We start from the raw sequence: 144,179 nt of genomic DNA, 5'->3' as shown, positions 1-144,179 counted from the left end.
TACACAACAATGGTCAGTCCCATCCTGAAGGGGACAAGGCTGGCCGCCATTGAGCTTGGCATTGAGAGGGCACGGTGAGTAGCGGCCAGGAGAGATGAAAATGGAGAAGCAGCCAATGAACGGGAAGTTTACATTTCCCAAATGCCCCAGTGGCGCCACTGATAACAGTGGGGTGCTTCTTTTGAAGGCGTTTGCTTCCACTGAAGCAGCTCAAGTTCAGCCTCCCACGTCAATGCATAGCGGCAAACTAACACCCTGCATATGTGCAAGTCTGCCAAATATGATGAAATATAACAACAATATGGGCTGATTTGAATAAAGAGGACAGACACATCACCTTGTACGTATCGACTGTGTAGCTTAGTTGCCACCCCAAAGATGAAGCAGCAAAGATGTCTATGTAGCACACATCAACACAGCGCCACTCCATGTTGCAGGGCACGCCTCCGTGCTCATTTGCTCCCTCATCCCGCCTCAGTTTACGTCAAATCCACGTACACGAGAAGCCCAATGCGGCCCGATATAAAAGTTATGAGAAAATTGCAAGTAGGAGGGAGTTGCATTGCTCAAGGGTGATCACAGGGGATGAGGTGAAAGCGGCAGAAAAGGACGGGGAAGCATGAAGACGGGAGAGCGAGGACTGATTGACAATTTGCATCCTCTTCACAAGGTATCACGGGACATGATTGAATCCAGTCGGGCTGAACCCATTAGGGGGGCGCTGCTGTCGGAGGCCAAGCAAAGAGCCAATGAAAGGTAGCCAGTCTGCGCTCTTGACTACTCTCCATTTATATTCATGCCGTGGAAAAGGAGCCAGTGAAACGGTTCACATTCCACCAGCCATTTGCTATTTGGGAGCTGTGTAGTTCTTGCCGAGATCGCTCACTTAACCCGGGCTCGACCGAGTCCATTTGCATGTGATTTTCATGGGTCAATATGTTGGCTAAATTGGATTTAAATTGTAGACATTTAACATCTGAAAGCACTTAGAAACACAAGGGAGACCCATTTAAAAGCTCTTTAGGACATTTGCATGTTAAGCTCGCCTTCCTTGACAGCACTGCTGGAAGTTGAAGCTCCTGGGTGCTGTTTGTCCCCCCCCCCCCCACCCAAACAGCTGATCCAAGCAGCCTTCCTGTGTGACTTGGTGACAAAGTAGGTGGACTACAATGGAGTCTTCCGTGACTTGCTGGTTATCTCACAAACGCAGCACGTAGCTCGAAGCTAAATTGGTGCAGCAGCTACTGCCGCTGTGGCTAAATGTTGGCAAACTTTCTTCCTTCTTCATAGAAAGATATTCTGTATCGGGCGCATGTACTGATGTTCAAAAGTAACGTTTGCTTTCACCACTTCTCAGTTGTTCTTTCAACGTCGTCTTCCCTGTGTTTGAATTTAAGGTCAAGGTTCAAGGTCAAGGTCTCAACAGAAGGACCAATTGCAGTTTACAGAGAAACCTTGCGTTGCGTCATGACCCCTACCAGGAGGTCGGACAGAAGACCAAACGCTCTGATCAACACCAACCTATAAGAAACATCCCCTATGAGAGATGATGCTCATCCACTTAACCAATGAACGGATTTTAACACATTTGATGAAGAATTAGAGTTTCACTTGCAGATGATGAAGGAATCAATGAATGCACATGGACATCATTTTTAGCTTCTAAAGAAGCCTTTTAACATTGAAAGAGCCCTGGACATGTTAAATAACACCCCTATAGTCACCTTTACTTCCAATATTCTAGACATAAGACTAGCATAGACTCCTACGTTAGCATTGGGATAGGTTCATGTTGTGACAGCATACTTCCTGCGGCGAATATTCTCTCTTGAATGTAACATTACTGACACCTAGTGGCCAGTGTGGAATACTGCATGTTGGGTCTTTGACGGTCTTCTGCTAATTCAGGCCAAGAGTACGTAACCTTTGCTTAGATGTGCTTTTGAGTAGCAAAACAGCGATCATTTTTTGAAGTGTTTTCAAAAACCGTGACAAAGTGAAGCCACGGAATTCAAGCTGTGGAGTGGCGATGGATGACGGTACAACTGTTTCAGGGCGTTCAGACAATGTTGTTATTATTACAAGAATCTGATCCTAAAAGTTAGCATGGACACATGGATATTGTGGAGCTGACGGAGGGGGGATTCAAACATTCAAACATTCTATCAATCTGTACTCAGCCATTCTGTTTACCGGATGATCAAATTCGATCCCTGGAGTTTGCGCGTGTCTGCTGGTCTGCCTGCGTCGTTTGGGTCCCTGAGGTTCAGGAGTCACAGAGAGATCATGTTCAAGTTATGAATGTGCCAATTAGCTGGGGGTGGACGAGGAGGACTCCAAAGTGGTACTCAAGTGACTTGAGCAAAAACAGCTCTAGGCCATAGATTTTATTTAGGCCGGCTTAATGCAGGCTATTGACTTCTCAATGAGGACCAGGATTAGGTCAAATATACTTCACTCACTAATGCACACCTAATGGTTCTGCTATAGATTTGCCATAAAAGTAGATGACAATACATATTGCTGGATTTTAAAACATTGATGAGTCCGACGCCCTGCTTTAAAAGTTATCGGTGACGGTGCAATGTTGAAAGTGGGAAACCTTTGAGCTCAGCAGAAGCGTCGTGCAGTTTTGCTGCAGTGTTTTTCCATGCGGTTGGCATCTTGCATGGCAGCATGATGATGGACTCTGTGACTTCCTCCTGTAACCTGCCCTGTTCAGCAGCGTGGGCGTGTTGCCCGAGTGACCCGTGGGATTGTTTTGCCAAAACAGCTTTCAGTCTGGAACAATCCTCCTGTTCCAATTCCCCAGCAGGTTTTCCTTTCAACCACCAGACAGAACACAGTTAGAGGGATGACAGACCCGCGAAACCCTGCCCCCTGGCAGCTGCCCACCCACCGTGGAGGGTGAAAATGCCTTGCCACAAGGCGGGGGCAGAGAGCCCGGAAACCAAGCACCCCCAGCGTCCGAGGCCAAGAAACGCCATGCCCAGGAAATAGTGCTATATAAGAACACATAAAGACAAATGACTCTTTTGCTTCTTGGCCGTTTCTCTCCAGGGACAGTTCTTACCGTTAGGGTTTGGTTAGGGTTAGGGTTAGGGTTAGGGTTAGGGTTAGGGTTATGGTTATGGTTATGGTTATGGTTATGGTTAGGGTTAGGGTTAGGGTTAGGTTAGGTTAGGTTAGGTTAGGTTAGGTTAGGTTAGGTTAGGTTAGGTTAGGTTAGGTTAGGTTAGGTTAGGTTAGGTTAGGTTAGGTTAGGTTAGGTTAGGGTTAGGGTTAGGGTTAGGGTTAGGGTTAGGGTTAGGGTTAGGGTTAGAGTTAGGTTAGGGTTAGGGTTAGGGTTAGGGTTAGGGTTAGGGTTAGGGTTAGGGTTAGGTTAGGGTTAGCATCATAGATGTACGTAGAAAGTGTTCACACGCTTCATCCACATCCTTTGCACTGTTGCGGTTCGGCATGTTGGCGTTGCGCTGCGAGGTTGTCCATGAAGGTGCCACAGTGGTCTGTTGTTCTACTTGGTCTGGTCATTTGGGGAAACAAAGTCAAGCTATGCATTGTGTCTATAAAGTCACCAATTGTGTGGATTCAGAAGATCAATATGGAAGTCTCCACTTGTGTCTAAAAAGGTTGTTTTGATCCAATCCTCAAACATTCTATCCTTGAATTTAGAGTTGTGTTTTTCTTTACAGATCTCAATGGTAATACATTTTAAAATATTGTCAATAGCAGTTGACATGTTCTTTACCACTTTGTAATGTAGTTGTTTGTCCACATACATGCAAATATTCCTTTTATGCTATCGTCATTTCTTTTTTTTTTACCCGTTCTGCTCTCCCCGCCTCCCTTGACAGCACGTCATTCACTTGAAGGCATATGATGCTGTTCTTGTTCTCCTTCCTCCCTCGTACTATTCCCTTCCCTGTAGTACACACTGAAAGCAGCACCTGGGTACACGTCAGTGATAAAAACAAACAGTTGTTTAAACCGGCGCTGCTCTTTTGTTGGCTGTGAACGGGGTCAGGAGGAGGTTGGCGGCAGATAATGCGTGTCCAATGGATCGCTGGTCTGGAGTCAATTAACTGCGCTCTGTGCAAATGAACAGAACACGGTCGTAATCAGCTCCAATCTCCTGCTAAATCCTGCATCCTGACTCATCTATTAACGCATGCAAGATAAATTGACTGCACCAGATTGAAATGGATGGAAGTCTATGAGGGGCCAGCTTTTAGACAATTAGACACAAATGTAGTCCTTTGACTTACTTCTCTGAAACAGCATCATCGGGAAGCCGTGCTGCAAGGTCCATTACAGGCTATTATAAAAATAGCGAGCAGGAAGTCCATGTTGACTACTCGCAAGGATCAAGGTCTCTTTGTCCCTATGTGTCTGAGTTCATGTGATTTTTTTATTCATTTCTGGAAATAAGAGAAGAAAGTGTCAAAAGATACATAATCATTCAAATATTCTCCATTCCTATTGTTTTCTAAATGACGTTTACCACGGACATTTCTGGCCAATTTGTACGAAACGCAATATTTTCACATAGTTGACATTTTACCATTCATTTGGCTGGGATAGGCTCCAGCATTGCCCCAGAGCCGAGTGAGGACCAGCAGCATAGAAAATGAATGAATGAATGTTTACATTCCATAGAAGTGATCCAAAAATCAAGTGACTGTCATCCAACCTTTTCATGACTGCTACGTTTGTTTAGCTAAGTCCATTTAGCTGATGAACCCCATCAATAGAAGTTCTTAAGTGTGTTGGTGGAAGCGGAGGTCAGAAGCAGTAGAAGTTAACAGAGTAACAATGTGCAACATCAGAAGTGAGTCAAGTCCTTAATGAAAAATGCTTTCTCCTCGTGCCGCCCTCATTTCATTTTGGTGCTGCTCTGTTCAGCGAGCAGGATAATCAAAGTTTGAAAGCCTGAAAAATCGGTCCGTACGGTGAAAGGGGAAAGAAAGTCATCAGCGGCAGGTTGAAGCAGATCACAGGTTGCTTTTGTTGGAAGGTTTAGAGCGTCGGCTCCTCTCAGCTGGCACAATGGGGCCGGATCTGGGCTGTAGAACACACACCTACTTCAGGAGGTTACCGCCTTAGTGTGGTGACATCAGAGAGTCATCTGGATGGAAAGTACATGGATGTACACCAAAAAACATTTGGCATATTACACATGTTCTCAGGAGGGCTCCGTGTTCATAACAATGTTGAATGCAATGTATGATGTGCAAAGGCTCAACATATACACGACCCCCGGCTTGTTTGCCAAAAATATGTAGTACAGTACAGTACAGTACAGTACAGTACAGTACAGTACAGTACAGTACAGTACAGTACAGTACAGTAGAGTACAGTACAGTACAGTACAGTACAGTAGAGTACATGAGCGCCGAGCAGCACGTATCTTTTACTGAGCCAATAAAATAACTCCAGACAAGCGCTGACAGCTCCGTGCCGCCATTTGAACAGCCACATCCTACTGCATTATATTTCACACGGTAACCGTGGCGTGAATCCGTCCAGGTCCTGCAAAATGTAGGAAACATTTCCATGGAAAACCAGGACAAAGAGACGGCTTCATGCCAACTTTGGACTGGATGGGGGTGAGACCATCCTTGCCAACATCCGGTTCCACTTCGAGGCTTTTTCAAGCGTTATGCTTGACATAACAATCATTTATTCAGTCACCGCACGGTGGAAAAGTGGTTAGTGTGAATGTATTTTCTGTATGATACCATTCATTCATTCATTTGTTTATTCATTCATTCATTTGTTTGTTCATTCATTCATTCGTTCATTCGTTCATTCGTTCATTCGTTCATTCGTTCATTCATTCGTTCATTCATTCGTTCATTCATTCGTTCATTCATTTGTTCATTCGTTCGTTCATTCGTTCATTCATTTGTTCATTCATTTGTTCATTCATTCGTTCGTTCGTTCATTCATTCATTCATTCATTCATTCATTCATTCATTCGTTCATTCATTCATTCATTCATTCATTCATTCATTCATTTGTTCATTCGTTCATTCGTTCATTCATTCATTCATTCATTCGTTCATTCATTCATTTGTTCATTTGTTCATTTGTTCATTTGTTCATTTTCTACCACTTATCCTCATTCGTCCACAGGTATGCTGGAGCCTATCCCAGCTGTCCTGGGGGCCAATGAAGCTAGCATATTTTTGGAATGGGGGAGGAAACGGGAATACCCGGAGAAAAGGCACGCATGCACGGGGAGAACATGCAAACTCCACACCAAGACGGATGAGCGGGGAATGGAACCCGCACCTCCTAGCCGTGTGGCCTGCACGCTAACCACTGGGCTCTTAATAAGCAGCTGGCGTTAATATATGAAGGTACCTGACCAGCCATTAACCTCACCGCATGTTGCTGTTCATGAAAACATCATTTAGGGTTTGATTATTTCAGCTTGAAGGGTTCACTCGACTCGGCAGCCAAAGTTCAATTCCCACTGGTGTGAATGCAATACCTGCCCGTAAAGAGACGTGCTAACCGCACACGCCGCCATGTTTCCCTCATATTAGAGCACATTATATTGTGCAAATTACACGCTATCGAGCCAGCAGTGAAGGCGGCGAAACGGATTTGATTTCTCAGTGAGGCCAAAGAAAGACTACTTCAGAACTCCCTGGGGTGCCCCATATTGTTTTCCGTTCACCCTGCACTCTGCACACTTAATGGATTTTAATGGAATTTGTGCACTTTGTGTTTCCGCTATCATTGGAGCCAAAATGTCAGAGGACTAACACCGACGCTCCCCTCCTGACACAAGACTTAATTAAAGATCCACAATCCCTCTGTAAAGAGCACACACAGACAACAGCGTGATGAAAATGTGCAGCTTCTATGGTGATGGCGTGCGCCCACGTCACATGGCAGTCGTGCTCGCCACAAATAATAAGCCACTTTTGTGTTCCATCTGCCATTAATGATGTCTGCGAGCCACACAGGTCACAATTTGTTTTGCTCTTCTTGTCTACAAGCGCTGGAATGTGATGCAGAACACATTCAGCCCAACTGGGATAATAATGCCACACGCTAGCATGTTATCCATGCTAGCGCAACATTGGCTGCTTAAGAAATATGCATCACATTTCTTCATCACCTTATCAACATAAATGATCAATAGCGCACTAATGATTATTTGCTGATCTATGACTTTTCCCCTCAGGTAAACACTTAGCAAGTAGGTTGTTGTAAACTGGTAGACCTCAGAAAACCTTGAAAGTCCAGATGAGCAACATCACCATCTTAGCTGCAATGTGAACGTTTGGTTGTCTGACTTCTCTGTTGGCTGAACCGCTCCTCCAGCCCGACTGCCGGGCAACCAGCAGCAGAAACGTCCCCGGGGTGGAATCAACCAGCTGAGGAACTCGTGGCTGCGTTGACAACCTTCCACCCTTCCACCCTTCCACCCTTCCACCCTTCCATCCTTCCGCCCTTCCGCCCTTCCATCCTTCCGCCCTTCCACCCTTCCATCCTTCCGCCCTTCCACCCTTCCATCCTTCCGCCCTTCCACCCTTCTTCTAGCATGTTGTAGCAGAGCAGAATACTTCCAACCTACTTGAAACTTCCCACGTCTCCCCCCAGACCGGCGTTCTCTGTTTTCAGAGTTTTGGCTGAAGTTAGAAGCGTTGGTTCAAGCAAATCCTGCGTCTATGAGAAGTACAGAAGTATACTATGTACTATTGAAGTACATATAGTTGTGATCTCTGATGAATGTATGACTATACCGTGCTCCCTCGCTTTTCTCGCTTAATTGGTTCCAGACCCGGAATGCAGTCATTTATGCTGGCCACATTTAACGTTTCCATCTCAGCTGGGAAGTCGGTCAATCAGCAGTTTGGTTTTTAAAAAATAATAAATACAAATATAATAAAAAACAAGCTGTTGCTTTGTCCCATTAATCCGACCAATGTATTGATTGTCCCCCGTTGGGAAATTTTCAGTCGAATTTCAAATCTCAAACTCACCCGAACTTCAGTTCAAAGACCTTATGTTCACAATTCAGCACCATGGACAGCGCCATCCGGTCCTTGAGTCGGTCCAGCAGTTCAGCAAGGAAACCCGATACATTCGACAGGTGGGCCATACGTTGGATGTTTATTATTTTTATGTTTCATATCAGATCCCCAGACCCCCCCCCAGTGTTTAGTATGTTTGTGGGCACAACTGGTCTATGCAAAGACACGTAGGTGTTTTCACAATAATGCTGATCACATGGAGCGCATTATATCGAGGAAAAGATGAATGATTATTTTTTCTATGTACGCAAAGCGCTGGCCCACCTTGTAGCGTGTAGCCACTTGTCTTGTACGACTGCTAGACCACCTCAAGGACTTTCACAGTATGACAAGCAGCCAAGCTGGAGCGCTTTAGCTTTACAGTATAATTATTCTTTAATTACCTTGTTTACTGTTGAATTGCTCCTCGCCTCGGGGAGCGTCTGGAAGCATTAGAAGACAAAGCCTGGTTGTGATGGGCCTATCCTTCCACACGTTGTTAGTTCGACTTCCCTGCACAATACCACCCCCGTCTTATTGGGAATCATCGCCTTCATTAATACGGTGCGCCATGCAAGTTTTCACCCTGCCGGCTTGTCTGGTCTTTCAATGATCCCATGGTCATCCATTGTATGCCGGTGCTGCTATTCCAATGCTTTCCAAATATTTCCTCAACTAACTGGTTAGGCCTGAAAAACATATTCCGTGCTCGCAGATGAATTCAAGATTGTAAAATTGCCAGAAGGTGTGAGTGTTAAAGGTTGTCTGTCTCCATTTGTCAGCGCCGTAAATAACGGGTTACCGGTCCAGAGCGCATTCCTCCTCCAACGGAAGTCAGCTGGGATGGGCTCCAGTCTGGTGGGCAGAAGAGCTATGATTAGCTTTTTTATGTCCCAAGTGCAGGCAACCTTGGTAATGCTCACTTTATTACGGACAAGAAATATGATCTCTGAATGATGTGCATATAAAAACGGGTGTCTAAATTAGCTAAAGTATTGGTCTTTCAGTTATGCAGCTTCAAAAGTAAATTAGGAGTTTGGTACTTTGATGACATTATGGAAAAAGTCGTTTCATGGTTGAATATGGCCTATTTTGTCAAAGAATACATTTTGTTTGGCAAAGTTAAGCATTTCCAAGCATAAAAATGGCTAAATTGACTAAAATACAAACATAAGGAAGTCAGAAGATGCATTCAAAGACGCTGTGAATGACATGTAATACTCCACACCGGCCACGAGGTGTCAGTCATGTAACTATAATGTTCAGTGAGACACACAAACACCAAACAGCAGGCTTTTATTGCAAATTTGAAGCATCACACAACAGGAGCAGCAGCCCAAGTCGCTAATCAAACACGGGCTACTCATATCCAAAAATCCAAAAATGTTCTTAATAGCTTTAAAATATATAGTTCTACATGCAGAAAGTCATTAAAATGCCAAGAAATGCACATAAAAGAATTCCAAATATTCAACTAACGTGTGCATTGCATGTTACGTCATTTCCAGCAAGACATTTTCCAAAAACAACAAGGGTGTGGATTGCGGCTTTTGACTTGACACTTGACTTGGATTAAAGACTTGAGACGCACTTGAGAAAAAGCAAAGGCTGACTTTCGACCAAGCATGGTTTCATTTTCCACAGCAAACAAAAATGAATCAGCATTTCTTATTTTTGTACACACACACACACACACACACACACACACACACACACAACAAGGTCATCAGTCATCCGTGGGAAATCTTGCGGTGTGGTCGTTCCAAAGCATCGGAAGGCTGGTGTTGGCGTGTGGATGCGTCATGCAAATGAGCCGATGGTTGGAAAGGTCCCGGACGATGAAACCCCAAGTGTGGCGCTTGCTGGACTGATAAGACTGTTTGTTTGCCCCTCCACGTGCTAAGCTAAAATTGAGTGGCGCTATCTAAAGCTTCTGGAGATGAGCTGACGTGCCGGAGAGTTCACGCTGTAAAGACTAATTAGGTTCATTAACCTGCACATTTCCTTTCATGTAATTGAAATGCTGATTGGGCCCATCCTTCGGCTCACCCCTACAGCCGTCTGTTGTCATTCTTCTCCGGATTTGATATCGTTAGCCTTTCCCTGGCCCCCCACCTTTCTAAGCCGCCCCACATAAATCACTCTCTCTCTCCATTTTCATCATTGATTTTTTTGTTCTTGATGTTGGAAATGTGCGGAACAGCAAAGTGGCACACAAGAGTTTCTTGGCTTCCTCGGACAGCATCCTATGGAGAAGGCCAGGTTTTATCTGACTTTGCTCCCAACCATATTTCAATATAGCTGGACTACGTTGGACCCGTCCACATCTCTAAGGATGTTCTCACACCAGGCCGGACTTGAGTCCACCTTCCCCCTGGCCTGATCTCACATGAACATTCCCGCTTTGACCCGTTAGCTGGTGGCGACACTTGCACACCACTGGAGTACCACAGGGCTCCTGATTAGTGCATCGTCTCAAGTGGATTCTATTGTGCAAACTCCTGCTTAGAAATTGCGGTTAAATGAGAATTTTTTAAGACGCGAGTTTCTGTTATGAAATGTGGAGATTGTCTTTTACAACTGGTGAGGATGGTGAGGATGTCGTTCAATGACACATTTTTACCATGTGGTGAAATGTTTCATTTTTAAGTTTCAGGAAAAAAGCAGTTCCTGACTAGAAAAGGGAGAAGAACTAAAAATATTTGAAAAATATTGAAATATTTTCAAAAATTCATATTTTTAAGTGAAAATGAATAAATGCATTGCATAAACAGATGTGATTTTGATGTAAAACAACGCCATTAAACATCTAGAAAACGTTAGCTAACCGGCACGGTTAGCACTCGATCGTCTCCACTTTTATCTGGAGTCCAAAAATGTAATCAGCCAAGTGTTTTTTTTGGTCCCCCGCTACTTACCTAAGATGGAGCGAATGCAAGTTCCCGTGAGAAACAAGCATGGTCTTCTCTGCTGGCTTTGCATCTGATGTTCTGATGTTCTTGCGTGCTCACGGCCTTCTTGTCTTTGATAGGAGAATAAACGAGGGCGAAGTGATTGGCTTTGTTTGGTGTTGTTAGGAAATGACAAACTCTGAGGTTTGACAGAAAGGCACCGCAGGAATGCTTGGGGCCTGCTTGCCCCGTGAAGCGATATCGGCGTTCCCACCAGAGGGGTCCACGCCCGTCATTAATGACCTTTTCAAGCACAGAGGGTGAATACATTGCAGCAAGCTCTTTGTTCTCTCAAGTGTTAGGACTGCATAAATCAAAGCTTTAAAGATTTGGATATATGCCCTTTAGCACAATAAAAATGCCCTATTGAATGGGGGGGGGGCGGGCGGGGGGCATGAAAATGAATATTAGATCAACCTGCACTATACAGGAACTCCATCAAAAATCTGTTGCTCAACAATTCTAATCCAAATCCTCACTTAGCGTGACCTCCTAGTATGAAGCATGGTGAGCATCGTGCTGTGGAGTCAAACCTTCCTTTTGTTGCCCGTCTGGCGGGAACTGGGCACAAAGACGTGGAGCGGACTGTGAACTGTGGCATGGCGACTGCAAACGATGAAACCTAATAGTGAAGTGGCAGTGGGCAAGGCCGAATGGGAAGCACACATGAAACGCTTTGGGCACGCTATAAACCTTGCAAAGCGTCGCTCACTCCTTCTTTCTTCAACAGCTGAGGAGCAGGGTTCATGGTTGTACATCATGGTCAAACATCATGCATCAACGTTACGTAACATTTGTCTGATCGTGGTCATGTGACAGCAGATAGGAGAGTTGAGTTTGCTGATGTTGTTTTAGCTCAGTCGCAGCTGACAACAGCTTGGTTTGTTTCTGCAATGGAGAGATTGTTTATTGATTGTCGTCCACGAGCTTTATCCTCAATGATGGCCGCCACCGTCCAATGTTGAGAGTAGACGAGCCACACATGGTGTTTGATTCCGCTCCGACTACCTGGAGTTGTCACAGCAAAAGTTGTACTTTTTATGCGACTGCTTTTGTCACCACAAAACCGCATTGTAGCGCAACGCTGTTGTACCCCAAAGACCGCCATCGTTCCTGATTGTAGGGACAATGGCCGCCCTAGAATAGACTGTGATCGATTTTTGGGCTTTAATGAAACTGTAATTATGCATCATCCAAAAGTTTGTTCTGACCGGACCAGGTTGGAATTCTATCACGGAATCACTTTGACGACGATAAAAAGTGCTTCTTTTGAGTGAAGTGGGAAAGTTGGGGAAAATAGTCAAATTTAGGAGATGGATGTGCCGACAGAGACCGTGTCCTACGAAGGATTAGGGTTGCTCGTGAGCGGTAAGTAATCATTGCCTGGTGCCCAGACCAACTCAGGGCCCAGGCTAAGTCTGGACCATCACATTGGGAATTTTCATTTCAATCAGCTGGATCCTCCTGGAAGGCGCCAGGATACCCGGTAGGAGGAGCCAAGCAGCCAAGTTGGGAACAACCCGACGTCGGCTTGTACTGCTGCTTTCCCAGACAGCCACAGCCGCCTACATTAAGTGGAACACAAGTGGACCCCACGAGCGACACTCGCTGGGAGTCTGTGCCTTGCTGGCTGGAACTCAGTCTCGGGTCATTTAGGTCGGTCATTACAAATGAGATTCCCTGCCCTTGGAAGTGGACATCCCACTTGGGGTGCACTCTTGCCTTCCACTCTAATGCGTGGAACAAGAGGCTGCAGGCCTCCGACCGTTATGTCCACCTTCATGCATGCCATGTGTGGTGTATGTCTGCCTTCATGCATGCCATGCGTGTGTGGTGTATGTCTGCCTTCATGCATGCCATGGTTTGGCGTGTCCGGGTCGTGTCGAGGATTCCAAGCAGCACTTTTTGTCCACAAGTGGGACGCACTGATGCTCGCCGACATGAATGGTCCTGCATATTTGGTAACACATTGCCTGGCAACATGGCGATGGTATTTGTTTCTCTCCTTGCTGGTTGTTTATAAAATACAGTAGCAGCTCCAATAGTTGATGTTTTTGTGTAAGCTAATGGTAGGTATCCACATATTACTTCCTGCTCACGGCGTCTTAGACTCGTGTGTTGAGGGCTGCCTTCATTCTGTGGTTGAGGGCATACGATGCTGTAACCGTTGCTCATAATAACATCACACGGTTGCTGCAGACGACATCCGCTCCTGCATGCCAACCATGTTCCCTTTCCAGCACTTCCACATGCTTTATTACACGGAGAGCTGCTGAGGAGGTTTGCCATGGACTGCATTTCCTCTCATATTTAAGAAACCACTGGGACTTGACTGTCCTGGTGAAGCAGCCCTTCGGGGTCATGAAGGGATGGCCGTGATTAGCATGAATTAGCATGAGCACACCTTCATACCGGGGCTGGCCCCGTGACTTCCTATCAGGTACAACGTGACCTGCCTTGAGCTTAAAGTGGTGGGGCGGGGGTCTTTTTGGCCACACCTCGTGACCGCAACAATTGATTGAGTGATGCTGGTCGGCACACAATTGTAATGATATGGAATGCTCCTGCCTGTATGTGTCTGTAAGTAATGTGTAACCGTAATTATGTCATTCTTTAGTAATCAGCAGTAGAACCCAAAAGGGAACTTTCATCAGTTGTCAAAAAAAGGCTCTTTGTGAGAAACATACATTTTGACACAAAAAGACACAAATGTTGCCAAATGTATTTTGCCAAAATGCCAAAACGCAACATAAACAACACGGTGCATTCAAACTTCTCTTCATCTGCCAAAGCTCCTATGCGCCACACGGCGAGATGTCTTTTCACTTCCTGGTTGCTGGGGAACTTCCTGGCGATGGGAGACGGGAAAGAAGCGTGCTGAGCACTCATAAACTCCCTTCTGCCAACTTGTGGCCTTTTTGGGCTTAAAACCGCACCAAACTTGATCTCTTCCACTGTGCAGTTGCATCATCACCCCTTTGTGCCTCTGGTGCAAAAACTATGGGAAAGATGTATAAATACGCCTTTAACATGTTTTTGTTAGTGGATGAGTTGATTCTGAATATGAATTAGTTCCTAAATATTGTTGGGGGGGGGGGGGGGGGGCATGACACTCCTAAAGCCTCATTCCTAAATCGTGGATGCATTTCTTGACTCATGCTACTCATACTTGAGATACTTCATAGTATTTGGAGGACACGGGAAGCTGTGGCATTTCAACAGAGCTCAATTGTTGATAAGGAGCCCAAAGTCGATGACATAATAGCAGTCAGTCCCATGGCGGTCACCTGGATGCCGACCATCGCGGTCACCTGGATGCCGACCATGGCGGTCACCTGGATGCCGACCATCGCGGTCACCTGGATGCCGACCATGGCGGTCACCTGGATACTGACCATCGCGGTCACCTGGATGCTGACCATGGCGGTCACCTGGATGCCGACCATCGCGGTCACCTGGATGCCGACCATCGCGGTCACCTGGATGCCGACCATCGCGGTCACCTGGATGCCGACCGTGATGCTAACATGCTGCCAAATGCAGCAGGATCAATCAATTGATTCCCGATGCCGATTCCTTTTATTGGAACTACTTTATTCTACGTGTCCTTTCATTTTGGCATCGCTACGTGAAAGCTTTCAAACAGAGGGAGGGGTTCCTGTTTGGTGGCAGTTATGTAAGCGTGCACGTTAGCTGATCTGAACCCAGATCAGTGTCTGTAAACAAGACGCCTTCCTATACACACGGCTGCGCTGAGAAAAATAATTAGGCATGAGTAACAGCTTCTCTTTTTCTCTCCCGTGTCTTACCTGCCTCCACGCCGTCAATAGTGTTTGGAGAATGGAAGCGGCGTTTAGGTGAAATACAATAAAGGCATTTGGACCCTCAAGCCCACTAGCTCGGGATCGATGGCCGCCAGGCATGTTTTCCTGTAACTAACATCCGTGAATGCAATTACAAGATGGATCTGTTGTTAGTTACCGACATTGTTTTTCCCTAATGATTCCAAACAAGCCATGCGTGAAAAGAACATCAGACCTTATTTGCCCTCGGGGTGACGACTACAGATTAAGGATATCTGCTAAATGTCAAAGATGATTTTTGCTTTTTTACTTTGACATTTTACTGCTTCATTGGTTGTTGAACACACCGTGCTCAGCGCAGACTTAGAAAGCTATTTCCTGTATTTTCACCGAAGTAGGTTCCATTAAAAATGTATTTAATACCTTTTTATTCTACTACTGTATATAGCAAGCTAGCAAGATAGCAAGCTAGCAAGCTAACCACTCTCCAGTTTACTTATTCTAAAGTTTTGTTTGTTTTTTGTGCTGCTTATCCTCACTCGGCGGGTAAGCTGGAGCCTATCCCAGCTGTCTTTGGATGAGAGGCGGGGTCCACCCTGGACTGGTGGCCAGCCAATCACAGGGCACATATAGACAAACAACCATTCACACTCACATTCATACCTATGGCCAATTTGGAGTGGCCAATCAACGGACGCATGCACGGGAAGAACATGCAAGAATCGAACCCAGGTATTCCCAATCTCCTGACTGTGAGGCCTACATGCTAACCAGTCAAGCTGTTGACTTAAGTGAAACTGAAGTGAAAGTGAAACTTAAACTTAAGTGTAGGAGTAGAGAAGAGGGCGGCCATGAAGCCTGACCACTTCCACACAAAATGAGAGGAGAACCTTTCTTCATTGGCTGGCATGTCGGCTCAGGTCTGATGGCTCGGTAGCCAGTCTCCATGCAGTAAGAAATATGTAAACTTAATGTCATGTGACCAGAATCCTACATGTGACATATAACATTTAATGATATAAAATGTCATATTTTTTTGGAAAAGCATGCTATAGCGAGGGAGCGATATTCCAAAGGCGATGTAGCGAGGGACCGCTGTCATCTAATTTCAAATCAATAAATTAGATAAATAAATAATAATAATAAATTAGGTTGATTGAAAGGATGCCTTCATATGGACTTTAGGATTGTCACTTAGGACTTTCCATAGAAGTTTAGACTTTTACCAACGGCATCGTGAACACGTACGTTGGGGGCTTAGGGTTTGGGTTAGAATTAGGGTTTGGGTTTGGGTTTGGGTTAGGGTTAGGGTTAGGGTTAGGGTTAGGGTTAGGGTTTGGGTTTGGGTTTGGGTTTGGGTTTGGGTTTGGGTTAGGGTTAGGGTTAGGGTTAGGGTTAGGGTTAGGGTTAGGGTTAGGGTTAGGGTTAGGGTTAGGGTTTGGGTTTGGGTTTGGGTTTGGGTTTGGGTTTGGGTTTGGGTTTGGGTTTGGGTTTGGGTTTGGGTTTGGGTTAGGGTTAGGGTTAGGGTTAGGGTTAGGGTTAGGGTTAGGGTTTGGGTTTGGGTTTGGGTTTGGGTTTGGGTTTGGGTTTGGGTTAGGGTTAGGGTTAGGGTTAGGGTTAGGGTTTGGGTTTGGGTTTGGGTTTGGGTTTGGGTTAGGGTTAGGGTTAGGGTTAGGGTTAGGGTTTGGGTTAACTTTGTGGCAATAGAAATCAAATCCCTTTTGGACGTGCTTCCTGTTTCAGTCAGGAGTTTCACAGCACGCCTTTGGCTTCGGCTTGTCACATTTCGCTATTTGGTCTTTAGTCAATCCTTTCTTATGCACGCCTTGATAAGGAAGTACACAGGCAGGGGGGGCCGGGGGGCACAGCAAGTCAGCCTTTGTTTAAAAGGTTACACATGTGCACTCATGCTGACAAAAACCTAAAAGTGGCTGAAAGACACGCTGATCACTTATTTACCTGCTTGAGGGGGGGAAGGTGTTTTTTATTCATATTCCCTTCAGCGCAGCAACAATCATTCTACGCATCAATATGACATGACATTTCAACATTGTGGGGGTTTTTCGGAGCGGAACGTTTGAATTGATGTGTTGTGATGAGCCATGCGGAGGAAGAATTAAGATCTGGAAGATATTTCATTGAAGGAAAAGTGACGCAATACTTCGCTCACATGCATATGGCTTTGCATAAAAAGACACCGGCATGCCAAATGTTTACTTTATGACAAATATGTATATTTGCTCACTTCATTTGTGGTATGCGGAAGTAAGTATTCACTGAGTTGTTTGCCCGTCTCCGTTTGTGATGAAACATAAGCTTATTAAATATGCATGGTCTGCATTGCTGCCTTGCTTTGTGAAATGGTGGCACTCTCGCTGCCATCTGATGGAATAATAAAGATGTTATTAACATGACTCATGTCACCCTTAAGGGACTTTGCATGCATACACGCTGATGGGAATGTTCAGGACCTGGAAAGTCTGCTCCTGCTAAAAGTATACGCACACTGACGTCAAGCAGCGTGATGCCACGTGGAATATGTCATGAACTTCACGAGGGCGGTAAAACACTTTGTCTTATGCTCCAAATTTCCCCACTGAGGGACGAATAAAACATATCTTAATCTTAAGGCATATCTTAAAGTGGATTTCAGAAAGCTTCCGTACTTTTGGGCTTCATCAATAATCTTGCAAAGCTGACGTCAGGGCTGAATGTGACGGACTCTGACGGGGTCCTGGCCAACGTCTTCCGGGCACTCATCACCAAATGGCCCTCCAGCTTGGCGACCCTCTCTGCACCCACCCACGGTGTCCACTGCTCATGAACGCACCAGACAAGCTCCTTGCAATGTTTGGACTGCCCCCCCCAAGTCCAGCATCCTGAGGTTGTACACGACGCCAGAAGAGGGAGGTGGAGGACTCGTGAGCATCACAGCCGCTATCCTGGAGGACACAACGGACCTCCAAAAATACGCCAAGAAGTTGGCTTTCAGGGACGACTTGCCAGAAGCCCGGTGAAGAGGAGGAGCCAGATGAGCTGTCACGGAATGATCAGCCCCTGCACGGATGCACCACTGACTAATTTAAGAGGTGTGGGAGGTTGGAAAAAGATGAATGGCGGCCAAGGTCTACCACATCCTGCAGGACCTCAGATGCAGACTGTCCAAGGACGCCCCAGAGACCGTGCGGTACATCACAGCATGCACCTCCATAAACGGGTAGCGGGCATAACGTACCAGAACATCTGAACATCTGAACCGAATAGGAGCTCCAGAGGCAAGATGGCCGACACTAGCGAACGTTGGTGAAAACAACGTCCAACATCCAATCAATGGCTGATTTTGTAAATGTGGAAGGCTTTGGCTGGTACTACCCCCCCCCATCGCCAAACAGTGTGTCACAAATTGATCCCAGGTCAGAGGAAATCAAATGTAGAAGACGAAATGAAACATTGAGCGGCGGGGGGGGGGGGGGGGGGGGGGGCTGGCCATCGCTGTTCCATCCATAATGCATCAGCCACCATCAAGGACCAGAACCCTAACAGCGACCACAGCAACCACGGCGACCACGGCGACCACGGCGACCACGGTGACCACGGCGACCACGGCGACCACGGCGACCACGGCGACCACGGCGACCACGGCGATCACGGCGACCACAGCGACCACGGCGACCATGGTGACCACGGCGACCACGGCGACCACGGCGATCACGGCGACCACGGCGATCACGGCGACCACAGCGACGACCATTCCAGTTGGCCAAAGCAAGAATGTATTTTTTGGAGGATATCTTGTAGAAATGTGATGAGTCATTCAATATTCCTTGTTTGGCTTCTGTATATTCATGTTAATCATACGAGATGTTTCGATGCCTTGCCGATCTTCCATGCTGCTGCTCTCATTGCTTTTGTGGAAATGGCTTTTTCACTTTCATTTCTTCATGCGTCCACAACGCCTTAGTCATTTTATTGTCAAAAACATCTCCAATGTTGCCTCCAGAATACAAAGCATCTTCTTTTGTGGAAAGAATTCCAACACCCAAATCGGAGGCACCGGGAAGAGAACTTCCATTGTTTGCTCAAATGGCCCCAATGGGAGGTTGGCTGAAGGAGATGGAAGCAGACGGCCACATGACTGAGTGGGCAGGCTAGCAAAGCGCAGGCACAATGCACACGGGTTCACGGGTGCAGCAGGCTGATGGCAGGAGGTGCGTGAGTGGGCGATGAGACGCATGTGGGATTGGGGGGGGGGGGGGGGCAAGAGATCAACATTAGTCACAGACAAAACAAGACACAGGTAGCTCATCACGTACATAAGCAGCAGGTTGTGGAGATGAGTGGGTGAAGAGCTGAGGTGCTGGTGTGATGATGTCATGGAGGGGCAGCGTCCACATTGACACGGATCAAAAACAATCATAAGGAAGATATGACGTCCTTTGGTATGAAATATGGCAACTATAAAAACATACACAATCTCTCTTTGTTGCTCTCTGGTTCTACCATATCTAACTTATTATGGACTATTATTATGGACTTAATATGGACTAATAACTCGAAAAGCTTTGTGTTCTGGCTAAATGTACGGCAAAAAAGTTCAGTCGGGATGATCCATAATGCCGCCTACAGAGAACATACTAACTCCTTATTTCTAAATCACTAATATGTCAACTTGCTGATATAGTTCATCTTCAAACAGCTCAAATAATGCATAAGGCTAAAAATAAGCAATGAGCTAAAAATGTCACCCAATACTTCTCTACAAGAGAGGAGAAATATGATCTCAGGGAAGAAGTACATTTGAAACACTTCTATGCTAGGACTACGTTATGCTAGCCATAGCATTTCAGTATGTGGAATCAAACTATGGGATGGATTGAGTAAGGAAATCAAACAATGCACAACGATGAGCCAATTCAAGAAACAATACAAGCAATATTTATTAGATTTGAAATAGAAACGTTGGGCCTAACCCAGCTGACACTGGACCAAAGGCCCGCTACACCCTGGACTGGTTGGCCGTCACAGAGATATATAGATGTATAGATCGTATATATAGATATGTAGATGTATATATAGATACATAGATGTATATATAGATATGTAGATGTATATATACGTAGATACATAGGTGTATATATAGATATGTAGATGTATATATACGTAGATACGTAGATGTATATATAGATATGTAGATGTATATATAGATACATAGATGCATATATAGATATGTAGATGATATATAGATATATAGATGATATGAAATATTTAGATATATAGATGATATATAGATACGTAGATGTATATATAGATATGTAGATGTATATATAGATATGTAGATGATATATAGATACGTAGATGTATATATAGATATGTAGATGTATATATAGATATGTAGATGATATATAGATATGTAGATGTATATATAGATATGTAGATGATATATGGATATATAGATGATATATAGATATATAGATGATATGAAATATTTAGATATATAGATGATATATAGATGATATATAGATGATATGAAATATTTAGATATATAGATGATATATAGATGACATATAGCTATATAGATGATATATAGATATATAGAGGTAGTATATGACAGACAACTTGGTCTGGCGTCACTCCGTGGGTATCAACCCCACGGTGTCTGTGTGACCCACTAAGCTATGAGGGAGGCGCCATAAAGGTTTACGGCGCTATTTTAAAGATCCGTCATCTCGCCATTTGACAGGAAGTAAAATAAGATGTACAGCTTATGTATAAACGTAGATTTTAAACGTGTAGATGAGTTATTTGTGTTTTTGTGTTTGTGACAGTAAATCATCGGCCCTTTGAGGGCCGGCCCGGTTCCGTCCATCGGCCCCCCGATGAAGAGGCGGCGTACTCCAAAGTACACACCAGGAAGTAGCGGCGTGTCTGCCGATGCTCTCATGAATTAAAGGCACGTGGTCCATGAAGCGGCGCATGGAAGGCAATAAAACACGTTTATGGTCCTCCGATGCCCACATTCTTTTTATCCACTTTTCATCTCCGTGACAAAATGCCCACTTCCTGCTACCATCGTAATTCTCAGCCCGCGGACAGCATCGGCATTACGACTGGGAAGAGGCTGAGGTGAGAGGAAATAAGAGGTAACAACTGGGCTACTTAAAGTCCTCATGGCGGTCATAGATTATGGACCTTCCTTTGCTCTTCCTGGCAGGCGGACAGCGAGCATCGCCTGCATGCTGATTAGCTGAGGTGGGATGAGGGAGCAAAGACGGCAGACCGGGATCGTGTGGCCCGAGAACGGCCGTGAAAAGCAGCTGGTCCCACGCCGCCTTTGCAGACCAGACGCCTCTCACTCGCCCGCTCGATAGATGGCGACAGGGAGGACCCGGGTGAGGCCACCAATGGGACGCAGCCGAGGCTTTGCGTCCATCAGCTTATTGTGTATTTCCTCACAGCGCCGGACTTTACATGGACAAGGAAGATGGACGCCAAGCCCAGAATAGAGCGGTGGCCGCGACCCCCCAGGAATGGAAGTGAGTGGGAAGAACGCGTCTATCGTGTGTCTGCCTCTTTCGGGGCTTGTCCATCAACGCTGTGTCACTGTTGAAGAACTCCGATTGTGCTACTTGTGGACTTCAAGAAGGTGTCAAGAAGGCCTCCTATGAGAAGCTATGAGACGTAATAGACTGCCTCTGAAGGGCATAATAATATCATCATAATAATATCATATTCATATATATGACCATGTCATGCAGACACACGCTGGCTGGTGGGGATTGCTCCCAGACCAAAAGAAGAACTTAGCTTGAAGTGCTTGCGTCATACTGAGAAGCTGTTGTCATCACATGGACTGATACCAAGTGATAGCAAGTGATAGCAAGTGATACCAAGTGATAGCAAGTGATACCACTGTTTGGTTATTAGTGGGTTCCACAGGGCCAAATTAGGAATGTCATCAATGAAACAAAAAACTTTCATTTTCAGCAATTCCACTTTTCCAATGCATACGAGTGGCAAATGAGTTAGCTTCCAAGTAACTTCTTTCTCCCATCTCGGCTAAGTATTCCGACCTTAAACGTTCCGTACTAACTTCCTACCAACTAAATATTGGACCATGACCGAGACATCGCACACCAACCCAGGCTAAATTCATGTCAACATATTTGCCGAAACTGAACCATACCAGGCCCCACGGTGCGTGAGTGGTTAGCATGCAGGCCACACAGCTAGGAGACCTGGGTTCAATTCCGTTTCTGTGAAAACATCTGATTTTGACCAAAATTGATCAAATGAGAAGCAAATTCAAGCAGAATGGTGACTCGTGGTTTTTGTTTTAGTGACACCTCCAACATCTGAACGGTCGTTGACTTAAGATAAGATAAGATAAGATAAGATAAGATAAGTTGTACTACTATGAATCAAAAGGAACAATACAGGAAAAAAAGATTTGGATGACAAAATAACTTTGCAGATTTAGAACCAAACACAAATGAATCCTCCCTTTCCAGATGCCCGCACGTGCTTAGCTATTTATAGCTGCTACGTGTCTGCTGAGTATTTATAGACCAACAACAACGACGACCATCACAGCCAGATGAACTCTATGCTAGTGAAGCTGCCTTTGCTTTTGTCTCTGCTGAAGAAGAAGCATTGGACGCCATTTCCCTCTGCCGGGGCGCAATTCAACGTCTGTCTTCGTCGTATCCAAGCTATTGCTGGATATTAATATATTCATTATATTGCTGCTATTAAGTCTGAAATTACAGGCATTGATCCCTTTGGGATTCCTTCAGGGGAAACTGACATCTCCATTGTTCACGTGTAGCATTGTTACACGTGTGTGGAATTAACACACGTGATGCCTGATGGAAGGACAGTCATTCTTTGGCTCAGCTATGGAATCACTAGCCACTAGCCACTAGCCACTAGCCAATAGCCACTAGCCACTAGCCACTAGCCACTAGCCACTAGCCACTAGCCACTAGCCACTAGCCACTAGCCACTAGCCACTAGCCACTAGCCACTAGCCACTAGCCAATAGCCACTAGCCACTAGCCCGGGGGTCAGCAACCCACGGCTCCAGAGCCGCATGTGGCTCTTCAGCCTCTTTGTTGTGGCTCCCTTTGCATTCATTCATTCATTTTCTACCGCTTTTCCTCACAAGGGTCGCGGGGGTGCTGGAGCCTATCCCAGCTGTCTTCGGGCGAGAGGCGGGGTCCACCCTGGACTGGTGGCCATGCAGCCAATCACAGGGCACATATAGACAAACAACCATTCACACTCACATTCATACCTATGGACAATTTGGAGTCGCTAATTAACCTAGCATGTTTTTGGAATGTGGGAGGAAACCGGAGTACCCGGAGAAAACCCACGCATGCGCAGGGAGAACATGCAAACTCCACACAGAGATGGCCGAGGGTGGGATTGAACTCGGGTCTCCTCGCTGTGAGGTCTGCGCACTAAACACTCGCCCGCCGTGCAGCCGCTTTGCAATGCTTGAAGATTTTTAAACACCCGAGTGGGGAAAATGCATGTCTTTGTAATCCAACTTTGTGTGAGACCATGAATGCATCCTGGCCGAGTTCTGACTGGTGATTGGATGAACAGACAGGATGCTATTCAGTTCTCTCTCACACAGGTAAACATGAAGGAAAATAAGTAATACTTTCCCAGAGCTATTTGACAATTCTAAAAAATAAATTTGAGATAATTTAAAAAAACTGCTGCATGGGAACCTGTTTGCGGCAGAGTAAACAAATCAAGTAAGTTCACACGTACATTTATGTAAGTTTATCTCCAATACTAGCAAGAGTACTACAACTCGTCTTTTCTTATCTGAACTACTTTGATTCCCCCAAATTCCCTCCAATGTTGTTTTAAACATACTATGTTTTGCGGCTCCAGGCTATTTTTCTTTAGTGGGCAAGGGGGTAAAATGGCTCTTTTCATAGTAAAGGTTGCCGACCCCTGCACTAGCCAATAGCCACTAGCCACTAGCCACTAGCCAATAGCCACTAACCAATAGCCACTAGCCACTAGCCAATAGCCACTAGCCAATAGCCAATAGCCACTCGCCACTCGCCACTATTCACTAGCCACTAGCCACTAGCCACTAGTCACTAGCCACTAGCCACTAGTCACTAGCCACTAGCCAATAGCCAATAGCCAATAGCTGATAGCCACTAGCTACATTTTCCTGAATAAAGGACTCCGCTGATGTGTTTGACGCTAACACATACAGTTAGCCCCATTATCTGCAGATTAACAGCTGCCTTTGGCTACATTACATAGCATATCCCAGATGAACAATCCCAGCCATCTGCTCGCTACGCCACGCTACGCCACGCTACGCCACGCCACGCCACGCTACTCCACGCTACGCCACGCCACGCCACGCCACGCTACGCCACGCTACGCCACGCTACGCCAATGTGACTTTGTTGTAATCAACATTGGTTCATTGGTCTAATGCTCGTCGCTCTGTAATTTGAGATTTACAGTACTGTTATCACAACATTGCTAATTTGCTGGTACTGCGTGTAACATGAAGTAGAAAGATTGTAAGATTGTACTTCCTACTCACGGTTGCTTCACGGTGACAAATCCAGAAGGTCTTCAGCGGGATGGGCCCTTGTCCTTCCATCACACGTCCGTCACCTTTCCGTCTCTCTCCCAACGTGTCTTTCTCCTTTGCCTGCTCTCCTCTCTCCAGGCAGAACCAATTTGGTCCCCCCAACACTATTGTTGGGCTCCTCGGGAACCCGGCTCTCCTCAGCCACTTCCAGAAGGATTAGCATTTGCTACACATTCTTAGTGAGGCCGTCATAAAAGGCTGTATTCACCAGGTTCCCCGTGAGCGCTGAGCAGCATGCACATCTCCCCAAGGTCACGACAGCGCTGAATAGTCCACCTTCATTCATTTTGGGGGGATGCCAGTACTTTGGCATGCCTCCATTTGCATGGCCTGGCGGCCCAGGTGTTGTTGCCGATTACACCGAGCACTCACACGGGCAAAGAGATGGTCTGTAATCAGGTTGGTTGAATAAAGAGACACATCTCCTCACCCTCTTCATGAAATCACAATGGCTGTCACCCTCAGGGGCAGATTTCCCCAGGCAGTCTGCCAGGCAGCATGGAAGCATGGAAGCATGGAAGCATGTGTGACTGGAAGTGGCTGGGAGAAACAGGAAACGAGGCTGAAGTGGAAATGGTGAGGTGAATCACAATGCGACGCAGCAGCCATCCGTCAAAATGGCCCACAACGCCTCCGTTCTCCAGGATTCGTCTCTCCGGAGACTTTTGGCAGACAGCTAAGCATCCACGATCGTTTTCAAATGTTGTTACAATTCCCCAGCCGCCTTATCAGCGAGCCGTCATGTGTTATGCAATGGCCACGCCGCCGCTCAGAAATATATTGCCATTCACATTGCAGCCATCCATCTGGAAAATGACCCGGTAGGCCATCCCGCCATGACCTACCACCCTCGGTCGGAAAACAAGGCATGCCCTCGAAGCACGGGCTTAATGTTAACATGCTAACAATGACTGAAAGAAACATTGCGTCTTGGAAAAATAATGAGCTCATACTTGCTCTTTAAAAACATATTGGTGTGGATTTATAAAGTGTCAGTTGGAGTTCCAAAAAGCAAACAACAAAACAAACACAAAACAAAGACACACAAAGGTGGAGGGATGGTTGTAATTTATTGCAAATGTGATCCTTTCATCTGGGTATACTGTCAATCAGGTTTTATCACCCAATCTCACTGAAATTGTTGTGCTGGCTGCTGGCTCCCCACTGGAGTCACGTGGAGCTCATATTGTACAGCCCCCCCCCCCCCCCCCCCCCCCTTTAGCCAGGAAAAATGGCAGCCTTGCACCTACCATATTTGTTTCTATTCTGCCTCTCGTGTACTTACTGTACATACGTACTGTACGTACAGAGGGTACCAAGTGTATTCATACAGTCTAATATGCACACACCTATAGTGGTGATGAAGTACAAAAATAAAGTACAGTATAGGCGGCAGTGCATTATACACAGGAGTGCGTACTAACCAAATGCATGTTTAAAGGCAGGTTTCTATTCTGGGCACAGGCCCACAAAGTAGACCTGGGGGGCCTGTTAGAGTTTGGTCAGGGATCCGGGCAGAACTCTCCAGAGTTGGTGGACCACGTAGAGCCTTAAAGCCCATCACAGCAGAATTTACAGTGAATGACTGAAGGGAGCACGGTGGGAACACGGTTGGCGTCTTCGTGATGCGGTACAGTAGGCGGAGCATCGCTACCCTGATGCGAGTCAACCCGAGGCAGGAGGCAAGAAAGATGAGTAATGCGACACCACCTCGTTTCCACAATGATTGACAGCACGATTGGCAGGATTCCCCCGCTCACCTGTCGGTCCTTGGTGGTGTACAGGTACAGCTGCTGCCGGAAGGTGTGGCTTTGATTCCAGCGTACCTACATACCTCACATCTGCCTCACATTGAGGAGGTCCAGGTTCAAATGTTCTCCCTGGTGATGAATGAAATTGACCAGATTGACTCTCATCAGGGGGGCAAAGCAGGGCTTCAGTCAAAGTAGAATGGGGAACAAACATTTGAGTAGGAAAATGAACAAGGTGATTCAATTACCTGGAAAAAGAATTATAAAAAGGTGCTTCTCTGAAATTCCGAGCTCAAAATTCCGAGAAAAAGGGATGATGGCAAAAACCTAATGAGAGCTAAAATGTCCAAATCCCATTCTTTGAGGATGCCACCACCCTGTATCGTTCATTCAGGCCTTTATTTGCATTTTACTTTCCCATATGGACAATTCCTGTTCTACCAAAAAGTCCCAGGTTGTGTGAGGCGGTCATGACTCAGCAGAGGACTGCAACATCTGCAACATCTGCAACATTAAGCCTCATTAAACCTTACAGTGCAGATGCCCCTGGAGCTATTACCATTTTCCATCACATGAGCAAAACTCAGGTCGTTTTTTTTAAAGCTTTGTGAATAAAGTAACTGTTTCAATAAAACAGAATCAATTATGTACTGCACATACAAGAGGTCACAAAAGGCCCCACAACAACATCCAGGAACTGCAGGCCTCACTTGCCTTAGTTAAGGTCAGTGTTCCACCGCAGAACAAAAGGAACATCAAGGCTTTGCCAGAAATCCTCTTGATGAGACCCAAGACCAAGGCATGTGGTGGTGGTAGTGTGATGGCCTGGGGTTGGTTTGCTTTTTCAGAGCCTGAAGACTTGTTCTCATAAACACCAAAAAGGTAAAGCCCGATTCTTTTACCCACTCAATGACTTGCCCTGGTAGCTAATACATTTAGGGAGGAGTCATTCCGTTGATCATTCAATCCGTTTATTAACTACAACTCATGACTTTTCCGAAGTGATTTGACTGGTGAAACATTGCAGTTCGAGACGCCAAAAAAAAGCGCAAGTGTGAAAGCGCGAAAGCGAGAAAGCAGGTTGTGAGTCACAGATTATTTTTGTGGCGGATGCTTTCTCTTCCCAAGCATGGATTACCTTTCCTGTAACATTTACGGTACCTTCAACTTCTCATGACAAGAAATACAAGCGCTTGGAATCTTCGGGCTGTTGAAGCTGGCTTGTCCAAACACGGACGACCCGTCTGTGTTGATGACTTGTAATTGCTATCATTTCAACCTGATATAATATCATTCATCCTTCCCGGCGGGAAGTCTTTGTCGCTGTCTGCACCAGAGCCGCCCCGTGCCGACTGCCAGACGCTCACCAGACGTCATCCTGGTGCGGACACACATCCCCCCGACTATTTTAGTCTCAAGCACGGGCACCCGGCCGCTGCCTGCTGAGGGCAACTTAATGCCTGTCGGCTTGAGTAAAGGTCGGCCAGGAGTCTCTGCCGCCTCGGTGGATAGTCTCCTTCTGTCTGTCTGTGTGGGAAGGGTATCGGGCTCTTCTCTGCCTCCAGCCGGAATGAGTGTCCATCCCCAGAGAGGAGCTGTCATGGCCAGGAGGAAGACTCTTCCTCCGACCGCTGATCAGTGGCTTACTAACACAGGACCGGGAGGCGTGTGAGGGACGGATTTGGAGCAGCAAAGAACGACGCCATTTATTTCTACACATTTGGAGAGGTTTTTATCAAATCATGGTGCAGGTGGACGGCACTCCATTGGGACGCTCACCGCTTTGGATGTGTCTGTGTTTACTTCTCCCAACTTCCTGTTTGTATTATTCCTCTCTTAATATTCCTTGTTGCAAAAAAGCACTGGGAATTTTTTGTCTGCAGCATTTTCAGTTTGAGAATTTCTGAGGATTTCAACTAATAAATGGTTCCATTTCTCCTTGACTTACCCCGGACCATCCCTTCCAAGGGCGGCCTGGCCCAGGTGGGCGGCAGCAAGGCTGACAAAGGCGCAGATGGAAAAACAAACACCTATCCCAGATACGATGCTCCAGATTCCCACCAGATGACCAACTTCAAGTACTCGGTTGCTTTAAAAGCACACCATGAAATGAGCTCTCTTTCCAACTGTTCCTCGCTTTCCTGAAAGCTGATGGATTCTTTGACGTGATGGCATTGGAACTCTTTCCCTTCAAGCTCCCAGAATTTTGGGATAAATTAGACAGCAACTCCAAGCAAATGATGCATTTCTTTATGACCACATGGGCTAACACTGCTAACGGTGACAAGTCATCATCACATGTCATGTACGAAGGCGTGGCCATTTTGATCCTAAAATGGTGTGGAAGTAAATAAAAAGCTGGACGACTTCAATGGGCCGCTTTACTGGACACTCAACGCTCACTCGTTCTATGAAGTACTTGAACCTGTTTTACAATCCAGCTTTCTTAATGTATCTCATCTTATATATTATGTATTAGCATCAATCATTGTTATTAATAATTCATTGTACATAAATGCCAGATTACACATTGTAGCGTTATGACGATGGACACCTACTGTACTTCTACAGCACTTTGCTACGTTAATGCTAATTGATAAATCATTGGAACTGCAGCATTGGAATTGGCGTTACATAGATCCACAATCCCGGGAGTGAACAGTTTGTCTGAGATGGAATCAGCAGAGAAACGAGGTGAGCGGAGCACACAAACGCAGCATAACATCCAGATGATAGAACTGGGGGCCTAATCATAACAATGCTAAGGGGGAGTGAAAAGCAGGAGCTGAGGTGGAACGGCGTGTCTGATGAGATTATTGGAGCGCACCTCGGCATCCATCTTGCCTTGGTCATGGGCCAAATAGAAATTGCGTGCTCAGCTCAGAAAAATCTCTCAATGGTGACAAATCAAAGTATTTTTCCACAAAGGGACCATTGATTTCAATCCGAGATTTCGTTCAATACACTTGGAGAAAAGAAAAAAAGCACAAATTGGAGCCTTTACATTTTTGTCAGTGCTCCAGCCAAGAAATCAAACAAGCCCGGATTTTTCATGTAAAACCGTTTTCACAACAGAAGTCGCTGGCTTATGAACCATGACATCGTGGGTATCAGCAACGTCTCAACGTTGCACCTCAGAGGCCGCCTGTGTGGCTCTATGAAATGTACACGCCACGCCCGGTGGGGGGGGGGGGGCGGTATGCAGGAGGTCGATCTGGCTCCGCTTGGAGTTTTTGTCACGGAACTCCAAGAATCACCACGGAGTTACCATCCAATGAGCTGCCAGCTGATGGACGATACCTACCTGTAGTGTGTAGATTAGATTAGATTACATTAGATTAGATTACATTAGATTACATTAGATTACATTACATTAGATATACCTTTATTCGTCCCTCAGTGGGGAAACTACATGAAGGCCTTTGAGGTGCTCAGTTAGCACTTTTCCCTCTGCACCCAGTTCCCTGATCAATAGGCACCACTTTTGACTCCACTATTGTATTTTTAAAGTGGGCCTGCATTAAACATGCGATACAGTGAAACCTTGGTTAGTGTACGTGACGGTTCATGTCAAAATGTATGCAAAAACGTTTGCCTCGGTTTGTGTACAGACATGAACGGTAGATGTTAATTTCCACAAAGTAGGCTTGCGTGTACATAGTGGAATATTTTCATAGCTATAGCATACCAAAACTGTTGATGACCTTGGAAATACAATTTTTGACATTATTCCATCCCTCCAGACATGAAATAACAATACCCGCAACGGTAGTTCATGTTTTTTTATTGGGGATTATTGTGCCTGAAACCTACAATAAAAGCCTGTTGTTCTGGTGATCAAGTCTCATGCACCGAATAGTACCATAAAGAGGGCCTAATATGCTATTTTTTGTCCCTTTGTATTGAGTTGTGGACTTCTATAGAGCAGCTACACACAATAACGTGCACAGAAAGCTTTCTAGATATTAGAATCTGCACCTAATCAGCTGTATTCTTTGGATTTCATGCAGTTTGTTCTGCCAGTTGCGAACCCAACCTTAAAACGTTGGCTTTTAACATCCAACCATATGTGTTAGATCCTGAACCTGATCCAGAAGTGGACAGTGGCCAGTCTCAAGTTTCTCAGGAGAAGAGGTTACTTCAAAACGTCTCTCAATGCTAAGTAGCTTTAGCATTTTAGCATTGGTAACGGTAATGTTTTTTGCAGGACTACCAGTGTGTAGAGCCACTGACTGTGGCGGGAAATGGCTATTAGCAACCCCCCCCCCCCCCTGCTGTAATGCTACACAGACTAGCGCTTTAGCTCCATGACTTCCACTAAGTAAAGACACTTAGGACCCTGATCAACTCTTACTTACTGCTCGGGACCATAAGACCATCAGATAGCGCTCGCCCATGAGGTCAAGTGTTGGGCGGCCATTGAGAATCTGTGCATCTCCTGAAGTGCTCGTGAACATGACTATAAAAAACATTCCTTTATGCTTCAGGTAGTCTCCAATGCTTTTATGAACAAGACACACTAATAAATCTCAGCCTGACACCATATTGTCGGAATGTGAACTGCTTTTGTCTCCATGCCCTCGCCTTCCAACAAGAGAGCACCCTTGTTCATAACGTTCTCATCAATGTCTGTTGGTTCTCTCAGAGCAAGACCATATTTCACTTTTCTATTGAAAAGTCTGCACATTTGAGTTCATAATCACTCTCCCATTACACCGGGGGCCCATTCCTCTCTTGCGTCCCTGATTTATGTTTCAGTAATCTCTGTTCCTGCACTTGCATTGAGTGGGAATGTACTGTTGCTAGTGGCGGACCTGGAGTATCTGAAAGCATTATAAAGCACTACGGGAGTCTTGGCCTTTGATAGATTGTACGCAAGCAGCGCTGCTGTGAGTATACGTCCACTACTAATACATTGGCTGCCCTGGGGGCTGCCCTGGGGGCGCCCCTGGGGGCCAGCGTCAGGCTAGCATTAGGGCACACTCTTATTTATCTAAGCCCATCTTACTGTCAGTACAATATTACACTGCAGACAGTGTGATGCTTCCATTGTTCATTCTTACACATGGATACGACTTGGGGACTACAGACTTGCGTGGTAGACGTCCCAAACGGTGACCCGTCTCTTTTAGGGACGTATTTTGTCATGCAGTATCTACACGCCAGTGTGATGAGTTCTTTTGCATGAATTAAATGTCATACGTTAAGCTGTATATTGAGTTTTTGTTCATATAGAAGGCTGACCCATGATTCCGTCCATTTTGGTTGTCAGTGGGAAGTGCAAGCAGTGGCAGTTGCTGTCGTTATTTCTGTATAACGTGTAAATACGTGACTCAAATACACTCCTGGTCAACATTTGAAGACCAGTTGAAAAAATGCTGGAATTTACATTTTGCACTGAGGTTGTAGGTCGAGCTTCAGGTTAAGAAAAGACATGGAAGTGAAAGACGATTCTTTGGAGGAAGCATTGGAAGCAAACCACTGCTGCTGACATGTGACTGACATGTGGAGTTCATCAGCTGATGAAAATGGAAGACGGCAGCCTTTCAAAGCCAAAAATGTGGCAAAAATGGCAAAAATATGGATTCAGCTCCTCATTGCTGAGGTTTATTGCTATTTTAGGGGCGTTCGGGGTGGGGGGGGGGGGTTTCTTCACGTGTTCATCAACTTTCCATCAGTTGATGAACAGCCCAGTTCCTAAATAGTTGAGTGCAATAAATTGCTCACCTATGAAGCTCTACCTCCTTAAGCTCCAACAGTGCCAAATGTAGTCTTGCATGTTTTCAACTGATCTTCATCTTTTGGCGAGGAGCGTACGTATCTCTCCTGAAGTGATGTCTGATCCACTGTGGGAGCATAGGTCAGACATTTGACACTACAAATGAGAAAGAAGCGAAAACACAGGCGGTCGGGGCGCACATTCAAAGAAGAGGCAAGAGAAACGAAGCGCGTGAGAGACAGGAACAGCCTTAGCATGCCCAAGCAGCCAAGTCCTTTGTTCTCATGCCATGCGACGCAAGAAGCCACTTCAATGTCGGCGGCTGTTTCAAGTGAGTGAGGGGAGAGCGAGGCGAGAAGACGAAGAAAGTGATCCTAAACCATTTGAGATTCCGGAAGTGGCTCAGACCTCCCTGTCACTCGCCCATCCTTCCCAGGAAATACAAAGAGCATTATGCATGAAGCCCAGAAGGTGTCTGAGCACGTGCCATGCTGTCGTCTGGCTCCCAAAAAGTCACTCTGACATCAGTTGGCTGGGAATTCACAACGCTAACATAAAGCCTGATCAATAAGGGGTCAAGCATGGTTAATACTTCCAACCGCTGAGGTGGGAGTAACCACCCTCTGGCTTTCAGGCCTGACATGTTTCCCCCTTGTAGGCTAGGCAACTGGCTACGTATACACACATATATACATATATACATATATACATATATACATATATACATATATGTATAATGGCTCTCACTGTGGTTTGCTGGAGTCCCAAAGCTTTAGAAATTGCTTTATAACCTTTTCCAGCCTGATTGATCAATTCAAGGATTGTTTTTCTTCCTTAATGATAAAACTGTTGACTTGTGTTGTCGTTGACTAATATTCACATTCGTTGGCTCATGTGGAACACGTCAAAGTGTGACATGTGACATGTGACCTCACATGGAACTCCTGAACTGAACGTCCCTCTTTGTGGTCTTTGCCGCGGTCTGCAACCAGGCGATTATGTCTGCTGGAGGTGGAGGTTGACTACAGCACGCCACAGAGGGAGATATTGAAGTGCATCGTGTCCTTTACTGCAAAATCTGTCGTGGCTTTTTCAGATTTCTGTGGATTTTCTCCTGGGTAGAAGTTCAAAGCATCCATCTACGTTCAGTGAAGGGAAGGAAGGGAGGAATGTGTCCACCATACAAATAATGGAAGTCATGTGGAGGTATCTTGCAGATATGGTAAAACACTGGAGGGAGGAGGCCGTTTGCATGCGGCGGCACGCTAATGTGACGAGGAGAGGAGCCCTCATTCCTCTTTTCATACTTTTCATTTTCTTTTGGCATTTCAAGAATGTATCAATGAAATCCCGTTCAATGATAACCTTTTTTGTTTTCATGTATTGTCTGTATTTTATAGTCCGCTTGGCCGCCATAACGATGCCACACTTCCACCAAGACGTGACACTGGCTGTGGGAAGCCATGGCGGCCATGGAGCCAACTCAGCGCCATGGACCCAGCCCACGAAGCCCAGAGGAAACCCTCTAGGTTCCTACCCTGTATTTGATCAGGAAAGGTGCTAATTCAGCCATTTGTACTTAAGAAAATGATGAAAACAATTGGAATCCATTGGAAAATACATTTATACTACATTGCAATATTATGATCCTACATTCATCTTCCAACACACCCGAACGCATCGTCAGTGATGTTTCCTGGGGCCATCGGGTGTTTCAGGTGTCCCTGTGGGGGGCCTGGCCAGATCCAGACCCTTCCGGAGTCCTCCTCTGCTGCCTGGGTGATGTTTCTGATGGCTTTGGTCTTGGCTGCTCCTGTGATTCCCAGTGAAATCCTTTTCCCACAAATCCTGTGCCCCCCACCTCCAGGGGCGGATGGTCATGCCTGGTCCTCTTTTTGGCTTTCTCATAAGCGGCACTGTTGGCTTCATAAGGACAGTGTGAAAGTCAAGTCAGCAAATGACCACTTGGACTTTTCCATGGTGTTGAAGCTGCTTTATTACAGCCTTTGTCAGCCATGAACTTAACACAATAAGAGCCCCTCTTATTCAACACTTATTTGCTAAAACACTTATTAAACGTTCCAGGGGTTAAACGTTCCAGGGGTTAAACGTTCCAGGGGTTAAACGTTCCAGGGGTTAAACGTTCCAGGGGTTAAACGTTCCAGGGGTTAAACGTTCCAGGGGTTAAACGTTCCAGGGGTTAAACGTTCCAGGGGTTAAACGTTCCAGGGGTTAAACGTTCCAGGGGTTAAACGTTCCAGGGGTTGAACGTTCCAGGGGTTGAACGTTCCAGGGGTTGAACGTTCCAGGGGTTAAACGTTCCAGGGGTTAAAGGTTCCAGGGGTTAAAGGTTCCAGGGGTTAAAGGTTCCAGGGGTTAAACGTTCCAGGGGTTAAACGTTCCAGGGGTTAAACGTTCCAGGGGTTAAACGTTCCAGGGGTTAAACGTTCCAGGGGTTAAACGTTCCAGGGGTTAAACGTTCCAGGGGTTAAACGTTCCAGGGGTTAAACGTTCCAGGGGTTAAACGTTCCAGGGGTTGAACGTTCCAGGGGTTAAACGTTCCAGGGGTTGAACGTTCCAGGGGTTGAACGTTCCAGGGGTTGAACGTTCCAGGGGTTGAACGTTCCAGGGGTTAAACGTTCCAGGGGTTAAAGGTTCCAGGGGTTAAAGGTTCCAGGGGTTAAAGGTTCCAGGGGTTAAAGGTTCCAGGGGTTAAACGTTCCAGGGGTTAAACGTTCCAGGGGTTAAACGTTCCAGGGGTTAAACGTTCCAGGGGTTAAACGTTCCAGGGGTTAAACGTTGCAGGGGTTAAACGTTCCAGGGGTTAAACGTTCCAGGGGTTAAACGTTCCAGGGGTTAAACGTTCCAGGGATTAAACATTCCAGGGGTTAAACGTTCCAGGGGTTAAACGTTCCAGGGGTTAAACGTCCCAGCCAACAAATATTGGTTTGACGTCAAAAAGCCACTTGAAGGTTGGATGTGTTAATCCTCCCACTGATGGCGAGGCAAAGGCCTCCTTATTATTCCTGCCTGGGCCTCCCTTTTTGGGGGGGGGGGGGGGGGGGGGGGGGGAGTGTCTCTACAAGGTTAATTAGTCGACGGTCCCCTGAGGTTCCCCCTACAATGTGGGATGCGTTTGGGATAGCGGAGGTGCTTCTCCACAAACAAGGTTAATGGAGCCTCAGCCAAACGCCCCCCCACCCCCACCCCCCCATTTGCGTCCATCCACATGTGTACAGGAAGTGTGCCTTTCTATTCATCAGCTGATGAGCTGGAGGGCCTTGCTACCGTGGCAACTTGAACTGTTTGTATTGGTATGGTGATTTTATTTACAATCAAAACGACACTACGGCTAACAGCCAAATGCTATTTTCAGCCGAAAGCCCAGGGCTCAATCATCATTTGTCAGTGTGCAGAAAAAAACATCTTCTGCTATGAGAGCGCGTATGATTTGACCTAAAATATCGCTGATGAAAAAAGCAACATCCATCATCATCCATTAGTCCTCTAGCAGTTGTTTGTTTTGATGAGAGTTGCCAAGTCCTGCCAAGCTAATGTTGGAGGCCTTCATGTATTTGTCATCGTTTCTTGGGAGAAGCACAAATATGCGCACACACATTTGGACTCCGTACCTTCAACTGACTAAAGCGCACCATCTAGCATGCACACAGTTAGCCCAAAAGTCCATGACTGAGCAGGCTGCACTTCTACTTCCTCCTCTTGGCGCCCCTGTGACCTCCGTCAGGAACAAGATGATTTATCACCCCAATATCCCCTTCAGCACCATCTTGATTGCTTTGATGCCTCTATTGACATTTCCTACCAGCTCACCTGCATGCATTTTTCATGCTTGGCCCGGTATGGTGAGCATAGATCATAAAAAACGATGGAGCTCCTGCTTCCACGCAGTACATTTGGAAGCGTCTTACATACAAGGGCTTGCGTGGCTTCAGGCATTTGCTCATGGTAAGTGGGCGAAATGACCAATCATACAAGGAGTGTTGGTGTTTCTTCCAAAAGAAAAACGCTTCACAAGCGTGTGAAAGAACATTTTGTAGCTGAAAGCACAAGAGCAAAAACATCAATTTACCTTCAGTGGACACCCGTGGCGACCAACCGCAGGAGCGAACCCGCCATGCCTAACAACCTGCGTGTGGCGCTTCTGATTCCAAAGCTTTCTCTTTGGAACCAGCCTCTTCTTGCGCCTCAGAAACCGTGTCTTCGGCTGGCATCCGCTCGCCGTTGATCCAAACCAGCAGCAACTCTCAACACCTTGGATTGTTGGTGACCTCTGTTGTTCCCACGTTACTCCTTTGGCAACATGAGCTCACTAGATTACGCTGTTAGTCTTCAGGGGGATGCTTATTGTTGAAGAGGGCTTCTCGGGCATCCTGGCGAGACTGGCAACACAGATGCCATCTTCCAGATTTCAGATAACCTCTTTCTTGAATTCAATCGCGGTCTCCACCCGCTTTGGAACGTTGCTGTCACTTGCAACCTTCATTGGACTCGTAGAAGCAAACTGAGTTTGTCTGGGCAGGAGTCATCAACGCCGAAGGTCCATTGTTTGGCCTTTGGATTGCGTACGTGCCTGGTAGGCTGTCCTAGTCAAGTGTGAACTAAGTGTCGCAAGATTCCGTCTTGGGGCATGTTTCAAGATGGGGGGGGGGGGGGTCAATAAACCAAGCATGCCATTATTAAAAAGCTGTAGTCACGACCAATAGCACAAAGTCATTAATAACGAGAAGACTGCGAGTGAGCAGTCAAAGCTAGCTACCGCTAGTCGGACAAAAAGAACTGTGTAGAAAGCACATGAAATATCTGGAACATTTTTCTTAGTGGTGCCCTGTGATTGGCTGGCGACCAGTCCAGGGTGTACCCCGCCTCTCGCCCGAAGACAGCTGGGATAGGCTCCAGCACCCCCGCGACCCTCGTGAGGAAAAAGCGGTAGAAAATGAATGAATGAATGAATTTTTCTTAGTGGTCATTTGAGATGTTGAGGAACGACAGGCTCGTTCACAACTGAATGACTGATGAGTGACTGCTTGTTTCCCGCAATGCCAACTTGTGAACCGGCTTGACGGAGGAAAGGTTGGCTGTGTGACTCCAAAGACAACTCGTTCTACCATTTGAGTACCCGGATACCTTATGTCGGAGAGTGCAAGTTCTTGTGGTTTGCGATGCTGACGTATACGTAGAGCGATACTGGCTCTGCTGACTTTATTGAACATGGAAATGTTCATTGTGTCATCGTCTGTAAAAGCCTTCAGGGCATTGAATGGAAGGATGAAAGTTAGGACTGGATCATACATATTCATAGCAGTGACATTGGGAACCAAAATGATGACTAAATATGTCTGCCATCTGTCATACGGAGAGATGTGCTGAATACGGAATGACAGTGACCGTCCCGTGCACTGCCCAGCTCCTTCACGTTCTCTACTCATCCTATCTTTGCTGTGCAAGAGGTGTTTTTCTTGCATATTTCAGTTTCCTATCAAGGAGCTTGTGCCAAATGTCTTTGTGACTCAGCTGCAAGAATCCTTCCCTGTAGACTCAGCAGTTAAGTGTGTTAATTCCCGCTCACTATTCTCATTTTTGGGTGGTCAGAGCCACCTGAATCTGGCCGTGAACACACAACCTAAGGATGAAACTGCAAGACTTCCATCCTTGATGTTGGACATTGGGATTCAATGTGTCATGAACATATGCTGTAGTAAAGTCAAAGCCAATGAAATGCCACTTTGGTCTCGTCTGTCTGCAAACTCAGAGATGAAATGCGAGTGAAGTACCTGCTGAAAGTACATTCAGACATATTGCCGTATTATTGCAGTCCAACACCCAATTTTGCATTGCATAACAAACGAGTCCTTTTGCCCTGCACTGCATCATCCTGCAGAACTGACCACCCAAAGCATCCTATGGCCGGGGGCGACTCGTTGTTCTTGCGCTTTTACCTCCGCCAAGCACGTACGCAGCATGGTTAGGATTTTGCCAGTTTGCCCGTTTTGTTTGTTTGTGATCAAAATAACTCCAACAGTTCTGAACGGATTTGAATGACATTTTCAGACATTGTCAGAAACAAGATACGGAAGAACTGGTTACATTTTGTGGGGGATCCGGATCACCGGCTGGATCCAGGAATTTGTTGAAAAGATTATTTAACATTGTAAGGTAGGACATTTTTGTGCATACGACGCCACAAAATATAGCAGTCGGGGGGAAAAATACAGGATACTTCTCCAACAGGTTCTCCAAAAGAGCAAAGACTCATCCCAAAATGCAGGATTATTATTTTGGTATGAATCCCAATATGGGAACGTTGGCGCTTGGCGGAGGTCCGCGCTCTCCGAGTGCTTTTCTAGTTTCAGTGCAACTGTTAAATAACACACCACGGGGCCAAAGGAAGTTACGAGTGTGTGAATTCAATAACGGAGGTGTGCAGACAGCACATGCTGCATTCCAGCATCCCGCCTTCGGATATGTCCAGCGGCCCAAGCCTTGGTAAGTTCAACCAGTCCTGCCATGAACTGACTGGGGCGAGACAACCACATTTAGGAAGTGACCTGGAATATGGTACGGCTTTCTTTCGTTCTTGATATTTCTTTCTGCTAATACAGATCTCACACATTTCATCTTTGAAAGCAGGTTTAAGCAACGCAAGGCTTCTTGGGATTGTGGTTAGCAGTCAGTCCACAGGCAGACAGGAGTTGAAAGAAAGACACGATGAATATACGAGAGGCGTTCCAATTCAAAGAGCCGCGGAAGGAAAGAACACTTGATGCAGGTGAGACGAGGGACAGAGATTGACAGTGTGGTGCACACTCGGGGCGGGGTGGCTCATCTTGGCAGCTCCTTGCTGTGAGCCGTGTCTGTTGTTTTGCGAGCACCCCTGCTGCACTTTAAGTGTGATTGAGGGCTTGTTTCCGACTGCAGAGCCTGTGGGGAGCCGCCGTGCTCCCTCGCTGGCATAATGACTTCGTGCTGAGTGTAAACTGATGATGGATTGTTGGGGGAAACCACAAATTAGTCTCTCTGCCTCCACATTCCTTGTTTTTCTCAGTGGAAAGGAGGCGAGGGAAACTTCATTAAACCTTTTGGAGCACCTAAAATAGAAGTCAAGTAGGAAATTGTCATTTTGATTGGATAAAGAAGTAGCGACATTTGTTTGGGGTTTTTGACTTGACTGTATAGCAACAAACATGAGCATGACTCTTGTGTCTTCAGTGGCGTGTAAGGGTGACTATAGGGATGTTATTTCATGTCTAAAGGTCTCTAAAATGTGAAGGTTGTAAACATGTTTCTTTATGCCACTTTAACGAGGCACTACTGCATTCCTTTTTTTCTCTTAGTTTGACTGTAAAAGGTGTTGGGGACCTTGCTGCTCTTCATCTCCTCCATGTCCGATCTTCACTGGTATGCTGACACCGCTTGGTTGGTTTCTCTCATCCTTCCTACTTTGCCCTTTGCCAAAATCACTGCTCTTCATGATGGCGTTGCCCTCTTTGCCCTTTCAAGATGTGCCACATAATGAGAGCTGTGGAGGACTGTCTGAGTGGGCTACTCGGCTAAAGATCATCTTGTCGTTTTTAACAGGACATTGTGCTACTACCTCCAAGATGGATGGCTAACAAGGTCACACAATAGATGAAGAAAAGATTGCCGTGCTCGGCATTTTACATTTGCATTGGATTCACACCACTTTTAATATGGCTTGCTTTCACTTAGGAGTCCTCATACACTAAATGGATGCTCAACACATTTGCAGTTCAAGTCCATGCGTGACTTCAGGCGAGAGGCGGGGTCCAATCCCAGGGCACATATAGACAAACAACCATTCACACTCACATTCACACCTATGGACAATTTGGAGTGGCCAATCAAGCTAGCTCAGATCAGGGGACGTCATCTGTTGTTGCCTGCGTGTAAAAACCCTTTGAGGCTCTTTTGTGATTGAGGTCTGTATGTGGGCAGAAATACATACATAAGTGGCAAAGGTGATAGATATAAAAAATAAAAAAACTGAAGCGCCAAAGAACTGGAGTCTGAGGCGGAGTGTCGAATTTAGGAGAAAACTTTATTCTCTTCACAAACTTTAACTTGCACTATTTGGTACGTGAGGCCTGAACGCCGTCCCGCCACCACCACAGAAAGAAAAGAGAAAAAAAAACCCTGTCCCTCGCGCCCACCCCTCCGGGTGGCAACCACTCCCCTATCGATCGTTCCGGGGTGAATTATGTACCGATAACCAAGCACTACAAAACTAAAATACTCTTCATTGTGGTTTACATTTTGAAAATATGTATTACAATTCTGGAAAATAGTTTCTTCCATTTCGAAAAAGATGCATTTCTGTACCATTATTACCATCCGAAGAGGTCTGATAGTTTCCAATGTAGTGCATTGCAATTAAGTACAAATGAGGAAGTTTGGCTTTCACTTGATTAAAGACAGGAACTCAAAATAGCTAATGTCTCACCGTCTTACTTTTTAAACGTTTTTATGTCAGGACTTCCGATGTTGATGCAACAGTCGTGCCGACTTTGCCCCTTCCCAAGGTAAGCACCGCCCCTTTGTCGGCGGAAACCTGCGCGTCGTGGTGACGTCACCTCCACTCAGACTTCCGTGTCAACATGGCGGCATCCATGGCATCGCAGGCTGCAGCTGGAGGGTTGAGGGCAGCCACCGCAAAGCACCTTCTTGTTGACAAACTGAAGGTACCCTTGTTACCTCTCCTTTCATTATGCATGCCTGCTCTCTGGTGTCGGAAGCCGGACACGTCCGCGCCTCCGTTCGGTCTGTAATCACCCTTTTGGGTACTTTTAGTACGTTAGCATGTCCGGGAAAGGAGAGGGATGTCTGAGTAAAGTTGTGAGTGTGGCATCAGTTGTTGATGGAACAATTGTCTGCTGGAAAAAACACTCCTACGTGTTTGTTGCATAGGTCAGCTTTCCTGAAGAAAAACTGTGAAACGGGTAATGTCTAATTAAACAGATTACCCGAACGCATCTTAGATGGACCCTTCAACTCGATTGACCTTTTCACATGTGACTTATGAAGCTACCTTAGCGGGTCCCCAAGCCTTCAATAGGGAATCGCTTCAAGCCGTGGAAGCACCACAGTTTGCCACCAGATAGGACTGCAGTGTAAAGGTTAACCTTTGTACCTTGAACACCACGTTTGTTCTGATTAAACTCAGCCTTTGTCCACAATGCAAATGGATCCCGTGTTAGACTACTGCCACCGTGGGCTACCGTGGGTTACTGTGGGTTACCGTGGGTTTGCTCTACTCCTCCCTGCTAGAGATGTCTTCATTTGTCACAAGGAAATTACTCACGGCCGAGTGGTTCGCTTGCAGGCCATGCAGCGAGGAAACACGAGTTGGATTCCACACTCGGCCATCTCTGTGTGGAGTTTGCATGTTCTCCCCGTGCATGCGTGGGAAGACTCCGGCTTCCTCCCCCATTCCAAAAACACGAATGCTAGGTTATTTGGCCACACCAAATTGGAGTTGAAATCCATAGGTATGAATGTGGGTGGGAATGGTTGTGTGCCCTGGGATTGGCTGGGATGGGCTCCAGCAAATGAATTAAATTACTCACGCAATATCACCTCCAACACAAATATCATTTCATAGATAACATGAATAAATTGCAAAGTCAACAAGATATTCAGTTCAGTCCGTGTTTACAGAGTGTCATTAAACACACCACACTGCTATTGCGTCCAGTCAGACCAGTGTTAGCTACGGCACTTCCCGGCTGTTGTTCAGCTTCCTTGATGGCAGAGATGGGATTTGCTGGCGCTCCTGGTGTTCCTACAAGTGCATGTTCTCGTTGCGGCTCCAGGGAATCCACAGCGCTGAGTCCGCCACACTGAATATGCCGTGTTGGGATTGCCTGGATGATTGGTTGCAGCTGGTGCTTCCTGCTGATGGGAAGTGAGGAGGGTGGCTTACCAGGCACTTTGCCAGCCAGGTATAACGATGGCTTGCCGAGCCTGCAGAGCGGGGTTAAAAACAGATCAATATGAAGATATTGGGAATCAATATTATATTGGAAAGAAAAGTGTCATTGAATTACCAAGTTGGTATTGTAACCCAGCCCTCGCTCTAATGTTTTAAAAAAATGTAATACATTTTTCAACATTCCCATGGTTTTCCCCACAGTGGCTTGTGACTTAGACTTGTATCTCATTTGTCTTTTCTTGCTGCAATTGACAGTACAGCATCCTAATTAACACTTGATCAACAGATATTTGAAGATCTTGAATCGTGACCTTTAAATGTGCACCATTGTGTGCAGTGTGCAGTGCACCTAGCGTGGTGGGGGTCGGTGGTATTGGCGAAGCGCGGGTGTGCAGCACCTGCTTGTCACCGCCGTTTGTAGAGCATTGCTGTTTACCAGTGTGGGTGTATGCATGGTTAAGGTATTGGCCTCTGTTATTCTATTATATACTAGTATATTTTATAATGGCACCATAGCTTGTGATCATTGCAATCCTATCAAATAGTCAAATATTGATGATGATTGGCTCCTGACATGAGCTGCATAGCCCTCGTGCTTCATGCCTGTCCTGGCTGGGAAAGTGGCATATGGCAGCCAAGCAGCCAGCTGGCTTACCGTCTCCTGAGACGCGCTCTCCACAGAAATGATCATCAACGGCACTCTGTGGACAATCCTACCCACTCGTCATACCTAACTGCTGTGCTTAATGCCAATAATGCATGCACGCGTACACGTGGAAAGATACACAAAGAATGTACTCTGGCATCGCATCCAAATGGGACCTACAATAAACCTGCAATAAGTGTGCCGTAATCCTCGTCACATGAAACCAAAATACTCCAAATAAGTCGCACATTGTGGTTTTGCTGGCTGTTACTTTTGGGATGGCTGCAGGCGATAGGTGTTGATATCCGAAGTGGCAAACTGCTGAGCTTAATGAATCCTGACTTGGTCTTGGATTGCTGCAGATCGGGCAGGTCGTCAGCTAGCCAAAGTACACAAAGTGATGACGTAGCTGCACGTCCGTCCTATCGCTATCATTTCCAGAATTCAGTCATTGTGTTTTTTGCTAAAACCTTTCTCACAGAATTCCAATTAGGCAGAGGAAAAAGGAACACACATTCTCTGGAAAGGAAATTTGCTTTTAGGGGGCTTGAAGCAAGAGTCTTGACATTCAGAGAGTGATCTTAAAATGTCACGGTGATACGCTGTAGCGGGGATGGACACTTTGGTCTAGCTTGTTAGTGCTTTCATTTAAATTACGTGAACCACAGGCCTTAGGCATCGGCCTTTAACTCATCCAGCTATCCATTCAGCAGGTCATTTGTTTTCTGGACTGCTTGTTCTGTTCAGGGTCCTTGGCCGACTGAAAGGTGGACCAAAATATTTCATGCTGCAAATGTTGGTGAAGGCAATATAGTATATAAATATAAAGGCAAATATCTCTCATGTTGCAACCTTCTCCCATGTTGCATCATCGCCAGACCACTATACTGTGGTGGTGGGCTTTTTTAAATGACATATTTTTTTACTGATACATGTAACTTTTCAACAACTAGCAGAACATGCAGAGAATATTGCATAACCGTTAACCAGCAAAGTTGCTGATCGCACTGCCAACATTTCAATTGCACTTTATTAACAAAGCGCATCTCCACGCTGGCTGCTCCTTTGTCGTCCAATGCAGGTGTCATGTTTGAGCATAACGCTAAGAGGTGAACTAGCCAGCCCCGTGCTGGCGTCACCGTCTAATGCTGCACACGATACGACGGCCACATGCGCACGTGCCAGCAAGACAGGGGCATGCTTATCAAAATAAAGCACAGTGAAACATCTTTTGGATATTTTGAATAGTTTTCAACCTAAATGTGGTCAATATGTTGTAAATGATGAGCTATGTACGAGGTGTGTCTGAAAAGTACAGGGATGGGTGACACAAACAAAGTCCAAACAACGGTTTACTTGGTTTCACCTTCAAAGTAATCCCCCTCAAGTCTAATGCACTTGTCCATCCTTCTCTGCCACGCTTGTACGCTTCGTTACAGCGCTCCGGATGGCCTCCACGTCTTCAAAACGGGTCCCCTTGATGACCCCCTTAAGCCTGGGGAAAAGAAAAAAGTCCAACAGACTAAAGTCAGGTGAATAGGGAGGTTGGTCCAGCACGGTGATGTACTTCTCGGCCAAGAACTGCCGGACGCTCGGGGCGCTGTGAGCAGCAGCATTGCCGTGAAAAAGATGACTTGTTAATAAAAGCGTGTAAGAAAACGGAAAGGTTGCAGAAAGATTAGTTCCGCACTCCCAAGATATCCTGTTAGATGATAACACAATCTGCCCATAGCTCTTGACGGCAACCGAGTCCTGTGGCAAATTTCTCAACTTCAAGTTGAAAATCTGAAGACAAGTCACAAAGAAATTTGAAAAACATGCTGAACAAACACAAATGTCTTTTTCACAGAGCACTCGGGAGTGATCTCACACAAAGTCAGAGAGGAGACGGTGCGTCTTGGCAGTATCGATATCAGACTGTCAAGTCCTTGTCACAGCCGCACTGATCCACGAGAGCCGTTGAAGAACAGCAAAGCTCCCGAAACAGCAGTTTACAAGGTCCATGTGGTATTCAGCACAGCATCTGGGCCAGATGGGGTCAGAATGGTGGAGTGTCAAGTTTCAGTAAGAGAAGGGCCAACATTGTCAAACCTCGTTTATGGGAAGTCTCATCACTATAGCACATAGGATTTCCGGGTGTAAAGTCATGTCATTCAATGCATGCGAAAGCTTTGACATTTGACCCTCTGATGTACAGTAGTTGCGCAATACCCTAAAACTGCGGCGCACTGGGGGAAGGCCGCTCTTGCAAACTGAAGCGCTCAGAAGCCGGTAGCCAAATCCTCTTGATTAGCATATTTCTCTTTCTGTTCCAGCCGCTTTTTCTCCTCCCCTCTTTGGTCTGATGTTTTTGTCGGCTTCCTCAGATGACGTTAGCAACACCTGCTGTCGCTCACAAGACTGGAGACATGTCCTCCAAGCGGACAATGTGTGGGAATCGTCAGGATAAGGAGTCTGAGTGGCCGTCATGCGTGTGGATGTGCTCGGTATAATAAACAACAGAATGTGCTATCCAAGTCATATATGATGTCTTTCTTCCCAAGGAGAATGGCGCACATCTGTACAGATGTAATCACTCTACCCTACTCGTTTGGGAAAGTATTTCCTCTAACAGATGGAACCTGTAAAGTAGCTCATTCAGTCAAGACTTTAGGGACAAACAGGATTCAAATAGCTGTCATGCACGTGTCACGGGAGGCGTTGGAGTTACCTCACTTCAAGCGGTCGCTTGATGACTTGACCATTGAGAGTTCTGATTGCGGTGGAAATTGGTAGTTTTGATTGGAGTGCAGTACTTGCTGTATTCACAGCCAAGTGTGAAGTAGCGAGGATCAGCACACGCTACAGCCAATCCATGGTTCTGGGTTGGGCGATGAGGATGGGGTCCTGCCCCAATTGGAATCCTGCCTGAGGGAAGGATGGATTGCAAGGCCCAAAGGCGTCTACAGTGATGCGGACTCGGCATCCGTCCGTCATGTTGAAGGAGCTGAGCCCAAAGGCAAAGCTGTCAGTGTAGTGGTTGCTCTGTGGCCATAAGCCTGTAGTGGTGAGCAAAAGGACAAGATGGTGGGTGTAGGCGGTCGAAGTGAGCGTCCTACATGGACTGTCTGGGCTCTCCCGTTAGAAATAGGTTGCTGGATTTCCCAGGAGGAGCTGGACAAGCAGCAGCCGGGCAGAGGCAAGTCTGGGCTTCTTTGCTGAGGCTGCTGCACCCGTGGTCCAACTCTGGATAAAAATGGGGGAGGGAGGACTTGCTGCAATGCCGCTGTTGAGTCCTAACTCATTTTTGCCTGAACAACAGCATGATGTGGCGAGCACGACTCCACCAGGCAGCAATATTCCGCTTAAAGGGGAACGGCACTTCTTTGGTATTCTCTGATACGTCCCCTTCCGAGGCGCATAGATACACATGCTTATGCTAGTTCCGTCAACAACAGCAGAATAGATGCAGCGACAACACTTCCGATGTCCGCTCTCCTCGGGGCGGCTGTGTCTTCCAGCACAAGACGTGTGCTCCAGTCCTCTGGTAAACAATGCTGGCGGCAAACCAGCATCTTGTTGAGTCTTTGTAGCGAACATGAGAGCTACAGAAGGTATCTGCTCTTCCATCTGTGGATGATGCTGAGACCCGCGCTTAGCGAGGTGTCGTGTTTTTTTCACGTTCGCGGCTACAATAATATCACTGTAGCTTGGTTGATTGACAAGTCAGCTATGTAAACAGAACAGTTGATGTCAGCAGGGGATAGGTTGACTCAGCCCCCCTGGTTTCAGGACATGAGGCTCTGCCCCATATGAGTTGTCACTAGGCGGGCTTGGATGCGCTCTTCAGCTTCCTAAACCTTTGTTTTTGTTTCCCTGACGTCAGCTTCCGCGTGCTCTGTACATGCCATGTTCTCTCTTCCTTCAGCCTCTCCATTAGCCGCTTCAATTTCCAAGCCAGTTTTGCAGTCTTCGCTTGTTCTTTCACTTTCCACTAGCGTCTGGAGAGTGTGAGAGTTCCCCTTGAAGCTCTTCTTTCTCAGTCGTCTTATCTGCTGCCTTGTGAATGAAGTTAACTTTCTTTGTGAAGGAACCTTGAGCAGCAGCATTGTTTTCTTCGACGTGTCATGAGTTCTGTTGCTTGACCTTCCGTTTCAATAGACCTCAGCTTGCTCAGCAATTTGGCTTGGAACCTTAAAGGAACCTTAAAGGACTGTCTTTCCTGTCCATCAACTGCACCGTGGTTATCGACTGTTAAGTTGTGTTGGACGAATGCCAGCCTGAACTTGCAAAGGCTGACAAGATCATGGAGGACGCTCTATCAACTCAACTCCAGTAGATTTTCCCGAGTTTTATTTCACTCTTCAACAACTTACTCACAGGTTGGGTGGATAACTTTTGAATCAAAGAAAGAGTCTGTAACTTAGGATACATACTGGTTGCTACATACCAGGGGTCTCTCTGGTCTTCCCAATCATTTGAATAGCTGCGACTATGCTATTTGATTAGTCTTCTTTGTCTATTAGATTTTAGCAATGACCTTGTACAACCGCCGAGTATCAATATAATGCGTGTCAGCCTTATGTCAGACGGCTATGAAAGAAGTCCCAATTGCCATCGTAATTTGTATCATTGATATATATTGATATATCATTATCTTCATGATGGGCGTAAGAATCGACATACTCTTTGACGAATACACGTGCAGTCATCTGATGCTTATTTTTAACAACATATTCGCAAATACGTCAAGTTGAACAGAGCAATGGACTGTGGGAAACAAAGGTTTCGGTGCGTCTCCGTCTAATTGAATTAATAACCGCCCGGTGAGGACGATGATGGTGTGGAGGAAGACATCGCAAATAGTGAAGTTTATCATAAAAGATGATCAAAGTTTATGAGAGACGCCGCAGACGATGGCAGAAGGACGCTGCAGATCTTTCGCCACCATGACGCTGGTAAGGTGAAGCCTTGCCTAATAGCGTTATACACGGAATGGACATCCTTTCAGAAAGGTGTGAATGAGAGCGTCACGGATTACATTATCCGTGCAGAGACCGCCGTCATATCACTGCGGAATGTTTTAAAGAGACTTTGAGTGACAGCTCAATGATATAAAAAGGCCTCCTGATGTTTTTCAAGCGTTCTCTGTTCATGTTACGGACAGATGAAAAGTTGACATTTGCACAGTTGAAGACGAAGCTGAGGACGTTGGGTGCTGTTGGCTCAGCAGAGGACAGCCTGATGAAACTAAAAGGAAGAGACAATTGTAATGTCAAACTATTACCAACTATTACGGCTGCGGCCAGAAAGCTGCTGGTGAGCGCCGAGAGCAGAGACAGTGGTGTCATTTTTGTAAAAGTGCAGCAGTCGCCATACATGGTTTTCTCAGGACATCACCTCAGCCAAAGCTGCAACATTCATCGTTAGCAGCTCACAAACACTGTAAGGCCTTTGTCGTTGATGTGCAGGACGGACCGTTTTATTTAAGTACTGTCAATAAAGTAGACTTGTGAATAAAGTATAGAAGGGTTTAGATTAAAAAAAAAAGTCACTTTATGGTTTGAAACAGTCAGGATGAAACTGAAACAAAATGCTACAAAATGTCTTGATTGGAAATCAGTTGGTTCACTGTTGTGTTTTTCCATTGAGCAAAACAGAAAGGAGAAGACTATAATGACCATATGTGCTACTTAAAACGACCCGGACCGTGACCGTAAAGCCGAGTTACTTATTGAACCTTGATGATGGTGTACCATTACACCCCCAGTACTCACCATCTCCTGAGTTTTTGTTACTTGTTCCATCACTTTGTCTCTTGTGTGAATGAGCAAACCAAAGTACTGGTTGACCACGTCAGTGTAGGGAAATGAATGTGGGGCGGAGTCAGCCAGCACTTCATGGCGTCACTGGGCTTGCTGGGCTTTTTGACCAACACTGTTTTGCCATGGATAGCTTTGAAATATTTATTGTAGACCCCCAGTCTGTGGAGGTTAACATCATCATTACGTGTCATGGGCAGGCCGAACCCCCTTGAAATGACACTGTCTAATTAGTGATGACAAATGGCTAGCGAGTTAATTAACCAGAATGCTCCTACAGGGGCATTTTCATATGCTCAAGAAATGAAGCGATTGCCAGCTCACTAATTCCAAGTAATTGATTTGGTCTCTTTCAGGTTATGAACTCTATCCATTTAGCAAACCACGCCGACATTAAAGCCAACTTAATGCCGTCCACTTCGATGAGCACAGACATCAGAAAGTGCGAGACCCAGAAAAATGAAGATTATTGCCAGCTTTGCTGCAGTGGAATGTTTTTCTGCTAATGAGGTGGCAGTTTGGTTCCTCTTAATGACTCATGAATCCAGGTTTCCTCATAGGCAGCCGTGGGAGAGGTGACGTGGAAAATAAAATGAGCGCAAGTCGCAAGTTGATGCAGCTCTTCTGCATGAACAGTTAAAGTGAATAATGAGCACGTGTCGTCTTAAAGCCGGTCATGTAGCACTTGTATGCCTTATGAGGCATTCATGTGTTCAGCAGAAAGCCATCGGGCTCGGCCTCATCTAATTCATCAACTAAATGAGTAGTACACATTGGAACCATGCTGGTCATACCAAAGATGATACAATAGTGAAACCTGAAATGAAAGTCATTCCTAAAGTCAACAAAGCATCGTAGTGCTGCCACAGTCTTGGTCGGCATGACGGACAACCTTTCCTCATCATTCCTCTGGTCCCCAGTCAACCTCAAAGGCCGGGGCGAGTTGGCTCTGCTGCCCTGGTTCTCCCAGGCCGCGACGTGCTGGCTGGCTGTCATTCATGCTTCATGTATGAATGACAAAACATTTCTGTGCCCCCGTGGGGGCATGACCACTGTCATAGGTGAGGATAGGAAAGTAGATAAGTTGAGCGCTTTGCCTTTCGGGTTGATATATATTCCAGGGGGGGGGGTCTAGCCCTAGTTCATTGTATTGAAGTATGGTACGTCGTACTGCTGTATTGGCTGTGTTGGCCTTTTGGCCATTTGTATGTATTTGTATGTATTTGCATGCGTCTGTATCCCTCGCCTGCCTACAAGCCAGTACGGTGTCGAGACAAAAGGCGTCCGTCAGTCAAAGACCAAGAACAGGACAGATGAGCTGAGGCAGGAGCAGTAGAGCGTGGCCTCCCGGATTTAGATCACAAAGATTTGCATCCTTGGGGGGGGTGGCTCTAATCTCCTGTAGACAGGCTTAAGAAAGGAAAACCTGATTGTTGTGTCTCTACAGGTATTTTAGTAATTAGCATAGCTAATAAGCTTGGATCTGGCTAGTCTTATTCCAAGGTGTCAGGCTTAGGAAAAGATAAAGTAGAAAGGCAAAGGTACAGCAAAGTTTAGTGCGCTGTGTTTGACCTTTAGAGACCTGCATGCACACATCATGAAATGGTTATTAGCTACGTTTGCTTCCTTGACACGTCTTATGATCTTCTTATATTTAAGTCAATCAGTACGTCTATGGACAAAATGGGGATGATTCTCTCTTCCATCTCTTGGATGGGAGGATTTCTTCATGCACGCACACCCCCACACACATGCACATACCCCATGTTTAGTCTCGTGTGCTCAGGTTTGACCTCATTATTAGACCCCCTAGTGTCTTCTTCTCTAAAGGATCTTCCTATTGCCTTTGTGCCCTTCTTCATGGGACGTCCCAGAACAGGACGGGATGCGTACCTACTGGACAGTACATTCATGCATGTACAGTACGAAGACAAGTCAATGAATTCATGCAATCACTCCTCCCGTGAGCTGATGAATGATAGCCAGCACGCCTGGCTGGCCAGGGCAGCGGCGCCAATTAAGGAGGAAGTGTTGGCCGTCATTTACAAATGAGATTGCATGTTGGTGTCAATCAAGATGAGTTTTTTGCACAGCCCTGATGTTTGGTCTCCTGAATCCGTAATCCTTACTGCAGTTTACGTAATTCAATATTGAGCAACACTCCCATCTGCCTGTCCTGGACGTGAAGCTGTTAGCATTGTTAGCACACATTGCATTCCCACTTTTAGAATGTGCCAACATTGAATAATGCCCATGTAAATGATTGAAAAGCCCTAAGCACCTCACTAGTTCCAGAAATGCCTATTAACCTTAGTCAAGCAGTATTCAAATCTAGTTAGTGCAAAGTTTGTCCCTCGCGGGAAGGAAATGTAAATGTGTTCTGGCTGAGACAGAGGGGGAAGCTGCCCGTTGTTTGAAGTTGCAAGCGGAGGGCTCTCCACCCCTCGGTGTAAAATATTCAGGACGGAGTCTCACTGAGGCATCTTTCTTCCCAGTTTGGCTGGGCAGCTGAAACTGTGCCGTTCATTAAGAGCGAAAACAGCTTGGCTAACAGTCATTGTGCTTTGCATAGGTCGGACAGGCCGTGAAAGAAGAAAATGGCAGCCACCATGAAGGATATATTCAGGTTGCGACTGTTGTGATTTGCTTCCTTCGGAGATTGGAGATAGTTTGCCAGTTTGGGCTTTGGACGTTTCTGCCATGGCTTCGTCCAACAAAGGATGAGACAGAGGATGCAGGCGTGTCCTCGGAAAAGAAATCCCTGTTCCGTGCCAAGCGGGCCCTGATGCAAACGCCCATATTTGAAAACGTCACTTTGGCGGGCAATGGCATATGAGGAAGCAGAAGCCATTTGGAGATCGGACATCCAAAAGGCGAAGGGGTCCAAACATGATCATTTCAAACACTTGATGAAGTCGTCGTGGTCTGAAGGCTTGTTAATGGCTGAAACGATGTTCTTTTGGTCTAATTATTGGCCACTCTGATCTGATTATGAGGCAGCTGTCCTCAGCCTAACGCTAAGGAAATAAGGTGCTTTAAGGTGCTGCCACACCTTGCTAACACGGCAGCATCGTTTGAGGTACGTCTGTGGATACATGCACATCCATCCATCGTATGGTTATGGTTGAAGACGGTCTCAGCCAGCAAGCGTCACATGTTTTGTGTTTTGGAGGTCAGCCTGGTTCTGCAAAGCAGATGGCTCAACTTCATGGATCTTTTCAAAATCTGAGATTTGGAGCACGAGTGGTGAAATAAAGACTGAAGGGGGGTGATTAATAGGGGAGCCCATGTATGGCTTTCAACATCTCAATGTCTACCAACGTGTGTGTGCCTCATTAGCCGGGTCGGCACACCCCAAGGCCCAGGAGAAAACACCAGTCCGCTAGCAAGACTCGTTCATCCATGGCCATATTCTCCAATGTGCCAGTCACACATTGTGCTTGTGGAACACATTTGTGCAAGTGGATGAGAAATGCTCCGTCCTGGATGATTCCCCCCCTCGCCCCCCCCATGCTGTTTTCTACCTTTTTACACCTGCACCTTGCAGGCGACAGTTTACATGAGCGAGCTCCAATTCTATTGTTGGCAGAACTGTGTGACTAGACGTGCGATTTCGCTTTTCACCTGGTCTAGCTGTGGGGGCGGATGCTGCCCCAGGCTGGTGGCTGGTGGCTGACTGTAATTGGTAGAAGCCAGCTGCTTAAATAAGGATTATTTAACCTTTCATTCATCTCATTCATTTCACGAGTGTCTCATCACATCCCTGATTACTGCAGTTGGCTTAAAGTCTCAGTCTCATCCTGACATCCGGCTTCTCTTCCTCAGCTTCGGTGCACCTGGCTGAGTCCTAAAAGATGGCTGAATCTCCAAGAGTACCAGAGCAAAAAGCTGATGCAAGACTGTGGTGTGGCTGTCCAAAGGTTCTACGTAGCTGACACGGCCTCTGAGGCCTTGGAGGCCGCAAGGAGACTCGGTGAGTAGTAGAAAGACACATGTAACAAATCAGTGGAAAGTGAAACCAAAACACTGACTGGACTTGTTACCTAAAACTATTGAGTGTACCTGCCACATATGAGCCACATCTGCTCAATTTTCATTTTTTTAAATAAATATATATATATATATATATACAGTAAAGTCTCGTTATATCGATATCGGTTATAACGAATTACTGCTTATTACGATACTATTTTCATTTCCCGGCAAATTTCTAGTCTTTTATGATATAATTAGTTCCGTTAGTATGATACCCAGTTATTATGATAATCCGGTTACTACGATGCCCTTTTCATCTCCCGCCAGCCAATTTGGTCTGCTTATATCGATACAAAAGCAGCTTAAATCAATCTTTGCTTAAGGATTTCAATACCAAAAAAGAACACGGCGAACGGCTGCTTCCAGTCAACTTTATTTTTCACACTTCCACCACCAGAGCGCAGCACACACACCGATTCCCGCACTTCCTGGTTCACGGGTCATGCTCAACCCGCCCCACATAGCTGGCCAAACACATGCCTGCAACAGAAGAACCAACTGACATAGCATACACACCTATTCCAACGAAGACACAAGCGTACAAATACATGTATTTAATTGTGTTGTATTCAGATATCTTTTTATTCTATACACACGAGAGAAACCACGAACGCAGTTGGTTCTTCTGTTGCAGGCATGTGTTTGGCCAGCTATGTGGGGCGGGTTGAGCATGACCTGTGAACCAGGAAGTGCGGGAATCGGTGTGTGTGCTGCGCTCTGGTGGTGGAAGTGTGAAAAATAAAGTTGACCGGAAGCAGCCGTTCGCCGTGTTCTTTTTTGGTATTGAAATCCTTAAGCAAAGATTGATTTAAGCTGCACGACATTGTTCTATACTATAGAACAATGGCGAGTGCATTATTGCCCACTTTTAATGCAGTTCGGCGCAGGATCGGATATATCGACAGTCTGGTTATATCGATATTTTTTCCGACTCCCGACAATATCGATATAACGAGACTTTACTGTATATATATATATATATGTATATATATATATGAAGTCTACGCATCATGGGGACTGTAGTTCTTATATACGTGTGTCTTTGCATCACCACACACATTCATACGTAAGTATAGGCCTACATAAACGATGAGTACGGCAGCTCGTTAGCCACATCATTTAGCCCCATCACTGTTTTAGCAAAGTAAAGAATATGTCCTCATCTGCCCCCAAATCTCTTTTGGCAAGTATAAATACATGTTTTTCTTAATCCTGCATAAGAACAGGAAGCCAGTAATATTTTCGCCAGTGGTAAACAGAAGCTACAGCTACTGCATTTTCTTACTTTTCCCCCCAAAACGAAGAAACCGTAATGTGGCTGAAAATGCTCTAATGGTATTTACGGAACAGCGTGAAATCCGAGCAGTCCTGTTAGTGTTGCATGACTCTTTGGCCCTGCTACAGGACATGCAAACTCTTGTGATTAATCAAAGATGAAGTTTTATCAACATTAATCACGTCTTACAATTTTTTGCTAATGCACCGAAGCCCTTTTTTCCTTTTTAGCTTGATGATTGTGCCATCTCAGTTCTTCATCACGGCACTCAACCGCATAAATTTCTTCCACAAGCTCTCATGTTGAGTTTTTCACACATCGCATGGCTGTTGTTTGGATTTTCTTCTTCATAATTTGTTTATTTTAACCCTTGGTTGCAATTTGGATCGTTGCCTTGACACTTTAGCACCGCGCGAAGAAGCGTAGCGTGTCCTCGTGAACTTGGATTTTTTTGTTTCACAAAAGTTTCACATATCATTTTGACCAGAATGAGCAACAGATACATTTGTATGCACAACACAAAAGCTTCATTTGGATCCCACCGTATCCCACCGTATCCCACCGTATCCCACCGTATCCCACCGTATCCCACCGTATCCCACCGTATCCCACCATATCCCTGTTCCTCTCACCGCCCACTCAGCAAATGACCCAACACGTATGGCACCGGCTTGGTAGCAGGTGATGTGCAACTCTTTCCGCTGCTTGTCCTCAGGAACTCCAATACTGCTTGTCCATGCCCTCATTAAAGATGGAATTTGAATTGCTGCCTGAGGATAAACAGTAGATTTAGTTTCGACACGCTCGAGTGCAGGACAAAGTACATTTCTTTCAATCTTTTCCACTGGCCTATACATGTACTTAGGACTGCCAGTCTCTACATCCGGGTCGGAGTCAGGGTCCACCACATATGGTTGTATGTTAGAAGCCCACATTGTTAAAAGGCAAATGAGCGTTTATTATCAACTCCTATACCGTCGGCAGCTAGCAGAACGAACCGGAACTCCTTTTCAGTACCACCCACAGCGGAGGGGGCCCTAATCATTGCAACAATATTTAGAAGGTTGCTAACATGTTTTATATACAATAGACTAAGGTCTGCATCTCCAAAGGGGGTGGGTAGATTCACCACGAGCCAAACCCACGGTAACGTACAAGTGCACTTTGCTATATGAGCCTCATTAAATGCAGGCTCATGCATTCCCCTTATTTGGTGATAAATAATAACAATAATAATAATGATAATAATAGGATTACAGTCACATATACTGTATCCAGCTGTCCATGAATCCAAGATACTTTTGTGGTGCTGATACAGTGAAGAAAATAAGTATTTGAACACCCTGCTATTTTGCTATTTCTCCCACTTAGAAATCATGGAGGGGTCTGAAATTTTCATCGTAGGTGCATGTCCACTGTGAGAGAGATAAACTAAAAAGAAAAATCCAGAAATCACAATGCATGATTTTTTAACAATTTATTTGTGTGATACAGCTGCAAATAAGTATTTGAACACCTGAGAAAATGAATGTTAATATTTGGTACAGTAGCCTTTGTTTGCTATTACAGAGGTCAAACGTTTCCTGTAGTTTTTCACCAGGTTTGCACACACTGCAGGAGGGATCTTGGCCCACTCCTCCACACAGATCTTCTCTAGATCAGTCAGGTTTCTGGGCTGTCGCTGAGAAACACGGAGTTTGAGCTCCCTCCAAAGATTTTCGATTGGGTTCAGGTCTGGAGACTGGCTGGGCCATGCTAGAACCTTGATATGCTTCTTACGGAGCCACTCCTTGGTTTTCCTGGCTGTGTGCTTCGGGTCGTTGTCGTGTTGGAAGACCCAGCCACGACCCATCTTCAATGCTCTGACAGAGGGAAGGAGGTTGTTCCCCAAAATCTCACAATACACGGCCCCAGTCATCCTCTCTTTAATGCAGTGCACTCGTCCTGTCCCATGTGCAGAAAAACACCCCCAAAGCATGATGCTACCACCCCCATGCTTCACAGTAGGGATGGTGTTCTTCGGATTGTACTCTTCATTCTTCTTCCTCCAAACACGCTTATTGGAATTATGACCAAAAAGTTCTATTTTGGTCTCATCTGACCATAAAACTTTCTCCCATGACTCCTCTGTATCATCCAAATGGTCATATGCAAACTTAAGACGGGCCTTGACATGTGCTGGTTTAAGCAGGGGAACCTTTCGTGCCATGCATGATTTCACATCATGACGTCTTAGTGTATTACCTACAGTAACCTTGGAAACGGTGGTCCCAGCTCTTTTCAGGTCATTGACCAAGTCCTGTCGTGTAGTTCTGGGCTGATTCCTCACCTTTCTTAGAATCATTGAGACCCCACGAGGTGATATCTTGCATGGGGCTCCACTCCGATTGAGATTGACCGTCATGTTTAGCTTCTTCCATTTTCTAATGATAGCTCCAACAGTGGACCTTTTTTCACCAAGCTGCTTGGTAATTGCTCCGTAGCCCTTTCCAGCCTTGTGGAGGTGTACAATTTTGTCTCTGGTGTCTTTGGACAGCTCTTTGGTCTTCGCCATGTTACAAGTTAAAGTCTTACTGATTGTATGGGGTGGACAGGTGTCTTTATGCAGCTAACGACCTCAAACAGGTGCATCTGATTCAGGATGATACATGGAGTGCAGGTGGACTTCTAATGGGCAGACTAACAGGTCTTTCAGGGTCAGAATTCTAGATGATACACAGGTGTTCAAATACTTATTTGCAGCTGTATCACACAAATAAATTGTTAAAAAATCATGCATTGTGATTTCTGGATTTTTCTTTTTAGTTTATCTCTCTCACAGTGGACATGCACCTACGATGAAAATTTCAGACCCCTCCATGATTTCTAAGTGGGAGAAATAGCAAAATAGCAGGGTGTTCAAATACTTATTTTCTTCACTGTATGTATATGTGGTATGTTTATTAGCCCTGGGTTTACTACATACACACTTTAGTGAAATACTCCGACAACACAACAACAATGCCTCAGAGCGATGCAAGTCTGTCCATACGAGGACGCACACAGGCCCTGGCACAAGTGCAACTTTGGAAAAGTCTGCCGATAGATTTTAGTGTGGGCTGACTTGAAGTACTTCTTTTAGAGCTGGCTTCCAAATGCGCAAACCTTGTAATGTGACGCTTTGGCTTGGTTGAACACGACAGTGCAACATTGTGACAACACTTGTAGGTCAGACGAGCGGAAAGCATGTGATGTCCCCTTGAAAGTCAAATCCTTCATGATTCATTGACTCCCATTAACTTGAGTGGCAACTCATAGGGCTAATAGGGGAGAATTAACATTGTTGCCAGATGGGTGATTCAGAGCGGCAGCGGCTCATGGGAAGTATTGTTTTGATTTCTGTGGACTCTCACTGGGAGATGCATTCAAGGAGCGGTCATAAGGTCAACGTGTTTCTAGTGTAGACTCCACTGGACGCCCGCACACACACAGAAACCAGTAGCACAGGAGTAGTCCTCCTGTCTGCTAAATGCTAATGGCGCAGAGCCCATGAAGTGTAAACAGTTTAAATCTCTGTTAGCGTGTGTTTCCATTCATCTAATAAAATTACGCCACATTTTTGTGTACGTTCTCGGATTCGTGTACAGCATGGTGCACGTCTTGCCGTGTTGTTAGTACACTGCGTCACAAAACATCCTTCCTTGCTAGCATCCTGTCAGCCCGCTAACAAAATGGCAGTCTCGACCGGAAGTCAGTTATGTTACGTCGCCCGTCTATGATGTCATCAGTGGTTGACTCCCAAAAATCTTAACACAAAACACATTTTTATAGCCTTCCAATTTATAGTTGTATATGCTAAAACAATTCTAAATGTATATAGATGACGTATGAAAGGATTAAATGAACATTTATGGTTACTTTTACCTTCATTAAAGACGTGACTGATCCAGAAGAGACCATGTGGCAGCGAGATCAACAACCAGCACCCTCCTGTCTTCCCATCAATTCAATAGTATTTCTATACTATACTCAATAGTATTTCTATACTATACTCAATAGTATTTCTATACTATACTCAATAGTATTTCTATTTCTAACTTTCTTTGGCTCCATTATCGTTTTTAATGTGAGAAACACTATTGAATTAAAAAGCAACCCAAAATGCAAAGACGGTGTCCGTGTTGATCTCACTGCCACATTGTGTCTTTGGAAACACTCATGTTTGCCTGTCTTGGTTAGCATGCATTCCAGTTCGAGTCGGACCTTCTGGAACAAACGAATGGCGTTAACAAGGTTACAGTCCAGCACAGTTCATGGAACCTTGGTTAGCATCATTAGAACATCCGACTGCTAACAGAAACGTCTGTATGGCAGCCATGAGACCTTCGAATCTCATGTACTGTACATTAGTCTTTACAAAAGTACACATGTGGGCCACATTCCATTTAGATATGGTGTTACTTGGATATCTGGGCTTTTGCTTTTCTGCTGGCAAGAAATTCTTTTTACTCTCCGCGGCGTTTGCAGCCCTGACATGACCTCAGCATGGCGGTCCGATCCATACGCTTCCCGGCAACGTGGCACACTGCCTGCCTGACCACGCTCTGCTATGCTAGCAGGGCCGTCAACAAGTGTCACAATACACTTACCACGAGCCTGGCTGGGCGTCTGTGGTCACCATAGATGGTCACCGTAGATGGTCACCGTAGATGGTCACCGTAGATCAGAGGTGGGCAAACTACGGCCCGGGGGCCACATGCGGCCCACCAAGCGTTTGAATCCGGCCCGCCAGTTGCTTTCTAAGTAACTTCAACTTTTAACATACAAACTGGCAACATGACTTGCAAGTCGGATGTCTGATTTAGTAAAAAATAAACAACAAAACTGTAAAATTAAATGACATAGTTTGATGTGGTGTGATGTTTAAAGTGCTCCTAAAAAAGGGACATGAGAACATACAACTGATATAGGATAACACTTTTACAGATAAAATTAGACAAATAATTCAAGGAAAATGATAAGCATAAAATAGTGTGTGTGTGTTAAATACGTATATGTTCTGGCCCCCCAGACAATTTTGTTAACTCAATGCGGCCCTCGAGTCCAAATATTTGCCCACCCCTGCCGTAGATGGTCACCGTAGATGGTCACCGTAGATGGTCACCGTAGATGGTCACCGTAGATGGTCACCGTAGATGGTCACCGTAGATGGTCACCGTAGATAGTCACCGTAGATGGTCACCGTAGATAGTCACCGTAGATGGTCACCGTAGACCCGTGCTCATAAAGTTGGCTTTGATTTCACCTTTTCTTCCTGTTCAATTCTACACCAATTATTCCTTTTTCAATCAATTTCCTCATTTTCTTGCGTGGAATGTTGTCGTTGTACAATACCACTTTTTGACTTCACAAAGAGCCGAATCGTACGTGTAGACATGGCAGTTATTCTGGTTGCGTCGTGGCTGAGTGGACCAACCCTCAGTGCTCATCCTCTGCTTTTGTGTTCCAACGGTGAAGCCGCCCGTGCCCCATTGCACTTCAAGCGCCTTTTCCAAATGACTTTCATCTTTTCTTTTCAGAAAACGAAGCACAGTGTCTCTGCTGAAAGGTGCTGACGCGAGCATTTAGTGCTGAGTGGAGTTGGCTTACCCACAACCTTACCGTCTTTGTCACAAGTGCTGAGGGATAAAATGACCCTCTTAGAGCTTTGTGCGTGGTGTGTACGTGGGTGTGTGTTCCTTCTTGTGTGTGACTCTCCCCCGCTGGAGACACAGTTGTGATCTCTTCTGGTTGGTCACCTGCATACGGCACATGACCCTTTTGATGGAACGCTTTTCTTTCACTTGATGGGAATTGATAGTCCGGTGAAGCAGGAAGTCAAGGCATCTCGTCCGCATGGAGGCCTGATGGTTAGCATGTTAGCCACGCAGGCAGGAGATTGGGAAGACCTGGGTCTGATTCAACTCGGTGTGGATCTTGCAGTGCAGACATTCCGGTTTCCTCCCACATTCCAAAACCATGCATGCTACTCTAAATTGAATGTTTTTTGTCTGGGTGCCCTGTGACTGACTGACCCAGTTAGCTGGGATAGGCTCAGGCACTGTCCCGCGACCCTCATGCAACACTGGAAATGGATGGATGGATGGATGGATGGATGGATGGATGGAAGGAAGACAGCATTCATCTGACTATTCTCCCTGTGTTTCCGTTCATGCTCTTATTCCCCCATTGCCTATCCTGCTAAATAAACACAAAACCAAATGTGTTCCTAACTTCTCTTAAAAGGTACCTATGGTGCCTTTTCCTCTTTTCGGACTTTTAAAGGGAGTTAGAATGTTGTGTTCTGGTGTTATACCAAGCACCAATCCAAGGAAATACAGCTGGATAGGTGCAGATTCTGCAAAATCTAAAAAGTTTTCTGTGTGGGTTATTGTGTGTAGCTGCTCTCTAGGAGGCCACAACTCAATCCAAAGGGTGGAAACGTGAGCATAAGAGGTCCCCTTGAAATCATGAAGCATCAGCAGTACAGCACCATTACCCCGATGTCCTTGTTTGCCATTTTGGTGTTTGGTACTGTATGGTGACTACTATATGGTGAATAGCGAGGGAGCGCTCCGATTCACCACCTCATTCCCCTGAGTCCCCCCTTGATGGACCTGTGACCAAGGAAGACCGATGGGTTCACCCTACCATCCACCATGACATGCACCTGATGAGGAGCCAGGGTGCGGTTGGCCGGAGGTACAGTTGAAGAACTGGAGTGTCGGAGACGGGCTAACTTGGACAATGATGCATTCAAGGGTCAACAAAAGGTGCGCCAAAGCACACGGATGATACAAGAGCTTAGCGAGACACTTCTCCAAGGGCCTGATGTCACAGCATAAATGACCTGGCTCTTAAGTCTGTGGTTCTGCTAAGGAGAAGCCATGGATTGGTAAATTGTCCTAACAGCCCTAAATAGGCTTTGCAGGCTAAAGCCGCCTGTCTCTCACACACATGATTTTCATAAGCGGCTTAATGCTTCCACCTCCTCATTACGCACCCTAACCTATTCATGGTGAGGGTGAGACATGGAATTATTTCACACACATATGCTTCTCTATCGAATTAGGCTGAAACGAACACGGAGGTTACTTGTTGCCAGGGTAGCTTGATGGTAACGTGTGTACACTGCAGTACACTGCAGTACACTGGGTGTATTAGAAACGTCTGATTAAAATATTATGGGCAATCATTGATGATATATTGATATCATTTATAGCCGTTGCGCTTCACTCCATTGATGCACCTTTGGCATTGATTTGAATATGATATGGATCTTTGGGCAGGTTGCCCATTATCTTTGCAGGACCGCTCAAGCTCCACCGACTTGGATGGGCAGCATCCATGCACATTTCTCCGCAGATGTTCAAGATTTTCAAGTCTGGGCTCATCTTGAGTCTTTCGGGTGCTTTTGGCAACACCCTGCCGGGCGGCATTGTGTGGCGACTCCGCAGTATAGCCACATACGGTAGCATCCAACCATATGCTGTATATTGGCAGAAGGTCCTCATCGCTCCACATGGGAATGCTGGAGCTCGTTGTTCTTGGTCCCCTCCCAGGCTACGGCCCTTCTCCTCCGATGGCTCGGTTTAGACGGCCAGCCAGCTTTAGAAAGGTTCCCAACGTGGGCCAATCACGGTTAATCCTCAGATTTGCGCCCCGATACGGTCCTGTCTCAGAGGTCTCTGGTTTCTCTGTGGTTTCAGTCGGCTCATACTGTAAAGTTTTCAGCCGAATAGAAAAGTAACATGTTGGATTTCCAAATGCCATATGTCAAGAAAGACAGAATGAACGTTGTTTTTGTCCCATCACGACTGGAATGTGAAGCAATTTTCTCCCTGACCTTTTTGCAGTCTTGCAGAATTGTAAATGGTAAAATGCATATTGATATATTGAAAGCTGAAGTTAAAAGATAACGACAGTGTTGAATGAACTCATCTCGGAGGAGGTTTCAACATTTAACACAATCTTGAGCACTTACTGGTGCGAGTGGTGCCAGTGGGATAATGAACATTGAACGCGATTAAGAGGTTTTTAATCATTCGCCAGATTGGGACCCGCACAGTGTTTCCATTGTCGGCAGCATTTAGTAAAAGTGATTCTTCCATATGCCTGGTAATCCAGGTAACTGGATGGTTCAACCTTCAGATGGTGCAACATCATTTTAGTAGAGAATATACTGAGGCATTACCTTGATCGGGCAAAGCGCTTCCTTCCGAGTGGCCCCAGTTTGAAATGTTTGGTCAACAGTAGTGCTGTCATGGCGAGGGCAAACCTACGGGTACCGTTTGTTGAAGCCATCTTTGTTTGAGTTCTTCTTACCTCCAGCTCTAAATTTTCCCAGCTGAGCTAGATCATTGTTCTTCCACTTCTTTTGCCTTTTTAAGATCAAGTTATTTCTTCTGTGCCATCCCTCTGCTGTTTATGCCCTCAGGACACTTTATTTCATCTGGCTTTCAACTCTTTTTAATTTCATAAAGTAGCACTTTTTATGAACATATTTATTCACTTATGACTCCTCAAACCACATTTGCGTATGAGCAGACCTTTATTCCTTCCTGCCTTCCTCCTCCTCAGCCGCTGTGAAGTCTCCACCAAGAATGGTCTCACTAGCGCGGTGTTAGTTTAATCCCTGCCATACTGTCAGAGACTATTTTCTCCGCTTCTTTTTCTCACTGTGATTGCAGCGAAGGCACTTTTAGGCATTTGTGGCTCCTGAGGCTGTCTAAATGTTCTCTTTCCTTTAGTGGCTTGGGATGAGCTTGTTTCCTGCTGTTTCCTGCCTCGAGGGTCAAGGTGTCTTTCTCACCTTTCTCTCAGCGCCGCACAGTACAAGCAAGCTGTCTATGTCCAACACGACGAGAGCAGCCTGTCAATGGCTGTCCACTTACATAATAACCTTGCCCGAAACGACATGTCATCAACAGCACCAATCCCGTTTGGGATACCCAATAGGCATATGGGGAGGGTGAATGAAGAGTGGGATGGTGGCTTCCCAGCTCTTGTGGGGTGAAAATGACAGCGAAGGATACTGTGGGATTCCTAATGTAAAGTCATTTCCAACTGGCTCAAATGTTCAAATGTATGTCTGGGGATTATTCATTTGTGTTTGTGCAACTTTTAACAAAGTTTACATTTTCAATGTAAAATTATTGTCATTTACAAGCTAAAGAGTGCACCAGCATGTAAGCCGCACCCACCAAATTTCAAGAGAAAAAAACATTTATATGTATATACACGTACCTGTCTATGAGGCACGGTGTCCACACCGTACTATGGAATATTTAGGACACAGAAAGATTTTTGAGAAGAGTGCCGAACAGTGCCTATTACACGGCTAGTTAAACCGTAGCCTACCTGAGAAGTCATGCATCGCTGTCCTCCTCCTTCACTGTGGAATGAAACCACTCCCATTAATTAGTCATCACAATCACAAACTTCAAAATTCCTTCATCACACACTTTGTCAGTCTCTCTGGTTCTTTCGTTGCCGCCCTGTGTGTTAGCCATTTAGCTTGCGCTAAAAGCCTTCATCATGCAGTCGTCTAGACTCCAGGTCGGTGGTCGAGTAGTCCAAACTGAAGCTGTAGTAATTCTGCACTTGATCAAACTTACTTAGGATGTGATATTCCCTCACCCGTGACACTACTTCCTTAAGCTGAGTATCACATGGGATGTAGTTTTTAGCCATGAATGAGCTGCATCACTGTACACACTGCAGGTTTCAAAGCATGAGAAAAGTACAGTCATCTACTTCAGAAATTATGGTAATCATAGTCAATCTTTCCAGTTAATTGACATGAATAAATACGTTGAAGTGTACAGGAGGTACACGGTGAGGGTCAGATGTCTGTCAACCACTGCGTTGCAGTAATGATGAATAAAATCCCTTGCCAGTGGGGTTGAACTGACGTCTTTTGTTGAGCCCTGCATGGTAGTATTCCACATCACTCAAGAGTTTTGGCCTCTTCTTTTCCTCCCTCAATCAGATCTGTCTCTTGTGTTTCAGATGCCAAAGAGATTGTTCTTAAGGCTCAGATTCTGGCCGGTGGGAGAGGCAAGGGAGTGTTTGATAGCGGACTCAAAGGGGGTGTACACCTAACGAAAGAGTGAGTATTCCCTGTTATGCATGTTGCTGTATGAGATGCATACTCTTTTGTTTTGTATAGTCAGGTGCGTCTGGGCTGAAAGTACTACCAGTCTTTTTGAGTGCTTCAGTGAGCTAATGTTCTTCTCTGCCTAAGAATGGCGTTCATGGGAGGACGCCACGGAGGAAGCCGCTGTTGAGAAAGAAGAACATTGCTGCACGTTTAATGTTTGCAAAAAGGCACTTAGATACTCCCCAGAACGACTGGCGAAATATGTAGTGGCCTGATGAAACCAAAGGTGAATTGTGTGTGAGGAACACACAACGTCATGTATGGAGGAAAAGCGGAACAGCTCCCCACCATCTTGAAGCACGGTGGAGGGAGCATCATGGTTTGCTGCCTCAGAGCCCGGCCAACATGCTATCATCCATGAGGAAATGAATTCAAACGTTTATCAGGACGTTTTGCTTTGCTTTGCACCGTGTTGCTTTGATGCCCAGATTGAGGTGTGGGGTTGGCTCCTCATCTTGCACATGTTGTTCCTTAGCATCCTTCTTTTATGAGAAGTCGCTATAAAAGCCATACTTATCATACTTGTCCCCCAGCCCTGCCGTTGTTGGGGAGCTGGCCAATAAGATGTTGGGGTACAACCTGACGACCAAGCAGACGCCCAAAGACGGAGTGAAAGTGAAAACGGTAAGTGGTTGTGCAAGGAAGCCCCACATGATGAATGAACCATGGCTGTACGGGTGATTGTAGCTTCTCGTTTGTCAGACCAACCGTGTCCAAAACCACTTTGTGTGACCGAGATAAAGATGCTTCAAATGATTGGTGCAAACGTCCGAGGAGATTGGGTTAAGAACGGTGCAGCACATTATTAAAAAGTGGCAGGCTAGCGGAGAACATCGCAGAGTGGTCCAAATTTCCCATCATCAGTACACGGCCTTGGCGGAAAGGACACCGCAGATACTCGTGGAGCTGCAGCCAAGGCGTGTTTTAATCAATCCAATTAATGATTACAGCGTGTGACCTTTTGGGCCTTATGCTCCTTATTGTTGCTTTCCTGCCATCTGATTGCTGGTTGCAGCGCGTATGATCTGACCACAAGGACCACATTTACCAAGGGCCAAACAATACTCCTTGCATTATTTCCACAGGATTTTACCATCCGTATACTACACTACTCACAATACCTTGGGGATATTTCAAATACATTTCTCAAATGTACTGCTGTGTACACGTTACAGGTAGTAACAGTAGTGCATATCCCCAACTAGTCTAACTAACGAACTAGCAGCAAGGCGGGGGGGGGGGTGTCCAACCCGTGCGATGAAGGGCCGAGACACTGCAGGTTTTCTTTCCAGCCGGTCTCTAAAGCGGATGTTAGCGACCATCACGTCCTTCAATTCGAGGGAAGGAGCTCATCACCAGGTTGCAGAGAAAACCTGCAGGGTCTCGGCCCTCCATGACACGTGTGCTGGAAGGCATCATCACCAGGTGAGCTCCAGCGCTGACCACCGTTGACAGCCTGACCAAGTGTGGTCTTTTTACCGAGTCTGAACGTGTCCGGTCTTATGACAGCCAGCGCCGAGCTGTCAGCCTTCCAATGAAGCTTGAATTCACTCCCAGGCCTGACTGCACCACGGAGCAGCAGCACAGTGAGGAGCGTTTGCCAATCGACGACATGAATTGGCTGTCCGGGTGCTGATGGAGGGATGAGCAGGGCCCACGAGTCAGGGGTACAGAATACGTTTGGGGAAGGAGACCATCCAAATAGCAGGCAGAATAAAGACTGTTGTGCTTTGTGGAAACACATGCTAGGTCCAAGGTCTACGTCAAGTCAATGGACTGTCAGACAGAAGCTGAATTAGCAGGAAATAAGAGCAAGAGAGTCTTGGTGCCGCACAGGATAGCTAGGGCTAGGATGATGGCTTGGAAGCAGAATGAAAACCTTAGGAGGAAATAGTAATTAGCAGGAAATACTCTCCCTTAAATTATTCCTGTCCCACATCTATTTCTTGGATTAGTGTTTCTCACCGTTTTCATCCAAATACTGCGACTTGCCACTTTCTTTTTAGGTTCATGGAGTGAGAAACATGTCCACATTGTGTCTTTGGGAACTATCCCTTCTTCAGTGAAGGAAAAAGGAAGCTAACATGCTTCCTGTCCTCATTTCAGTGTTTTTATATGCATTTCAAATTCTTTTCTTTATGACAAACTATAAGTGTAAAACTGTAGAAATGTGTTTTTGTTAACACTTTTGCTTCCTGGAACACATTTGCTGATTGTACGTGATTTATTTATGGTTCATGGGAACATCGTGTCGGTTAGAGTCGGAATTAATGCTGCTAACCGAGGTTCCACTGTACTCCATTTGCAACGCCCAAGGGGATGGTAGAAAATGAGCTTTTCGGGGTCACATTTTCTAGCCTCCCTGCAATGACGGTTGCGGTATGGCATGCAACCATTCCTACGTCTGCCCCCATTCTCCAGGTGATGGTCGCTGAGGCCTTGGACATTAGCAGAGAGACCTACTTTGCCATTCTAATGGATCGTGCTTGTAATGGTCCTGTCATGGTGGGAAGTCCGCAGGGAGGGATGGATATCGAGGAGGTAGCGGCCAGCACTCCGGACCTCATCTTTAAGGTATGCGTTCTGCCACTTTTTGGCCTCCATCATTGTTGTCAGTAGAAACCAAACTCCTTGTAACTCCATGTCATCATACGAATGTATTTTGTACGCGTTGCCAGTTTGGCCCATATCCAATTCCTTGGATACGTGTCCGTTGTAAAGTTGAAAGAAACTAACAAATGCTGGATTTCGAATCCTTCCCTTACCAGACCAGAGACTGGCAGGGAATGAATTAGACTGATGCAGTTGAAAGATGACATAACATATGGTTTAATAAAAGTATGTACAGCACGACTGTACTTTAGGTACCACAGCATAGGAGGTAAAAGGTCTGTTCATATGCAGTCGTTGGTGCGTATGCATATGCATATGTTCATGTGCATTGAGCGCATGACCAGAAGAAGATGCCAGCCATCCCAAATATGTCTTGGGACTCGTAGGTGTTCCTGCTGGAGCACATTGCATCATGGGTGCTCTCCATGCTCTCAGTCACAGTCTTGTTTTCTTGTGTGTGCGGTATCTGGGACCGTGATCGTTGATTGCTTCATTTATGAACATCCAATAATAGTGTCGCCTTTTAGTCACCCTTCTTCCACTTGTGATCTTCCACCCTCCCCCCCCCCCTTTCCTCCAATTTTATAGGAAGTCATAGATATATTTGAAGGTGTGCAGGATGACCAGGCCCTTTGCATGGCAGCTAATTTGGGCTTCAAAGGACCGCTGCAGAGACAGGTAAGAAGATGTACCGTATATGCTATACTCTGCATGCCCGGAGACAGCAGCATAGTTATTAATAGACAGATCCAACTTTGCTATTATTAGTTTTCCAGAGGCAAGCTGTGACGTGTCGGTGCACGAGGCACGCTAGCCGCAGGGTCAACTGTCACATCTGCCAGTGATGTACAGTCCCATGCAAGTGGTATCTCCCTGGGTTGCTTTCAGAGGGGAAATAACCACATTGAAAGCAGGAACATTTGTATTTCCACATGAGAGGGAGTGACATCGCCATGCAAATATGGCGTCAATGTGTGAACACGTGATACAGTCGAAGAATAATGATGAAATGGTCCTTTGTTCTCCTTTATCAGGAACCCATGATAATTGTATTGGTTTTGATCACGTCCATTCTAACCAACCCCAGGCTGGCTGACAGCAAAGGTTTTGTTGCCTGTGTGGGACGCTGATTGGTGTCGGTGGGCCCGGCTGCTCAGATCCAAACCATCGGGTAATTACTGTTCTCTGCGGACTTTGCAGGCGGCAGATCAGATTAAGAAGCTGTATGATCTCTTCCTGAAAGTCGATGCCACTCAAGTTGAAGTCAACCCTCTTGGAGAAACTCCCCAAGGCCAAGGTACCACCCATCATTGGCAGTTTGTGGATGAATTTTGGCACCCAAACTGCCCATCAATGGGTCCCACCCAGCAACACGGCCGGGTCGGGATGCAGCGCAGCTTTCATGTTGTTATGCGCTTGATTGAACCTTTTGTTCTCGGTGTGCTTTACCACAGACTGACAAGAAATATGTATTCTTATATCCTTTTTCATGAATATTAATGAGTATGTGAGCTCACAACGGTGACTTTCTAGCGAGAGCCAGGAATCCTCCCATGTTGGCCTGTTCTTGGGCTTTGGGTCTTCTGGGAAGTGAAACTGTTTTCTGGCAGGTTTGGTTGTATGTAATGTATAAACGTAGATGTATATGCTATACATTTGATGGATCTACTTTGAATGGATGCCCTGAAATAATAGCTTGATGAAGTGGAACCAAAAGGAGCAGCTTAAGAGGAAGTAGTAGACTGGAATAGAACGTAGGGTCGCTATTTGGTGAAGCCAGAAAATACCAACTAAACCTCAGCATTCGGCAGTAATCTCCTCTCCTGAGGTTTTGGTGCACTTGAGCGTTTAAAGAGCAATAGATGCAGAAAGGATCATTGATGTTGCGTTTACAGTAGCATTTATCTGGCTTATTATTGAGTTACCGGAAATGTCTTTAGAAATGGAATTTACAGGGCGTTATACAAGTAATTGAGGCGGTATTAGTACTGCATTATGGAAGAAATGACTCGGACTAACTAGTGGTGTAGTGCCTGGTGTTTTTTGCAGGTCGCCTAATGAATATGTCTCTTTGAAGTGTAAAGGAGATATACACCTACTGTAATGTCTATCCCTTCAAGGCAGCGAGGGGGCAACAATTTATTAGCATGCTAACCTCTGAAATAATTTATGCCAGCGGGGCAATGGGGATACCTTCCATTTAATTAATTTCAGGTTTAAGAGTTTATAATGAGTTCCTTTTGCTCGCTGCCCTCGTGTTATTATTTCAATGGATCTTCTGCTGTCCCCCGGCTAACACTGGTCCCCCCCCCCCCCCCCCCTGTCTCTTACTGCATGGCCAGTGGTTTGCTTTGACGCCAAGATCAACTTTGATGACAATGCCGAGTTCCGTCAAAAGACTGTCTTTGCAATGGACGACATGACTGAGAGCGACCCCACGGAGATGGAAGCCGCCAAGTGGGATCTCAAATACATCGGCCTGGACGGGAACATCGCCTGCTTCGGTATGGGAACGAGACCCAGGAATATGGCTTCATTCCCTAAAGTGCAAAGCTCGGACACAGTGAAATCCTGGTCCATGTAAAGGCACCCTGGGCTCTCCTCTAATCCACATCACAAGCAGTTTTCCGAGGACTCCAGAAGGGATGCCAGCATAACCAATGCGTTGTAATTAGCCATAATCCAGTCGGAAATTCTCCAGTGAGCTGGATTGTAAGCATTCTCATTAAAGGCCCACATTATGTCATAAATCCAAGCTTTTACGTTGTGCAGCAGCACTAACAGGTTCCCCTTTGCCTCATAACCACACCATTTCCTTTAGCGCCATCAGTGATGACTTCCTGTTTCCCCAGATACTTTCAAAATAAGAACAGTTCTAAAAAGAATCCTTCCATGTGTCCTTTCTAGTGAATGGAGCCGGTTTGGCCATGGCTACGTGTGACATCATCGACCTGCATGGAGGAAAGCCAGCCAATTTCCTGGATCTCGGAGGAGGAGTCTAAGAGAGGCAGGTGTACGAGGCCTTCAAGCTCCTGACTGCTGATCCCAAGGTAAGAACTAAAAGACGGCAGCGGCTCAGAAGTACCAACCGTGGCTCCAAGGGGAGCCCTGGACAAGCCCTGGACCCCGGGCATCGTTTCAGCTTTGTCAGTATGACGTGATCGTTGGCCACAGTGATGATTAGCGTGCAGCCCGAGTAGTTGTCACGCTGGAAGGGTTATCTTCAGGGTTATGGCTGAGTCCAGGAGGTTCTCATCCACCAATCATGGCGCCATTCATCGGCTGCCTGGAGGCTGAGACATCTTCCTGTACACTTCCCAGGGAAATGACCCCCAAGCGGGGGGGACGTCATTCTTGGGGTCATGCTCAGCATTCCACAGCGTGACTCTAGTTGATGCCAATTAGCGCAAAGTTCCTCTTCAGATGGTCCTAAACCTTGTCCTTCTTTAGCAGGGACCTGGCAGCCACTGCATGGTCTCAAGCCACCGTGCTACGTGATGTGTGGTCCCCCTGTGGTCCCCCTGTGGTCCACCCGTGGTCCCCCCGTGGTCCCCCCGTGGTCCCCCTGTGGTCCCCCTGTGGTCCCCCTGTGGTCCCCCCGTGTTCCCCCCGTGGTCCCCCTGTGGTCCCCCTGTGGTCCCCCTGTGGTCCCCCTGTGGTCCCCCCGTGGTCCCCCTGTGGTCCCCCTGTGGTCCCCCTGTGGTCCCCCTGTGGTCCCCCCGTGGTCCCCCTGTGGTCCCCCTGTGGTCCCCCCGTGGTCCCCCTGTGGTCCCCCCGTGGTCCCATAATAAATAAGATGATTGTTGGAGCTGATTCCAAGTCGACATGGCCGCATGGCATCCACCTCTGTGCCTCGGGACGCGGACCAAGGAGCGTTGCAGATGTGTGACGCGTGACAGCCATCTGCTGATGTTGCATAATCAGTGTGATCGTAAACACTCCCGACTGGTGACGAGAGGTTAAGAGGAGGATGACGTGGTCCGTACCAAGACTCGACATTCAGTTGGACACTTCATGTCTCACTGTAATGACGCCATAACCATATTTTTAGCAGCCCCCCCCCACTCCTTCACATGTTTTTGTCTCCATCTTGACGGAGCTCTCAGGCGCCCCCACCGAGTGGGTCCTTTGATGTATCGGGCTCATTGTGCTGAGAGCAGTGGAAGCCGTGCGGGTGCACGAGTGCCGCTGAATAGCAGACACTGGGCTTGAAATGACAAAGACTCCTTTCTCCCTTTTTGCACACTTCCATCTACTCTGGGCTTTTATTACCTTAAGCATTATTATGCCCTGAAAGGAAATGGAACCAGGGAAGCTGATGAAATTGGCCTGCTCTCTGTGGAAACGACATAGGAAAACATATTTAGAATGAAATGACTGTGTTGCTAAGATATGTTATGACAGCTTTTGCAGCTCAGGTCAGCAGCGGACCGTTCATTTTTATTTGTTTACATTTTATTCAAGGCTTTGGCATTTCCAGCGCCAATATACAATTTGCAGACAGCGCCAATTAAAAGACCTTTCTCCATATCCACATCTAGGAATTCCTGATTTATGGATGTTTACTTGGTGTCACCTTAGGCCAGACGCCCGTGAAGGCGGCACACGGCAAATAAGCCGGTTATTGCCGATATTGCCTGGTGCCGTGCCGTGCCGTAAAGAACGTGACAGATGGCTGTTTTGTCCAGCTCAACATCCATTTTGTTCTCAGGACTTAAGGCTGCTTTCTCAAACCTTCTGGGCGTAAACAAATAATGCCTTTTCCCAAAAGGCAGCAACGGTGGCACGCTGGTGGAAATACGTGGCATTTGTCTGGCATGCTTAAACACATGGTTGGTGCTGGATGAAAACAGAATGCCGTAACGTCTATATGTCTATACATATAGTCTATATGAGGCAAATATTCAAATATTCAGCTACGTCTGCATGCATGTTATGTCGTGTTTTTGTCTTTGTTCAGTTCCTCATCCACCGTGGTCCTCTTTTGGCTCCTTGTCTTCAACTCGCTTGACCTTGAGGTGTCTTACGTCCCATTTCATGATTGCTGTCTTTCAAACAGCACCCATCCCTCCAAAAGTGTTTAGAAGTGCTCAATTGATGGCAACTTACCTGGTGAATCACTCTTAAAACCTGCAGACTCCCCACTGTGCCTTCCACCGACCACCATCATCCCGTTGTCATTTTCACCACAGCTTTTCATCTTGTGAAATCACGTTACTGTCAGGGCAAGGAGCCCTCCTTAGGGCCATAGCCCCGCCCACTGCTGTTTCCTTCCCCTAATAAAGATCAAGTCTTATGCCCACCAGCCAGCCAGGTAAACCAGGAAGGTTTTGTACAAAGTATATTAGTCCATTTGGTTGGGGCGGAAAGGAGGAGGAGGGCAGGCCTCCATCACGTGAGCATGGATCCTAACGTCGTTTGTCACACATAATGTACTCTGCCAATGCTTTCAGCGTTGAGGGACCCTGGTAACTTCAAGAGTTGTGAACGTGTCAATTCAGTAGTGGGCTATTTTAGACGGAGAAATCACCACTCGCCTGCAGCGGGGGCCTGGGGGGGGGGGGTGCCCGGTCCCCTGTGTTGTAAACACAAGGAGTGCAAGCCCAAAAGAATAAAACAAGCTATCACGATAATGACGTTCATTCCCAGTGTGCGGAATATTAGACAATCCCAAGTATGGAGCCGGCCTTGCTGGACTTCTACTTAGCCGGGCTACAATCTGGCAAAGCACGGTCAGTGTGTGTGTGTGTGTGGGGGGGGGGTCCTGCAGTGTTTTTTCTGCAGTTTTGCCAACAATGCACCGGAGTCTTGCTGTTGTGACAGATGAGGCGTCGGCTTTCATACGTCGTCAACAATTTGGGTGCAATGCATTTGAAATCATAGCAGTCATAAGAGAAGTCGGGTGTGATGATTATTGACATTCCTATGATTGACGACATCCATCTGTCTTTAATGTTTCACTTGGGGCCGCCTACAGATCTACCATCGTTTGTACAATATATAATCAATATTGGGGGAAAGCATTGGGTTTAAGCATGCAGACCTCATATGGATGTTTTGGTAGCACCAGACATTTCGTCTGTGGTCATGGGAGGTGTAGTGGATCTGTGGAATATCCGCTTGTTCTTATTTGACTCGCTTCATTCGGGATTCGTGTTTACTTTATTTGACCCCCTTTTAAGTGGCTTCTATGGGGATAATATGCCAAGTCATGAAGTGCAAAGGTTTGTCCTCCTCCAGCGGCGACGCTTAGTGATGTCATCATCCAGCGCGGCCTGTCCAGGTCATATGTGTTGTATCACATTTGCAGCGATGTCGGAGAGTGACGCGTCACTTGGTGACTCCTTTTCAGTTGTAGCGACGGCTAAGTAACGGTGGTCGGGATGGCCGTCTTCATTGGCCGTTCATTCTCCAAACCGACATACGGCGCTGACTGTCCTGGCGGCAGGCCGAGCGACCCACGCCAACACGCAGCGGTGCTTCCTTAGAACTTGTTCTACTCCCTTCTCTTCCAAACGCCCCCACCCCTCAAGCTGAAGCCAAGGTTTCAGCACGTCCTTGAAGATACCGTAGCACGTCCATTTGCGTAATGTCCCTCACCTGTGGGTGCAAAGTGCACGTTTGCATTGCACTATTTCTAGTAAACAACGAATCATTGTTGACTGCTTGAACTCATTTCTTTGTAGTCATTGATCATTTATTCTTAAGTACATCAGCATTATTAATATTTATACCTGATTCCTTTACAGAAAATAACAGAATGTAGGAAACTCCACCTGCAGTGTCCGCCATCCTGCTATTTACTCCACGGTTGAATTTTAGGCTGCAAAGTTATTGAATGGATTTAAAGTCCTGAATCGGATGGCGTCGTTCTAAATGAACCAATATTGTCCTTGAATGGTACGGGCAGCCATGACTCATGATACGAATCAATAGTTACTGAAACAAATGGTTACGCCCCTAATGGGTGCAACGTCTAACGTCCCAGACTAAAGCCAGGTTGACTGACTGTGGCCCATCCATAATTATTCACTGTTTGTGTCGTTATGCAATCAGCACAATCGGTTCATTCATTAGAGCAGTGCTCACTAACCTGCCTTGCACCTGGGCAACCAGGACGTGAACCTTTAGATATGTACGTGTCCTCTACTGCAGTATAGGCACAGTACTGCACGGGCCAAAACTTCTCAGTCAAGTACTTTTGTCTAAACCGTCACTGAAATGGCAGCAACCACCCGACTGACTGCCCTGAGCTGCTGAACCTCCGTCTCCCTCTCTCTCTCCCTGTCCGAACCTCGGTCACCCACACGCTGCTTCTCTAAGTCCTCAGCTGGGCGCCCGTGCCGCGGTCAATGGGACCGAGAAAGGCCACGGGAGATGCGAGATACGCGCTTAGCGTGTTTGCACGTCCATTTTCAACGATGCATTTGCCTTCGCTTTGTTTTGGGGTCGTGTTCCTAGTGGCTGTCTGTCGTTGAGCTGGAGCAAATGTTGGCCTGGAAGTATGTTCTCTAATTAGCTGCTAGCGTGTAGGAGGGATTTACAATTGGAATTAGCATGAGCTAATTAAAGGCAGGGTTGGGTGGAAGCCATTGATTGGCTGTGGGCGCCCCTGGAGGGACAAGCCCAAAGAGAAAGAAGATGGCGCTGATGCGTTTGTTTCAAAGCATTTTAGAGAAATGATTCCGGGTTCAGCTTCACGTCTTTCAAGGGGAAGACTTGGAATGGAACTCAAGTGGAGTCTTTCTAAAGGACCTGTTATCTGCCAGGTCCTCCGGGCCGGGGCCACCAGATCCCAAGACCATTCCTACCGCTGGACTATTTCAGCAAGGAACTCAAACACGAGCGCTTACAGTGAAACGATGTCGTGTTGTGATATTGTATTCTTCATGCTAGGCTGCTTCTCCCGCACAGCTGTCTTATTCATTCAGCCATTTTATGTTTTATTTTTTATTTTATGTGTCCAAATGGGTATGCAAATATACGCTGGTTTATTGTATATCTCACTGTGAAGTGTTGCTCTTAGCTAAGCTAGCATCTAAATGGAAGTGTAGCAACAGTTGAGCTGTCGATTTAAAGTCAGCACAAAAAGTTGACTTTTGTTGTTGTGATTTGAGACCCAGCAGTATTAGTATTAGCAGTATTAGTAGTAGTAGTAGTAGTAGCAGTATTAGTTTGCCATAATAAAATATACTTTTGACTGGTCAGTCAAGCGTGTCGACATACAAAACATTTCAGTACTTTTGAACATGAATGGACCAATCAAAGGACGAGAAAAGAAAGTGGACTTGAAGGTTTTGATAATTGTGTGTTACTGTACATGAGGAAATACATGATGTACAACATATGATGTATTTGACATTTCCACCTTTAGTGATCCTGATGTTGACATTGGCACATATTTTTGTACTTTTCAAAGAAGCAGTATCCCGGTTGCGAGTACATCTCTGAATGTCCAGATTGCAAGGTACACTTTGCTCCCGGCGCTGGAAGGCTGGATCTATAAAAGGGATGCATAGGGTTGTCACACGTTCAGGCCCTCGTTCATCTTGTGAAGGTTAATTTGGAGAAGTGAAGGAACTGGGCTAGAAAAGCACCATGGAACTCAGCACTTGTCAAATTGATTTGCCCCTCTGGGAACTTTTGTCTCGTCTGTCTCCTCCACCATCCCATGGTAGTGGAGGCCATGTTTGGAAAAGGCAGGAGTAGTACTTAACCGCCATGGATGCATTAAGACTTTGGGCTGCTAATCACCTTGTCCGGTCCATCCCTGCGGATTCCCACACGCCAGGGACATGTTCCACGGGCACGTCTGATTGAGCGTTCCCTGTCCGCCGTTCCTTATCTGCGAGGAAAATCAATAGAGGATCCGGAATTGGAGCTGCGGCTAATTGAGCTCTGTCCTCTCCGTTCTCTTATTGCTGCCAGGAATGTTTTGTCATCCCAGCGTGCTCCATGCTGCTTCGCCAAGGGGAGCCTGGCGTCATCACATCGGGCCTGTGGATGCCCCCCCGGGGTGACTAACATCGGTAATGGAGGCATTGCACCCACGGGACTACATGACGTAGAAAACTCATGAGCCGTACGTTTTTGTCACCGCGAGTCCACCATCTTGTGTAGCACTACCTTGTTTGTTTGCGACGTTCAATGTTTTTACTGATGGTTTCTGAAATTCTGGACGTTGTGCTACACAAGATGGCGGCGCGTGCACTGAAGCACTGTGTTGTGTTGTGTTGTGTTGTGTCCGGGTGTGAGCGTTCTACGTCTTTCTATTTCTTTCTTTAACCTGAAGCCTTTCTGTTGGAAATGCCTGCTAAAAAGGAATCCTAACTAGTGAAGTGTACCACTCTAAAACGCTACATTGCTAGAGTACTCCGTCATAATCCCCTGTCTTGTTTTCCAGTTCTTGCATTGATTTGCATTCGTTTCCCATCCAACTGTTAGCCAGGAGACACCGAGGGAACTAATTCTAATGCATTTAAGTCAGCGTCTTTGCGTTAACTCTCCATGAGCAAGACAGATGTATTATTTACATTTCACATATGTTTTCTTTTACATTGTGCATATGCTATGCTCTCAACAAATTCCCGCCATAACGTGGTATTCCGTCGTTAGCCCGTGTGGGCGTTTACACCCCTCAGCTATATGAGGGACCACATCAGCCCACCCAGCCAAGCCGTTCTCCGCCACACCCGGCCGTAAATCCGGTCCTCTTCGTCGGTCCAAGATGGGTGTCAACATCATAGACAGCGGTAAAATTGACTGCGGGGGGGGGGGAGCGTTCGACCTCCCTCGTTTCACGCTTCCCTGACGCTTATGTATTCACATGCACACAGATTATGTGAAGCCACTCAAACGTGGTGGTTGATGTTCTCTGAGGCGTCTACTAACACTGTAAACACTGTGCCCTTGTCTGTCCGGAGCCATTACTGAGGGGGGGGGGGGGTTGAAGCCACGCCTCATTGAATCACAGGTTGACTTCATGGTGAGATGTTCAATGCTGCAAATGAATTACCAGAGTGAAATATCAGGGCCCTGGCAACTGTTATTCATCCTTTTGGTTTGAGGGGGTCAAAGGGCATGGCGGCACATGACCCCAGGTATGAGTCCCTGTGAGGCCCTAATTCATCGGCAGTGCACGGAGAGCGGGGACATTTGATGGCATACCCACTCCATACTGTCCCAGTATGAAGTCAAATCAACGGGGGTGTCATTAATATAGACAACGCAGCATTTAAAGACAGCTGGTACAAAGCAACCTCAGTTAGCGTACGCCCCAGTTAGCATGTTTTTTGGTTAGCATAGTGTACAGCGTTAGTGTACAATCTGCTGTGCGTCATGTTATCAATACACAGTTGGAGTCCAGTTGTGTTCTTAATGTATTTTTATCACCAAATGTCCTTGTTGCATTAGCCTGTTAGCTTGCGGATACATGGAAATGTATCTGCTGACAATCAGCACCTCCAAGTCCAAATCCGGGGTTCTGGCTCAGAAAAGCGTGCAGTGCCATCTCCGGGTCGGGGATGAGATCCTGCCCTAAGTGGAGGAAGTACCCCGAAGTACCCCGAAGTACCCCGGGTCTCGTTGTTAGTTGTTGGTCAGTTGTTAACACAAAACAAGTTTTTATGGTTTTACATGCATGATATTGTAAAAGCATATGAATGATGAATGGAAGCCACGCCTTCTTGCCAAAGACACAACGTGACAGCGAGACCGATACAAACGCCACCTGTGTGGTTTGCCATGAGTTATTTCTTGAATTCACTAATGTTGTTTATGTCTTTCTTTGGCTCCATTTTGGGATATTTATACAGCCATCATCGAAAGAAAAGCATAGACCTTAGACAAGAAACACCAGCCAAGTCCAGACATAACTCATGGCAAAACACGAAGGTGGTGTTGATCTGGCTGCGACAAGAAGGGCGTCATCAGTGAAGGTAAGAGCAACATTGAATGCCCATCATTCATCATGGATATGTATTTACAGTATGTGCATTTTGATGTGTTTGTAAACATGTTGCCATGGTTCCGTAACAGATGGATTAGATGTCCATTATTTCTTGATGTATTCGCTAACATGTATTTCCGCTTTCCCCTTTAGCTTCGTTATTGCTCAGGTTCTTGTCTTTCTCAAGAGGACCTTGGTAGCTGAAGCACCAACAGTACACTGAACGCTACCAATAAGGCTTTGTTTTCATGCACACGGCCACACGGGTATTTATTTAGCCCGATCCTTTTATTGCTACCCTGTAGTTTGGACATTTTGAGAAGCACTCTCATGCGGATCCTGTCACCACAAACGCTGTCTTTGTTGGATGCAGCTCTCATTAGGACGGGAAAGGACCGCCTCCTGTAGTGGACGCTAGCGGTGTCATTTGTAGACCGATGCGTACGCGTGCTCTCTGCCTCGGCGTTTCCTCACTCCCCGTTTCACGTGTACGTTCCTTTGTATCACCATGACAAGCCGGGCGCAGTACAGCAGATTATTGTCAGTGTAATTGGCTTTTCCAGGCCTGATCTAATACTCGCGTCTTGTCTGATCCTCCCGTGTCTATATTATCCGGCATAATAGAGAGATGATGAGGCTCACTTGTAACACTGGCTGCCTGATCTCTGCAGACAAATATACTGTACCTGTGCTGTTTGGTCTGTGTGCTTGGGGTCCACATGGACAGGAACACCAACGCCGTTAATGCAAATATTCAGGCTCCACTCTGTCAGGGATTATCCAAATATATTTAATAATAAATCATGCTGTTTCATGTTGAATATGGGCTTGTATTCTTAGAAAACATATGAAACATATTGCATATTAAAGGCCACCTATCATGCTTTTTCCACTTTTCTGGTTCAAGTTATTCCACTGCTGTATGGTGTTAAACCATGCCAAAGTTTCAGCTAATTAAAGATGTTTGGGATGGCTCTGAACACTCGCTCAGATGTTACTGTAATATTCTGTCATGTACACAAACACCAGAGTCCATGCCAGAACAACAGGCTTTTATTGCAGGTTTGAATGATCATTATTAACAGACACAATCATTCCCAATAAAAGTTGCTAATAAAACGCAGTTGCTGCAGTAACTCAACTCTGAACCTCCAAAGTCTCTCCTGGTCTGAGATTCAGCTCCCTCGGGAAGACATTCTTAGCAACACACACGAGCATAAGCCTTAGGCTCGGCTCACACTGACTCCCCGCCGTGGTTCCGGCCCTCAAAGCACCACCCACACTGGCTCTGGTAAGCACCGCGGCAAGGCACCGTGGCAAGGCACCGCGGCAAGGCGCCGCCGTATTTGCCTGCTCGGGTCACGGTGTCGTACATTCGTGTGGGGTTTTTTGGTACAAAACTATATCTTTTGCCGTGTGTATTATTATTAAATAGCGTTAAATTCATATTGTTGTTTGTTGTTAGAGTGTACATTGTTGATATATGAGCAGACATTGCTGTTGCCTTATCAAATATGCATATCTACTGTATATAGGCCAACATTCTAAAAAAGGAAAGCTGCCTGTGTTGTCTAGATAGCACACTGTGTCTCCACTTGCTTCATCCATTTCTTATCGTCTCTGCCTTGTGATAAGTGACGGCCAGCAGAAAGAGTTGCTATCATCTTGTGCGATCCAGCGCTACGCTCGTTTGCCGTCTGGACTGACGTGACAATCTGATGCGGAGCTGCCGTGTTCACAAAGCCGCAGACAATGTCGGAGGCCTCAGCGATGTCGTTATCTCGCTCGCTATCTGCTTCTGCCAGATGTGGCTGCAGATAGACGAGATTTGCACCCGCAAACGCAACATTGTCACACAAGGGAAAATAGACTTGTGTTAGCGTTAGCCTAAATTGCAGGATTCCATTGTTTGCTCGTCGTGCTCATTGTCTTTTTCGGGTATTCTGCTCTGTCTCATCTTCTGTCGCTTGCTGGGCACCTATTCTGGGTAAAGCTGTGGGGGGGGGGGGGGGGGGGTAATGAACATTTGAAGGCATCTGTGGCAAAATGTAGCGTTTTGTCTGAGGTGGCAGCTTCTAAAGGCATGATCAGGTTGGGAAAATGTCCATGTAGGTTCTTCAGTGTAGAATATGGAAGATGGCTCCATAACGATAAGAAGGCACGGCATCACTTTATGCTTCATACGTAAAGTCCTCCAATGGGTTCCATCATAAGCACATCCTTTTAACGTCCCTGCACCAGAACCAGAACCATGTACAGTATGAATCATTTTCCTGCATTTTCCCCTCTTGGATTTGTCCCCACACTTGCATGTCTGCCTTTTGTTTGTTGTGTTGTTGTTCAACAACCTCCAACTTCCTAGAAGGGCGTCCAATATGGAGATGATGAGGAGACTGGCAGAGTGGCAATGGAGTGCTAAAGACGGCCAGATGACAGATAGTTGGGGTTGTCATGAAAACTGCAGGGAAAGGGCGCCCAAAATGGCGGCTGTGGAGGGGTTGTGGAGTCAGGGGTTCTTGCAATGATTACATTGTCCATCAGGCCACAGGATGGCCCGCATCAGCCCACAGGATTGATGTTTGACAGAATAATTAGAAAACTGTCTCTGCCTGTAATCACTGGAGCTCATCTTGCAGGAGAAGACTTCCATTTGCTGTCTGACACGCGTGCACACCCAACACACACCAGCAGTCCCAGCATCTGTTGTTGGCTGCTATATGGGGCAGTGGCTTGACAGAGCGCTAAGCTGGGTGTGTGTGTGTGTGTGTGTGTGTGTGTGTGTGTGTGCGCGCGTGCGTGCACACGTCTGTGCACGCTCACACCACATCCTCAGGACCAGAAGGTGTGTGGAAGAGGTGACCGTGGCTCGCTTCTACTGGTGCACTAAAGGCAGGGAGGGAGAAGGTCCAGGAACTGGGGGTTTCTGGCCTGAGGAAATGCTTGAAGTCATGTTTTAGTACGATGCTACTATGCTAGGCTAGTGTCAAACATGTGAGCAGTGTGCATGCAGGCAAGCGATTTGAGGGAATTTGATCTACTCTTATGTATTTTCGTGAGTTTGATGTTGTAACGTTTGCACTTGGTTCTACCGACCTACCAACCAAACGCTGCCTTGCCGTCCTTTCTGTTCTCCTGCCGCATTGCATAACCTGTCAAACCTACCCAAAACGTGCACAAGAAGCCAACAAGAGTTCAATTACTGATGCTGTGAAATATGAATTGGTATAATAGCTTCAAGCTTCACCTGGAGTTCAATCATCACGGTACCCTTGCACCTCGCATGCCCTTTCTGACATGGGACAAGCCTCCATCCATCTGACATCTCCTCTTTGTCCTCCTGAGGCTTTTGCTAATCCTTGGCATACCTGAGCACAACCTTAATGCTCTTCTGGTGACGAGAGCTCCATCAGATGTCTGCAGGGCAAGATGTCAGCTTTGGAGCCATTGGTTCCTCAGACTGCTCCCTGGAGCAAAGTATGATATGTTATCTGTATGGGTTTGTTTTGCTCTTTTTGGGGGGTGAGGGGTGGAGTCCAACTCCTAATTGTACCCATTTGTGTATTAGGGATCGGAATGTGGTTATTATCCATGTGCTTCACGCAAAACAAGATATTGCCTTGGAAAACATGGATGGACAGCCTTGCCACGTCTCCGGTAGTTGCAGACCAGACCACTCACTGGTTTGTGTTGGCCGCATATTGATTTGGTCCATCAAGGACTAAAGCGATTCCTCGATTAATCGAAACAACAATCTGGAGATTAATGAGTAGAGTAATCTTTAGTTGCAGTTGGCTTGTCTTGTAAAAGTGATGGTCATAAGGTTGACATCCCGGATCTCGTTGGACAACACACTTTGTATTGGTTCTACTGTTCCGTCTATGAATGAGGTCTTCGAGGTCTGGGGGGGGGGGGGCTGTGGGACATAGAAGAGGCGTGGAGCCGGCACGGCCCCAAAGGATGAGATTACCATATAAAGATGATCTGTTGTGAAAATATCCCGATAGCATGTATTGATTTGTTACCAGCTTCACCGCGTACTCCTGCGCTGTAATGTATGTGTAATACATTACACGCATGTGCTTACACGCATGTGCTTACACGCATGCGCTTACACGCATGCGCTTACACGCATGCGGCGCCGCACGTGTGACAGCCAAAGGGGAAATTGACAAGGCCCTTAGCACTTGATAGGTGATGATTTCATTACGTGCTGTATCCTTTCTGCGTGGAACATGTTGGCTTTGAAGGTGAAAATGGCACGTACCGTGTTGGGGGGTGAGAACAAAGCCTGTGAACACTTGAGGTGAGAAACTTGCGGTTTTTCAGCGAATGCGTTATTCGTGCTGCTGCCAGCTGTCAACAGTTCCACGCGTTTCTCCACAGCCTGCACGTTGACCCTTAAAGACACTTTATTGTATTTTGGCGGGTTGACTCGTTTGGAGGGCGGACAACGCCACCAGTGCATTCTTGTCCGATTTTGCACCCGCTGCCAATGATCAAGCATTGATTAGTTTTAGCTGCAATAACACCACCTCTCTTTTTAATTACAAGCATCCGCCCGTGATGGGAAGCTAACAGGCTAAGGATATGTTGGAGAATGCTCCGCTCTCCCAATCTGGTGTTACAAACGTCTCCATCGGAAGAAAAGAAAATCAACCACACCTGAATTTGCAGCGCATGGTAAAGCCTTTGGCCATCAATGTGGTGTATATGTTCCGTGTTCATCAGTGCTAGCTTAATGGAACACAGGACACATTCACACTGTTTTTTCAACGACGTTATGAGGCACACAAACTTTATTTTTTGTTTGGAAATAATAATAAAAAAACATGAGTTAATGTTTAACATTAATGTCACATTTTTGACAACCCAAACCAAACACCTCCATTGGCATAACAGCAGGGGGGCCCACATTGCAACCTGCGGCTCGTTTTGGGGGGGGTTGGCCTGCTGCACATTGTAGAAATAAAATTGAACAAATAAAAACAACAAATCGATCTTATAACAAGAAATAAAAACAATACACAGTGGGCCCTTGGTTAACATCTGTCTTGGTTAACATGTTTTTCAGTTAAAAGCCAAAATGTTGCCTCAGCTCACGTACATTTTCCGGTTAGCATGCAATACGGTTTTGTGTTTTTAATACACGAGTATGTACTCATACGTGAGTCCAACTGTGCTGTCACAAAAAGCCCCGTTAGCATCCTTAGCCGACTAACGGAATGGCAGCTATGTCGCCCATCTATGATGTCATCAGCAGTTGACTCTCAAAAATGAAAACACAAAACATATTTTAGGTGAAGGTGGAGTCCATTACACGGATATAAAATCCCAAACATTTCTCAGCAACATAGGTAGCTAACTATTTCTACACACGGTATGTTTGCTCTTCGGGCATGTACGTGTTTATTCCTGATGAAAGGAAAACAGTCAAAGGTGAGCAAATGACTTGCAAATGGTGAGGGAGTGTCAAAGAAAAAAGCAGGGCCAATAATTTGCCTTGCAAAGTACCCCCATCTGCCCTTTCGGTGCCTCATTGGCTCCCACCATCATGGAACAATCTGAAATGGAATTCTTTGCTTAATTGACCTTCTGTGTGCATACATTAGAATCAATTAATCCGGGTCAGCCATGCACCATTAGGAACAACGCTGGGAATGTTGGCTTTTATATTCAGCCTTCTGTAGCCATCCTGACGTCATTCCGCTTGCCGTTTCCCAACTATTGTGCAATCTTGCTGGGAGGGGGCTGGAGGGGACGCAGCACGGCCCTGAACACCTCTGGCATCCTGGTCTGCAAAGCAGGGCTCACACCTACCATGTGGGGCTTCTTGTCCGCTGCAGTTTTTCACGTCTCCGTAGGTGACCTTGCTGTTTCAATGAAGGTGTCCACATTGTGTGTGTCTACACCAGGCCCACGTGGCCCCATGTGGGCCCGCCTGTCCCGCGGCTGTCTGATGGACAGCCATTAACCCACGGTGAAGGGGTTGAGGAATATTTATGTCTGCCCGTCAGCAGTGACATGACACCCTCTGGAGATGAATAATAGTCCGTCCTGCCCCGCCTCCAATTGCTCAGGCCGATTCACAGCAAAGCCGTGGGTGGGGGTGTGGGTCTGATGTGATGTGGGTTCAGACCTGGAACATCCTCATGCCCTGAGGTGAGCAGTAGCCCCGCGCCCCTCGCTGACATGTGACCAAACTTCTGCTCCATACAGGAGTCTGTCTGCCACGCTCATCCACCCTCATCCACCCTCATCCACGTTCATCCATACTCTGCCACGCTCGGCCACGTTCATCCACGCTCTGCATCTCATGACTTTAGAACTGGAAGCAACAATTAATATGGCACTATGTACACGTAACCAAATAGTATTTATTTCCCAGTCCATAAATTCCTGATCCGCTTTTTGGCCTTCATGTTCTGTACTTCACACAGAGTGAAAGCTCTACCCACATTCCTGATTCCTGATATTGCAGATTTGAATTAACAGGCACAATAATCCCAAATAAAACATGACTTGCCGTTACAGCCGTAACGCCCAGCAAGCTAAAACTCAACTCTTAACCCCCGATGTCACTTCCTGTCCACCCACCACTCTGCTCTTTTAGCATGGGAACACATTTATAGCAATACAAAGGAGAGTGAGTCTTATATTATTATTATTATTATTATTATTATTATTATTATTATTATATATTATTGATATGGTAAATGGCTATTTGTTTTTCTTATTGTCTACTGTATCGGGTGGTATGAGTGGAAAGGTGACTACATGGGGGGGGGTCTTTCACCTCCAGGGGGTCTACTCATGTAAAAACCAAGGTCGTAAACATATGCTCTAACTATTTTCATTATAAATAAGGACTTCTACTTGGTGGAAAAATTCACTTATCACGGTGGATTAACCAATTCATCACGATAAGCGAGGGATTACTTTTGGCAATTTTGGGTTGGCCTTCATTGGACTCGTTTCCACTCCATTCCACTCGTTTGCCGGGCCTCCATGTTGGCACATCGCCTGAGGCAACAGACTCGCCGAGTCCTTTGTTGCTGCAGTAGGCTGGCCGGGTCAGAGGTCATAGAAGGACAATACTATGTTGGTGCTGATTTTCCTAGTTTTCCGATGTAAGTCCAATACCAGTCTGGCCAGCAGCACTGGCCGATGCCAGTGGAGTACGTAGATCGTTTTGTACTGCTTCTGGTAGCTGCACGTTTTAGCCCCTTTTTCCATGACACTGCTCTGTATAAGCGGCGTTGACAGAACGGGGGCACCAAGTTTTTGTGTAGAAGAGCCCAGTGGTTCCTTGCTTGAAGATTTCAAATGTGTTTTCCGGCTGCAAGTGCGAGTATTTTGCCATGAGACCAAGTTCACAGATTGGAACAGAATAAAACATGACATTTACGGTGACTGTTAGCGGGGGTAAGACTCGGTACAGAACCTTCCTTTCCCAAACCCAACCAGACCGTTCTACACATGTTTGGACCGTAATGGAGACCTCCAGTAGTCTGATGTGGAAATGGTGTGTTGTGGCGATATCACACATGAGCTTGATGACGTTGTTCCTTCCAATAAAAGGATCTCTGCCGGACCTCCATCAAGACAGGTGGGTAGCCGATCCGTCAGCTTTCAGGTGCCACAGTGTCAGGATCTGTGCTGGTGACGGGGCCAATCTTTGACATAATGCTCCGTCTGTCTCCAGACCTGAGAAGGGGCTGTCATGCTTCAGCAGGCCGGGTAATTATTTCCCTCTTATCCCTCCTTGCCAGGGCCGGTCTTAGCCTTCAATAGAAGCCAGGGACCGCACCGCTTCCCATCGTCGGCTTTTTTCCTCCATCTATCTTCTTCCATTGGTCTCACTTCGTCTCACTCCAGGATTCCAAGAGCCTCTCTTCACGCGGCCTGCCTTTTTTTCCGTATCCACAATAAGAGATTTACACGGGCCAAATAGCTTTGCAGTTTTAGAAGACTTTATGCTGCATAAGTCATGCGGCATAGAGTATCTTTATTGCTCGATATGGCTTGCATTGCTCGTTCAATCTCCTTGACTTCTACACCAACATTGACGCTTTCTTTGATGGACGCAATCGTACGACCCCCGTGACCCCCTGGCGTTTAAACAGCAAAACCAAACGTCACACGGCAGGATTGGAGAGCAGATAATTAAAAAAAAAAAACAATTTAGAACTACGGAAATACTGCATTCATAAATCAGGAATACTACAGGAATTCACTCACCACAGCCGGGTCTGGAACCAATTAACAGCGGTAAACGAGGGATTACTGGAGGTGGAAAACATTTCAGCATCCAGTCCTTGCTAACAGGTCCAAACATGTCAGTCCATGAGGGTCCTCGTCGGGTCACATGGCAGATTTCCAGTTGGCTTCTGGAGTCTTGACTCCGATGAAGCTATTTCCGTACATGCCTGCTCCGTGCTCTTTTGGTTCCGCTTCTTCTTCTTGTCTTTTCTCAGTGAAACGGGGCCTACACTAAGTGAGTTACTTTTGCGGGAAATGTTGTGGAGAGACAAAAGGCAGAGCGTAGATGGGATGATGAGACCAGTGACAGGAAGTCTAACGACAAGGTCTTTCAACGTGGACCGAAGCGCAGTAATCACATCTCAGTAAGACGAGCTGTCTCATTATTCCAGGAGATGTGTGATTACAGACCGCAGGCCTGCCTTCATGGGGGGGGTGCATGTTAACCTGTGGCCGTGGGGCATTGAGTGGGGATGGAAAACAAACAAACACGGCCTGCCAGAGCACGTGGTGACAGTAGCGGCTGTCTGCTGGAGATAAGACACAACAATGGCCGCTAATAGGCCACAGAGGGACACACGCCCAAGTCCAGCCCTGCCGTATTCAAAGCCTATCTGCTCTCTGCTAACAAAGGAAACACGATGCGTTCCCGTTTGGCTCCTTCCTGCCGGGAGATTAGGAGTGCTTAACGGGGGTACGGCCGTGGAAATGTGGATCGCTCTGATAATTCAGTAACACTTGCAGAACTCTTGGAACCAGCCTGGGCAAAATGAGAAGAAAACGCTGTGCCCCCCTTTGGTTAAATCTTGGGGGGGGGGGGGGCGTATGCACAATGCCCCCCTCTTTATCAGCCCGTGGATGTTTTATAGAAGTGCTGACATCATAGTTTGTCAACATGAAAAATGTGCATGCAGCATATTTCCTGGACTGTAGGTGTTCTTCTTAGTTTGGCGAGTCATGTGACTTCTAGTTGGGTGCTCCTATACCAAAGACTACGTATCGTGTTTTTAAAGGTGAACCACCATGAGCCATTGAAAGCCGAGGGTGCGCCAGGCTTGTGACACGCCTGACGGAACGTTTGGACCAGGTGAAGAACTGCAAGAACTGACATTGCACACTTGGATCTGATGGAGGCTCCACGTGGAGCTCCAACGTCCAACAGAAGAAATGGGAGTGAGACAAAGCAGATGTGGAGGCAGCAACAAGCATAAAAGACGTGGATCCAATGTGGATCCAATGTGGATCCAATGTGGATCCAATGTGGATCCAATGTGGATCCAATGTGGATCCAACGTGGATCCAATGTGGATCCAACGTGGATCCAAGGTGTTCACACGTCACGGTCTCTTGGCGGCAAAGGCGCTACATAAGCCAGGCTCCTCCCAGCTCGCTATTGCTGCTGATGTTGGACACTTTTAAAGTCCTTAAAATACTCTGAGGGCTACTGAACAAAAAGCCAAGTGATAGGCCCAAAAGATGGCAATGGCCCGAGCCGGAAGATCCGCTTGGCTGTCCGTCAAGACACAGGACCACCATGATGGCTGTCACTGGTGCCGAGCGCAGTCCATCAGACGGCATCTTGGATAGCAGGGTTTTAGGAAGGAAAAACATCTTCAAGGCCTCTTCTCCTCAACACCAAAAACGTTCCCGTTCGGAGCATGAAACAGGGCACACTGAAAGGTGGATGAAAGTACTTTTCTCCACCTGATGAGTCAAAATGGAACCTGAAGACTTCTAGAGCATCCCATTTTAAAAATGTTATGAGGAGTGTGTACGTCGCTCCTGTACCCCAGAGGAAATCAACTGAAGCTTGACGGAAAGACTGACCAAGAGTTCCAAAAGGATCTGCTGAGAAGAAGACAACGGTTGTCCACCAGCAGGGAGGGTGAAGGATCTCAGCCATGTGGGAGGAGATGAGCTCTGTGAACTTGCTTGTTGGACTAGCTCGCCTATTCCGCCTCCTGGGCATCTTCATGCTCTTGTGTATCTCCATGACTTGCCTGCAACTTGTAGTCCGTAGTGATTTGTAGTCCCAAGGTACGGCCGTCATACCAGCTGTCATTGCATGGCGTGTCATATAAATGTGTTGGCTTTAATTGGAGTTGACAGAGCGGCCCATTTTTCTAAGAAGACCATTTCTTTCTTCACTTCGACTGGAAATGCCGTGGAAGGTTGGAGATAGCAAAATGGGAATAATTCCACATGGCAGCGAGGTTGCAGTCGGCAGCTCATGCTGTAACACCGCCCGCAAGAAGGCATGGATGGTCGAACGAGAGAGAGAGAGAGCTAGCTAGAACATTAGATGTGATGATGTCACATTAAATGAGATTGCTCGCATGCGCTGAGCTCCCATGAAAGAAATCTACCCTGCCGCCGACTTACTTCACCTGCTTCTGTGACAGCTAGTATATTGCTAGCGAGTCTAATGTTGGCCGCAGATTGGAGCCCCTTCATCCCTCTGAACGCCATCTTTGACAACCCCAACCAGGCAGGGCAGTCACATGATGATGATGATGAAGATCCAATAAAAAAGTCCAATACTGTACGTCACCTATCAAGTCAGACAGTCAAAGCTTGGACTAATAATGCTAATAATGCTAATGCTGCTAATACTGCTATTGCTGCTAATAATGCTAATAATGCTAATACTGCTATTAATGCTAATGCTGCTAATACTGCTAATAATGCTAATGCTGCTAATACTGCTAATAATGCTAATGCTGCTATTACTGCTAATACTGCTATTAATACTAATAATGCTAATACTGCTAATAATGCTAATGCTGCTAATACTGCTAATAATGCTAATGCTGCTATTAATGCTAATAATGCTAATGATGCTAATACTGCTAATAATGCTAATGCTGCTAATACTGCTAATAATGCTAATACTGCTAATACTGCTAATAATGCTAATACTGCTAATACTGCTAATACTGCTAATAATGGTAATCATGCTAATGCTGCTAATACTACTTATGCTGCTAATACTGCTAATACTGCTAATAATGCTAATACTGCTATTAACGCTAATAATGCTAATGCTGCTAATACTGCTAATAATGGTAATCATGCTAATGCTGCTAATACTACTAATAATGCTAATGCTGCTAATACTGCTAATGCTGCTAATAATGCTACTGCTAATGTGCTGCTGATGGAAATGTTTCTTTGCCAGGTTCCGACATGAGTATCGTGCACCCACTGCTCCGATTGTGTCACATTTAATCACCTCCAACGACTTCATTTCTTTTTTGGAGACCTACATTACAGTACCTCGTCCTATTTTCCCCAAGCAGTATAGTACATGGTACAGTATGCGCCATGTAGACCAGATTTACCAAGAAAACAAAAACCTTGCAGAAAGTGTAGCACAGTCCTTGACACGTGTATATTGTTATAAACAAGACTTAGCTCTCTGCCAAGCAACATAAATCAACATAAATCTTTGTGTATATATCATTTATACACATGGATGTCAATAGGAGATGCATGAATGGAAGAAATATGGCTCTTCCCAAAAGAGACAGCATTGAAAAATGTGTTGCAAACGCCTGGAGAGCAGAATCCGCTCTAACCTGCGTTTGAATCTCTGCTGTCCCCTGGTGGAAGCCGTGTGGTGTAGCGAGCAGGCCCGGCGAATGGCTCTGGCTTGGGGCTGGTGAGAGTCCAACGGCTTGCTGTGATTGGAAGTGTTGCTTCCAGGTCCGATGCCGACCCTGTACTTCATTTAGCGTGTGCACACTGAGCCCACGTTCCCGATCCAGAAGACGCAGCCAAGTCCCAAACACAGCTAACAAACATCAGAATGGAGGACTAGAGCTGAAGCTCACGTGGAAGGGATATTTAAAATGTATTTATTCACGCTGCCTTCCAGCCGTCAAACGGCCTCCTGCTCCTCTCCTTCGCCGCGTTTGTGGCTGTGTACAAAGCAGCGTAGTACAGCCGGTGATGTGTTTAGAATTTATTGCGATGATGATGCTTACTCTTATGATGCTAATTATTGATTCATTTTTTACAGGATTTTTCTTTAGTGGTAGGGGTATTTGTATGGCATTTCAGCCATTTTGACCACATCAAACATGGCCGAGGGCCGGCTCTCTCATCATGGTGTGATTACATTTAGTTGAAATGCGAGGAATCAGTCCTTCATTTGGATCATTTCAGCCCGCCGCTACCTGCCTTGCTCGTTTGCTGCAGGGTTGGCCCGGTCGGCGGTGTTTACAAGGAGATGCTCATTTGGATAGCACGTAAAGGACGATGCCTTGACCGTCACTCTAATAGCCACCCGAGTCCTTGATCTTCTCTCCTAGTAAACATCATTACCACACACTGCAAGCGTACGCTCAGTGGGCAAACACGGACCCGCGTCCGAGACCACTCGCAAGCCGCTCGTCCAAATCGGCAGCAGCAGATTAGAAGTGATTATAAACAAACATGGAGGATTAATCCTGTGTGCTCTTGTCTGCTTTTCCAGTCAGCTAGCCAGGCTAATTATCATGTGAGAGATTGTTAGTGTAATCGCACACTTAGACACACAAACTCGTTCGCTAAGCTGCCCGTCTTTGCTTGTTCAACACATCACTTCCTGTCGCTTCTTTCCTTTCATTCGACCAGGAAGTGGCCTTGTCTGTGTTTGAGTTAGTCTGCTGCCAATGTCTTATTGCTACAGCGGTATTCCGACACTTGGTATTCCGGTTCTGGCCAGTAGGTCATTCCAAAAGGTTGGACGAAAACCCAAACATGCAAAAAGGGAAGTTATTTTCCCCGGTTTTACCGGAAACAATGTAAATAATTCTGCACCACGGATGTATGCCAACTTCCTGTACATGCTGGCGACATCTGCTTGGATAACGTTCTTGGTTGCTGAAACGTTCTTTAAAAAGTCAGTCGGTGTGGGTACTCAATTCGGCAGAACGACGGGGGTCAGCAACCCGCGTCACCTTTGCCGTTGCATGTTAGATGAAAAAGTAAGATTAAAAGTTTTGAGTGGGGAGGAAGCAAAATAGCTCTTTTGCTAGTAAAAGCCGCCGCCCCCTGGTTTGCTGCAAACCGACAAGTTGCACCGAGACGGCGTACGACGACAGAGGCAAGATTTTCGAGAAAGAGCAAATCATATGATAGCCTGGAATTGTACTGCAGGTTCATTATCAAGGTAGCACAAGGCTTGTCATCATCAACACCGTTCCTTTTTTTAAAGCATTCGTGTTTGCAACAAGGATGTCATCCATTGTTCTCCTAAGTGTTGGTGTTGTTTACTCTTCCTGCAGTCTGTTATTCAGGCTGTGAGATTTCAGTCTGAAAATAATGACTTGAAAATAATCCCTGACAGCTTCTCCAAAACGTACTTTTTACTTCAAATCTCCAAACATCTGATTTCATACGCTCTTTACATGTTTTACTATCCTGGCACATACCATGCTTGCTTTGCCTTCTTCTAAATGCGCTTCTTCAACCTTTGATTCTCAGGTGGAGGCCATTCTTGTCAACATTTTTGGGGGGATCGTCAACTGCGCCATCATTGCCAACGGTATCACCAAGGCATGTCGAGAGCTGGAGCTGAAGGTGCCTCTAGTGGTCAGGCTCGAAGGTAAGGAAACACCACCTTGCCCAAAGGATTGATTCCGTATACAGTGTTCCCTCGTTTATCACGGGAGATATGTAGGTTCCCAAAGCAGCCCGCAATAAGTGAAATATGCAAAGTAGTTATTCTAAGTTTTATGTCCACCATACCATTTGGCAACCTGTCAGTTTGGACACAAAAATTCACTTCCGCATATTTCACTCCTGATGGTACCTCTTGGTCATAGCGCTGTTCCGCTGTAGCGTTTTTGTATCCTTGTTAAAACATATTGCTCATATTTTCATCCTCCTCGTTTTCCTCCTCGATTCATTAATTCCGTAATGGAAGTCCCACACACGGCAGGAAGACATGCTGGCTCCGGATGCTGCAGTGGGGGCGGAGCTGATGGGCGGATCGATCGGCACCCCTAGTTCTAATGATGATGATCTTTTCATGTTTTCCTGATCTTTTGGTCTGTCATCGTGTGAGTAGAGGGCCTCGCCTTGACCTCAACGGGTTTTTTCCTGATTTGTATTCACTTTTGTCGCTGTGACCTATTTGCTCCTGGGACAGCCAGCCCCGCCCACAGCCTAATGCCAACAGGAAATACGGATGCGTAATATAAATATACGAGTCTAACACAACGTTCAGACTAACAGGCCCGTTGCTCCCAACAGGAGCATCAAGGTAACAGGAAGTAGGAAGCACCAATTAGTCTCCCTGGTTTCAACTTGAAACCTGTGTTATCGTTGCTCCACGAGCGTATTCGTATTGGTCTTCATCTTCATCTTCATCGCAGGCCTGTGTCCCAGCCGCAAGCATCGTGCATTTCTCACATGTCACATTCCAGCGTGGTCGTCATTAGCGGCGGCCAGAAGAACGGCAGAGACGCCGCTGATAGGCTCACCTTTCAACCTCGGCATGCTAATGAAACCCGCATTAGCATCGCGTCCCTAATATTGTTTGCAGGTAAGGGTGCCAGCGGTGCATTCAGGCCCCCCCATGGCCACTCCAGCACAGAATGAAGCTGCTATGTGTGCCAGGCCTTTTTATACGTCTGCGTTTCCCTCAGAAATCATGTGGGTGTGAGAAGTGTTGTTCACAGCATCCACAGCTGTAACAAGAGCAGATGTGTTACCGACGCCAAATAGCACTTTGCAGGCCACTTGCTAGCAAGTAGATTGCCTTAAATATGGCGCGCGTGTGAAATCCGTCTTTATGTGGCTAATTACAAACAGCCAATTGGATTGGACTCTTACGAGCCACTAAAATGCTGCACTAGTTTTAATGCTTTTATATTTGATACGGTGGCAATATAACACAAGGGTTCCACTCGTCATCCCAGGCGCTACCATCCAACCCCATTGGCCGAGCCCAGAAGGGCGCTGCTGGTGTCCGACCGGCCATGTTTGCTCGACCCGGGCCTTATTTTACAACTTGGGTTGCAGTCTGGGGGAGAGAATTGCTTGGGAATCAATCAGCACAGCTTGCTGGGCTGGCTCCGGGGCAGCGGGCACGGCCCGGCGCTCAACTGGATCAGAGTGGATTAACTGGCACACTTTTAATTGGGAAATCTCTTTTAAATGGCTCTGCTTGATTGCCTTGGCCGTGATTGTGTATTCCCGTTTGGAAGGACGGGCGTGGGCTCGCCATGCTGGCAAAGCCGAAGGAGGGAGTCGAACCACTTCCATAAGGTGTTTTTCTAGGGTACAAAACTGCTTTTATCCCTGACCTCCAAAGAATGTCTTCCAATGTTTGGCTGATGAAGCTGCACTGCCCTCTCTGGTGATCCGTGAAAGTGGAACCTACTTCCTGTCGTTTTGGAGGGAAAAATGGGCTTAAATTGTCCCGAGGGTGCAGCAGCCAATGGGAAGGCTTTGGCTCAGCTCCGTTCCTGGCGGATTGATTTACTCCGTAGTCCCTTCATTGTCCCAAACAGCAGAAATGGCTTCTCCTTGACGAGAGATTCATCCATACTTGGAAGGGAGAAGTGGGCTCGGGCGTGTTAAATACAGAGCATCCACCTCAGGTCATCACAGATCAATGGCCGTATGGATGAGGTGTGGCGTTGGCCGCCATCTTTATATGTTGATCAGCCGCCAAGACAATGGAAGCAACATGCCGACGGGATTAATGACTGGCAGCACATGAAAGGCAAATCTATCCGCACCGCGAACGACGGTCTGGCGAGCCTTGGGATGACGACTACTTGATGTTTGACTCACGGGGTCCTGATGGGAGGAGCTTTGGGCCGCAAAGAGAAGAGTCACGCTGTCTTGCTGCTGATCGTGAAGAGTCTTCACGCTCAAAAGTCCCAACAAGGATGATGACATCGGCTGATGGAATGAAATGTTTTCACATATTTAAAGCTCCAGTTGGCCATAGCTTCCGTTGCATTAGATGATCTAGACAGTCTTTGCCACTTCCTGATTTCTTATTTTTGCCATGTTTGTCACATCAAACGACTTTAAACATTAGTCAACGTCAACACAACTGGTTATACTGGTTATACTGGTTATACTGGTTATACTGCTGGCATGCTCCTCACCTCCGTTTTTTTTCATGACTCTTTGCTTGCAAGAAGTGTCACCACCATGTTCAGTGTTTCAGTTTTAAATACTCAAATGCATGAATTTAGGTGGAATTCTGTGAATTCCGTGGAATAAATAAAAAAAAAAACATTGTGGAAGTCCAAGTCCATCCAGCTGGAATAGGTGCAGATTCTGGAAGATCTGGAAAGCTTTCTGCGTGTGTAGCTGCTCTATAGGAGTCCGCAAGTCAAAACAAAGGGCTGAAAATGAGCATCCTAGTCCCCTTGAAGGCATAGTGATGGGGACAGACTCGTTCCATCTTGAAGTCAGGCTGGACTCGTCCAAAGGGTTTTCTGGTCAGTGGGTGCGCCATGCTGCGCCAATAAAAAAGTAATAATAATAACCACAAGGAGAATCATCTCCAAGAATACACGCCCTGTTGTGAACCCCCCCCCCCCCACATGAGTTTCCCCCCCAAGTATGAAACTAAAACAGGCAGTTTGCTCTTCATCACTCGTGAGCCTTTGAACCTGAGCTCGTTAAAGCAGAATTTGGCCCAAAGTTGGGATGTTTGCATGAGGAACGCCCCTCTGGCACCCAAATCTGGCACCGCCCCAAACCTTATTATCCTGGTCAAATATGGCGTCCTGGAATTGAGTCGCACATTAAAGTGACATCTCACACTCGCACCGTAAGCTTGCTAATTAGAGAGGAGACGTAACGTAAATATGTGGAAGTGGCAATATTTCATACCTGGCAACCGGGTGTCTAGCGGCCCCCCGCCGAGGGGGCGTGTAGGGACGCTGACCAAAACCGCCGTGGAAAGAACTGGACAGGAAATTGCTGACTGGGTGCTTTTCAATCAACTGAAGCTTCAAGTCGCGGCTCCTCAGAGGAGAAACCAGAATAAGAAGCAGCCGTGGATATTTCACACGTCCTGGCTGCGTCACGCTGGAATAAAGCAGGACCAGGAAGACCTAATGAATTCTAAGCCATGGTCACCCAATCCAGGATGAGAGAAGGTCTCTAGCAGCACCTAGTGGTCGCAGGTGAGCACATACCATCCACTTGGACACACACCCACCCGGCATTGGTTCCTGCCTTTGCTGCTGTGAGCCATCAGTGGTTGTCTTGATTAGACGCCAGCAGGTCAACGCCAGGCAAACGTGGGCGGCGTCTTTGCAGTGGGAGACGTCACATGAGTGTTTGTGGGAGCCACACGTGTTGACTTTGTCACGGCACCGTCTGCTCTCGCTGTAGACGTTTGTCTTCATGCATCCTGGATTTGCATCAGTTGGCCTCCTTTTATCCGTTGCTGCTTCAAGTCCTGAAGTGGTGCAGATGGACTTGAACGATGGGACAGACCATGCGGTCCACATGGTCATAACCAGATGTTGGTGACTACTGCAAGTAAAGTAGACACCCTGGTCCATGAAGGTAAACCAATCAGGACGCCCCACCCTGGTGTGGGGGGGGGGCTCTTTCTGCTCTTCTGCTAATCCATTCGATTAAAGATTGGTTGCAGGTTTTAGCCGTGGGAATGTGTTGGAATGACTTCCCATCCTGTAGACAACCATAACAGAGACTCTTCATATTCATGTTAATAACATTCCTGACCAAAGGCCACGCAAGCTAGGAGAGCTACAGCCTCCAGGACTCCAAGTTGTCACCAAGCGTGGCGTTTGGTGAAAGACTTGGTCACCAACAACTTGGTGGAAATTCATGTTGTACTTGGCGTTCCCACAGTCCCACTTCCTCTGAACACATCAACAGTGACATTCCAGCACCGTGTGGACCTCCAGCTGGCAAACACGTCCGTCCGTCCGTCCGTCCTCGGACAACACTTCCTCCCACGAGGTGCATTCACAGCCACGCTCAAACTCCGAACATCACAACACCTTCATTCCAAGTAACTGGCACCTAAAACATAATCACTCAACTGACTTGTGGCTTCAACATCAGACACAAAGGATGGACCCCCCCCCCCCCACCCCAACTGTGCCCACCGTGCATCTTCTTGGCAACTCTTAATGCGTGCGTCCCATTGGCGGCATAGGTTGGAAATCCCAGAGAATCCACTCCAAGTGGAACAACGTGAACTCCAAAGACCCGTGTAGCATAACGTAAACGCATCGGGCTGTTTTGGCTTCATTTAACCTTGGTGGTCTTCTGTCTCGCTCACTGGTATTCCCCCGGCAGACCTGGTTCCTCGCTGGCAGGGTCCTTACAATCCCCCCCCCCCCCCCCCCCCCCCCCCGCTGTGACAGCACTGTCAGCTTTGTGGCAGCCAGTCAAGGGCCGCTGGCTCGTGTGTCTTTGTGTGTCTTTGTGTGTCTTTGTGTGTCTTTGTGTGTCTTCGTGTGTCTTTGTGTGTCTTTGTGTGTCTTTGTGTGTCTTCGTGTGTCTTTGTGTGTCTTCGTGTGTCTTCGTGTGTCTTTGTGTGTCTTTGTGTGTCTTCGTGTGTCTTTGTGTGTCTTTGTGTGTCTTTGTGTGTCTTCGTGTGTCTTCGTGTGTCTTTGTGTGTCTTTGTGTGTGTGTTGGGCTGGACCAGGGCACCGGGCCGCCGTGTCAGCCAGCACCTGCCCTCCTCCATCCAAACTGCAGCCAAGGAAGCGGTCCACATTGTTGGTGTGTGGAAGCGTCCACGGTGCGGATGGGCAGATGGTCCACAAGGCTACTTCCTGTTCTTCCTGCTTTTTTAGACCGTCTTTACATTTGCGGTTTCGGTCTGAAGCAAAAATTGGAAAGGATATCCGATGCTCACTTTAGTCTGACACATTTTCTTAAAAAACAAATTTGGGTGTATAATCGGTAGGCTTTATGAATAGGCTTTATAAATATACAAACATGCACCAAGACGAGTTTAAAATTAAAACACATTTATTTGTTGAAAGGTTCCCATAATGCATTGCATCACAGCAAAACTTTCCATTGGAGGACACACAGCATAGAAAATGGATGTATGGATGGTACTGCAGTGCTGCGGGAGGCTGACGTCATTGCAGCATCCTGTTTCATGCTATCTTAACGTGAGCATAACTTCTCCTCTTCTGTGACTGACGGCCAACCAACCCACCGTCTACCCCCCCCCCCCCCCCCCCCTCATTTGCCGAGTCTGGTTGCTTTGTGCGCGTTTTGGTGCAGTTTGTTTTGGTGCAGTTTGCTTTGGTGCAGTTTGTTTTGGTGCAGTTTGCTTTGGTGCAGATTGCTTTGGTGCAGTTTGCTTTGGTGCAGTTTGCTTTGGTGCAGTTTGCTTTGGTGCAGTTTGTTTTGGTGCAGTTTGCTTTGGTGCAGATTGCTTCGGTGCAGTTTGCTTTGGTGCAGTTTGCTTTGGTGCAGTTTGCTTTGGTGCAGTTGGCTTTGGTGCAGTTGGCTTTGGTGCAGTTTGCTTTGGTGCAGTTTGCTTTGGTGCAGTTGGCTTTGGTGCAGTTTGCTTTGGTGCAGTTTGCTTTGGTGCAGTTGGCTTTGGTGCAGTTTGCTTTGGTGCAGTTGGCTTTGGTGCAGTTGGCTTTGGTGCAGTTGGCTTTGGTGCAGTTGGCTTTGGTGCAGTTTGCTTTGGTGCAGTTGGCTTTGGTGCAGTTGGCTTTGGTGCAGTTGGCTTTGGTGCAGCCTGCACAATAACAACCTGCATCAAGCAAGGACATGATTGACGTACGACGTGATGGAACTCAAGTAGTGCAAAACAAAACTCTGGCCGCTGCGTTGAATATGTTGGACGATTGCCTTCGCTCTTGAGCAAACGCACCGGAGTTTGTTTTAACCAATCCAAACATGATGTGTGATTCCACCCTCAATTGGACTTTATTGTGTCTTGTAGGGACCAACGTCCATGAAGCCAAACGGATTCTAACCGAGAGCGGCCTGCCCATCACATCGGCGGACAACCTGGACGACGCCGCTAAGAAAGCAGTGGCCGCCATCAAGAAATAGAAACGACAACTGGAGAACGTCCAAGTGGCCTTACCGTCTGTCCAGCGGCGTTGTCAGTCACGTGACCAACGTGGGTTTAGGCCTGGGCCTCAGCAGGCTTGTTTTTAACCAGCTGTCATCACTACAGATCATCAGATGCTTTATGAGCTCGATGAGACGTTCATTTCTCCTCCGTCGTGCAGATTGCCTGCCCACATTTCCTCTTTTCCTCTCGTCTCGCCGCTGATTGGCGTTAATTGTCATTCCGATGTTGCGTTCTACTTTTCCATCACGGAAGTCAATCAGACAGTAACTGCAATCTCCGTAAGAGATTAGACGGAGACCTCAGACTTTTCCATTCCATTTCCAACCTATTTTGTTTCGTTTTTCTGCAATTGTTGACATGAAGCTAATTTCCAGAAGAGGCGTTGCCACCTTAATCGTTCATCTGGTCTTTGCTAGAAGATGGGGCAGGATTGGACGAGCAGCCAATGTCACCGTGACAAGTGAATGCATCTTGGTCAAACGGAAACAGCCGTGATGATGAGATCATCTCTCTGCATCCAATAATAATAATAATATTTTTAATATTTTAATTATCCCTCAACTTAGATGAATATCACCTTAGATGAATATCACCTTAGATGAGTATCTACAGGGAAGGTGCTCCCAACTAACGCCCCCCCATGTTTACCCATTTAGGTCATAGTAGAGTTGTGCCTACAACTGCTTGGTATCTCCTTCCGTTCCACCAACATCTTCATTCAGATGTTTTGAAAAGCAACCAAAGATGGTATGGAATAAAGTATGGAATAAATCAAGTGTTCTTAAATTCCAGAAGTGTTGAAAGCCAAAAAGGCTAACGTGAGAATACAAATTTGCATCCATGACACTATTCTTGTTTTGTCAAAAATTAAAAATCAATTTCAATCCTAATTTGGTCCAAATAAAAACTTGTACACGAGTACGAACTGGTCCAATAGTCGGTTCTTTTCTTTTGTTGCCTCCAATCGCAGTTTCCGCCGTGAATTAAGACCGCAGCAGCAATATGTGCTTTGAATCAAAGAAAAACTCAAAAGGACTTTTTGGGAGACGTTTGGGGGTCCCTGGACGTTTGGACTTTGTAAATATTCAACTCCTCCGCATTTACTCAATAGCTTTCAGAACGAAACGACTGTTAACTTCAAATGTCTGAAGGGAAGCCACACTTGGTCTTTAGCCAGCTAAATCATTTGGCACGGTTGTTAGCCTCAATGCTAGCAAGAACTTCTTGTGGTTTCTTGTCACACAGAGTAAACGCCTTTATATATATATATATATATATATATATATATATTTATATATGTGTACTGTATCACATATACAGTAAAAGATGTGTTAAAGATGAAGTGCTATACAAGTGTTAAGATGCATTAACACTTTTAGTGCTTCCTTCTTCCTGCCCCAAAATATCTGATCTGGCCTATTTTCCTTTTCTTGGAATATCATTTGGATGATAATTATTGGCCCGATATCAGCATAAAAATGCCATATTTCTCCCCGATCATGAAAAAGGATATTCTGCCTAGAACACAATGATCACGTGTTCATGATACCACAGGAGATATGTCATCTTGCACACGTCGGTATCGGCTTGTATCGGTATCGGAAAGTGAGAGTTGGACAATAACGGGATATCGGTTTGCGGCAACAGAGCCAATATCGGACACGTTCTAAGTCAACACAAATCCGACACCCCAGCTCGACGTTGGAGTTACAGAATTGTCACGTATTCCGTCTGCACTTGAGTTTCTACTTGAGACGCCAGAGCGTCTAAAGTCCCGCTCGTCATTTTCTAATAAAACCCCCAGAGACCCGAGAGGGGCGGCTGTCCTTCGTCGGCCCCGTCAGACGCAGCGACTGTGATGGATTATCTGTCAAGACATCGGGCTTGACTAGCACCTGCGCTACCAAAACAGCGTTCGCCAGAGGAACGGTTTGTCACCACTGTTGGATGTTCTTGCTGTCTGTAGAAGATGTGAGGACTCCATGCGGCTCCCCGGGTGCTCCCCGGGTGCTCCCCGGGCATCGTTGTTTTGACGTCGCCAGCCTCGAATGCCGGAGAACGATGTCGACAAGTCTAAACAGTTTTGGAAGTCACACTTTTCTCCACGCAAGGTGAACTGTGAGTGTGAGGCGGGGGGTGGAGGGGGGGGCGGCCCTAATTTATTTATCATGTTTTAATTTCCATGGCTCCTATCGAGGAGTCATCTGAAGACAAGAACGTGCTCAGGTGGGCTCCCGCGCCCCCCCCCCCCGCCTGCCAGCCACGCCTGCCAGCCCAGCCTAGCAAACGGGCTGAGGGTTCAATAATCGCCTCATTTCATGCTCCCGGCTGCTGAGGCTCCAGGCGCTGGGCTGACGGATCGGACGGAGGAGTTGAAGGCTTGTTAAAGCAGCCGAGTCGGCCCTCGTGTTCTTTCATTCAGTGTCAAGCTGGAGGTCACAATGGAATGTGCACGCTGATTTACTGGGCAAAATTAGTGCCGCTCCATCATATAAATATAGATGAGGGGGGGGGGGGGGCTTTGGAGGTCAGCCTGGAGACTTCTGTCATGCAGCGTTTTTTGAAGAGCACCATAAAGCTTGCCTAGAAAGGTCCTTGGAGAAAGGACCGCTGATCTATTAACTTGGGGGGGGGGGGGGGGGGATTTTGGTTTGTTTTTTGCATTCTGAAAACATAGCAGGTTTTGTTCTCTATATGGGGGGGGGGGGGGGCAAGTAATTTATTTATAGACACCCATAAGCATAAAAAGGGTCAAATCCCGTCATGAAAGACCATGAAGACACTTGGACACAAGTCTCTTCTCTGAGCGACGGAGACCTGAGTACTGGACCAAGACGCTCATATTTCCTGGTCCTAGTCAGGACCAGCAGTATCCGGGTTGTCCTGCGGATCATTGACAGCCCGTTTAGGGAGCCCGAGAGGAGGCTGTTCCCCTTGGAGACCAGGTTACGGATTAGTCGCTGTACATCTGGACATTGTTAGACAGGAGAAAGTCACAACGTCGTTGGCGTTCCCGAGAATGGCAGGTTAGGGCATCAAACTGCTCTTGTTGAGCAGCGGTTTTTAGGGCCTTGGGAAATATTCCACCTGGTAGAGATGGAAATATTCCACCTGGTAGGGATGGAAATATTCCACCTGGTAGGGATGGAAATATTCCACCTGGTAGGGATGGAAATATTCCACCTGGTAGAGATGGAAATATTCCACCTGGTAGGGATGGAAATATTCCACCTGGTAGGGATGGAAATATTCCACCTGGTAGGGATGGAAATATTCCACCTGGTAGAGATGGAAATATTCCACCTGGTAGAGATGGAAATATTCCACCTGGTAGGGATGGAAATATTCCACCTGGTAGGGATGGAAATATTCCACCTGGTAGGGATGTTAACCACACAAAGTACTTGAAAGCAACAACTGTGCACGTATCCCTTCATAAAACCATAAAAGATGCTCCGAATGGCCAGTACTTTGTGTATACTTTGTGTATACTTTGTGTATACTTTGTGTATACTTGGTCTGTCAGGGACACCACTGCTTCAACATTTTCTGGCTATGGACCATTCCCCGGATATATTGTGTGTGCATTCATCCAAACGGGTTGTGGTTTTATGGCCAGAAAGTCCCACAAAAAGGCGCATAAAAGGGAGGACATGAGCGCCTCGGATGCGTGTGGCGTTCCCGTGTGCCGCGTCGGCCTTGGCTCGCAAAGGAGCGGAAAAATCAATGTCCCTCTTTCCAAACTGTTGTCCGTGTGCGGAACTGAAGGACTTGGAATCGATTAAAATTTCCTTGGCTGTCTGGAGAAATTGAGCGAGGCGGAGGCGGGATTAAAAAGTTGCAATAATCATCATCATCAACAATCTTCATCATCGCATGTCCGCAAACTTCATTTGTGGCCTGATAAGCTCTGCTTTGACCTTGTGGTGGCTGATGACGTCATCAATATTCAACTGAAACATCCTGATTACACACAAATGTTCCAATGCTTCCATAATGCTTCCATAATGCTTCCATAATGCTTCCATAATGTTACCATCCTCATATACTGCTGTGTGTGTATATATATACTATATGTACTATATACTCTATATACTATATGTACTATATACTCTATATACTATATGTATATGCATTTGTACATGTATACATATACATATGTATACGTACTATATGTATACGTATACATGTACAAATGCATATACATGTAGTATATAGTACGGGGGGGGCTCATTTGGCGTGACCCCTGAAAGGCAATCCCCCGATTAGAGAATGTGCTTTGAATACTTGATGATCAGACTCCCAAGTCGTCCTGGTGGGGCCCTCATTGGGGGGTCGGACACCCCCCCCCCCCTCACATATCACCAGATCAGTAGCGTGTTTGGTTTTCCTCCTGGATGTGATGTTTGCGTACACGCACACCCAATAGTGCTCGTTCCATCCACTCCAGGATTCGTGCGAGCCGATCCGTGCTTGTGGTCACAGGTTTGGACCACATGGTGAAGGTGACCTTTGACCCTTCATAGCAAGGTGGACTCAACAAAACCAACGCCGTGGCAGTCAAACCACTCAGGTAGGAAAAGGGTCTGTCCCTCCAGGAGGAAAGCCACACAGAGATGTCCGAGGGGGGAATCGAACCCACGTCTTCCCACCTTGAATACATATGTGAAGAAATCCTTCTTCAGGAAGGATACGGTTTTCCAGGAGATGAAATGATTGGAATCTCACAGAAATAGATTTTCAGTTCACAGACTAATTATTAAAATAGAACATTTCTTTCTTTGCTTTTTCAAATACTGACGCTGTGGCTTGTCAGCTAAGTCGTGTTCGATGCCGTCTTACTTTCATCCAAACCTGCTGGACATTCAATTCATATGCTATCGCCATGCTAGGCTAGACGCACTTTTTCATTGCAGGCATTGGTGTGTGTGTGTGTGTGTGTGTGTGTGTGTGTGTGTGTGTGCGTGTGTGTGTGTGCGTGTGTGCGTGTGTGTGTGTAGATGGATGCTAGCCACACTCTCCCAAGATGAACACATTACCGCACATCCAAAGGATATTTCAAACACTTCCCCTTGTAAAATTCTCCATTACACGGGTCAATAGAGGCAATGGGAGAAGAATAAATATGGCCACCTTCTTTTTGCCTGCACACACTCACACACACACACACACTCACACACACACACATGCACAAACATACACACACACTCACACACACACTCACACACACACACACACACCCACACACACACACACGCACACACACACACACACGCTGACACTGGCTGTCAGCCCATCTGATTGCCTGTTAGCAAGCGCTAACGGAGCCCCTTCCCCCCCCCCCCCACCCCCCCATGTCAGATATGGAGCTATTAATCAATGCACGATGACAGTACTTAGGGAACGGCGCCGCATTCCTGCCTCGGCAAATTTTCCCGTCGGTCACTTTGGTCGGACAGCAAAGCGAAGGAATCACGGAAAGAAAACAGGAGCAGGTCACAAACTCATCTCCTCTCCAGGATTAGGAATCATCTTCAAAGCGGGGCGGCCCTATTAGGGGGGCATTAGGGGGACATTAGGGGGACTCTCGGGGCCCCCATGCAAATAGAGGCGTGATTGGCCGGCGCCGAGCTGGGCGGGAGACTCGGGGATGCGAGGGAGGACGAGGACGCTGGCGGCGGGAAACGCTCGATGGAAGCTCTTGGATCTGCTGATGTTTCTCTCGTGTCTTCATGACTTCATCACATTGGAAACCGTCTTGCCATTCCCGGCGTTCCAAACCTGCCGTGGTTGGGCCGTGTGAGGGCGCTGGTCCGCCCCCACGGGCAGGTCTACCAAGGGTATGAGTATGGGTATGAAGCCCAAAGCCTGATCCTCCTACAGGAAAAGGAGGTGACGCTACTCTCCCATCATGCATCACTGCAGAGCAAATGTAGGACATAAAGACGGCCACAAGGTGGCAGAAGTGTGTTCAATAAGAGCTCGGCGGGCCATCGATGGGAAACATCACAGGTGAAGGAAGCAGGAAGTGAGACGGCGTGGAGGAGTGTAGCTTACAGGAAGTTATGGATTGTCGGGAACATTGAACGCATCGGGAATAAAATCCTGATGAAACACGGAGGTCCAATCTTTCCCTTGGTAGTTCCCACGTTTATCCACCGCGCGGGTTCTTGAAACATGGCCACCATCGTCTATGACGTCTGACCACCGTGCTGACTTGACTTTTGGAGAAGGAGTGAACGTTCTTCCAGCTGATGAAGGATTGCTCCTCAGGACCAGGCCACCATTAACGATGTCCTGTCTTCTCACGTCATATTTCATAACCAATCAATCCAGAAGGTGAAGCTGGGTGGGTTCACACGTCATGAAAAATCCACGTCTGATTCCTTTAGAATCATATGAAATATTGATATTTATATACATAAGTAGAACTTTCTGGAAGATGTACTACAACGTAATAACAAGAACACCTTTCCTTCAAATGTCAATATTTCAGTTTTAAGAAGAGGAAATCAGGAAAGATGCTGCCCCCCCCCCCCCCCCCCCCCCCCCCCCCCCCCCCCCAGTTGTCAGTATGTCCAGCATCTGCTTGTACTGAGCTGCCTGTACTTCGGCTCCACTTTTAGCAAAGTTGTATACTCGGTCTTTTCCGAATGACATGTCGACTAATTGTATTGTCTGCTCATTGCCTGGGGGGTCGGGGGGGGGGGCACATCTGCCCTTCCTGGCTTCTCTGCTATGTTCTAACTGAGCGATGGATATTCAATTAGCGTTAAGGCGTCTTCTGCAAAAAGCTCTCATGATGGGTGTGTGTCCATTCACACACACACACACACACACATATACACACATACACACACACACACACACATACACACCTACACACACACACACACACATATACACACACACACACACACACACACCCAGGTTGACACCAAATGATTGGGTGACATCTAAAGGCCTAATGAGAAATCTCTTCCCTAATTAAGAAGCATGAATAATTCAAGTGTTGCTATGCTAATTAGCATTCCGTCAGTCCTCTGTGACCGTGACGGCCCAGGGGGGCCAGGGGTCCCAGGGGGGCCCTGTGGATGTAGATGGTGGCTGCACCGTGGGGATGATGTACCGTGATACTGTATGTACTGTACTGTATGTACTGTACTGTATGTACTGTACTGTACTGTATGTACTGTATGTACTGTACTGTATGTACTGTACTGAATGTACTGTACTGTACTGTATGTACTGTATGTACTGTACTGTATGTACTGTACTGAATGTACTGTACTGTACTGTATGTACTGTACTGTATGTACTGTACTGTACTGTATGTACTGTATGTACTGTATGTACTGTACTGTATGTACTGTATGTACTGTGCTGTATGTACTGTACTGTACTGTATGTACTGTATGTACTGTATGTACTGTACTGTACTGTACTGTATGTACTGTACTGTATGTACTGTATGTACTGTACTGTATGTACTGTACTGTATGTACTGTATGTACTGTACTGTATGTACTGTTACTGACTAACTGCAGTGATCCCGTAGCCTGAGCTATTTTGGGATGCAAACAAAGAATACTAGGAGTGTAAAAGTAATAGAAGTAGTAGTAGTAAAGGTGACTATAGGGGTGTTATTTCATGTCTGTACGGCTCTAATAATGTCAAAAGCTAAACACGTTTCCTATGTTCTAACTATGAAGATATTCTGTTTATTAATATTGAATCCTACTTATTGCAGTCCAATCTGGAGCCAATTGGCGGGGGGGGGGGGGGGCAGGGGGGTACAACTGTATTTTCATACTTAAAACATAAAAATGTTTTTGTCTTTCTAAATGTGGGGTTTTAACATTATGAGAGACCTCTAGACATGAAATAGCACCCCTATAGTCACTTCTGCATTTGTAATTTCCAATATTGTATAAAAATATGAGTGAATAAACCATTTCAGGCATAAATAAGACGTGTGCTGGCGTGTTGCTATAAATGGATTCCCTCGGGGACTTGAAGGAGAGGACAGGAAGTGACGTGGGTTTTTTTTAATTAATAATATAATAATAATAATAATTCAAAGCTGCAATAAAAGCGATGCTCAATCTGGTGCTTGTGTGTCTCTCGGAACATCGCAGTACCAAAAGCCACAGCAGTGTAAATACGTAATCAAGGCAAAGAATACCCAATTCCTAAATGCGCGTATGGTTGAGTATTGGAAGACAAGTCAGGATGATTTTGGAATGAAGATATGGAAGCCTAGAAGCTAGGAAGCGTGCCACGTGGGGGGGTGGGCTGAGGCGAAGGAAGCCCCCCCATGGATCCTGGCCCGCGTGAGCGGATGGCGCCCCGGGGAGACAGCCTGGGGTTTTGCGGCGTCTTTGAGCCGGGGTTAACCTTGGCTGCGGGCTAAACACGCCGGGAACGTTGGGAGGGGACCTTCGGCCATCAGCAGCAGCTTTTCATATACTGCTTCACTCCTGGGGGAGCGCCACCACAAACACAGCTATTGATCCGCTGTCAGACCCCCCCCCCCCCACCCGTTTCTCTCTTCCTGCCTTGTGTGTGTGTGTGTGTGTGTGTGTGTGTGTGTGTGTGTCAGGCTAACAAATATCCTCTAAAGTGGTTCCAAATCCATGATGTGGGATGAGGACTATCGATGTGTTTATGGGTCTCCTGGTGTCCTGGTGTCCTGGTGTCCTGTGGACTTTGGCTTTTGCATTATATTTCTGTTTATTGTATGTGTGTCTATTAATAGCCTGACATGCCATGAAGACGTAGCGTTCCAAGAGCACGCACGGATTTTTTACTTTAGGACTGGAAAACATTTCCTTCATGTTGGACAATAAAAGTTGGAAACTACTTGAAGACATTCCGTAATTACCACCAACCAATTAGCATCAGGCAACACATAGCTTGGTCATACGGGGACAGGAAAGGGGCCCCCTGCTGATGGGGATCACCTCCATCACTGTGACGTTCCGCTTCCCAACCAGATGCTTGCTGATTCCGTCCTCCAAGCCTTAGTAAACGTTCCCACTGCTGGTGACGTCACCTGGTAAAGGCCAGAACACGACCCACTGTCCAGGTAGTCCACAGTTCTGGACTGGAAGAGGACCAGACGGGCCAGAGTCCTCCAGACCACCATCAGTTTTCCCAGTGGCCTCCAGGTTTTATCCATAGCCGGTCGTTCCCACTTCCATAATATTAATACCTTCATATTCTTCATATTTGTCCTGGTCCCATTGGGGGGCGGGTGCTCCAGATCCCAAGATGGACACGTGTATGGGAGGGGGGGGGGGTCGAATGGAGGTGGGAGGGGTGAATGATAGACATGGACAGTGTCGCCCCCCCCCCCCCCCCCCCCCCCCACCAGCTTTTCCTGACCATAAAGGAAGTGGGAATGGGAATAAAAATAGGATACTATTCAGTTACACATCCTCGACCTCTTTTATCCCGTCCCAGTGGGGGCCTCGCAGGCTCAGGAAGTTGGTGACTTTGGGCTCCTGACGCGGGGGGAGGAGGGTGGGGGTGCGGGGTGCGGGGGGGCTTGAAGGATGATGGCAGACGTAGTTCTTAACTTTGATGTGATTTCCCACGACCGGCTTTACATGACCCCCCCCCCCCCAAATGACATGGAAAATGGGTCACATGTCCGACATGCTGACATGCAGGCTGTGCTTAATGACAGGAAGTAACAATAAACGGCTCCATTAAGCCAAGGCTATGGCACATCTGGGGGGGTACATCTGGGGGGGGTACATCTGGGGGGGGGTCTGTGCACTCTTTGAAGCCCCCGCATCATCGTTGGAACAACGCTCACCTTGGTGCCTCACCTCCTCAATTAGCACCTTGTCCGACCCCCCCGGTCTTCCATTTCCTGTACACTGCAGGTGAAAGCTAAGCTGACGACCAGCACTGCGGTCTGGCCGGGGGCCAATCAGCGGCGACCTCCAAGTCAGCTGACCACGGAATTAGGATGGCAGCGCCGCCGCTCTCTGATGACTCATCAGATTTGATCCGCCACGCCACTCAGCACCAGTCCTGACCATCTGGACCACGAGATGACCCTCATTCCTAGATCTCCCGGCAAAGCTGCATCTGGCCACCCGCCTGCTGCAGGAGGAACGTTTGCTTAGTGGGGGGGGGGCTGATTGATGACTCATTTATTTATGGAATTCCTTATTTCTATAAGGAATGTCTGCATTGTGTCTAAAATGGTCAAAGATGGAAAAATGGCCAATTATTATTACTACAAATATCAAATACTGTAGGTCGTCATGTGGTTTAATATTGTTGTATATATTGTTGTATATCACTATACTACATACTACATAGTGATATACAACAAATATTATTACTACAAATATCAAATACTGTAGGTCGTCATGTGGTTTAATATTGTTGTATATATTGTTGTATATCACTATACTACATAGTGATATACAACAAATATTATTACTACAAATATCAAATACTGTAGGTCATCATGTGGTTTAATATTGTTGTATATATTGTTGTATATCACTATACTACATACTACATAGCGATATACAACAAATATTATTACTACAAATATCAAATACTGTAGGTCGTCATGTGATTTGATATTGTTGTATATATTGTTGTATATCACTATAGTACATAGCGACATACAACAAATATTATTACTATTATTATTACTATTATTATGATTATTATGACTTTTCCATGAGTTCCTTAGTAACCACTCTAAATGCATGCGTCCTATCCATCAGATCCTCGCCACGTGTGAGGAAGCACCAGCAGGCCAACCTGTCCCGTCGTGTTGGGCGGACGCGTCGAGGGCGATGCGGTTCAGGTTGGCCTCCACGATCCCCGAATGTCCGCGAGTCACAAGCGGAAGCGGGCGAGAAGACCACAAGCAGCTTCCAGACAGTCGGCCATGGCAGCGTTCCCAGCGTCTGGCCCATCAGAGTCCAATCAAATATTGGATTACATTCTTCTCCAATTTCTGCCCCCATCAGCCTCGGGGCCCAGGGGCCTTGCTAGCGCTGTCGGCCGATGGAAATGTTTCCTCGGCAGCCATCTGTGGTGATGGGAGGACATATTGGAAATCAAAGCAGGAACAGGAGGAGGGTGCGGAGTGCAGGTCCCCGGGCTCCGGACAGGCTCCTCTTTGACCAGGATTCTCTGCCGGAGAGGAGGAGTCGGAAAAGGTGAGCCTCGGCACGCACGCGTTCCCTCCAGATCCAGATGAGCCAGATTAGACCTGTACTCCACTCTAATCTCCCAGGATGGTGTAAAAGCACAAGACCAGAAGATGAGGGCTCACGCTACTCCATCTGCCCTCCTCCTCCTCCATTTGGGCCGCTTCCTGCCGTGCGGCGCTTCCGTGGAAATAACGCTTCCTTCAGGAGACGTTTCCCAAGGCCAGCGCTCCTATCTTCCCGACACAGCTGCTCCGTGCTGCCGTGCCAGCGATGCGCCGCGGCTGCTGAGATTAAGCCTGAATAAAAGCCAAAGTGCTCAAATAGGACGTTGCAATTATAGGAGCATCCTCGGCCCATCAAATGATTTTTAATATAAATGCTATCAACTCAAATCCTCATTTAAGGCATTGGGGTGATGTCATATGTCGGATCCTACACTGGTCACTAGGTGTCAGTCAAGTTTGGTGAGACACAAGCACCAGACCTGATGGTCAAACTTCCAGCTAAAACTCCTCAACGTCATTTGTTGACATGAGAAACATTTACAGCAACACATATTACACGTTATTTATGTCTTAAATGTCATATTTGTCCTATTATGGTTACTAATATGTAATATGTAAAGGTGACTGTAGGGCTGTTATTTTATGACGACAGGGCTCTAATCATGCTAAAAACTGTATTTCCAAGGTTTTTGTGTACTCTCACTACTACAATATTCCATAAGGAATCCTACTTTGTAGAAATAGTCCTGGTGAGCTTTGGTCGCTCCCCCCCCCAGGACCCCCCCCTCCTCTGGGCGTTGTGGGGGCTCCCTAACCTTATGGATGATGCAGCCTGAAGCATCACGAGCAGGTTGCTGCTTCTTGATTGTTGGACTGAAATATGAAATATGAAAATATGAAAATATGAAATATGAAATATGAAATATGAAATATGAAAATATGAGAATATGAAATATGAGAATATGAAATATGAAAATATGAAATATGAAATATGAAAATATGAAAACATGAAAACATGAAAATATGAAAATATGGAATATGAAAATATGAAAATATGAAATGTGAAAATATGAAATATGAAATATGGAATGTGAAATGTGAAATATGAAAATATGAAATATGACGATGTCAAAGTGGGAAAGGTGAATGGTCGGATGGTAAAAAGACACCACATTCAAATCCACACACACAACACCCGTCCCAGCTGGAGACCCTCACGCTCTGACAGGACAGCGGGGGCTCTGTAGGTGGGAGGGGGGTCAGGAGGACACCAAAGGATAGTGAGCGGAAGGCCATGTGGAAGTATCTGTTGGGGGGGGGGGGGGGGGGGTCCACTAATCCACTAATAGGGCCGGAAGATCACGCCAAGGTCACACCAGCAGGGCTTTTGGCAGCCGGCATGCGTCTTTACCACACAAACTCTAGTCCACTCAGTCCACTCAGTCCACTCAGTCCACTCAGTCCACTCAGTCCACTCAGTCCACTCAGTCCACTCAGTCCTCTATCCCATTGGACATTCAGCTACTGTGTTCATGTGTGTGTGTGTGTGTGTGTGTGTGTGTGCGTGTGTGTGTGTGTGTGTGTGCGTGTGACTCACCTGCGAGCGACGGCGCTGGCCGGAAGGCAGCGCTTGGTCTTTGTGCTGACAGAGTGAATATGATTGAAGGCGGCGCTCCTCCAGTGCGCCTCCGCAGAGAAGGAGAGCTCTTACACGATAAGTAGCCCCCGCTCCGCGTTGGAGCATCACTCGGGGTCCGCACACGCGTACGCACGTCTGGGATTGGGACAGATTCCTTTCTAAAGCCAAATGGAAGAAAACAGGGTCAGCGGTCCAGAGGAAGTCCACCTCTGATGGTTCTGAAGGGAAGGCACAGCTCAGAAGGATTACGTAATACCTAGGAAGTACTCATGTGTATAAACGAATACAAATCAGGTATCATGGTAGCGTAGTGTTTGGCACGTCTGCCTTACAGTCAGGAGACCCGTGCTCAAATCCTCAGAGTACTCCGGCTTGGTGGTAAAGTGGAGACTTTGGACACTTTGAACACTTTACTCGTTTCCCTGGTTTCCACTCGGCTTCGGACCCCAAGGTGGCCTAAAGGAACTAAGGCTGCCTGAGTTTCCACTCGGCTTCGGACCCCAAGGTGGCCTAAAGGAACTAAAGCTGCCTGGGTTTCCACTCGGCTTCGGACCCCAAGGTGGCCTAAAGGAACTAAGGCTGCCTGGGTTTCCACTCGGCTTCGGACCCCAAGGTGGCCTAAAGGAACTAAAGCTGCCTGGGTTTCCACTCGGCTTCGGACCCCAAGGTGGCCAAAACCAAAAGAAGCTGCCTGGGACGGACCGAGACACATTCAGCAGTTCAATGTGTGTTTATCACATTTACAGTTTTCAGTGTTATGACCAGCAAATGGCATAAGGAAATAAGGAAATAAGGAAATAAGGAAATAAGGAAATAAGGAAATAAGGAAATAAGGAAATAAGGATCCTTATTGGATCCTTATTGGATCCTTATTGGATGCTTTGTACAGTCGTAGTCCTGCAGAACCCGCCCAGCATCAATCCGTGTCGGAGCAGGAAGATGAAAGCAGGCTTTGGGCCGCGGTGTTTGCCCCCCCCCCCCCCGGATATCATATTTCCCAGGCTGTTTACGTTGACAGGCGGGTGGTGAAGTGGAGTTTGGCTCAAGTCCCAGGGGAGCGTGTGATGTTGTTGGAAGGATTTGCAAAGCATAGACGGGGGCCATAAGAACACGACGCAGACCTTAATCACAGCACACGTGGGCGGCGCCATGAAGGGGGCGTGTCTGCGAGGCGAAGAGGCGGAGTGGACGCTGGTTGGAGATTGGACGTTGGTCACCCAGGATGCACCTTCTTTGTGACCTTCACTTGCCCTTCATCTCCATCCAGCATCGTGTCTCTCTTGCTTTAACTGTCCACTTCCTGTCACTGTCCCACTCACCTTCTGGCGCTCCTGGTGCGCCGATATCCCCGCTGCATCTTCACCCCCCCCCCCCCCTCCTGCAAATTCATGACTATGATTTACATAAAGCCAGCCAAGGCTCTAAAATAAGCCGCGTTGGTGACAGAGCCAATGTGTTATGTGTGGCAAAGACCGGGGGGGGCCGGGGGGGGCTGCCGGGTGGGGAGCGTGGAGGCTCCCCGGGGGCCTGCTGGCCTGGAAATGACACAGAGTGAGAGAAGACCCCCCGTGGCCCAGAATCACTCATCTCATCTGCAGGGGCGAGGAGGAAGGACGAAGACGCACGAACGCACCACACACGCCGCACTCGAACACAACATCTCAAATCTGGCTTAGAGCAGGATTATGCTGGGATGATACGGGCTGGGTGCGCCTTTAGAAGGACCCTGTGTCCAAAGTCCGGGGGCGGGGGGCCAGGGCGTCTTTATTGGCCCGTGGCATTCTGGGAAAAACCCATTGATACTTGAATCAACGTAGACCACCTCTGCTGTACGACATGCTGATGTTCTTCAGGTTCCTGGTCATTTCAATGCTGGCACACCGAGTTCCTATTTGGACAAATGTAACCATGGCAACAAAAATAGCTCGTACCAGTTCCATGTTGGTGGGGCTCACCTTCACCTTCCACCTTTGACCTACGCCAGCTGATGATGGCAGATATCTGCAGAACCCCACCAACGCCATTGACCTTCTGACTAATGGCACACAGGAAGTACATGTGGTGGCACACCGGAGGTTCAAATACGCCCCCGCCAGGAATATCCTCTACAGTAAGAAGCCGCTGGCGCTGCCCGGTGGCACGGCTGTGACATCACGCCGATCATGCAGAGAGCCAACATGGCAACATGCCAACACGCCAATATGTCAACATGCTAACATGCCAATATGTCAACATGCTAACATGTCAACATGCTAACATGTCAACATGCCAACATGTCAACATGCCAACATACCAACACGCCAATATGTCAACATGATAACATGCCAACATGTTAACATGCCAACATATGCAAACATGCCAACATGCTAACATGCCAACATATGCAAACATGTCAACATGCTAACATGTCAACATGCAAACATATGCAAACATGCCAACATGCCAACATGCTAACATGTCAACATGCCAACATGTTAACATGCCAACATGCCAACATATGCAAACATGCCAACATATGCAAACATGCCAACATGCTAACATGTCAACATGTCAACATGCCAACATGCCAACATATGCAAACATGTCAACATGCTAACATGTCAACATGCCAACATGTTAACATGCCAACATATGCAAACATGCCAACATGCTAACCTGTCAACATGCCAACATGTTAACATGCCAACATGCTAACATGTCAACATGTCAACATGCCAACATGCCAACATATGCAAACATGTCAACATGCTAACATGTCAACATGCCAACATGTTAACATGCCAACATATGCAAACATGCCAACATGCCAACATGCTAATGTGTCAACATGCCAACATATGCAAACATGTCAACATGCTAACATGTCAACATGCCAACATGCTAACATGTCAACATGCCAACATGTTAACATGCCAACATATGCAAACATGCCAACATGCTAACATGTCAACATGCCAACATGTTAACATGCCAACATATGCAAACATGCCAACATGCTAACATGTCAACATGCCAACATGTTAACATGCCAACATATGCAAACATGCCAACATGCTAACGTGTCAACATGCCAACATGTCAACATGCCAACATGTCAACATGCTAACATGTCAACATGCCAACATGTCAACATGCCAACATGTCAACATGTCAACATGCCAACATGTCAACATGCCAACATGTCAACATGCTAACATGTCAACATGCCAACATGTCAACATGCTAACATGTCAACATGTCAACATGTCAACATGCAAACATGCCAACATGCCAACATGTCAACATGCCAACATGTCAACATGCCAACATGGAAGGTCCCTGCAGGAGCTGAAGCAAAGAGCTGAAGCAGGAACGCTGCTGGGACAATTAGCTTGAAACCTTCATGCAACATTTTCCTCCCTGCGCTTCATCCTAATTACGGCCATGCAAGCCATGCAAATGTGAGTGGCGGCTTATGCTGGGAATTCCTAATCCCAGAGCAGAATGAATGACCGGGCGAGGAAGGCCCCATATTTGATATGCACAAAGCATCCAGTCGTTACCGGCCTCGTGTTTCAGCCCCAAGGCGGGTGTCGGCGTGTCGGCGTGTCGGCGTGTCGGCACTAATCAAATGTAAACGTTGACAACAACACATTCCCTAATCAATATGGCATGGGGGGGTGGGGGGGTTGGATGGTGGAATTCTAATCTGTCTCCCCTCGTGTGTCTTAATCTGAGTCAATATCCTGTTAGCATAATTCATTAGCTCTACTGGGCTCATCGGGTTTCCTCCCTTTTTTAAAGCAGGACTTTCATGTGCTGTTGTTCACATAATCCAGCAGATTACGTGGAGTCAAAGGCCGTCGGCAGGGAGTGAGAAGTGTGGAAGATCTCAGTCGACACCCCAGGTAGGATCCTGAGAAGATGGAGCGTGAGGATGCCGGGTGGGGGGCCAGGCGGAGGGGAGGAAGCCGTGGGTCCATCCGTGGATGGAGCAACACTGACCTCTGCTGGAACTTCAACTCCCATCCGGCGGCTTTGAAATGGCTTCCTTAAATCATCCCCACGCCGGCGAGGGGAAGATCAATCAAACACGCTGAGGACCAGAAAGGATGAGAAAAAGCAAAGACGCACAAAGCGGCGTGCCAATTACTGGCCGGGTTCCACTTGGCTCCTGGAAAAATGCCATCAATCACTGGAACATACGGGGGCCGCCCACGATGTCGGCCGCCGTTTAACGCCCCGCTGCTGGGGCACAGGAAGGTCACCAAGGAAGAGCTTCTAGTGAAGAAGCTCCACTGGGAACGGGAAGATGCTGGGTGAGGAGCACCCGACGACGGAAGGATGTCACTCTTCCGCATCCATGAAGGCGTTCATCTTTCATTCCAGGACCCCCTGGAAGGACCCCCCCTGAAAGGACCCCCCTGAAAGGACCCCCCTGGAAGGACCCCGGTCTCTTCTGAAAGCTTCCAGGCAGCCGCGGGGGCTTTAAGACCCCCGGGATCTTAATATTGGTCTTATTAATGTCTCCAGGCCTGCAGGTATGGAGGCCCACCTGCATGACCATGACTGCTCTAGTCCGTGGAGTAAGTACCACAATTACCTCAATAAGTACCACAATAAGTACCACAATAAATACCAGAATAAGTACCAGAGTAATTACCAGAATAAGTACCAGAATAAGTACCAGGAAAAATGACATATACCAGCAGAACATACTTTTGATACCCAACGGTTTATTGTTCATAGTTGATATTGCTGTCACATGTGGCCTACCCAGCATGCCTTGCGGGCTTAAATAAGTTTTAACTTACATGTTATGTTTAGCACTTTGTTGTTTATCAGCCATGTAGTAGTAGTAGTAGTAGTAGTAGTAGTAGTAGTAGTAGTAGTAGTAGTAGTAGTAGTAGTAGTAGTAGTAGTAGTTGATTTATGCGATGTGCTAACTTGTTGTGGATGTGTTGTGTTTTGGTTTGGTTGCACCGTGAGCAAGTATGTGGTGTTTCGTGACCACCTATACTAACGGCCCCTTGGCCTTCCCTGATCTATAGAGTTCTAGAATTTGTAATCCGCCCCCTTTCCCCCCAGTCAGCCGGGCTAGGGTCCAGCCGGACCAGGATGGGGGGTAGAAGATGCCCCCAATATCGTCTTCATTAGAAGGAAGCCATCAAAGAGGACAACCATTAGCTTCCACAGCGACGGACAGCCGGCGTGGCGGAGTCTCACGGTCCTCCACCGCCGTTGATGACGTGCAGGCGGCGCAGTCATTCAGGGGGCTGGCACGTGTCAACGGCCCCGGCGCCCCCCGCGCCTCCACGCCCCCCGCCCACAGTTAAGCGATATGTCCAGCTGGCTTAATGGCGCACCAGACCAGACCCAACAGATTTCTGGCGGCCAAAGTCAGCCAGCCGCTGGCTCAGCACCTAGAAATCTCAACAAGCAACCAAGCAGGGGAGTGAGCGCCCTGCTGGGTTACAACGCGGTCATCACGGTGGCCCCCCTTTGGTACGGCTGTCCTTTCCCAGCTTTCCCAGCTTTCCCAGCTTTCCCTGCTTTCCCTGTTTTCCCTGTTTTCCCTGCTCCGACGTCTTATTCCTGCTCTACCAGTCTTCTTTTTGGTCCATCACATTCCTCCTCTGCTTGTCTCTCACTGGGCAACACTGGTGTGTGTGTGTGTGTGTGTGTGTGTGTGTGTGTGTGTGTGTGTGTGTGTGTGTGTGCATGTGTGTGTCCATGTGTGTGTGTGTGATGCAAGCTGATGCACTCTATGACATATTGAGGTAATAAAAAGCTCTTCCGCAGGGACGGCTGCAGCCCGCTAATTAAACACCTCGGATGCGACCTTATTGCGGGCGTTGCCACAGTCAGCTGCCTGGTTTGGGCCGGGCATCAAACGTCCCCATCTTGTTCCCCTCCTGGATGGTAGAAGACTAAAGAAGAGGAGAATCTGCAAGGTCATTGCTTGGGCAACCCAATCATGTTGTTGTGTATGCCAAATGATCTCCTTGACACGGTGGAGGTATTAAAATGCAGGACGCGGTCTCCATCTTCTGCAACCGTTACCATGACAATCAGAAGAAAATCATCTTGATTTGCTCGCTTCAAAAGTAGGAGATTGTTTTGGCTGATTTTTATTCAATGTCAGCTGACTTGGATGAAAGTTGAACGTTTGGAGTGGCTGTGATTGGCTGTCATATTCAACATAATAATACGCTGGACGAGTGGTTAGCATGTTGCCCCCCCCCCCAGTCAGGATCACAGTAGCACATGAATGAACTTGATCCTACTCATAGAGGATGTTGGGGTTTTTGGAAGTCACTTTCTACTGACTTCCAAATGACTGAAAATCATTGTGGACGCCCCCCCCCCCCCATCATCTTACAAAGAAGACTAAACTCATCACACAGCAATTTAACACCTATGATATACAAACATGGCCCAAAACAAATGTACATTTTTTCCAAAGTATTTCCCATAATGCACTGCTTTTGAGCAAGGCATTAATTGGTTCCTGACAGGGCACTGCAATGATGTCAGCCTCCCTCTGGGCTCCTCTGGCTCCCTCTGTTGGCCAGAGGCAGCATTGCAGCACCATCCATCCATGACCCGTGTGCCATGATGGGCGTGTCATGCCATGGACACGTATGGCTTATAGTCCGGTGCAGTTTAGACTCTATTGTGTTTTTCCTGCTAAATGTAAGGTTTTTAAACCAGATTTAGGGTCTCCTTACGCATTCTATGCCTCAGGTACCGCAACACATGCGTCACATTTGAAGGGAGACGTGAGAAGATATGTTTTGGACATGAGCAGAGATTGTGAAAGCATTCCTGATCACTGAGATGGAGAAGGTGCTTTTGGTCTGAAGATGACCAGCGTGGTGGTTGGTGTCACTGAGATGGAGAAGGTGCTTTTGGTCTGAAGATGACCAGCGTGGTGGTTGGTGTCACCGAGATGCTGAATAAACAAACAGATACTGACAGCATATCAATTCAATCTGGGTTTGATTGCACGGAATATGAGGCTCGCACTAACGTGTGAAGTCCATGTTGATCAAGTGTTTCCGTTCCTAAACAGGTTATGGCCACAGGAAATTGGATGAAGCCGTCATTTGCTTGGATTTCATCTTCCATGAGTATGGAAGTATGACAGCAGCGTCAACGTTAATCATGATTGGTGTCTCCGTGTTTGATGTTAAGGAACCTCGACTTTGGCTACTTTCATCTGAACGTCGGAAATACAAAGAGTCCAAAACCACCTGGTGTCTCTGACCGCCATCCGCTTGCTCTGCGGCCATGTTTCATTGTCAAGCTGGACCAGGACGGACATTGGGGCCGACTGGGGCTGACTGGGGCCCACTGGGGCCGACTGGGGCCTGAATGTGCTGTCTGCAGATGCTGCAGATATCCGAAGAAGAACGCGGCGTCAAGAACATGCTAGTGTCCCAGACTCCAGCTTTCAAACGTTAATGCCCATCTGTCCACCCGGGAGGTATGCTGGAGCCTATCCCAGCTGTTTGGGTGATGGTGGGTCCTGCGATCAAATCAGCTGGGGACCACCCATGAAGGAAAACCAACTGGACCACCCATGAGCAAGCACTTGGCGATGGATGCAAGGGAAAAGCCACTCAGGCTAGAAACTTCGAACAGACTCAGGGGGGTTGAATGTGCCGGTCTTGCAAGCAAGCTGGAGGGACTGCGGAAGGACTTCCCGATGGTGGCCAGCGAGGGCCGGGGACCAAAGGCAGCACGGCGTTGGAAAGGTGGATGCATTCACTTTGTTGCCTTGAAGGACGACACGTGAGAGGCCAGAGACTGGAGCACTGCGGGGGGGTGAAGTGGAAGGTGTGGGAAGAACGAAGGGAGGAACGGGGGGGAAAGGACCAAGGACAGCACGCATGGCAGGAATGAAGCGGCCTGAGGCGTTGGTACCCAGCATGCCTTTGTCTCACCTTACTTGGGGACACGCAGAGGAAGCAGACGACGAGAAGGGACAAAAAATAGCTCCAAACCCACTTTCCGTTTCCACCTGGGGGGCGTGGTGGGGGTGGTGCCCCAGATAGCTGCAGAAATCCGACCCGAGCGCTGCGGGAGTGATGCTGAGTGAATTAGCATGTCAGCGGCCCGGTGCCCCGTCATGCCGGCCCCCGCGTGCACACATAATAAACACACTCCATCACCCCCGCCCCCCCCCCCACCCCCAACCCCCCCGGCCCGAAGAGAGCATATTCATTATAGATGTATGTTAAATTACTTTCATTAGCTCCCCTGCTCAGTCGGTGGGATGATGGATGGACGAGGCTTTGGATACCTCCCCCAAGAAGTAAACGCTCTATTACTCTCACACATCCTTCCTCTTCCTCTTCCTCTTCCTCTTCCTCTTCCTCTTCCTCGTCATTGCGTGGCAAACGTTACCCGGATCAACACCTGACGGGGCAAACGACCGACTGGACTCAAGGGGAGAGGGTAGCGGTGGCTCGAGGCCCACCAAGGACTGGGAGGGGGGCGTCAACAATTTCACTTTGACAACAACTCAAACTGTGCAGCTCTTCCAAATGGGAATATTATGGGATCGTGCAGGAAGACATTCCAAGCTTTTTCTGATCAAAAATAAATACTTCAATGTCTGCTTGTCACCTTGACATTCTCGCTTCACTTGGAATTTCCAAACAAGTCAGTTAGGAAGATCTAATCATCCAATGCACGGGGAACTGTGTTACTACCATGAGGTCATATTCATATTCATATTCATATTCATATTCATATTCATATTCATATTCATATTCATATTCATATTCATATTCATATTCATATTCATATTTAGATATATTACAGTTGGAAGTGCACCACTGAGAGCAGCCATAACTAGGATGTGGTCTGGCACCCGTGCTCCAAGGACAAATATTACTGTATTACTGTTATAACATCGTGAAAAATGAATGTGGGGGGGGGGGGGGGGTACATCAAAATACATAAAATAAAAAAAAAATCAACCAAAGGACAATTACAATGCGGCAAAGGAAATGTTTTCAGAACTTTCTGGAAGCGCATTCCAATTCAGGCTGGTGCAGGCGGGGGTGGGGGGGGGGGGGCGTAATACCCCATCTACTCATTCCAGTTGCACTCGATAAACATTTGAGCCTTCCATTCCTATTTTATCATCATGCCTAAGTGCAATATTGCGTTGCATTGGCTGCGTATGCTAAGAGGATCATATCCCATCCTGGAAGATAGCTGACATGAAGGCTGGAGATTTGGGAATACTGTCTATGGTTTCCGTGCAGACGGAGAAAAGAAAAAGATGGATTATAGAAATGAGTGTCAGAGATGCTGGATGTTGGTTTCCTTTCTGATATCTGATAAGACTGAATTAGCATCATCCATATCCATATCCATATCCATAACGCCACTGGATGCGTTTCACACAATAAGGTGAGCAGAACGTCATATTCATATTCAATCTATGAAACATTCCATAGGATACATTCCATAGGACACATTCCATAGGATACATTCCATAGGACACATTCCATAGGATACATTCCATAGGATACATTCCATAGGATACATTCCATAGGATACATTCCATAGGATACATTCCATAGGATACATTCCATAGGACACATTCCATAGGATACATTCCATAGGACACATTCCATAGGATACATTCCATAGGATACATTCCATAGGACACATTCCATAGGATACATTCCAGAGGATACATTCCATAGGATACATTCCATAGGATACATTCCATAGGATACATTCCATAGGATACATTCCATAGGATACATTCCATAGGATACATTCCATAGGACACATTCCATAGGATACATTCCAGAGGATACATTCCAGAGGATACATTCCATAGGATACATTCCATAGGATACATTCCATAGGATACATTCCATAGGATATATTCCATAGGATACATTCCATAGTATATATTCCATAGGATACATTCCATAGGATACATTCCATAGGATATATTCCATAGGATACATTCCATAGGACACATTCCATAGGATATATTCCATAGGATACATTCCATAGGATACATTCCATAGGATACATGAGATCTGTGTGATGAAATATCTCACCTGCATCATCCCATCTTCTGGTCAGCCCCAAGCTGAGTTCTGGAGGGCTGATCTCATCCCAGGCGAAGGGAAGCGTGACATCGGACCTATTTCATCTCTGCTGCTCTCCAGATCCCATTCAGTTCTTCTCCTGACCTTGTGGGAGCGCATCCTTCCCTTCCTGCTCGGCTCCGGCTGTCCACTGGCGTTAGAACTTTCCAGATTCATCAGGTCGGCCACCGATTGGAAACAAAGCCGACTTCCAGATTCCTACAGATGCAAAGGTCAGAAGAAGGGATGATGACCAACATCTAGACACGCTTGTTCATCTCTTCAGCAGTAGAAGATGATGAACATTGGCTTTGGTTTCAGCCGGTCTATGGAAAGGGATTCCTAATTACCATCCAGCAGCCTCAAGTTGGCACCTTGGTAACAGGAAGTGGCGTGAACAGGAATGAAGGTCCATCACATTAGAACTTGGTGCCGCTTGCTGCTTAGTCTTCATTGCTGTCACTCACTTCCTGTTTATGGACCAGAGATTTGATGTCCTGGCATATGTGGAACTCACAAGACTTACTTTGCTGCTGAAGTGAACGCAACGTTGAAGGCGACATAACATGAGAATCCATGATTCCACAAAACTTACTTCAAAAGCTATGGAAGATACCTGCACTATCCAGCCATCCTTTGGTTATGCTTATGCTTATGCTTATGTTTATGTTTATGTTTATGCTTATGTTTATGCTTATGCTTATGTTTATGTTTATGTTTATGTTTATGTTTATGTTTATGTTTATGCTTATGTTTATGCTTATGTTTATGTTTATGCCAACCATAGCAGAATTCCTGCAAAGTAGGATTCCTTATTTATGAATCAAATAGTTTCATAGTTAAAACCTGTTCAAGACCTTCTGAAGATGTTTTTAACATCATTAGAGCCCTCTAGACATGAAGTAACACCCCTAGAGTTACTTTGACATTTGGCCTGAAACAACATGGCCGACGTATCTGATGTGTTATGTCATTGCTTTTGCCCATTGTTAATAATTGTTCATATTCCAGACGGTCACTTTTCCAAAACTATTCCATGTCAAACAAGACTTCCAAGTCATCGAACTTCGATACATTAGGTCAAAGGTCAGCTCGGGAGTTCCGTGTACAGTAAATAATCAACTGGGGACAAAGTTCAGCAAACCTAAACAGATTCAGCCATTATTGCAAGAAACTTCTCTTTTTAATTGCGTGGGCCCCGGGTATCTGGGGTTAAAGGTCACACTGGGCATGTGCATCAAAACGTACCAGAAACAGGTAAGAGTTTAAAGCTACCCAGGATGCGTGGTGGAACTGCAATGAAAGGACAAAGCAGACTTCCACGGGGATGGGGGGGGGGGGGGGGGGGTGAGGGTATCAGCAGCCTATCAAAGCGGACTTTGGGCAAGACCCAAGACCACAATCTGTTGACCTGTCATCAGTCAATCCCAGGGTCGCTGGTCTCAGTAACAGCTCATCTTATTAGTTTCATGCATGTGGCGTCCATTTTACTGGCTTAGCCTCCCTTGTCTCCCAAGACCCCCCCCCCACGTGGCACGGTCAAAGGGCGAGGATAGTACCCCCCCACGTGGCACGGTCAAAGGGGGAGGATAGTACCCCCCCCCTCCCACGTGGCACGGTCAAAGGGCGAGGATAGTACCCCCCCACGTGGCACAGTCAAGGCGAGGATAGTACCCCCCCATGTGGCACGGTCAAAGGGCGAGGATAGTACCCCCCCACGTGGCACGGTCAAAGGGCGAGGATAGTACCCCCCCACGTGGCACGGTCAAAGGGCGAGGATAGTACCCCCCCCCCACGTGGCACGGTCAAAGGGCGAGGATAGTACCCCCCCACATGGCATGGTCAAAGGGCGAGGGTAATACCCGGCCCAGGACAGAGCTCCAAAAGTGCACGCTGCATTCTTTTTTGCCCACATTCATAATTTAGTTGCCCCGCTGATTTGCTGATGTGCGTGAAGTTGGACAAGTCGGGGCGGCGGCCCAAAACGTCCCGGCCGTGCTTCATTAGGTGCTCGCCCTTAAGCTGCTGACATTTCCAAATGTGTTCCCCAGCCCCGTAATTGTGGTGAAAAACTGGCCCCAGCCCCCCGTGCTGGAAAGCCGCATGGCAGATGTTGATCTGAAGGCATGTCCGTTACCTCGCCGCGTGAAGGCGTCAATGCAGGACGAGCCTTCGCTGTCCCGATTCCACAAGGATTCGTGGCGGGAAAGAAGACGCAATATTCTTTGTCGTCACGACAACAAGCAGATTGAGCGACAACGTTTGGACGCAGGAAACGTGACAATTGGAAAGAACAGAATAAATGAGTAGTCAGAAAGGCTTTTATGATCATTTAGAAATGGTGCCATCGCCCGTCCGTACATAAGCAACACACCGTACAATATATGTGGGGGGGTACACAGGACAGGTTGGGGAGGGGTAAGGGACCAAACTAGTCCAAACCAGGCACCTATGGGGAAATACAGTGTGGAAGTGGTAAAAAGATGCAACATTGGGACAAATAAGCACACGTTACAACATAGGAACTCCGAGACTTGCACCAGGGGAGAGGGGGGGGGGGGGGGGCTGGCAGCCAGCCACAGCAATTGCAGCCTGTAGTGGAATGTTCTGCATACATTAGCAAGAGGTCAGTGACTTGGTTAGACTGGACTTTGTCTTGTGACTTTGTCATAAGATGGTGTCCAACATGTAGAGTAGAAAACCAGACGTGAACGTGTACGCCTCTGTAAACATTTCTGTTCAAGTTCAATGGTTTGATATTTCTACACGGGTTGAAAATAGCACTCTGATAAATTCATAGAAACGTCCTTCATAAAAAGTTCATAGAATTAAAAAAAGCAGGGACTTTCAGAAATGTCAGCCAAGAACTTTGGTTAGCGTCCTCATTTCGACTTTTAGGACCCAAACTCCGAAAAGAATTGCAATAGAGAATATTTGGGGAACCGCAATCGCTACTAGTCCAGCCTTAGCCCTGTCAAGTCCCGGTATGATCACCTAGACATATTTATGCTTAGCCTACAGTAGCTAGTCAGCTAACACGGCTTAGACTCCTTGGCCCGGTCCCGTGATGTAGACATAATTGATAGGATTTTATAGCCGAGCAGCAACATTTTAGCAATGGCGGCGCATCGGGAAGATAATCTTGTGAGTGCCAGCCACGAGCCTGACCGACTAAAGGAGCAAACAACTCCAAGGATGTAAAACTACTTCACATGTCAAAATTAAATGGGTATTTCAAAGTATTCTGAACTTGCTGGCCCCCCCTGGGGGTCACCCCCGTTTTCTTTTTCAGGCACAGCAGACTCTTTCCCAAGACAACTGGGCTGGAGTTTGTTCTGCGTCTCGGCCTGGTCCCGGTCTTCCACGTTGTGGGGGTTCTGTAGTCTGCTCCTCTGGTTTTCCAGCACGTGATGGTTGAAGATGTTCATGATGAAGAGGAAGACGCCGCCGGTCACAATGACGGCGCCACACATCAGGAAGAGGTACTTGTAGTCATCAAACATGTCCACCAGTAAAGCTGCAGAGACAAAAGCCACACCTCTGACATCAATGTCAAAATAAAAGCGCTTCTTCCTGAATGAATTCCCGATTGGATGTGCGTGAGGGGAATTGGAGGGGGGGCCAAATTGAGAGGCAACATGTTGGAAAACGAGCACGGACCATTACACCCCTCATGGCCGTCCCTGCGTCTCTGAGAAGGCAATTTGGACAGCTGCTACCCAAACCCATGAGAAGACAGCCAAGTCTGCAGAAAAGTGACAAATGCGCGTTGGATCAGGTTTAAGCCGTCAGATTTCCTGAACCTCCGGAGCCCAGACACGGATCAATTGGCAGGTGTTTATCTCGCTCACTTTCGGTGTGAACGATGATCTATTTCTGTCTTTGTATCGCCAAATGGCCGTCTCGCTTTCATCGTCTTAGATCAATGGCTGAGGGATTCTATTATTTCGAGCGCCAACGAGGGTCACGAGTCTACCTGACTGAAGGCCACAGAATTTTAAAAACATGCTGTCAGCGTGTGGGACCATGCGCACGGACGGCCAATGTCCTGCTGGCGTTATCCCGTCCTGGCCTTTGAGGTCTAGTTTAGTAGAAAGTCCTCCATACGTTGGCAATAAAAGGCTTTGATTGGGTCTGAACCTTGAGTGACGCGAGGCCACCCATCCCCGAGAGGCTGCCATTTGGGCAGATAGTTGAATTGATGATGCCAAAAAGCCAAAGTGACAGCGAAACATATGCACTTGCCCAGGTGGGGGACGTCATGGACAGTGGTGGGTAAGATTCCCATGTTTTTGCAACAGAGGACACATTTTTCCTTTATTGTCCTGTTTTTCGGTTTTGGAGCCTTTCTGTCTTTGCTTCTGTCAAATAGCAATTTCTAATCCCTACAGAGGAGACATACTTTAAATGTATCTTTGAGTAAGGTTCAGGTATGGTTGGATTATCAGTCCTGATATCACCCTGTTCAACCCAATAAGTTCTGACACATCCATTGACAAAGCCCTAAACCCCTAAACCCCTAAACCGACGGCTTCTACTCGAGAACTGGCCACTTTGCGTCAGTGTCATCTGATTGATAGCGGTCATCTGGCGAAGGTACACAAATGACCATCACCCTCATTAAGACGGGCTTTGATTGGCGGAGCATTAATGGGGTCCATCTGGCATATTAACCTCTTGTTTTAATATATTCACAGTTTAATTCCGGCCCAGGTCCAATGGCCACAGTGACAGGAGTTTGAAGGGGACATCATTAAACACCCAAAGCAAGACGCTAATTACATACGCCTCCCTTTCATCTAATTGGACTGAGCCAAAGGTTTGGGGGAACAGTAACAAGCCGAGTAGTTTGGGGAGACGTAATGACTGTGCCCTCTGGAGGACCATACTAGACGTGCAGGGAGACACTTATTTACCCTCTTAAATGAGCGCCTCAGATCAGGGTCGCACCACACAGACCGGGGGCCTATAAATCCCCCCCTCATTAAATCTCAGGTTGCAGGCACAGTCAGTTTGTGGCTGTTGGCGGGCACAGCTGATTACGTTGTGCGGCGTCAGTGTTTCTTCGTCAGTGTTTCTTCACCGCCCCGCCTCCGCTGAATGATCTTTCAAGTCGATCTAAATCGACACGCAGGAAGTCAAGGGCGACGAAGCGTATTTTCAGGATTGGCTTCCATTAACGTTGTCAGAAGTCCAATCCACCACCGTGGCCGTTAGCAGGAAGACATCTGAAGCCCCATAAGAGGATGCAAGCTAAGGAGCTAACCAGTTAGCCTTGGATTTATTTCTTCTGAACTTGGGAAGCCAAAATCTTACCACTTCCACACGCAATGTCTCATGGGTGTTTTGTGTCATTACGGCCGCATGATAACCACAATACCACAATACCACATAGCCCTTGTATTTCAATATGTTTTGCAATTCATTCATTTCTAAAAAAAAAAAAAAAAAAGCGAGCCAGCAAAAGAGTGATAATGGAACCACAAACTGAAATATGAATAACTAAAATGATAACATGCACCCAAAAACTATGGCAGACCAGAGCACCGTGAATGATGTATAAATGTACTCTAAACTATAAATATACTATAAATGTATCATCTCGTGCTAGTTCTTACCTGCAGTAGGAGGGCCCAGCAGCATGGGGAAGCACTCGATGATCGTCACCAGTCCGACGGCACTGGGGAAGCGTTCACTCCCCATCAGATCCATCAGACACTCAAAAATGAGGGCGAAAACCATGCCGAAACCCACACCAAAAAACACAGCGTACACCACCAGGAAGGCGTAGCTTTTGATGAGCGGGCATAGCAAATGGCACGTGCCGTTGAACACCATGGCAAAGCTGAAGAAGAACTGGACTCTGGGTCTGATCCACTTGCTGTTGGCAATCAGGCCGGTGCCAGGCCGAACAAACATGTCCACCAAACCCATAATGGAGAGCAGGTAGGCGGCCGAGTATTGGTCTACACCCTGCCTAACAGCGTGGGCCGACAGGAACATGATCGGGGCGTAGGCACCAAAAATAAACATCACGTTCCCTAGGAGGTAAATTATAAAGCCTCTATCTTTGAAGAAGGACAAATCCAAGAACTTCTTGGCACGGCTGACGCAACTTTGTTTCCGTGGCTCAGTGTTGGTGGTGCAGTCGTCCCACTGCTCCTTGGCCTTCTTCTGCAGTGCAGCAGAAGGAGTGCAAGAGCCGACGGGTCTCATCAAGGCCCCAGCTACACAACAATTGAGCATCAGGGCCCCAAGGATGAGAAGACTCCCTCGCCACCCAAACTTGTCCAGAAGGTATTGATTGAGAGGCGCCAGGAAGCAAAGGAATACAGGACTCCCAGCCATCGCCAGCCCGTTGGCGAGCGGACGCTTGGCCAGAAAATACTTGCTTATGATGGTGAGTGATGCGTTCAGGTTTAAGGCCAGTCCGCAACCTGAGTGGAGACACACGGAAACAGGAGAGTCTGTCACTTGGCTTATGGAATCCACCTTGGTTTCTATCCTGCATGAGCGCAGCGCCAAAGCAAATGCAGTGAAACCATGAAAGCATGATCAGAAGACGAGACAAAAGGATGAATAAAAAATATATATATATATATATATAAATATACTGTAGCGCTGCTACTGTCACGCGGTATCTTCCTTGTCACTCATCAACCAAATGTCGTGTACGTTGGGTGTGAGCATTCCAACTAGGATTTCTCAAACGCGTGACAGAACTTTGGTAGTTTGGAAACTATTTTTTGAGGGCTCTCGTTGGAGATCTTTTTTCTGTCCTCCACGGTCGGCATGCTGGCTGTGCTGCATGTCTCCATGGAAGGTAGTTAAAGCGCCTTGTTGAGTCAGGGTGTGAGAACAGGACACATATGCCCCCTGGTAGCACACAGGCCAATTGCTGAGCTTATTAATCCTCATGCAGTCGTCCTTGCCGGGGTAATGAGCCACTAAAGGTGACAACTGAGAGGAGCAGAAGCGGGAGAACAGTAGGCCACTTTAGCCGTGCTCTCAGGGACCCATACTATGTTTTGGCTTTTTTCTGAATCGACCATCCTGATGCTGCCCCACTTTAGGCACCATAACTGCCCCCACGTAGCTGGGCACCCTGATGGCCACCTCGTCAATCACTAACTAGCAATGGGGTCAACCGGCAGGTAACGGGTGGTAATGATAACCATCCTGAACTGGGAAAACAAAGTCTGTAGTACTGTACCAGCAATGACTCCGATGCATAAGTAAAGGTAAATGATGGCGTTCCCAAAGGAAGCAGCAATCATGGAGATTCCACACATTAGGCCCCCCAGTATTACGATTGGTCGACTTCCGTAGCGATTGACCAAAGCACTGCTCACTGGTCCTGTGAAAACAAGAGAACACAAAGTCATAGCTGATCGGCTCCAATAAAATAGCATAACATAGCATTAGCTGATAGAAGGTTCATAATTACCGCGTCTTACAAAAGGGAGTACACCCCTCACAAGTCTACAACCATATTACCATATATCCTCTTAGTTCCAAACAAATGGGGATTTAATAGTCAGTGCACACGCAACTGTAGCATAGGAGATGTATTAACCAATGAGAATGACTCAACACAAAGCTGGCAACATGAACGGATAGGAAGATCATTGTCTCCAGTCAAGCATGGTGGTGGAAGTGTCATGGTCTGGGGCTGCATGAGTGCTGCTGAAGAAGAAGAAGAAAATACTGGAAATACAAAGCACACTTTGAGTATTTCCAGAGTATTTCACTCATACTTCATCCTTCTGATCCTTGTTCCCAGTAGGACATCTTCCACCATGGCCACCATTGCCACCATTTCCACAGGCACCCTAAGTTAATCATTTGGACTCCTTGAGTTAAAGGTTTTGTGAAAGGCTGTCCTGTCCGTCCCCTGGGGGGGTCGATGAGAGACCCCTCTGCTGATGTATTTGCGCTGTCTCCTTCCGCCACTTGGTGACATTGCTGAAGCCTGGCCAAGGACGATGTGATGAAGCCCAGTGCCTGGGCCGAAGCTGCAGCATATATTTCATATTTCAGCAGCTCGGCCTTTCCAGTCGAGTTCAGGGAAGAACAGACCTTGTTGTCATTTAACCTTGAAAAGAGTTCCGTGTCTCCACGAAGACCTGCTGTAGAACTTTGTGTTGCCTTTAGCTGTGTCACCTTTCAACTAAACAGTCCAATATGCACGGAAGGGCTGCCGTTCGTCTTTTGTCTTGTTGGTGCTTTTGCTCAATGCCAGGACATTGCACTTTATCACAAGCAGGAGTCTCTTATGTCTGGCATGGCTTATGGACTTATTATGTCTACCATGTTGGGAAATACGAGTGTCAAGGTGACTATAGGGGTGTTAGTTCATGTCTAGGGAACTCTAATAATGTGAAAAAGCATATTTAGAAGGTGATGAACAGGATTAAAAATAAGGAATCCACTCAACAGAACGAGAGATGAGAGTACAACCGGGACGTTGGTGGTGAGCGTGAATAGTTGAGGTCAGGTGAGGAGACCACGCCAACAGCATTTAGAAGAATCTCCTTCGTTGGAAGCAATCCAATGTGTGTGGTCAGTCATGTGAAGTTCATTTATCAATTTGACGTGGCCTGCAGCGTTTCCATTGCTACAATGCTTAGCTGTGTGCAGAAATATCCATTCATAATGCATAATACATGGTCACACTGAGGGACAATTCCTTTTTCCTCACCACGCAAGGTTCAGCTTGGATTTGCCGGGTCTGGTCTTGGCTTCTCATCTTTCATCAAATAAATGCCAATTTACAAAAGTAACCAATTCTTTCCCCTGGGAGGCTGGGGGCCAACATCTGGGTGGTTGGGGGCCAACGTCTGGGTTCAGGCAACTGTATCCTACCATGTACCAATGAAATGAGAATAATCTCCCCGATTCTCCATCCTCAGCCGTCTTTGCTATTATCCTTGGAATCCATTTGGGCGACAAGGAAATGCTGCTAAAGCATGCATGCTAAGTCCATGGATTTAAAGAAGGCGGGCGTTCCGTTCTGATTCATAGCATCAACACTTGAGAGGCCAGTCACAATGAGTGTGCAGTATGGGGTGTAGAGCCGTGTATCACGTATGTCATGTAACACGTCAGCACATTGTTCAGCAAGCCACGAATGATTCGCTTTTTCTTTGTGCTTTTGCAGGCATATTGTGATGGATACACAATGGATCCTCTTCCGTGAATCACATTGGACCTCAGCATACTTCACTGAGCATCCAAGGATTAACAGTGCGTGTTTTGCTTTTTCTTTGGCTTTAGCGAAGATGAGTGACAATCCAGAATGTTACAAAGTCTGCAACACATTAGATATTTGGCAACTTTTGTTTGTTTTGTACTTTTCACCAGCAGCAGTGCTCAACTTACTTTTACACTTGCGTTACAATTTGACTTGAACATTGCCTGTTTGATTACTAGAGGTTTAGTTCCGTGACTGGACCTAAAGGTTTCTATATGTCACGCCGGGTGCAAAACAAGAACACACATGACTCCTCATATAATATTTTGGTTATTCTGTCATGAGAGAAAACAGCCTGCCCAATCAACTCACCCCCGGCGTACATAGCTGCTAGCATGATGGAAGAAACCCATGCGACGTCGCTGTCGCTGGCCTGCAGGTCAGCTTGGATCGCCTTGAAGAAAATGGAGAGGGCTTTGGGAGTAGAATAGGCAAACCCAATGGAGATATGAGCCCCGATCACCACCATCCACCCCCAGCCCCCATCTGGAGGTTTGAAGGCCAGACCACTGGTTGGTGCAGGGGACATGTTCCTGATGAGAGTGAGCGGCATCTGTCAGTCATTTGAAAGCATAAAGAAATGTACACCAAAGTCCTGATTGATTGACTGTAAGCCTGGGGTGTCCACCGGGGGCCACCGACGGAAAAATGAAAGAACGCAGGGCCACTTTGATAGCGACACGGTACAGTAGATACAGTAGAAGAAGTTATATATACTGCAGAAAAAATTGCTTCGTGGTGAGAATGTGTATGATTACTATCAACGATTATTTTTGTGGGGTTTTGTCCCAAACATTTCAACTTTCTTCTTATATATTTGTATATTTTCTGACATTTAAAATTATTCTTAATTGTTCTTAATTTCGTCTTAGTTTTTCCTGAAATGATGCTGTAAGCAAAGTGTTGCTAACTTTAGTCCAAGGGTGAGTATATAGTGCTGTTTGCTCACAAGACACTTGGGAACAAAGAAGGTGAAATAAAGTATAGCTGCAGCTTGTCAAGTACTTTGGTTACTTGACAGTGGATGCATTATTCACGTACACCTACACGTACAGCCCAGTCATCAATGATAACCGTGGCATCTTATTAATGAGCTATTTATCTTGCTAGGCCGAGCCAATTTCAAACTGGAATAATCACTGAAGTATTTCAATGTTTATCAAATAGTACCACAGCCGACAACAAATACTTTATCAATGTATAGAAGCGAAATAGCGGAGTGGCCGTGAAAGTAACCGCGAAATCGAAGGAAAGTTTTTCTCCTGATAGCAGCATGAACATCACCGAATACTTTTACCGAATACTTGTGTATTTAACGTGAGCTTACCGTTCCGTTCTGTAAGAGCCCTGGCAGCAACAAATGGCAGTTAGCCTAAGTTCCCATAGCCTGCTCCGATGATCACGTGTCACGCGGCGTGGAGGCAGGGTCTTAGCACGAGAGTTTTAGCACGAGACCGGCGTGCTTTGCCGTGTTCAACTGTTTCATGACGTCACCGTATACATGAATGGGCGTGTCAGGCGACGTGGAGGCGGGGTTTTAGATAGCACGAGACCGGCGTGCTTTGTCCGTGTTCAACCGTTTCATGACGTCACCGTACAGATGAATGGGCGGGGGGGGCTGGCTAGCACCTGAGGGGCGTTCCGGTGTGCAACTGTTTCATGACGTCACCGTACAGACTGAGCGAACATGTTTACTTTTCATTTGTTTTATTGTCAAATTATGTGCAAGGTGAATTTCACAGTTGAGCTCAACCACCACTAGAAACCATTACCCAAAGAGACAAACCCTCCACGCGGAGGAAAGGAAAGCAGGAGGAACATAGTGAAATAGCACCCAAACGCATACAGTTGATAAAAATGAGCTTTGCATGGCAACCTGGGGCCACGAAGACCACGGCAACACTTCCCTAGCTTGTTTTACTGTAGTTCTGACTGGTGTTTCGCATGTACTCTGCTGATGTGTAATGCTTATATCTGGTGAGCTAGCGCTGTCCGAGAGTGGGAAAACCATTCAAATGTATCACTCGTACATGTAATCTTCGCAGAGCAGGATTAATCTACCTTAACTAAACAGAAAATAACGGAACAAAGGGACAGGGTACTACAGACAAACACAAAAACACCTATTATTCAAGTTATAAAAGAAAGTGAAGTTTAAAAACTGTGCAAGTACAGCAAACCTATAGTACAGTATATTACACATAACAAAAACAATTAAAAATACAGTACTGTGTTTCAGTAGAAATCCTGAGAGCTCTCTGTTACAGCTTCACCAACTGCAGACGTATGGATGAAGCCTAAACATGAACTATGAATCTGAGTGAAAGCTCGTATTAATTCTCCAATCTTCCATAAATGGCTACTTCTTCTCATGTCATTCTCTTGGATGAGTGTTAGGACTGAACCTCTTTCAGAATGGGGGCCACTCTTGAGCTAGAAAGGGACGTGTAGTGCAAAGATGACACGGGGACTTGGGTGAAGAAACTGACGCTACTGAAAATGTCAGACGGACAAGAAAACACCACGTAGCCATGGTAGTACTTCTGTCCAGATTGTCACAAAACAAAGGAAAGGAGCACCGGCACCAGCTGTTAGTCCTCTGAATGGTGGCATGAAAAAACGGATTTCTGGACTTCTCAGAAGGGTGCTGCAGAAGAGCGACTGCAACGGCAGTCCGGGACTGGTGACGTGGAGAGGGATTCAGTGCAATGCCGAGTTAAGACTTTTCAGATATTGTTCATCAAGAGGAACACTTTGAGTCAGATGCCCCTTCTTGCAGCCACAGGCACATTGGCATCTTGAGCGACCTGCCCTAAATTAGCCTGCACCCATGCACCAATGGAGCTAAAGTGATTTCACTACCAGACACAAGCACACTAAACAATCAACACACTTTCACTAAAGTCATATAAAGACACATAGCCTAATCACAGCTCCAAGAATTATTGCTACTACAAAATTCTTTTCAACATCCAGATCAGCTATTACAAGACCTCAAATGCATTTTTGGCATTTAAGTGGATTGAACTGGTTAGCGTCGCGCTAAGCAACCTACACAGAGCCCAATGCTCCATTGAGCTGTTCACACGGTTGCTTCACCAACACGAAATGGCCTGAAATGTCCTTGTTATTGTTCTCCTCCCAATGGAACATCTTTGAAGTCTCTGAGGTAAGCCTGGTAGTTGGTCGGAACTTCACACTTAGTATTGACACAAACTTCACTATTGTCATTTCTCCAATGTGGAGAGGGAGTATTTGAACATTACACGTGAAACTTGTCTTCGCATGTGACATAAAATGGACGCCAACTCAAAGGTGGGGTGGGGTGGGGTGGGGTGAGCCACCCATGCAACTGGACTCTCAAAAGCCAACGTGAAAGTAGCTCAGAAGCCACAAATAGTGTATCGGACACAGTGGCGCTTGTGGCGGAAGAGCGTTGGACATTATATTTTACAAGCGTCAGGGACACTATTGGAAAGAACGACAGTCCAAAATAAAAGCCACCTATAAAAGGCGCTTCATATTTGACTTGCACGGGCACAAACCTCACAGCCAGCAAACTAATAATGAGCTACGGTACTCATCTTACCCGTATGAATATATAGTTTGTATAAGTATTTCTATTTATAGAAGTATATATAGATCTTTACTTTATGCTAAGATGTAGCATCCATATCTCCAGAGAGCACATCCTTGTAACCTGCTTTTTAGGATCCTTACCTTTGTCTCTAAAACAAATTAGAACAGCATGGCTCAAAAAACAAGCAAGCAAAGTTGTATAATTGCACTTATGATTCATTGTACGGTTTTCTAGGGCAAGCATCAGTGTGTGGAGTCGGTGCCGTCTGGAAAAAAAATACTGCAATCTTTAAAAGCACCCCTGTCTTGATCGGCTTATGACTTATCAAAAAAAAAGGTCTTTGTGGTGCAAACCCGAGGTAAGACCAGGCACAAAGGCAGGCAGGACCACACCATTCCCTCTGCCTCTCAGATTGGGTTCACAGAACCAGCCGCGCTCCCTCAGAGCACCCTCTGTAGACACTGTGGGTAGAGTTTGGCCACCACACATTCAAAATGGCGGCCCAAATCCCAGAGGCGATCGGGTGTCTCATAGACTTTGGTCCATAAGTCCGCCTCGTCGTCATACTGGTAAAGGGAGTTCTTGCGGCTGGTGCGAAACACATGCTCCTCCACCATGACCTGTGTGGCCCGTACAAACAGGTGTAGTGTGCCTTGCAGCAGCATGGCCTTGATGTATGGGCTCGTGGCATGGTCAAAAGGCAGATCTCTCTTACGGCTCCAGCTGTTCTTTTCAATGTCGTAGACCTCCACAGTGAAGGTACGCTGGTGATTCTTGCAGATGCCCGCAATGTAGTAAATGCAGTTCTTGTAGAGGGCAGCAAGACCCTGGCTTCGAGGGACGCTCATCGGGGAAAGATGGCTCCAATAGTCCTTGCGAGGGTCAAAGCAGAAGAAATATTCACCTGTGGAGAGGGAAAGGCAATTTTGAGCCGCACTGTGCAGATATCTTAAACTGAGTACTACTGCTAATCTACTATTCATAAGGGCCATCAGGAAAACTAAATACACGTGTCTCATGGCAAAACATGCACTACAGTGTAGCAGATGCAAACTACAAACTAGTTTGTTGTGGTAAGTAAAAGTAACACAAAGACATGTAAAAAACTGAATAAATAAAATAAATTGACTGCAGCAGCTTGAAATGTAAAATAGCATTTTCAGGGTTGCTGTTCCCCACTCCGTTGCTGTGGAAGTGTGTTATTAAAAACAAGTTCAGACATGAAAATATATACAGTAGAAGCTAACAAATTTTGCATTGTGTATCTGCGTACACAAAAATCCTTTCCGCTACGACGCATAAACATACCTTGGAGGACATAGATTCGATCTCTGTACTCCACAGCACTGTGAAACTCCATGGCCATGGGCATGGGACACACTGCCGTCCAGCAGTTGTCCCTGGCATCATAGCACTCAACTGACTTTAATGCGTTTCGACCATCCCCTTCGTACACTCTGCCACCTAGTGCATAAAGTTTCCCACAGCAGTGCACCAGTCGACAGCCAATCCTCGCTCTCAATAAAGGTGCATGTGGTAGCCATCGGTTTCCTGCGTGTTCATACTGCCAGAAGTCACTCTCTGCCCGATGGTCTATGGACACCTCACTATTGCTTGGCCGGTAGCCCCCCGCGATGTAGATGTCATTTTCTGAGGACACCAGGATACCAACCTCTCGGAGATCATTGGGCGGTTTGCACAGTTTGAACACCCTCCCCGTGGCTGTGTCCAGGCAAGGCACCGTCTGCTTCTTCCCTGAGTGTTTATGAGCGGCATCGAAGCAGATAACCATCTCTGAAGCAGTCATTCCCAGACGCTGGGGGCAACCATTGGTGCCAGTGAGGCGGGCTTTGGCCTCAACCGGGTCCTTAGACAGGGACAGGGCACAAGCAAACGGTGCAGGTATCCGACTGAGGAAGGTGTCATCAAGCAAAGGCAGACGAATGCACTGGGAAAACACCTCGGCAAGGTGGGCCTCACGGCCAGGTAGATCGTGCTCCAGCCAGCGGACTATGCTCTCATAAACATGCTCTTCTTTCTCCACGTTGAGGTCATCATTGTTCAAAATGCTGACCATCTGTTCCTTCGTCATTTGAAGGAACTCTTGCTCTCGTGATACACAGAGGAACTATCAAAAAAAAACAAAAACAATTCAATTTAGTTAGGAACACACACACAGATCATGAACTGTTTTTCACAGGTTAAGAATTGACAACCATGCTCATGCAGAATCACACTTCCATGTCACAAAGGATAAGAGTGAAATGATCTCACTTATCACTCTTACTTGGTGAGTCTCAGGAATTGATGCCAGAGTTGGTGAGCACGTGTGTTACTGACTCAGAACGCTTGTTTAGTTGGCCTGCTGGTTCCTATTCATACAGTAGTTATGTACTTTTTAACCATACACCGTGACTGAACGTATTCATATTTTTTGGCTTACCCTCAACCTATGACTCAGGGACACCTGAGGGTCCCCAGACTCCAATTTGACAATATTGGCCCATAATCTTCAATAAAGTTTTGATTTGCCATTTTTGTATTGGCTCAGCTCTACTTTACTCTCTATGGAGCGGTCTGGTTTCCACATCAGAACAATACCACAGGAAACTACGAAAACCAAGCCGCACTGACTATATCAGTTGGAACAAGACTTGCTAAACATCATGTAAAAAATGTAGAGCAGGTAATGATAACATGATTAATAAAACAAGTTCAATTCCCTGTCCAATGAGCCACCTTGTGCTAAGTTAAACTGACCTTTTTACGAATGTAGTCTTGTGAGCGCTCCTTCAGCTCCTGATGCCCATAGGCATCTGCGAACATAAAGACCCCTATACAGTTCTGGGGGTCCAGCCTGCTGATCATAAACTGGGCACATTGGTCCTGGAGGGCGGGAATCTGAAAAATGCTGGCTGCGGTGAAGAGGGCTTGGACATTGGACTCAGACAGCGTGACCCTGGACGTATAGGCATAGTCTAAGACGAGGTGCATAGATTCTGATTCCACCCCAACAATCCTGACCTCCCGCTGGCTGCTCTCTGTAAGGCCACTGGTGAACATGGACCTGCAGGTGGTCGGGAGAAGAGACAAAATGTGGAAAACAATGCAACTTCTCACGCAAAACTGAGATCTGATTCATTGTGAACCTTGAAAGCGACATTTTATCTGCACTCAACACTTACCTAAAATAGGGGCTGATGGCAGCAAGGACATTCCGGTGGCACGAGAACGTCTTGCCATGGTCCACCTCTACGACAATGTCTGTTAGCTGCGCTTCATCGTACAAGGCCTTGAGCTGCTGAAGTATGTTGCAGGCGTGAACGGCGTCTACTCCATTGTAGTTGGTGCTTGGAGGTGTCCCATTTTGAACTTGTAACAGCTTCCCTACCTCTGGCCAACACCACAATGACACAAACATAAGATCAACACAGGAGGAAAGCCATTTGACCCGACAAATTCCAATGGGAATGCAAATGTGTTGAAAAAGTTGCCGATATATATTTCAGGTGTAGTAACACATGCCTTCCAATACACTCATTTTTTGAGTGTACCACCCACTGAGTCCGGGCTGTTGTCAGATTTACACAACGTGCTGTAAAGCTGTGATTTTGAATGTGCCTTTAAAAGGCGGTGCCTAGTGAGTGACAGATTGTTGTTTCCTTACTCATTTATAATGTGTCAACACACGCTTACTGAGTCCAAACTGACTATTATTTTAAGGGCAAACGATAACAGGTCTAAAGAATAGGTACCTTTTTAGTTTCATATGAATTATATTAATAAGGTTGTACCTGATAAATGTGCTTCTAAATGCAATAGAAGTGTAATTTATTTGCACTAAGCACTTTGCTTAGACCAGAAGTCGGCCATCTTTAGAATGAAAAGATCCATTTTGACTCCTCTTCTATAAAGAAAAATGTCTGGTCTGGAGATGCAAAACATGACACAGCTGGTGAACTGGCAAAAGTTTTAATCTTTTTTTTCAAAATCGCACCCGTTATAACAACAAAATTCAACTATATAGCTCAACATGGTTTCCATCACCAGACTCATCAAAGGCAATTCTGTCCTCGACTGTATTTCCAGGGAGGAGCATTTCTTTCTTTTTCGGAATAATTTATTGTTTATTTCTTTATTCAGAGAATAGATGCTGTGATATTTGTATGAACAATCTTTGCATTTGGACCAATAGGATGGCAACAAAGATCACCAGTAGGCAAATTAATGACATCCGTTCAGCGCAAGCATCTCCAGAATCTCCATCTGTCAATGAATACCTCTTCCTCACCATCTCCAGCGCAGTCACAGTGCTAGCAACTTCAGTTCGGAGCCTTCACCCACTTCTTGAAAGTATATTTGCTCTGCTCAACCTTCATTAGTAGTTCTGCAATCCCTGCCTTATGCTCATTTGCATTTGGCTACTTTTCATAAAAGCAGAGTGCGAATTTTGAAAATGTCTTTCTACGTTACATTTTACGTTTGGTAATTTCTTGCCACAGATCAAGCACACATGCGGTGCTGGAGCCGTGGGTTGCCGACCACTGACGTAGGGTGAGGTACAGAATATAAAAAAGTGCCAGATGCAAAATATGCTCAAGTAAGTAATTAATACATACCGTGTGTGTGTGTATATAGCAGACCGGAGTACCTCCATTATGTCAAGGTAGGGCTGGGCGATACATAAATATTTGAAAATTTACTTAAAGCACAATATCAAAACCAAGCATATGGTTGATATCGATAAAGACTGGATTTGCGCTGTGTCTCCCTCATGCCTACATGCATGTGTGCCATGTCTGTCCCGCACCTGTTACGTTCCTCATGAAAGCAGAAGCGACCTGATCACACTGCTAATATATGGTCCCCGTTGCAAAAGTGGAAAAAACGGCTTTTAAAACCTGCTGGAAACGATGGCCTCGCCATGTCCACCAGTGTTGAAGCCCCAATTATTAGCACAAGCACAAATGTACAGACAGCTGCTAATGAGCCTGATGCAGTATTGCTGCCACAAATTAAGGACACGCTTGTGTGCTCTGGTAAAGTATTTTTGAATTGCTGACATTTTAAAATATCCCCATGTTAATTATTTATTTTATTTATGACTTGCCTCATATATTTGCCTTTGATTTTGTCTAAACTCACTTGGTAGAAAAAATAGATATATATATATGGTGTATGGATACTCAATCTAAATATATTGGGATGGGTTTTTGGTCCATATCGCCCAGTCCTATCTCAAGATAGATAAAGAGGATGAAGAGGGTCACACTCAATGTATCGTGAGAAGATATGGGCTGAATATTCCAACTTTGAAGCGCTGAAGCCTAAAATCCCGTCAGTGCGTGTTTTGTAGTGTGGCAGTGTTGACCAAAGGGGGGTTGTATATTCAAAAAGGCCAGTTTAAAAACATTGGCCGCTGCTTCATTCGGTATTGACCGGGACATTTACAAAGCCAACCACTTACACGTTTCGGTTTAAAGACAAACGGTTACATCTATCTATGTAAAGTTTATGGTTCGTCAGCCCGTCCAATGTAAACATGTTTCTTGACACACGTGTTAAGGCACGTTGGTGAATCCAAAGAGTAACAACACTCCGTAATGCCTCTTAAGTTCTCAGCTCGACGGCAAACGGTAAAGTTTGTAAAGAAACACCTCGCGGTGAGCAACGCTTGCTTCTTGACAGGACAAAGACTTGCAAGGAGGGGATTGCAAAACACTCCGCAGCAGTTGGTTAGCAAGCCTGCTAGCAAAACATTCACCGATACCCTCAGTGTAAAGGTGGCTACCTTTACCGGATTACAACTTTTACAACAACAACCCCTTTACATGATATGTATCATGTGAATAGCCGGAACCTCGACAATGTTTGTTAAAATCCCCAGAAGTGCGTTACACTTGATTTAGCTGGTAAACATCGACGCTAAACTTTTAGCAACGGCTAGTCACCAAGCTAATGTTTAGCAAGTCATCTCCCAAGCATTACCAGATAAAATCCCACGATAAAAACTTTGGTTACTTTTAGACCAAACACCTTACTTATGGCTAAACATAACAATATATGCCACAGCTTCGGCGTCTTTTATTTTCCTAATAAGCAACGACTACAACTTTTCAAACCTTTATCGCTTGTCATTAACAAGTGTTTACACAATCAGCTGTGGGTAGCAAGCTAACCGGCCGAAAGTTAGCCAGACGGCTAACGTTAGCCGCAAAGCTAGCGATAGCCAACACTTTTGAGGAGTCATTTAGACCCGGGCCTCCAATAACAAGAACCCAACATGTCGCGTATATATATAATAGTGTTTCACGACATAGCCGACAAGCATACAATCACACAATTCACAACTTAAACCGTGTTATTGACAACTGGTTAGCACACGAGACGATGAAGATTTTTGCTAACCTGCACTGGCAGCCATTCTCTCCAGTCTGTCTCAGGGCAGACCGAAAACGTCAGACAACGCAGAGTGGAGCCCCGGAAACAAGGGGGAGCCAATCAGAGGCCGGAGCACACGCGTAACAGCCAATTAAAACGCTTCGATCTAAAACGGGGAAAAAACTTTATGGCTTAATGAAGCGATGATATACATGATGCATTTAGGGTGAGAAGAATAAAACAAACTGTCAATGCAACAGTCATTTCATTTACACTTGGACCTCAAGACCCAATCCTATTTAGACAATTATACTTAGTAGGCAGAACAAATATGCTCTGTACTACACATGCATGGTTTTATAATACACAATTTCTTTTTGTACGTAATATTTCTCTAGCGTCGCTCAATTTGCCACTTGTGGGCTCACGGTTGAAATATTTGATGAAGAATAAGGCTGAATCCCAATTCTAGCCCTTCGTCGTACTGTGTGACAGACAGTGCAATAATAAACGGGCAATAATAAACATATTGTTCAATGAATACCCCAGTGTCCATGATAACACAACAACATGTCTTTAGAACATTTGCTGCAGCTTTCATGTGCTGGTGTGCATAATGGTGTGGGTGGCTGCCGCATATTTCGCCACTGGCTTTAGAGGCCCGTTTTGAATTTGAAGTTTAATATTCAGTTTTGGTTTGTTTTTGCATTTTTTGCATCTTTTCATTGAGAGACAGGTTCTTCAATAAAACAACAAGGTCGGTGATTTATAGAAAAGCCCTCTGGCCCAAACAAGCCCACGATTGTTTCTGACTATTTCATCAGTACTCATTTTATACAGTATGTGCCCGTGTTTAGAACCCATTGGGTATTGTTACACACACACTACACACACTACTTGGTAATAATGATAATGACGCTACAGGGAATATTGTTAGACAACTGCCCCCAATAACGCGGTGTAGTCCCCAGGGAAATGATTTCTGACTGAAAATGAGGTGAAAATAGGAAGTGGTTCAGTAACAATAGAAAGATATGTATCAATTTGACCTTTTGACCTGAGATCTTTTGCATCACTCTGGATGTCTCTGCAAGTCTGCAGGGCTGTGGCTCGGCAAAGAGAGAAGGTTTCTGCCTGAAAGTTTGAAAATACTTGGTAGAATATTGAACATACGGGAATTACGACCTCACCCAAAGATGTTTCCTGGGTACTCTGGCTTCCTTTCACATCCCCAAAGCATGCGTGTTCGCTTCATTGGAGTCTCCAAATTGTCCATGGGTGTTCATGTCTACTCAGTATGTGTCCAATAAATGGCTGGCCACCAGGCCAGGGTCGACCCCACCTCTCGTCCAAAGAGTACCCGGATGTTTCACCCAACACGCCCCCAACGGTGAGTGTGCTTTCATAGATGGACTCCAACCATCCTCAAGCGCCATCATCTTGGCTATGTACCCAAAGACCGGGTACTAGCCACATGCTGACCAATGAACGGATGCAAGGGTCATTTTGATATTTCTCTGCCAGGAAGTTGGATATACTCGAGAAAAAAAACGTACTGATGACAAAGCGTATTATTAGTATTACTTGGGTCTTGACTTTTCTTCCCATTTCTGCTGTTGTTTTTTTGTCTTCTTGTAATGTCCAACTTTGATTTGTTGTGTTTGTTCACCATGATACTAAACTTGCTGATCTGGTAAACTTTCAACCAGCTCAAATGGTGCAGAAAGCAAACAATAAACTACCAAAAAACTACCAAAAAACCTAATTCTTCTCAACAAGAGAGAGACGAAGGAGGTCCAGAATAAAAGTGAAGTAACAGGAGGAACGGGTAGGTAGGGAGGATCTGGTGGATCAGCTCCACACCTTGGGAGCGGCCGTTTCTGAAACAACAGCACACAGTAGGAACAGGGAAAACCAGCCAGGAAATGAATGGAAATATGCTCAAATATGCTATATATATATACTGATATATATATACTGTGTATATACTGGTATATACTGTATATACTGTCTATATACTGTCTACATATTGGAATGGGAATGGAATGGCCTTTATTGTCATCATACAAGATGTACAACGAGATTATGGGTTGTTAAATAAATTGTCTATGTACTGTGTATATACCGTGACGGCCAAGACACCCGGCAGGGCGCTTGCAGGTCCAATAGCTGGAGCGGATTACAGGACCCCCCCCCCCCACACGTGCTGCTACGCAACCATGTGTGCCCGTCATCAATACCGGGGCCATGGCGCAGGGAGATCCATCAGCAACTGCGATTGCATGTCGGACCAGAAAGCGCTGGGGTGGGCTTCACTCCCCTCCTTCCACTTGCCACTTTGCCCCAGGAGAGCGTCCTCCATCATGTCAACATCATGTAGCTCACAGAGGCAATCATGCAGCCCCTGTGGCGTCGGGGGGCTACCGACCAGGTGGAGCAAATGCAACTTTGGCGCTTAATCAGCGACGCATAGATGTTGCACCGGTCTCCAGTCTATGTGAAGGTTTTGGCTCAGCATGAAACCAGATCTTCACGGTGGGCTCATGAGCTGTGAGCTGATTGGTGGATTTCACACGTTCACCCTTTCCTGATTGAGAGCCGGTAGCCTACCTTGCTCGCATGGCTCCATGCCTGCTGAAACATTGGGATTCATGAGTCCTATCTCCTCGCCATCGCCGTCACAGACCGTGCAGGATTCGGTGGCTACTTAGCAATATTCGCTACGGTGCTGATCCTGGATTTTGTCCATTTATCCACGTCCAAAGACAAGAACAGGCGACAGGTTTTGGTAGCTTTATTTTGCCACATGAACAACGATTCTTTTGTATTGGATTGAGGGAAATACATTTGATGTACATAGAACATTTGTTGGTTTCTCCACCAAAAAACCCAGGTTTGAGGCTGTCGCTTGGCAATTGAAAGTTTCATCTGCCTCCAGAGATTATCTCTGGGATTAGGCTTCTCAACTGGACACGCCACCATCTCTTAAAGGACCCAAAGGACTATTTCTCTCAGTGGACAAGACTTGATGATTGATGGAAATAAAAGACGATACGAGTAAGAAACGTGACACCTGGTGGGAAGTAGGAGCGTCGAGTATTTGGCATCATCGGGAGATTGATTGGCTGCCTGCATTGCCTCAGGGGAAGACATAGTCAAAGGACAAACAAGACCGCTCCAAATGGATGTCGGAATCAGCCTCGGGGGGGTGCCCTTGCTTGGCTGCACTCGGCCCCAACAAGGCCGTGTATTATTCACCATTCCCACTGTGTGATGAATAGGATCGGAGAACATGGAACTATCTACTTGAATCCGATGACCGCTGGCCAAGCCACTGACTTAGCCACCGACTTCGTGGGCAGGCCGTTTAAATGCAGGGCATGCCTGTTTAACTAGGAGATGTTGCCATCATGATGTAATGGCTGCCTTAGAAGCAGCACCTTTAAGAGCCCGATTATGGTTAACCATGATGGTTATATTTCCTGGAATGGGTTTGAAAGGAGGACACATTGGTCCGGTCCAGTAGGGCCAGTAGGGCCAATAGGGCCAGTAGGGCCAATAGGGCCAGTTGGGCCAATAGGGCCAGTCGGGCCAGTTGGGCCAGTTGGGCCAGTTGGGCCAGTAGGGCCAGTTGGGCCAGTTGGGTGTCTGTAAGGACCTGTACTTCCTGCTTTATCAAATGAATTAGGTTGAAATACTGTGAAGAGGTAGTCTCCTGACCCCCCCCCCCCCCATCTCTAACCGAGCCCATCTCTATCTGTGCCTCGACTTGCCGCTTCTCTCTTGGCTTCTTGTTTCAGCTGCCATCCCCATAAGTGCCCGTCTGCCCACGTCTCTGCGTTTCCTCACCTATCGTTTTACACCCAACTTTTCCGAGTGCATTTGAAGTCTTACCCACTTCCACCCCAATCCCTCTTAGCCGGGAGGGAAAATCCACGGGCAAAAAGAGTAAAAGAAAAGGAAGGAATGACCGGGCTGCTGCGCTGCCGATGCCTGCAGTAGCGTGGTCGTGCTAAAGCTAGTCAGGAGCTCCTCGTGGCCTTGAGGAACCTCTACTATAAACAAAGTGTATTCATGAGATGGCAGATCACCCCTGTGCTTTTATTTGTATCAGCCCCTCATTTACCTCCACAGCTCCATGTGCTCCATCTGTGGCAAGGATGCATCCATTTTATATCACGAACAAATACAAAAATACACGTACATCCAGAATACACATCTCATCAGACACGCGGCGTTAAGGCACATTGGCTAAACAAATGTGAGATACTTTTTCTACTTTACTTTGAACTTTGGGTCCTTATAAATGTACAACTTTTTTCACGTTCATTTCTGACTTTCTTCATTATTTATTACAT

At 46.5% G+C, this 144,179-nt stretch overlaps 3 protein-coding genes across 4 annotated transcripts; 1 reads left to right on the top strand and 2 right to left on the bottom strand.

Moving 5' to 3' along the window:
* Positions 1–40,506: 40,506 nt before the first annotated feature.
* On the top strand, positions 40,507–98,766 carry suclg2 (succinate-CoA ligase GDP-forming subunit beta). The gene is given in 11 exon segments (XM_058072944.1): positions 40,507–40,608; positions 52,131–52,278; positions 63,646–63,745; positions 64,330–64,420; positions 66,218–66,370; positions 66,998–67,087; positions 67,610–67,706; positions 68,752–68,913; positions 69,317–69,459; positions 91,086–91,206; positions 97,528–98,766. Coding segments are annotated over 11 exon segments (1,302 nt in total). The 5' UTR covers positions 40,507–40,524; the 3' UTR covers positions 97,641–98,766.
* Positions 98,767–122,902: 24,136 nt separating this feature from the next.
* Positions 122,903–131,439, bottom strand: LOC131136342 (monocarboxylate transporter 2-like). Its single transcript, XM_058083097.1, has 5 exons — positions 131,188–131,439; positions 130,173–130,393; positions 127,821–127,964; positions 126,226–127,044; positions 122,903–124,124 (listed from the first exon to the last, which is right to left on the bottom strand). Exons 2-5 carry the CDS (start codon positions 130,387–130,389, stop codon positions 123,829–123,831), a joined length of 1,476 nt encoding a protein of 491 aa, XP_057939080.1. The 5' UTR covers positions 130,390–130,393; positions 131,188–131,439; the 3' UTR covers positions 122,903–123,828.
* A 140-nt stretch (positions 131,440–131,579) lies between these two features.
* On the bottom strand, positions 131,580–139,937 carry kbtbd8 (kelch repeat and BTB (POZ) domain containing 8). 2 transcript variants are annotated; one of them, XM_058083082.1, is made up of 6 exons: positions 139,849–139,937; positions 136,626–136,833; positions 136,201–136,507; positions 135,401–135,568; positions 134,749–135,307; positions 131,580–134,344 (listed from the first exon to the last, which is right to left on the bottom strand). In XM_058083082.1, exons 1-6 carry the CDS (start codon positions 139,862–139,864, stop codon positions 133,881–133,883), a joined length of 1,722 nt encoding a protein of 573 aa, XP_057939065.1. In that variant the 5' UTR covers positions 139,865–139,937; the 3' UTR covers positions 131,580–133,880. The 2 variants fall into 2 exon arrangements, with proteins under 2 accessions (XP_057939065.1, XP_057939058.1); XM_058083075.1 differs by having other exon boundaries at positions 131,581–134,344; positions 134,749–135,568.
* Between the last annotated feature and the right edge of the window lie 4,242 nt (positions 139,938–144,179).

The sequence above is a fragment of the Doryrhamphus excisus genome, chromosome 1 (assembly GCF_030265055.1).
Source record: "Doryrhamphus excisus isolate RoL2022-K1 chromosome 1, RoL_Dexc_1.0, whole genome shotgun sequence".
NCBI classification, from domain to species: domain Eukaryota; kingdom Metazoa; phylum Chordata; class Actinopteri; order Syngnathiformes; family Syngnathidae; genus Doryrhamphus; species Doryrhamphus excisus.
This window is presented reverse-complemented; position numbering and strand designations above follow the sequence as displayed.

Excerpts from the sequence above, each read along its gene's own strand:
- LOC131136342 (XM_058083097.1), bottom strand. The coding sequence starts at position 130,389 with ATGTCCCCTGCACCAACCAGTGGTCTGGCCTTCAAACCTCCAGATGGG. Across the intron at positions 127,045-127,820 it reads ATGCATCGGAGTCATTGCTG|GTTGCGGACTGGCCTTAAAC; the intron begins GTACAGTACTAC and ends GTCTCCACTCAG. Across the intron at positions 124,125-126,225 it reads GCTGGGCCCTCCTACTGCAG|CTTTACTGGTGGACATGTTT; the intron begins GTAAGAACTAGC and ends TTGTCTCTGCAG.
- kbtbd8 (XM_058083075.1), bottom strand. Across the intron at positions 136,508-136,625 it reads GCCATCAGCCCCTATTTTAG|GTCCATGTTCACCAGTGGCC; the intron begins GTAAGTGTTGAG and ends GACCACCTGCAG. Across the intron at positions 135,569-136,200 it reads AAGACTACATTCGTAAAAAG|TTCCTCTGTGTATCACGAGA; the intron begins GTCAGTTTAACT and ends TTTTTTTGATAG.